Below are 116,698 nucleotides of genomic sequence, written 5' to 3'. Positions count from 1 at the left end.
CACCGGTATGGGACGGTGACATACTGGTGATGGTTTAGCTCCAAACACCTAAACCTAACCTAACGGATTTAAGGAATGGATTTATAAATATTGAATCCTAATTTTGGTTAAGACATATCAACTGTAACTAAGTTAAGTGGCTTCATGGATTAATGGATGGAGGTTAAGTCACATCAACTGAATAAGTTGAGTGACTAACCAGTTGGTTTGTTGTGTGTCAGTTTATTAAATATTTGAACTACATACCCTGGATTTGGATGGATTATATATATATGTTTATGGTACCACGAGCTGAGCTTGAGTCTCAGACTCATTGGTTAGGGTGCGTATATGCGGTGGATGCGTAGCTGGTTATAATAGGTTGAGGTGTACCCTGTTAGGTCTAGGTACTCATGCCCACCTTTGGGTGCGTATTCGCATGTGGCCTTCTATTCAGGTTGAGACCCCTATTATAGACTAGTGAATGTCCCTTAGTGTGGATATATTTATACGTATGGACTAGATAGATATTGTGAGGTGTCTACGGTGTATCTGCGTATCGGGTCATTATATGGATTGCAGTTAGATTAGAACTTGCTCGTGGGTCTGACCCACTTCTTTATTATTATTTTCAGGTACAAGACGGTTCCAACCTTAGAGCTTGATCGTGCTTGTAAAGGACAGTCTCACATTCATCTGATTACGTAGGATTTTCTCGATGTTTCTAGCATTTTCTATTTTAAATTTTGAGTTTCAGTTGAACTTTTGGTTAGGGGTCCACCGGTGGATTCCCAAGTTGTAACCTTGAAGTTTTGGGAGGATTGGAGTTTTATTATTTCAGTTATGCATGGAGGGTTTTCTAATTAATGTTTCTTTCAGTTTTATTCCATCTTTATTATTCCATTTAATCATCTGTGTTCGCTTTAAAATACTTTCATTGTTTGATATTCCCTCGGGTTTGGGCCTGGGCCTGATCAACCCGTGTCTCGGATCTGAGGGGTATCACAACTAGTATATTTGAGTGGAGACCAGAACTGCCTTGATGAATTGGAGTCTACCTGCATAAGATAAGGATCTAGCAGTCCGATGTGAGACCCTACTTGTGATTTTCTCAATAAAGATGCTGCAATGTTATGTCTTTAGATTTATGGAGATGAGAGGGACACCAAGGTATTTAACAGGAAGAGTGACAAGTCATATGCCAAACAATGATGTGATTTGTGATTGTGTGTGGGGATTGGTACCAAAGAATAAAACACTACTCTTAAAGAGGTTGATGTCAAGCCCAGACATGCAAGAGAAGTGATCTAGGGCAGATTTCAGAATTGAAACAGAGGTGATGGCACCATGGCAAAGTAAGAAGAGGTCATCTGTATAGGAGAGATGTGTAATCTTCAGAGGTTTATATCTCCAATGGTATTTAAATGTGTGAGCTCTATTGACATAGTCATTAATAATGGAGGATAAATCATCCATCACTATGACAAAGAGGAAAGGAGAGATAGGATCTCCTTGTCTCAGCCCTCTTTTGCCTTTGAAGAATCCTTGGAATTCCCCATTTAAGGCAACGGTGATGGAAAGTGTGGAAATACTGGCATGGATTAGTGAGATGAATTTTGGTAGGAAGTTTAAGAGTGAAAGATAGGTAAGTAAGAAATCCCATTTCATAGAGTCAAAAACTTTCCTTAGGTTTACTTTGATGGCACATCTAATTGGAGAAGCATCCTTATGGTACCCCCTTAATAACTCATGGGCAAGGAGAATGGGATCAGTGATTTTCCTACCGTGTATGAAGGTTGCTTGTGATTTGTCAATGAAGTATGGGAGTATAAGTTGAAGTATGGTTGCAAGCAATTTGGCAATACACTTGTACACTGTATTATAACAGGAAATGGGCCTGTAGTCATGTGTAGAGGTTGGATTTTGGCACTTGGGAACCAGAGCTATATATGTATTATTGGCCTCAAAGAGCATCTTCCCATTTCTGAAGAATTCTAAAATTGCATTGATTACAGACCTCCCCACAATTTCCTAAGTCTTGTGGAAGAATGAAGCGCTATATCCATCTAGACCAGGAGCCTTATCTTTGCTGAGTTTAAACATACAAGTTTGAATGTCCAAGCTTAATGGGATCTCAATCAATAAGGAGTGAAGGTGGTCAAGGATTTTCTTAGTTAAGAGGTTTTGCAGGTTAGAGATGTTGTGTGTTGAAGTGAGAGCAACCAAGTAGTTTTTGGAAATGAGTTACCATTTTAAGCTTAATTGCTTCCCTATCAGTGATCACTATGCCAGCATCTGTGGTGAGGGAGACAATTTTCTTCTTGTTGTTCCTTGAGGAGAGGGACTTGTGGAAATAAGAGGTGTTGCGGTCCCCCAATTTAAGCCATGTCATCCTTGATTTCTGTCTCAGCATGTCCTCTTGATTGTTGGCAAAACTTAGGTATTCCTTGGTCAATGATTTCTCCAAGTCTATGAGAAGGCTGCAGCTAGGATTGTTGTCAAGGTCCATTTGGAGTGAGTCAAGTTCCAGTTTTAATGAGTGTGCAACTTTGAATCAATTCCAGTGAATTCTTTTTTACATATTTCCTTGAGGACTTTCTTCAGGATCTTGAGTTTCTGAACTACTTGGTATATGGATGTGCCCTTAATGAAAGTAGACCGTGCTTCATGTACAGAGGGTAAGAATTATGGATGTGTGCTCCATGCATTAAAGTATTTGAAAGGGGTACACCTATTTGGAAGGTGGAATTTGTAATACCCCTCGGATCTGAGACACGGGTTAATCAGGCCGAGACCCAAACCCGAGAGAAATATCAATCAATTAATATATAACCAAACACAGAATACAAGATGAAATAAATAATAATAATAAGCTGGAAGAATACTAATTGAAATCCTCAAAATATCATTAATGAAATCTATTAAATCCAAACTGCAAAACTTCATAAGTTACAACTCGGGAATTCATCTAGTGGACCATTTACTATTAAAAATCCCAATTGAAACTAAAATATCTGAAATAGAAACTTAAGGTCAACAAAGAAAAGATTCCTACGTAGTCGGAGGAATGAATGTCTGTATCTGCTCCGCACGTCCAAGCTCTAACCCTGGAACTGACGAACACCTGAAAAATAAGAGAGTGGGTCAGGCCCACATGCAAGTCCTATTCTACTACGATCCAAACAGTAATCCGATACGTAGATACATCCTAGGAAGACTCAACAATATCTAAAGTAGTCCATATGTATATATATAGTACACACTATAGGACGCTCGCTAGTCCAGTAGGTTTGTCTTAGCCTGAGTAGAGATATCATGCAAATCGCACATAAAGTGGTCATGTGTACCTAGACCTACCAGGGAACAACACCTATGTCCAGTTATCCATCCTAGGCGATATACGCGCCCTAACCATGGTCTTGAGACTCAAGCTCATACCATGGTACCATATAATAAATATATAAAGTCCGTACTCCTCCTAATACAATATACTATCCATCTGTGTAGTGGTCTAGTATATGTATAATCATCCGTCCTGAAACCATATTAAGTCATCCAACTATTTTGTTGACATGACACAAGTAGGTAATGGACTTAACCTATATGGTTAATCCATACCTTAATCCAAATTAGGTAGGACTTAGGGTTTGATCCAGTCCATACTTAGTATGTCACCGTCCCATACCGGTACATACAATCCTCCAGTTTACACGGTTGACCAAACAGTGATAAATGCATATCAATTATACTCCAGAATAAGCACACATACAAATCTAATAAGTGTAACACCAAATTATATATCTGGTAAATGATCTAGAAGTCACATTCTAGTCCTTTAAAATGTTAGAGGAAAAACACAGTATCTAACTCCTTTAAAACAGTACCATAACTTGATGCAACAAATAGTATAGTTAAATATCAATTAATTTCCATTTAAGCATACCTATATTTTTCCAGTATAAATAATATATGCTTATACAACAGTTGAACCATGAACAACGGTTTAAAATTATGTTAGAAACAAAAGTGCTTTATAGAAACGGTAAACAACGTCAAGGTATAATTCAACCTTCCACATACAGTGTATTAATTAACTGTAGATTATTTCATGCTTCAAAATTAATATTAACATGCTTCCCATTCCTTTTACATCTCTATAATAAATCTTATAAACCATCAACAGCCCTTGGAACCTCTCAGAAACCTTCCTACAGGCCAAACCGAACCCAAAACCACGTAGAAACCAAAAACAAAGATTGGAGCCGCCTCCTTCCACATTGGAGCTGCCTCCACTGCATGTGGAGCCGCCTCCAATGCATGTGGAGCCGGCTCAACCTCTTGTGGAGGCGGCTCCACCCTTGGGGTGAGCCGGCTTTACTCCGCTGTGAGCCGTTGCGCATAATCTGATCATCTTCTTCGCCTCCGGTAAAGTTCAGAGGCTCTGTACAATTTTTTTATAACTTATTCTAGAGTTCAATTGATGTTCCAGAGTTAATTATAAGCACGATCACATCCCACATACATGAAAGATTTTCAGGTTTAAACATTAACGCAAACAGATTTTCAAGTGAGAACGACCTCCAACCAACGACAGAATTATGCAACGATTTAAAAATTGATACAAACATAATTTCAAGATGAATTATGATATTTATTTAATCCATTTTAACGTTGGTTTAATCCCTGGAGTCATCCTAAACATGCACAGATTACGAATTAAAGGGAAGGAGAAGAATAGTGACTTGCCTTTGAGTTTCAGATTTGAAACTCTAAACTGCCGTATCCTGAATTTTCCGACGAGGTCTCCGACCGTTGTTCCACCTTCGTCACTCTAGGTTTAGTCTCAGTTGAAACCCACAACCCCAACTTCCTTCCTCTCTGTAACTCTCTCAAGTTCTCCTCTCTGCTTCTCCCAAAACCACAACTATTACTCTCTGAATGTTCTCTTTGTTTCACAGTGTGACTATGAGAACTAGGATTGTGTTTCTAACTCTAAGCCAACGTAGAATATGCATATATATAGACTTTTAAATTCTAAACCCTAATCCTTATACAACTCGGCCCATTGAACAACCTAGGTTTAAACAATGCCGGCTACATGAACCTATGTAAATTTATACCCACAAGAAATATAATAACAATGACTTAAATAAAGAAATAAAAACAACATTTAACAACCAATTAAATAATTAAAACAATTTAAATAATTAAAAATTAAACAAAATACCCGCAATTAAATAATTAACACAACAAATAAAGAAAACAATTAATCAAAAATAATAATTAAATCAAAAATAAAATACCAGAAATATCATTTTAAAAATTAGGGGTATTTCAGAATTCCATGGTAACCAATATAGGACTGTGGTCTGAGATACCTGGGGTTAGGAAGCTACACTCAGACAATGGAAATGAGTTTGTCCACATTTGATTTGCTAAGGGTCGATCCAACTTTTTAGTTATGCAGGCTCCTCCTGAGCTTCTATTGTACCATGAGAACAAAATTCCATTAAATGTAAGGTCCTCTAGCTCAGCTTGTTGTAAACATTCTTTGAATTCTAACATTGCTGGATTCCACCTCATTGAAGTCTCCCATCAATAACTATGGAGATTGAGAAAAGTTGGTTGCACAAAGAATGATGTTTTCCCACAACAATTGTCTTTTATTTGAGAAGTTAGCAGCATAAATGAATGAAGTGAAAAAGTTGATGTTGTGGCCCATGATTGAGACACTGCAATGTATGACTTGTCTATTGGAGTCTACCACTGTTAGATCAATCACATTAGGGTTCCATAAAACCCAACTTCTGCCCAATTGAGAAAATTCATAATTGTGGGCAATGGACCAAGTAGGAGCCAAGAATTTATGTATAGATTCAATGTTCAAGGGAGAGACTTTGGTTTCAATAATGGAGACTAAATCTAGTTTCTTGTCAGAGATTAGCCTCTTGATATCTGACTGTTTAGAGGGTTGGTTCAACTCTCTAATATTCTATGTGAGAAATGATATCATTAGAGAGGAAAAGGGGTAGGACTTTCTGGATGTTCCTGGCCTGATGGAGGACCATTTAACATTAATTCATAACTGTTGCTGGACTTCCTTCTTGCAACCTTTTTCATGGTTCTGACAATTAACTTCCCTTCCATATGGTTTGCAGGTTGTTTACTGTTATCTGGTTCATTAGTAGATGAGTTTGAGGTGTCTGTTGCTAAGCTTAAAATTGGCCTTGTTCTTCCTGTTTTTTGTACTGTGGGAATGTGGTTAGGGATATAGGGTTGACAATGGTATTGGGGCATGAAAAGGGGGGAGGGGAGGGGCTGGTGTGTGAGAAGTTCAGTTTTTTGGAGCACAGTGGGGAGTGATTTGGTGAATGTGATGTATAAATGTGGGCTGGTCTTGTAAAGGTATTTTGTACCATTGTATTTGATAAGGAGTGGCTGTTTTGATGTAAATTGGTGGAAGGGGAACTAGAGATAGGGTTATTGAGATGACTAAGATTGTGTGGTCTGCATGCCAAGGGGGAGAATTGGTTAGCTGAGGTGGTGTTGAGGATTTGTAAGGGGGGTTCAGGTGGTGTTGCAGTTAGATTCCTATTTTTCTTTCTAATTGTAACCCATTCAGTTGATAGGGGACATAATGTTGGGTTGTTGTCCTTTAGAGGGTTAGTGGTGTCAATTAGGGCCTGGTTCTTGACATGTGGAGGGTTGGTGTAATTTAATGGGCATTGAACTTCAGTGTGATTAATGTGGTTACATTTGGTGCATAATTTTGGAAGCCATTGGTATTCAATACTGATCTGCTCAGAGCTGCCATCCTCCATCCTTACTTGTATCTCAAACTTCAGTGGCTTTGATAAGTCTAAACTTACACAGATTCTTACAAACTTAAGTTCGATCTCTTCTCTGTAACTATATCAGCATAGAGGGGAACACCCACAGAGCTGGCAATGTGACTAAGTCCTTTAGCTGTCCAACAATTGAAAGGAACATTTATGTGTATATATATATATAATTAAAAACAATTGGAAAAAAAAAAAAAAAATGAATGAAGGTTACATACTGTACACGCCGAAGAGAAAAAAAAAGAAAGAATTTAGAAAGTTAATTTGGTCCTAAGAGCATCTCCAGCAGTTGTGTAAAATATACACTTACGTACAATGTGTAAATTTTGTTTATCTCCAGTTTGTTAATATATATTGCCACATCATCAATATGTAAAATTGTTGTGAATTTTATACAACCTTTTTACATAACTATATCAACATATTTTCTTTATTTTATCTTTTTCTCATTAATCAACCTGGTTTGTAAAAATTATGTGGGATTATTGAGAATATATTTTTATAAAAAGGTATAAAACAACAGTTGGAGATAAAAATAAATAATCTAAAATTTTTATAATTCTATTATGACGCATCAAATTTACATAAAATATATATATATATATACACACACACAACCGCTCCGGCATTATGTTAAGAAACATTGCTACACCACCAATATGTAAAATTGTTATGTATCTCCTTCCTACTTCTCATTCCATTAACAAATCAACCATGTATTAAGTAGTTTTCTCATTCCATTAACAAATCAACTCTTTATTAAGTAGGTTATATTAGGTAGGTTTGTAAAAATGTAAGTAGCTTTCTCATTCCATTAACAAATCAACTCTATATTAAGTAGGTTATATTAAGTAGGTTTGTAAAAATGATATATTAAGTAGTTTTTTCATTCCATTAACAAATCAACCCTATATTAAGTAGATTTCATTCTATTAACAAATCAATCATATATTAAGTAAGTTTGTAAAAATTAAGTATTAAGTAGTTTTTTCATTCTATTAACAAATCAATTATATATTAAGTAGATTTGTAAAAATTATATAGGGTCCAGCATAACAGTGGTGGATTGTTATTAGGGATATATTTTTATAAGTTAAAAATAAATAATCCAATTTTGTTTTTTGTATAAATCTATTATAATACATCAAATTTACAAATATATATATATATATATATATATATATATATACATATACATCAAATCCAATTTATTATTATATATATATTAATTATAATTTTTGGTGGCACGAGCAACAACATCGTTGTCATACCTACTCACATCTCACATGACGAAAGAACATCTGACGCTAGGAATATCAAAAATTAAACTGTGAGAGTGTAGCATAGATTTGCAAACTACGGTTGAGTCCGTTTCAAACCAAAACTCAAGGAATTGCAAGGAATGAGCCCAAACAATGGCTTTCTGAAGGCAGTTGGTTGGATGAGCTAGAAGTTCCTGTAACATTTTCTTTTTCATTAAAAAAGAATTATCTCTTTCCCACACACTGAGAGCCACTACTAAGATATAATTTACTATTTTCCTCCTTAATTATAAAGAGATGAGAGGTTTTTCAGTTGTTCATCGAGAATTATCACCATTTTTTTTTTTTCATTTCCTTTGTTGACTCCGATTTGTTTCGACGTAAAATATTCTTTTTAGAAAATTTTTTATTTTTTATTTTTTATTTTTTTACTTTGTCGGTATTTGGTAAAGGATTGAGGTCGAGTCCATCTTGCCGAAAATTTACGGATAAATTATTTTTATTAAATTTTAATATTTTTTTTCTTCGTAAATATTTTACGACAACCAAACACCAAAAAATAAAAAAATATTTTCTGAAAAATATTTTACATCCAAACAAATGGAGCCTAATGTAACATGTTTTTAACACATTTTAAGGCTAGTTTGGTGCGGTGGATTGAAATACAAAGAAAGTGGAATGAAATGATTTTTATTCCATTCTTATGTTTGGTGTCCAATTTTAAACTTGAAATCGTCATTCTCCCATAATCATTCCATCAAAATCATTCCACCTTTTTCACAAAAGGAATGACCATTTCATTCCTACTCTAAAAAAATACAAACTAAAAAAATATTAAAAAATAAAACCTAACAAATTACAAATCCACGCCGACATCATCATCTCCTATATCAAACCCCCATCAAACCCACCGCCGGCGTCATCATCTCCTCCATCAAACCCACCGCCGGCATCATCATCTCCTCTATCAAACCCAACCCAACCCAACATAATATTGATCTTGAACTTCAAAGTGATGGACCAAGACACAATAAAAAATCAAAAGTAAATCTGAGTGAAGCAAACAGTGAATAGGACCCAAAAGCAAGCTTTTTCGTGATTCTCTCATTAATTTTGTGAAAGAATTGCTGAAATCATTCTTTCCAAATCGGATCCATCCTCACCCTTGTTCGATAGCACTGAAGTTTGTAAATCAGATCACCATTCTTTCCAAATCGGATCACTATTCTTTCCAAATCGAATCTTTCCAAAAGCACTGAAGTTTGTAACGGAGCTTGGATCATCGCTGTTCGTCACCGCCGATCAAATCGGATCCGTCAGTTTCTTTCTTCTCTCTATCTATTGCCCCCAATTTCATTCTTACATACCTCTTTCTAACCACTGGATTGGAAAAAATTTGATGTTAAATTTTTAGTTAATTTTTTTTTTTTTTATTATTAATGATAAAGTAATTTGGAGAAAACATGACAAAGGTAAAACAATATAAATTCATTCCATTTTAATTTTTAGTCCAACCAAACAAGTGAATGGAAATTATCATTTTATTTTTTTACATTCCATTACATGTTTGCAACCAAACAAGAGAATGAGAATCATTATTTCCACTTCATTCCATTCTCACCTCCATTCCCATTCCCATTCCCATTCCATTCCAATACATTTATTGAAATTTATAATAAATGCATTGAACTTCGAAACTCAAATTTAGTGTTTTGAAATGTTTTTTCAATGTCATTATTTTTAGTTTCAACATTATTTTTTTGTGTTTCAACAATATATATTTTTTTTTTTTGTGTTAAAAAGTAAAATAAAATATGTCGGCAATATATATAAGTACATCAAAAATTAAAAAAAAATTACAGCACCAATACAATTTTGGAGATCCATACTTAAGTCAAATAAAGTGTGAGCAAATTTGAGAGAGGGAACGTGAGAGCGACATAATTAAGTCATGAGTATTAAAATTTTGAACGAGAAAGCACGCATGATGTAAAAATGACACATATTGAGACGAATTGTGCGACAAAAATCCATAATCTCCTTTATAACCATATCCAAGAATAAAACCTTGTTGGGTGTTTGTATAGTCAAACACGGAGAGTAAGAGCTTTTGAACTACTACCCAACCGACCGTTTGGATGTGCAGTGTACTTTATCCCCTGGGCGTGGTGTTCTAATTTATTTTCTTTTGGTTTCTGTTTGGCCAACAGATTTGAAAGGCTTTTTTGTTTTCTCTTACATCCTTGAAACCTTGGTGTTATCTCAATTTTTAGTTTGGCAAAACTTATACATTCAATATTTATTAATCATGCATTGCATAAAGAAAGTTGCATTTAGTTATTCCTTCTTAGATGTTCTTATCCAACCAATACAGTGTATGGACCATAGAATGAAACGTAAGGCCACTTGAGGATATAGGAGTTAACGTGAGAATTTGGGAAGGCATCATTGACCACAAGTCCGAATTCCGATACACTTTTCAATTCGTTACATTTATTTTTCTTCAACACACTGTTAAAAATATATATATAAATAAATGTGTTTGACAATAGATGTAATAATCATTTCAGCACCAACATTGACAGTATAAGATTCGAATGCCATTGATTATGCCCTTGTTTCTTGGCAGTTGGCAGTGTTCTCTCTCTACATATATATACACACACACACACACATATCATGTTACTGTATACCTTGTTGACTTGGTTATCTACAATTTGTCCTAAGAAATTCATTATCTACCAGTCATCGTCAGATTTTTAATAATTCTTTTCACTTCCCTCAAACCACCATTAAAACATCACATGAATGCACACTCTTTTCCACAATAAGCATCTGCTGTATAATTGTGGTGCCAGAAAATTCAATTACTTTTCTTAACCCATGTCTGCAACTTGTAGGTACCTTCCAAAAGGCCAGAAAACAGAGCGAAAATAAATAATCAAAGAGCAGTATCACCCAAGCCAGGGACCAACTTGTTTTTTAAGGTCCCATCACAATGCATCCAACGGCCAAAAACAAGTCGATCCCTGCAGACACTGGGCCCACCTAATCGGATTAAATACTACGGAGTATCATTTTTTATAATCAAATTATTCTTAACAAGCAACAAACTTGAACCTTATTAAACAAAAGAGTCGTAGAGAATTGGACAGTCTAACAAATTTTATACTAGGGCAGATGTCATGTAACAAATATTAATAACATCATGACAACATGAGTATCTACGCGCCTTTAGATTTCAAATCATTATCCCTAAACAAATCACAGAAAGAACAACTAAAGAAGATTTGAGAAACAGTAATGCTTTTGTATAAAAATGACTTCAAATTCCTTAATGCAGGAGGCTTAGTCCAACTAAACTATTAGTATAATGTTGTGGGACATGATGGGCACAGTTTGGGACTCACCTAAAAGTAGGCCAAGTGACAGATACATATGCTATAATGCATATTGATTTGACCTCAAATCACAGTAAGAGTGATGCTATTGCTATCCACAGGCAAAATAATGTATGTTCTGGCATTGAAGGTGAAATAAAAACCATGTGTGGATGAAGGCCCACCTTTGCTGGTATGACCAAGACAAAATGGCCAGGGGGACACAATGGATTCCACATCAGCTGCTAGAACAAATTTAGCTGGCTCATGGGTCCATTTCACATAACCAACCAATTCTCGAGTTGGCAGTGATGCTAATGAAAGAATTCTTCAATCCTAATAGCTGTTACTGGCCCTACCTTGTAACCTACCTAGCATGCTTTTGCAATCGCAACGCTGCTAGTTGTGATGCTGACCGATACCCATACTATTACCTAGTGTTTATCCCGACCATGCAGCATGAAGTAGACGACAAAAAAAAGGGCAAACTCACTGCACAAGACTCTCGCCATTGCAGGCTCTGGGGAGGGTCAAATGTCCGCATGATTACACAAAGTGACTATAAAAGCTTAAAGTTTTTGTTCCCACTAATGCATGCTAACCAATTTATTCCTTAACAGATGTAGATGGAGACAGTGACACAGCTAGATTGAAGATTACGAAAGCCCAACCGAAAATCAAAGTAAAGGAGCACAACATAAAGCATGTTTTAGATAATGCTGATATTGGCACCATGACAAAATCAAATCAATATCAATCAATGATTTATAATTTCTATAAGAATGGTGAGTTGATTCTTTGAATTATACAAATGCATCCCAACTATGTAAACTAAGCATAAAAGAAATGCAAAATATCACAAATTAGGAATTGGCAGTGCAGCAAAACACCGGAAACTAATAAGAAGAAAACATATATATATATATATATATATATATATATAAGAGTAATTGAGCTTCAAAAATTAGGAGCAACTCGAACCATTATAGTCCACCCATGGTGTTATCTCCACCTAGTTTGCTGATTTTGGTTTCTACCATTTTCACCTTCACTGATGTCAGAAGTCCCTTCACCAAACTGTTTATCACCTAATTTTGTTAGGGCGTGACTCACTTCTTTATGATCACGATGGGGAAGGGAAGGTTCTCTACCAATTTTCCGTTCCTGAAAATTAAGAGAAACAATAGATAAATGGATTGAGATTTCAAGTAATAATGGAAAGATAATCCTACTTTACTATTTCTATTATGTTGAACGATCAACTTCATAATTTGAGAAAAAATAAAACAATAGGGAAAAACTCGAAAGAAATGGAGCATACATCACGAAATAGCAAGTCATCTGCCTCAAGCATGTGGATAACATGTCCCATTTTGGGCCTCTTTAGTGCATCAGGATCTACACATCTAAGAGCAACCAGAAGGACTCGTTTCAGCGCTTTTGAAGCAGGCATCTCCGGCAACTTAGGATCCACCACTTCCTCAGATTTTCGATTTCCTACCATTGTCTTCAACCAATCCACCAAATTCACCTGCAATTATTTAATTGTTTTTGTTATTATATGTCGGGAACTCAGTAAAAGTGGTGGGAAAATAACAGCTTCCAACAAATATTAAAAGGCTAACCTCTCCCTGTGGTCGGCTGTAATCAACAGGGTTTCTCCCAGAAATTATTTCCATTATAAGTATTCCAAAGCTATAAACATCACTCTTCTCGTTCAACATACCAGTGCAAGCATATTCTGGTGCAACATAGCTAGATAAACCACAGCTACATTAGTTATTATCCTACTTGAATGAACAAATCAATGATTCTGCAACTGTATTCATTCATTAACATGAAAAAACAAATCACTAGTTTATTACAAGGGAAAAGAACAAACAATTTTAAAAAGGAAACTAACCCAAATGTTCCCATTACACGAGTAGTCACATAACTCCTCTCAGAATATAAGAGCTTAGCAAGCCCGAAGTCAGACACCTTGGGATTCCACTGTTGATCCAGAAGTATGTTGCTAGATTTTACGTCACGATGAACAACCTTAGGTTCAAGGCCTTCATGAAGATAGGCCAATCTGGAACAGAAGTTCATAAACACAGATTGAGCTATATGTTTGCAAGCAATGTTTGGAAAACACAAACACAAAACTAAATTTAAATGATCACGATGGATACCCTTTTGCTGTTCCCAATATAACGTTCATTCGAATATCCCAAGTTAGAGGGCTGACTTCCCCAACATCTCCATGAAGCCATTGGTCCAAGTTTCCATTGTCCACATACTCGTACACAAGCATCCTAAACAACAAAGACATTAGACATTATACATAAAAAAGAAAGTTAAGCTTCTCAACTCTCAAAGAAAATCAGAGCTCAAATTCAAATTGGAAGATTATTATTAGTACCTGTAAGCCCCTTCCACACAGTATCCTAACAACCTGACAAGGTTTTTGTGTCTTACACGCCCAATTACTTCCACCTCTACTTTAAACTCCTTCTCAGCCTGACCCCTGATAGTTTACCAGTGTCGTGAGCTTATGAATATGAGAGAAATTGGAAAAATCGGAAGGAAAACAAAAATTCAAGGATTACAAAAATTCAAGGATTATGCAGAGCAGGAACAGAAGGCATAAAGCAATCTGAAGAACAGTTCAATACTACTCAAATGGATATAAAAGTCTTGACCTTCCAACATCTTTTCCTAATCTAATCTGATCTGAAATTTGACTAAATACTGCATTTGAATCTTAAAACAGCCAATTTATGTCTGATTCCAGACAGAAATGGAAGAAAAGAAAAAGAAAGCTCTTTTTTTCTTTTATTATTATTTTTTTGCCTTTTTTCAGAAATCAAATCACTTTAGACCACAAGTTATACATAAAAGGGCAAAATAATGAACAAAACCAAAGAATCAAGCAATCCCAGTAAATCATTATAATAAAACTTCTAATATCACAGCATCAAACATCATCTTTATCAGTTCATATTTTCAAACCAATAATTCACCAAATTTCTTTCTTTCTCAAAACCTATAGTTTATATATATAGTATACCTATAAATTTACATGTACAATAGATACAGATATATGAAGAGCAGTTCAGAATCGAACATGCAAGTGAATTGAGCAAATCAATACCTGTTATTCAGCAAATTCTTCACCGCCACTCGAGTATTATCCGCCAATATACCCTGATACACAATACCATAACCACCTTCACCGATCACATTTTCATCAGATAAACCGTTGGTAGCGGCCTCAAGCTCTCTCAACGTGTACCACCTTCCCCACCCTAGATGCGACACCTCCGGCATTCCACCTCCGCCGAACGACGCCGTATCCGTCGCACTAGTGGACCTGCTCTCCCCACTCGACGGCCGATCAGAGAACACCACTCTGTGCTCGGCCTTACCTATGTCGATCTGGATCTCCGGCACCGCCTGAGGAACCAGCGGGCGGTGATCCGGTGCGGCGTCGTGCACGATCTCCTGGATTTCCTTAGATACCACCGGAGTGAGTTCGCCGCCTCCGCCTTTGACCTTCATCGGTCGGTGGAGCTTGGGGGATTTGCGGCGGCGAGAGGTGATGCACAGAGAGAGGAGGAAGAGAATGAGAACGATGATTGCTCCAACGAATATCCCGATCACCACCCATAGTTTGAGCCCGAAGATTGATGTTGGCTTGGAGAGCTCGCTGTTCACGAACGCTGCGTCGTATACTGACATTTTAGACAGAGAAGCATATATATATATTTATATATATGCGTCAAATTGTATATATAGTTATCAAGAGATCAGCTGATTCGTTATCAAAACAATTTGAAAATTTCTGATTTCAATTGCATTGTTTTCGCCGGAAGATGAATTTTCCGGCGAGTTTGGTTGCTTCGGACAGACGGAGATGGGACAAAGGAGAGAGAGAGAGTGAAGTTTAGAGAGAGAAACTGAAAGAGAGACCTGTTCCTCTCTAAATAAGGACAGTGTGTCTAGAGAGAGGGTTCCGGTGTCTCTCTCTAGGAGTGGAAGGTGGCACCGTGGCAGTGTGACAAGAAAGTGTCTCTTAAGTCTAAGGTATTGCGAAATGACGTAAATATCCTGATGAAATTGCCTTGTGTTGTCTTTTGGTGGTGAAATTTCCGGGGCCACCTTTAACGGATATATGGCGGTTAACCGTGGATGTATCACACGTGTGATTTAAGAATTGATAATCGAAATGTTTTGGATCGGACGGACGTGGTAACTCTACCGGTGGTGCTGTGGATGTTAGAATGGGACCCACGAGGAAGATCTCGTGTTCACGTAATGTTAATGCTGACCGTCCGATTAGTGAGAGAAGTCAAAAGGAACAATTAAGATTCTGAACTCATGCATTATGGTTTGGATGTTGGAAGTGACATTATATAATCCTTTGACATAATAATTATTGAGATTTGATTAGTAAATAAGTTGATTAATATTGATGAGCAATAAAGAAAGAAATCCATCTATTTTGTTTTTCTTCTTAATGAACTACTAATTTTTGTGAAAATTACACTGGGTAGGAGTCTTAAATAAATAAATTATTTATTTTAAAAGTTTATTTTTCACTTTGATTAAATTATGTAAAATAATTATATATGCATTAAATGCTATTAGTCAGGTTCAAAATACCCTCCAAGATTTTATTCCAAAATACTACTAAATTATATCTTTAAAATCAATTAACTTCTTAAAATAATTTATTTACTTAAAAAAAATTAGAAAAACAAAATCTTTCTCTTAACTTTGAACAATATTGTTACAACTTTCATATATATATATATATATATATATATATATATATATATGAAAACTTATACAGACAATAAAAAAAATTTAATATAGTAAAAAATTAGGCAATCAAAGATTAGTCCTCAAAAAAGAAAAATATAATTAAACTCTTTTATGCGAAGAATATATAAATCTTCTTTGTTCGTAGTCCATGCCTTGAGATGATCGTCATTTGACTCAATTAATTATATATTTTTTTATAAATAAAACATAGTTGTTGGTGTACCATTTATTGAAGCAACCATTTAATTTTTTCACGATCTCCCTCTCTCTCTGTGTACTGTATGTATGTATATATATATATTTTCTTTGCACAAGAAAATTTTCACATTTGCAAATTTATATTGGTATAAATTAGGAGTTAAACTTATGTGCACATATTATATATATATATATAAAACAATTTCACTTACCGAAAAAAATTCCCTATTTATATAATGAATTTCTATTAAATTATTTGTATATTTCTAAATTGAAATTTGCAGGTTTGAACCAATATAGATTAGGAGATTTGTTGAAATATATATAAATATTTCTATGTAATTGTGGAGCAAAATCCTCCACCAATCATGGTGATCCGGTCAATTTCCTTTCAATTATAAATATTTCTGTGTCCATGGATGTAGGCCTTAGTGCCGAACCATGTATATGATGTGTTCTCCATCTTTCACTCTTCCCTTTTCCTATTTACATTTCTTATTTCTGCATCCAAAATTTAACATGATATCAGAGTAGGCAATGTTCTTTGTTTATTTCACTTTTTTCATCAAACCCATTCTTGGTTCTCTTCTCGGATCTCTAAATCCATTTTTATTGAAGTGGTCTACTTACACCTCTTCATCAATCAAGGTTACTGTTACTCGTTTCGGATTTCGGATTCATTTTTTAACATGGTTGTCTTCTTACACCTCTTCATCAATCGAGGTTACTGTTATTCGTCTCGTTTTTGGATCCATTTTTATTGAGGTCATCTTGTTACGCCTCTTCATCATTTGCACTTGCTGCTATTTGAAATTTCAATGGCAAGTTGGACATTCATGCCATTCATGCTCCAACTTGAGGAGGAGTGTTGAAGATTTACTGGAGGAATCAATGGAGAAAAATCTTCTAGTATTGATGCTCTTTCCTATTGTTGAAGATTTACTATTATATTTCTTATTGAAGAAATCAGTGGAGGAAAATCTTCCATTATTGATGTTTCCTTTTATTGAAGACGCTGGAGGAATTTGTGGAGAAATTTTTTTCAGTCTTCATGTCTTCATATTCTCTATGTCTCTACATTATTTTCCCTTCCGGTCCATTTTTCAGATGATTAAGCACATCGGCATTCCCCGATATTGTTCCGGCCCATTTCTCGGCATTGTCCCGGCTTAGTTCCGGCTTTTCCCGGCTTAGTTTCGGCCTTTTCTCGGCGTTGTTCCGGTCTTTTCTAGGCATTGTTCCGGTCTCGCCGGGAAAAGACTAGAATGACAAGGCTAGGGTTGATCTAACCCAACATTGAAACTTCCTATTGATTTATAGAGAGGCGGAGGCGGATTGATTTGCAAAGTAACTCGATATGGATATGTGTTTCGTGTGTTCATAACCGATCAACGTGTTAATTCGTAAAGCAACTCGATATGGACAGGTATGTTTCATGTGTTCATAACCGATCAATGTGCACTGATATGTGCATTATGAGGCTATATTTTCCTCCAGGTTCGGACCCTCAATACTTTATGCACGTACATAATGTGTACGACGAGGCACATTTAAAGAGGATGGTGATTTCGACCCCAATGAAGAGGACAGGGTTATGTTCGTTTATGCTTTAATTCTTAAGGCTACAATTATTTTTAAAATACCAATTTGCGGGAGCATAGCCCATATACATAGAGTGCTTGAACAAAATGTTATTCATATGCATGAAATAGGTTCATTTTTGGAAGCACAAATTGATATTCTTGAGCTACAAAATGCAAATCTCCTAGTAGAAAGAGCACAACTACTAGGCCAAAGAGCACAACTACAGGACCAAAGAGCGCAACTCCAGCAAGAGAATGATGCTCGTTAACAGAATGAGGGACTTCTCCTAGCAAACATTGAGGTCCTCAAGCAAATTCTGAGGGACAATAACATTCCAATTCCACCCGGAATATGAAAAGTGTAGGTAACCTAGGTAAAACTTGAAACATCCAATTCCATGTCTTCACATTCTTTTCCCTTTCGGTCCATTTTTTGGATGGTTCAGCTCTCGGCATTCCCCGATGTTGTTCCGGCCCATTTTCCGATGTTGTTCCGGCTATTTCCCTACTTAGTTCCAGCCTTTCTCGGCGTAGTTCCGGCTTTTCCCGGCTTAGTTTCGGCCATTTCTCGGCGTAGTTCTGGCCATTTTCTTGGCTTAGTTTCGGTATTTTCCTGGCGTTGTTCCGGTTTTTCCCCAGCATTGTTCAGAGAAAAAACCGGAATGGCGAGGCTAGGGTTAATCTAGCCCAACGTTGAACCTTCCTATTGATTTACAGAGAGAGGCGGAGGTGGATTGATTTGCAGAGCAGCTCGATATGGACAGGTGTGTTTCGTGTTTTCATAATCAATCAACCTACTCTGATATGTGCATTTTGAGGCCATATTTTCCTCCAAGTTCGGACACTCAATACTTTATGCACGTACATAATGTGTACGACGAGGCACATTTCAAACGGATGGTGACTTCGATCCCCAATGAAGAGGATAGGGTTATATTCGCTTATGCTTTAATTCTTTAGGCTATAATGATAATGAAAATACCAATTTGGGGGAGTATAGTTCTTACACGTAGAGTGCTTGAACAGAATGTTATTATTATGCTTGAAATAGGTCTATTTTTGGAAGCACAAATTGATATTCTTGAGCTAAAAAATGCAAATCTCCTAACATAAAGAACGCAACTACTGGGCCAAAGAGCGCACCTACTAGGCCAAAGAGCGCACCTATTAGGCCAAAGAGCGCAACTACAGGACCAAAGAGTGCAACTACAACAAGAGAATGACTCTCATCAACAGAATGAGGGACTTCTCCTGGTAAACATTAAGGTCCTCAAGTAAATTCTGAGGGACGACAACATTCTAATTCTACCCAGAATATGAAAACTGTAGGTAACCTAGGTAAAACTTTAAACACCTTATTGTCTATTTTTGAAGGAAAAACAGTATTATGTGTTTAAATTGGTAGATACAAAATAGTTTGAATCTCCTCGGGATGAATCCCTTTTTGAAGGGAGATATGCCACTCAGTGGGAAGCCTTTTAGAGAACCAGATGGAGATCTTTTAGCTTCCTGTTATTTTTAGGTTAAGTGTTGGGGGTAGTGCGGATATGATATTATTAAAATGCCTGAAAATCCTTTATTATTAATGTTTCCTTTTATTGAAGATATTGTAGGAATTTTTGGAGAATATTTCCCTATGTCTTCACATTCTCCATGTCTTCACATTCATATCCTTTTTTTTTTTTTTTTCCCTAGTTGATACTCACACATGCATGTCTCCATTGAGGCTCGAATTTCTGACCTCTCTTTGAGAAGTAGGGGTTTGGTACCGCTAGGTCACTGGCCGGTCCATTTTTCAGATGGTTTAGCACCTTGACATTCCCCGATGTTGTTCCGGCCCATTTTTCGGCGTTGTTCTGGCCATTTCCCAGCATTGTTCCAGCCTTTTCCCGACTTAGTTCCGGGAAATGGCAGTAACAATGCCGGGAAAAGACCGGAACAACGCTGGGAAAAGACAGGAACTAAACTAGAAAAATATCGGAACTAAGTCGGGAAATGGCCGGAACTAAGCCGGGAAAAGCCGGAACTAAGCCGGAAAAAGTCGGAACTACGCCGAGAAAGGCCGGAACTAAGATGGGAAATGGTCGGAACAACATCGAGAAATGGGCCGGAACAACACTGGGGAATGCTGAGGTGCTAAACCATCCGAAAAATGAACTGAAATGGAAAGGAATGTGAAGACATGGAGAATGAAAAAAAATTCTTTACAAATTCCTCCAGTATCTTCAATAAAAGGACATATCAATAATGAAGGATATTCCTCATCAATACTTAAAGATTTTCCTACATTGATTCTTCCAGTAAATCTTCAACAAGATACGGTTAAAGTTAAGTGCACAGTTTTTATTTTTCTATATATATATATATATATATTATTTATTTTTGGTAATATATACACCACATGCAAAAATACCCTTCAAGTTTAAAGGCAACTGAAAAATCTTATTTTTCTAAATTTATTGAAGGAAAGAATTATTTGACTTAGGAAGGAGATTTTGATTTTTTATTCATTCAATAACAAATATAATAAAAAAATCTTCAACAATAGGAAATAGCATCAATACTTAAAGATTTTCCTACATTGATTCTTCCAGTAAATCTTCAACGTTAAAGTTAAGTGCACAATTTTTATTTATATATATATATATAGATGTTATTTATTTTTGGTAATATATACACCACATGCAAAAATACCCTTCAAGTTTAAAGGCAACTGAAAAATCTTATTTTTCTAAATTTATTGAAGGAAAGAATTATTTGACTTAGGAAGGAGATTTTGATTTTTTGAAATAAGAGTTGGGAGGGTATTTTGGACATAAATAATAGTTTTCAATACATGTGTAATTATTTTGCTTAAGAAAAATCAACATTTAAAATAAACTTATTTGTTATTTAGGGCTCCTAATTTTTACTTAAGTGAAAATTTTCCTTAAAATTTAAGTAAAAATATTTTTGCACCTAATAGTAAAGTGGGAGTGCAAAAATGGAATCACAAACAACCACCTGATGGATTAGTATGGGGACCTATCTTAGTTCTACTTTCTTGCAGCATCAGGTGGTTATTGATGCTCATACAACACCTTTTTTGTTTTGTTTTTTTGTGAATTTTTTTATTTTTAAAAAGAAAAAATGAGCTATGATTCTAAAATATAAGAAACAAATAAAATTGAAAGATTGAAGGAATACGATACAGTCATGAGGTTTAAGAGTTAACAGAACTAAAAGTAATTATGAAATGTAAATTTAGCTTAAGAGTCTGCCAGTCTGGTGATACAATTGTCACATTTCAAAACCCAAAAATTTTTTCCGTGTAACTATTTTTTTATTTTTAATGTCAGCAGTATGATGGGATATATTTATATACATTAGATGGTGCAGAGTTTTGTGGATTGAAAAATAAAATGCAAAAATAATGAATTATTTAAGGAAAATGAAGATACAAAGAAGAGTTTAGTTGTACCACTAAGAATATAAAATTTAATTTGCATATAAAATAGGGTGGAATAAAATTATTATTAAAAAATTAATAACATAAGAAAATTTATGTACCTTATTCTATTCATACCCATAATGGAATCTCCATTATTTGAGATTTTTTTATAGAGAGAACTTAGAATAAAGGGTAAAAACGGGGAATTACTTTTCAGTGACATCCAATCAACTAAAACCTTTTTTTTTTTTGGTGCTTTATATCTTTGTCGATATGATTTGGATTAATTAAGGAATTGGGAGGTTGAGCATTCAATACAACACTCGTTCACAAAGCAATGAAATGGATGTGTAGACTGTAGACTCACTCACTTTTGGGGTAAAAAGATGGATCATATCATATCATGTGTCAGTGCAGGCCAATTTATACAACTTTCTTTTTGGCTGTCTCTATAATGCGACTTGAGTACATTTTTGTATTAAATATAATATAATTGTACTTAAATTCACGATATTGAAGTTCTTGTTTTTGTCGAAAAGATGTAATTTGATGCAACCCTCCACTTTCCTTGCTTTTCTTTGAAATTCACCATCATTTAACTGCTTTCAGTTTGAAATTCACCATCATTCCAATGAATTTATTTTGTTAGGAAAAGAAATAATATCACTTTCATGTGTATCGTAGAAATTAACTCAATTGTGTCCATAAGTGGTAAGAAAGGATATGATAGTTAGTAAGAAAGTTGAAAAAAATGTTTGGTAGTTGTTGTACTGTCACTAATTTTCAAAGCATATCATTTTCTCACTTCATATCTAGTCCCTTTTATTTAAACTATATCATAAATGGTTGCGTTAATTTGCAAGGTTCCATTTTATATTAAACATATAGTACTACTTTAACACAATATGTCTTGAAATCGGAATCCACATAGAAAGATATTTACTATACAATAAATCAATTATACAGGATCCTTAAAAATAATAATAATAATAATATAAAATTAAATAAAATAAAATTCACTGTTTTTGCTATGTTTGGTTGGAGGGAAGGATTGAGAGGAGGAATGGATAAACATTTTTGTGTTTAGTTGGAGGGAAGGGAAGAGAGGAAGGAAACAAGAGAGATGCTTCATCCTTCCTTCCTTTATGTATTGATTAAAAAAATATAAAAACTCTCATTCTCTCCCTTCCAACCAAACAAGAAAAATAATCTCACTCCATTCATCCTTTCTCATATCCATAAAGACACATTCCATTCATTACATCATCCATCCTTCATCCATTTTTCATCCCTCCAACTAAACAAAGCATTTATGATCCAATTAATTTTACTGTTTGGTTGCTATCTTACTTTCCTCTGGCTTCACATCTTAAATTTTTTTTAAAAAAATTACCCTTTTATGATCCAATTGATTTTACTGTTTGGGTGAGTCTTTAACTAATGCTTTTTACTGACTTTCCTCTGACTTCACATCTACACAGTCAAGGTCATCCAGTTTTTCTGCTGCTGTTACTCAGTTCTATCTCTAAAATTAACAATCAGCAATTTAAGAAGATTTATAAACGATGACAACATCCTGAAGTCTGGATAAACTAAAAAAGGTAACTCAAGTCTTTGTGTTCCTCCCCTTTCAAGTCTTCACAACCAAACTGAATAAATGTTTACTCTATTACAACTCCAAAATAGCACCATAAAGTGGGTTTAGCATATTGAAAGAGTAGAGCATTAAAACACGCAAAAATATCGGTCACTACTTTCGCACATGGCCAAGTAAATTTAAAACGCTGGCCGCCCTTTAGGTGAAGCTTCCACTAGCCGCTGGCCCAGCACCAAAGCCACCACCTCCACGACCAAAGCCAGACCTTCCTCCAGGACCCTGCATGTGCGTATCAGCAAACGCCAAATCATTACAAGCTAAGAAACATTAACAAATCATTATTTCTCCCGAGTCATCACAGCTTGCAATTTCGGGGGCATTTTTTAGATGCAGCCTCCTCGGTGATCCCAAGTTAATACATGGGTTGCAAGAGGTTACATGAAAAAATAATCTATTCTTCTCTAAACCTAGAATATTCACAGATATTTCCTTCTGTCACATGTAAATTTCAAAGTGAGTGAATGTACCAATAGTAAATGTAATCTGTTGCATACAAACATAATGTAATATCTTTTGCAGCCAAAAAAAAAAAATTCTGACACAACAATTCAGGCAAGTTCAATGTCCCTGTATCCTGATATTTAGTTTTAACCCAACAATGGGACACATCCGTGCATATCAATGTCGAATAGAATACTTAGGAAGATCAGAATGGTTCATTGAAACAGTAAACTTGATAAAAAAGAAGAATTTGGGTTCCTCATTTCCCAAAGGATATTCAGCTAATTATATCCACTGCCCACCCTCCCAGACTGGAACTTAAAATCAAGAACGATTGATATAGTCCAAAAGCACCAAATCAGAAAAAGCTAGGCACATAAAATTACTCTAAATAGTGTAAATTCTCACTTGTAACATGGTGGATCACATTAACGCTTGAAACTATTACATTAGAACTACTACTTCCAAATAACTTATAATAAAAACGCAATACGTATGAAAAATGAACAGCAAAACGGTTTAGTAAATTACCAAAGTATTAGGCATGACCTGAAGTTTCATGAACTTTAAAAATTTTCAAAACAATTTTATTTCAAGAGTCAAAACTATTTCAGAACCTTTTATGACTTAAATTTCACCAAAAATTTTAACTTCTACACTGAAAGAGATTATCAACTTCATTTTGTTTTTAATTGGGAAACATAGACGAGCTATGTTCATAGTGATTAGATCAACAACAACAGGTAAAATTTTCAGCTCTGATAAATCAAGATCGAGTCTCAAGATGGCTGGATTTATGACGTGGCAGAAGTTAACAAGATATTCAAAAGCATTGACAAGAAGAACAGTGCAAACAAATAATATATTCTTCACATGAAATATTCCTATTTTACTTGCCCAATATATATATATATATATATATTCTTATTCAATCTTCAACCAAAAGTGTAACGGGTGGGCGCTTGCCCATATACCCAAAAGCTCGAACTGTTGGGTAGTGCTGCATACCCACCCATTTATACCCAATCACTTTCCCATCCGATTCCGATGTGGGACAAATGACCCTTGTTACAAAAAGCTACCTTAAGAATCCAAAAATACACAAACACGCAAGCAATTACAGTAATAGCAAAACCAAACAAGAAAAATTACCCTGAATGAAGGTTGGTAGTCGGCTGGAGCTCCTCCCTTGTCACCAAACTCACCTGGGGGTCCCCTAGGACCTCCACGGTATCCATCACGATCACCAAACCTTGGCCTATCTCCTTCAAATCTAGGTGGACCACTGCCAATTTCACACATCAAAAATGGATAATTCCCAATCAGTAAGATGAAAAGAAAAAAATTAAATGAGCAGCAGGACTATAACCACTAAAAGGAAAGAAAAATAAATGACAAACTGCTAAGATGAAATAAATAAATAACATATCAAGAAAACCAAATTGAATTAACCATACTAGTAAACTCAACAAACAAATGTCTACAAAAAATATAACTGGTAGAATATAAATTACCAATAAATCATATATATTATGAAGCCTAAAAAATTGCAATCATTTCCAGACAAACTAGTTACAGTAAGGATAGTTAAAATGGAGGATTATGCTAACAGTTAGCATCACCCGTATCAAACTGATAATGATAATAACAGTCAAGGAAATCAAATCATCACCTTTATCCTCCTCTCTTTTCTAGGGCAACCTATGAGCAAACGCACGTCACCAGACACTAAAATCACATTCTATTCCATCAACCCTGTGGTCTTGCATCATTCATCTCTAGTCTATAGCACCAAGCCTCATCATCTGATACCAACATCATCACCATATCAATTGTTCAACCACCACTACGACAAGCCATAATTATCACCTGCAGCCATAAACACTACATGACCCCCATTTTTTCCAACAAAAATCACACCAACTTTAGGCCATTGTTTTCTTGCCATTGTTAACCTACCACACAGGCAATTCAGGTTTCCACCTTAAAAATTCTTGCTTAAAACTCACCGCCTATCTCAAGATTGCGCTCACTTGTTTTTCTTTTTCTGCTTCCCATGTTTTATCTTTTTAACCAAAATTTGCACTCTCTCCCAAAAGTTGGACAAAATGTTTAATATTTTAGGTTATGAAAACTATGTTCTTTATTTTTGTGCAAATTTTGATTTCAATTATATGACTGTTATAATGTCATCATTGGTATTCGGTGAACGCTTTAATTGAGGAAATCATAGAAGTGATTGGTCAAATGCAGGCAATGGTGTCAATACGGTGATGACAGTGAGTAGGAGAGACTATAGAATGGTTGCCAGGCAAGATATGAATTTTAGTTAAGGTTAAAGATAAAAACACAATTATGGAAGAGATAGAAATAGATTGAAGAAAGGATGATTATATTCAAACTCCTGAATTTGTGTGTGGCTTCCTGCATGTTAGTGTTTAAAAGAAGAAAACGGAGGGGAGTGTTGGGAGAGAAAGTGGAGATGTATATATATATATTGAGGGGGAGAGGAGGAGAGAGAGATGCTTCAGAAATTTAGAGCATGCTTGAATCAGTTTTCTGAAAATAGTTTTCTAATTTCAGAGAACAAAAATCAAAACAGTTAAAAGGTTTTTGATTGATCATTTTCTAAAAAACTATTCTCTAAGAACTTATCAAAAAAAAAAAAAAAAAAAAAAAAAAGGACCACCCATTTTGATAGAACATCCTTTACAAACATTTTATATTTTCTTGTGACAAGCTTCCCTAAGGGGCATGATTTTTGCAGGATTCACTAAATATTTTTTTTTTTTAAAAAAAACAAATGATTACTATTGAGTAAGTATAAAATCAACAGTTACATTTAAATTCAAATAATTAATATTCAATCAGAAAAGGAGTCACAGTATCATTTTATTTTTCTTTCTAATTAGTGATAAAAGAGATTGGTTTATTTAAGGTTCTGGTGGAGAGAAACAATATAGAGAAAGAGATGATGAAGGTGAAAGTAAAAATCATATGATGTCAGCGATGGTTGTGTATGTTACACTAATTACTTGGTGAAAGTGGTGAAATTGCTACCCAAAAATTTAAAATAAGGACAATGTAACATCTCAATCTAAGGAACACACATTTTAGCAAGAGCCTAGGGAAGGCTGGCGTATTCTATTCAAACATATAAATAAACAATCATAGGCACTAAAATATATATATTTTTTGGTAAATATCATAGTCAAGTCTATGTAAAGTCACTAAAATAGAACTGGAACGACTAGAGAAGTCTATGTAATACACATTTTCACAAGAGCCTCGGAGAGGCTGGTGTGTTCTATTCAAACATATAGGTAAACAATCAGTCACTATAATAGACTGGAACATCTAAAGAAGTCTATGTAGTAAATCAAATTACAATAACCATTAATCTAAATTAATAACCAGCAACAAAACCCATTTTCACAGCCACAGCCACAGCCACAGCCACTATCAAGTTCACATAACAAATCATAACTAATTATCCATAAACAATAAATTATGCCCAATATACCAAACAAACAAAAGAGAACATAACAGATCAGATCATAGAACTGAAAATCAAACAATTACAACTAAAGCCACCCAGACACATAAACACTAAACCAATAATGGACACTTAATTAACAAAACAATAAATCAATTGTTAGAATTATATTCATCAACAAAATTAACATATGAACATAGCCAAATTAGCATAATAATAAGTTAACCACACACTAAATTATGACCAAAAAAACCCAACAAATTGAACCAATAAGGGCCACTTAATTAACAAGACAACAAATCAACCGTTAGAACTATACTCATCAACAAAATTAACATATGAACATAACCAAATTAGCATAATAATAAGTTAACTACACACTAAATTATGACCAAAAAAACCCCCAACAAATGGGTCCGAAATTACCGTGGGCGATCGCCTGGTGGACCACCTAGAGGTCTACCAACAGGCTTGGCCGATCTCTTCAGAGTGTTGGGTACGATCTCAGAGGGCAAATTGAGGTAAGTTCTTAGAAATTCAATGCCATCGTTGGTCAAATACCAGTAGTAGTGCATCCAAGCGAAGGTCTCGCGCACATACTCCTTGGATTTGAAGCTCTGCATGAGCTTAATCACTTGTAGGTTTGGGACATCGATTTCTGGGTGCTTTGGGAGGTTGTAGTCTTTCTTCGCATAACATACACCCTCTGCATATACATATCATATATGAGAAAAAATCAATGAGAAAGAGTATAGTGAGACAGAAGTTAAACTATAAGGCGGAAAATGAAGACCTTGAAAGAGATATTTGGAGATCTCTCTGCGATTCTTCTCAGGGATAATCTGAAACAAACGACAGAGAGTAAGACATCGTGTTTGTTTACTAGGAAAATCAAAGCGGAATAGTGATTAGAGAGAATGTGTGTTACCATTGTTGACGCGGTGAGAAGTATGCGACGGCGACAAGCAAAACCAAGCCCTCTTTGTCTGTGTCTCTCTCTCAATCCTTCTAAGCTTCAAACCCTAAGAAACTAAAAACCCTAGCAAATTTATAGCAGCAGAAATGACTACCAAGCCGAAATTACTACCAAGTCCGGCTTTTCTTGTTGAATGACGAATATGTCCTTTTTTAATTGCTTTTTGGGCTAAAATGACAAAACCCCGTATTTACCCAAAACTCCATATAACCCCCTCAATTAACAAATTACCCCGCAACTAATAAAAACAATCAAGTTACCCCCATTCCGTGACAGAATTGTTAACTTCACGTGAATTGACAAAAATAACCTTTGATAACATAATATTATTTTATAAAATTGAATGTGTAATTTTAAAATGCCAAATATGCCCTTCAAGTGAATTGGGGAAATATATATATACAATACTAACTTAAAACGACGTCTTTCTGCCCTATACTAAAATACACACTGAATGTATCCTAATCTCTTACCCCTACGACCACCCACCTCTCTTCTCCCCTCTTGATACCATCCTTGTCCGATCCTCCATGCTTCCCGTCGACAAAGCCCATCAGGGCGAAGCCTGGTCCATACATCTTCAAGGATTGATGCCGATGTTCCCATCTCCGTTGTCGGCTTTCAAGTCATCGAATCCCTCATCTCCCCTTCCCCCCAAACCCTTAAAATCTATTTTTTGTACACGAAAGCGATTGGTAACTGCAATGAATCTTAACCTTAAGTCGCTGCTGAAATTGGCCATCACAAATACAAATTCTCAATTAGCCTCGGCTCTGATCAACACTGGAGCAGATCTGAATAGTAGGGACTTCGACGGACAGTCGGTGATGTCCCCCACCATTAAAAATTTATTGAATCCAATTGCACAATTCAAAACTAATTGAATCCAAACATAACTAACTTGGTTGCCATCAGGAATATAAATTTTCAGTTCACAATTGAACATATAAGGATTTGGTGGATGTTGTGCTGCAACATTTTCTTGCAAACTAAAGGTGTTTTACAAGGGTAGTTTAGTCATTATGTAATTAAAAGGGCAGTATGGTAAGAATAGTATGCACATGACTGTCACATACTTTTCTCCTGTTAGTTTTAGACGGTCACTTAACATAATGGGGTGATGTAATAGTTTTTAGAAAAGATTAAGAGTTAATGTGATAGTTTCTTTAGTTGAGGGGTTAGTTGATAGTTTTTGTAAATAATAGGGGAATTTTATGATTTTAGCCCTTATTTTTTTATATGATCGATAAATCTTAGTATTTTTGAAAAAGTTTCATTTTAATTCCTACATCACTAAATATTTCATTTATACTCTTATTAAATAGGAGTAAATTTTTCTAGTTATAACTTTAGTGAGACCTAAAATCTATTATTTTATATTTTTCTTTAGTTTTTTTTTTTTCATAATATTGTTTTTGAATTTAAATTCAATTCAAAAACTCGTGTGCTACGTGATTTTAGTACCTAAAAAAATTAATTATTTTATAATCAATAAAAAGGTATTTTTTTCCCCAAATTTTATGTCTAATTTGCAAGGTTATATAAGAACGTTTGATTTTATATTTAATTGGGCAAGAGTATTTTGTTTAAAATAGAAGATTAAGTGCTTAAATGAAAATTTGTAAGATTTATCTATACCTATACTAATAATTCTATACAAAGTCCCAATTAATTTTTGTAATTATCATTTTTTATTTCCTATAGTAATTTTATTTTTTCAATAAATATATGGAGACGTAATCTTTTAACTCTTTTTAAACACGACCTACTCTTTTCTAATTCTACTTTTTCTTTATTTCACACTTCATCCGAACACAAACTGTGTCCCATTTCTAAATTGGAAGCGCAACTATTGAAATTTTTTCTCAGTTATAATAGAATTATTTATTGACTTTGTTGAAGTAATCTTTTAAGTGTATGAAAATCAAAGTTATATGAAATAATGTTTTTTTTAATCATCTCCAACCATTGGTTGAGAACTTGTTAAAATTATGATTCTTAATTGAATGAAATTTTGTACATGTTTGATCAGATATTTGCTTTATATATATATATATATATATATATATATATATATATATATAATTGCATCATACATTTATGCTAAAGTATGATCTGACAAAAAATAACACTAAGTCAGAATGATTAGAGAAAAATAAATTTATAAATGAGAACTAATAGAATAATTACCCAATCATATTTTAAACAATTTATTGAATTCCGCGTTCGCCTACTGCTGAAATCACAAGTGATTCTAGCCCCAATCTAGGAGTGTTTGTAAAATCCAATATGGCAATTACTCCGTATCTCTTAATTGGTTTTCTGATCAGGAATAATTCAACATTCTTCATCAAATGTGTTGTTTGTCTTTGGGAATAAAACAACCCTCTTTCTGTATGTACATGTTTATATAAGAGAATGTTTACCTATATATATAGGCATCATTTGTCTTATTGAATGGCTATGATACATTACAATCCAATCAACTATTTTTTTTAAGCTCTCTTACTTTTTTCAGAATCCAATCTATCAATTTGTACGAACTCTTTAATATTGTAGAATCATTCATCTCTCTACAACACTCCATACTTTCTTATTATTTCAATATTTTTAGTATTTATGTATAAGAAAAGAAAAACATTATAGGAAAAAAATAATAATAATAATGGCTATTTTTTTTTCAGTAAAGTAGGTAAATTATAATACACGCATTCGTATTTGTCTTAATGACAGTGATAGTCTTCCCCTTAAGTTTGATGCTTATGAATAATGACCCCTCTTCCATCAACTAATCGTTAAGAAATATTTATATAATGACTGAAGTATAAAAAGATATTACTAATCCTTAGAGGATCAAAAGATACAAAATTATGTAAATGTATTAAAAATAAATTAATGACGTTGAAAATTACTACAGCGTCAATATTTACTACAGACTGGGGAATGTAAATTCATCCCCGGCATGAGTGATGAAAGGGGCAGAGTTTAGTGGAATCTCTCCTCTGATGGAGTGGTCTGACGAGTGAGACTGTGTCATGTCATAACTTACTATCATGGCATCAAATTGTGATGACAGACCAAACATAATTTCTACTCTTATTCTTAGACTTAAAGTACTTAACCAAACCAAATGCTCAGACAGAATAAAAAAAAAAAAAAAAAGTTTTTGAAACCCCTCTTACCTTTCTCACCCATGTTTGTGGCCACCATCACCCACTACCTGCCATCAACCACGGCTATTAACCCAAAACTGCACTCCACCCTTAATGTCGATAACCACCATAGATCATTAGAGTCCGGATACTCGAGTTGTACTACAGCCACACGTATGAGTGATCTGGACCGTCTGGCTTCTCTGGCTTCTCACTACTGGTTGCTTTTCATGAGGTGAAAAGAAATAAGGTCATCAATCTGCAAAGCACTTCCAGACTACAGGCTTTTGAATGATTTACGGAAAATTGATGACATGTACTTTAAGGAGGAGCAATGCAAAATGTAAATCTTGTTCGGGAGAAAATTGCGGCCACACAGTTCTCATTTGATACATAGAAAATACTGTATTCACCAGTGGCAATATAAAAGTAGTCACACAGTTTAATCTGGATGATACAAACAATATATATATATATTTCCAGCTAGCAGGTGATGCAATTATACACAAACATTGCTTCCTTACACGTTATTGCTGCTTATGCTTATAAATGATGTTATCATCAGTGCAGTTTAGATCAAAGGAAAAGCAGGCTAACAAGATCATTTACAAGTGGAAGAGCAAGATGTGGGTGAGTGAGAATATCACAAAGCTTTATATTTGTTGCGAGAAAACTACATTACAATACAGAAATCACCCTCAATCAGAAGTTGGGAGCAATCAACTCATTGTTATGTGCCTTCAACCTACAATTTGAGTTCTGTTCATCACCTTCAATGAGACCAGAATTTAGCCGTACGGTTCACCCCATCCCCATACTCTTCAACCACCTGTTCTCTTACGCCACCACCCCTTGCTAGGCCTTATAATTTGCTTCAGTAAGGCCATTTTAGGAACATTCCAGTGCTCCACATGCCTGAAAGATCCCAAAAGCGGCTAGATGGGTTACAAAGTTAATGTAAAAGATAGAAAGGAGTGTGCCTATTTGTAGCGCGCTACCTGGTTACTTTTCCAGTTTGTGCATCAAAATAATACTCTGTGTATCCAGTTGCTGCAACCAAATTCAGCATCGTCAAAATGCATGAAACAAGGACAACGTTCAAACATGTGTTATTCATGCATTATTGTCCGGAAACACATGTTTATTGAAATTAATGTGTTTCCAATGATGCGTTTCATCTAAGAGAACGCACAACTTTTGGATATATATCCACCCTTAATCCTAATGGAAAGGGACTTTATTTTCAAATTGTGAAACAGATTTTGGATGGAGTGTTTGAGCCCTGCAAAGGGCCAATATTGTGGGTGTGTGTGCATTTGCTTGAACTTTCGGAGGGGGGAATTATGACTTGAGCATAAAAAAAGTTAACATACCTGAAAGAATGGGCTTCCATGGAAAAAACAAGATACAACTAAAACGCCAATGTCCTATTCCCTTATCCTGTGTTGAATATAATTTGATGTTAAAGTTCATGTAAAAAACAACAAATAATTGAAGACAGGATCTAATCATCAAGCTTCTTCAGTCAACTCGTTGTTGGTCCAAGAGATAACATGATCCAACATACGTGGGAATGATTAACAATCATAACATCTCCACATCCAATAAGCTCACCTCAAAGTCTTCCCACTTTGTAAGTTTCATATTTGACTTCTCAAGAAGAGATCCAAAATTTGTACAGTTTCTTTTAAAACGACGAAGTCCTTTAAAGGAACCTGCTGGATCAGCAAATTCGCAGTCCTCTTCATATGCATTAAGTGTCAGATTTCCTGAACAGTGCAATAAGAAGATTACTCACTCAGCCCATCGGGAATCAAACATAGATTAAGCATGAAAATCTATGAAACTGCAAGTCTAGAGTAAATGTGAATAACAGATTACTATCTAGTATCTAGAATTTGTTTGGAATTCATTTATTCTGCAACAGGGCTCTCCTATGTGTGTGTGTGTGTTTTTTTCTTCAAGTCAGAAAACATTTGCACATCTATAATTATGGTTACATTGTATTGATATTTTCTGAATGCTATTGCTATCTAGTTCAGAGCCTCTTTTTTTTAAACAGTTATTTCAAACTTAATAGTAACTCTATTGAAAAAGAGCAACCGGATAGCAGATCAACTTCTATCATCATCATCTTTGCCTTAATCCCATATGAATGAGGCCGGCCACATGAATTCTGTCTCCAATCTTTTATATTGCATGCCATCTCACTTGCCATATTTAACCTTTTAAAGTAATTTTTAATAATCACATCCCACGTTATTTTTGCTCACCCTCTCCGTTTCTTATGTACGTGTCTGAACCATCCAAGTCTACTCTCTCTAATTTTCTCATTAATGATCAACTTCTTGAATTATATCTCTAGATGCTCAATGGAAGCCTAAACTGAACATGCAACCATACAACAAAGTACTCTTGCCTTCTTGCAAGATTCTAGTTTTTCTGCAGTATCTAGTAATGGTCACCCGATTTGATTAGGCTCCTTGCTAAAGTAACCTTCTAATTGAAGTGTTCTTACTGAAGTCATATCAATATGAATTGCTTTGATAGGTCTAATCTATGAAGAAGAATAAAAAACTTTAAAAAATCCAAGGTATTTAGTGGAAGAAAAAGGAAAAACTTAGTTTATTTCTTTGTTGCATCGGATATCAAACATCACTGAGGTAGTAGTGATAATGGTAATTTATTTGCATAATTTGGCACGTATAGAGAAACTTCACTATAATAAATATAAGACATCATAAAAAATAAAAATAAAAAAGGCTTTTCCAGATTCATTTTTCTTTCCAGTGACTAAAATGAAAAGCCAAGAGTTTAATGGGTATATCAGGTTAATTGCGATACAGGAAGTAAATTGCATGGGTTAAACATAAACCCTTTTGTGAGAAACGAAAGAGTACAAAAAGGCAGCAAATTTGCAGAATAGCATAGTATCTAACAAAGTACAATTCACTCATTAAAGGAAACAAAAGGTTTCAGAAATCACCGTTTGGTTGCAGAGAAACTACAGCAAGAAAAAATTTAAGAAATTGAATAACTTTTCCTTTTCTCTATTTGGGTTCCCGAAATTGAACAGCTGTTTGATTAAAATTAAAACAGAGTTCATCTTTTCCTCACTTTTCCAGGCACCAAACAGAAATCAATAGGGTTTGTGAAATAACCTGTGACGAAATACGATCTTTGAAAGTCCTCTTTGATGGTTTCCACAACCATGCCACGATCAACTACACCCAACCCATCTCCGACGAGCTCGGAACCTCTATCGGGAGCTTCTACTTTCGACGGCGAACGCAGAAAAGAAGCGGCGATTCCGAGGAGCTCGGAACTATACCAAGCCATCTTGAGCAGTACATTTTCAGGTTCAGTGTCTCCACGGGTGGTTGAATTTGAATTGCTTGTTGAGTTTTCTCCTTTGCATCGGAATTTGAAGATATTGCGACCGTGACTCGGCCGGAAAATGACACAGCGGTTGTGAGATCGGAGTTGGGGAGTGGTGTAAGCAAATGGAAGAATGGTTGCCATTTATAGAGAGAGGTTTTGATAGTTGGAAGTTAGACAGTAGTCCCAGTGTTTCTATTGTGTCTTTGGGCGCATTGTAGCCATGAAAAATAGATTGGAATTATTGTTTGAAAGTTAAATTTCAATTAGGAAAAAATGTTTAAATTTTAATTTGATTTTTAATTATTTCTTATGCACATTTTTTAAAGAATAGAACTATATGAATAATGATTTAAATTCTCTAATCGGACAAATTTCACTCTCAGATTCCTTAACATTGCAGTGTTTTATGAATAATGATTTAAATTCTCAAATCGGACAAATCTCAAATAATTTCACCAATTTATAACGGAATTTATCTAACCCTCAAATTCTCTGTCATTACTCACTCCTATTTTATTACTCTTGTTGAAAATAAAACTGAATTTCAATTCTTTAAATTAGTTCTATTCAATGCAAATACGTATATATAGTTCTCTGTTCCTCTGGGTGAAAAAGAAAAAAATTGTAAATTTAAGCAAGTGCATTACCACATACATTAAACTTCACCAACTTGGGGTTTACATCTCTTTCTTTATCATACACGCATATTAATAAAAAAAAAATGGAATGTGGATTATAAACCTTAGAAAATTCATCTTTTTCAACATGGGCTTCCATCAAGTTGTCTTCTCTTGTAGCCTTGTAGGTGTTTTTCATTTTCTTTCTGGTTGGATTATAATCTACTATTTCACACACTATTTGTGCTAAAATCTGTAATTTTTTTTTTTTTTTTTCCTTTCTTGTGAAAAGTTCAAGCAAGCACACACTTGCAATATTACTCCTCTCAACTTCCTCCAAAGGAGAGAGCTCATACCATCTATACTAATGCCCATTGTGGATCCATGCACTTTTGAAACAAGACGAACTATCCCACTTTCAATTTCCAAGGAGGAAGAACACTATAACATTTGAATTCAAATTTCTAAAAAAAAAACAAAGAATTGATCTCTCATGATTCCATCTCTCTCTATCTCAGATAGTAATGGATCTACAGCAATCAGCATACCAAGTACTCAAGAAAAATGCCCAGAAACTTGTGATCTAGATTCGTTGCTTACAAGCAAAATTGTGCACTCTGGCATGTAATACGAAGATGTTCTTTGATACTCATGTTAGCGGATCATCTCAATAGCAGTAGGTAAAATACAAAACTTCCTTGGAAGAAACCCCAGATATTCCCCATCAGACTGAACATAAATGCCGCCCCCGCCAGCAATCTCCTCTACCTCAAGAGAATGTACACTGCAACGTAAACAAGGATGTATGAAAATCATGTTAAGAAACTGAACATGTCTAGTGTAATATCTGACAAGAAAGAAATTCTGGCACCTATCTACCGTCTTTTCCTGTGCAATAAATTTTATATGATGGTCTAGGGTTTATTGCCAGGAACCCAAGGCCAGATGTGAAATGGAGGTGGGTTAGTGTCAGTTAGACAACCAACTGTAAAACTTATGTCATATCTTTGATGAATTCTCACTCAAAATTATGGGATTAAGGCAAGGATGATAATGATGGTGGTGGTGGTGGTGGTTTAGGGTCTATTAATTGATGTTATGGCCTTAAATAGAGCAAAATGGAAACATATGATTTATGTAGCTGACCCCAATTAGTCAGGGAAAAGGCTTGATTGATTGTTGTTGTTGTTGTTTAGGGTTTATCAAAGACTGGAGTAGTAGCGCACACATTTCACAAACCAAGCAAACATAAGATGTCATCCATAAATCAGGTTCCCACCAGAATTGCTAATGTGGATTTGTGTTATTGTTCTTATTGTGATAGTGTACATCAATATTATCTCATAGGATATCATCACTAACAAACAATAAGATATAAGATAGTCAATGAAAGAAAATAGCTCACAACTGATGCAATAAGGTGAGGTACAGCAAACACAAAGCAAAGTGGTTGTGACAAGCTTATATCAAGTGGGATCAAATTTCATTACACGACAAGGGCATGATAAATTTTTGAGGATAATAGTTCATCTCAATGTCCTTAAGATGTGTCAGGTTTATCCATGTTTCAGCCATGTGCTGCTATATACAATTACTTAATCCCCGCGGATCAGGAAAGAGAAGCAATATACCTCTTGGAAGATACATTTCTCACCGACAAATGTGTCCCGTTGTACAGCTTATGTAGTTTAAGAATAAAGTCATACCATTTGAAGTCCTGTAGAATTACCACCTGCACAGACAGTAAGTTGCAGAGTTAAATTTACAGCACAGTACCTCATGTTTGTAAAATAAAAGATCAATCTCAATGATAAACAGGAAACTGCTAGACCTCGAAATTTCCACTAGAAGGGTTGGCATTTGGAGTAATCTTCATGCCACCACCAAAGAATTTTGCATTTCCAATGCAAAGAGCTGTGACCTGAGAGTATATTTCCCACTCACCCTCATTGACCTAAAATAACCACATTGTATCGAGTTAAAAACACCATTAACCCATAAATAACAAAATAAACATGATAAATACTACAGAATCACGTATCATGTGAAAAAAAGGAAGGATCAAATCTTTATGCTGGAATATTAGAATATAATGACCTTGATCTTAAGGTCCTGGTTATGGTGCCCAAGAAACGCTTGCAAAGCCCCAATGACGTAACACAAATTTCCAAATCTCTTGTACCTAGATGCATGGTAACCAGCTTTTGCACTCCTGCAAAATGCCGCAAAATATAGCAATGAGATTCATAAATCAGTGCCATGTTTTCTTTTCTTTTTTTGACAGAGTAAATCAGCATGTGATTTTCAATCAAGCTCCATTCTAACACTCAAGTAGGTAGCCTTACAAATGAATATCAGCGACATTTATAAAATAATGAGACTCTCCAGTTTCTCCACTAATAACACCAACATCAATCGGAGATCTTACACCTGCAAAACACCTTTATTAAAAGAAAAGGCAAGAAAATGAAGGCGCCTATGGTAGCAGACGGTTTTTTTTTTACAGGAGCAAAATTAAATATGTAGATTGCTCTACAAATTGAAGCTGCAGCAGTAATGAAACAGTCAATATGAAACAAGGGAGAGAATCGCTTAAGACGATTTACCAGTAGCTATGCGTTCAATGGCTTCATGGGGATCGTTTTTCCTTAAAAACAAACAACAGTGAATACCAATTCAACAATCTGGAGCAAATACCAATACTACAAATCCTTATCAAATAAAACTAGTAGGGGTAGGGAGCAACTTACCAGCCAAATGTTCTGGCAAAATCAGATCCAGTACCCAAAGGTATAAGCTGTAGAGAAGACATAACAAATCATATCTTCATCTCAAGAGACCATACCGTGCAGTTCACAATGCACACTAATTTATGTCTCAAGTCAGGAGAAGTCCACAAGAGAAACTTCAAGAGTGCAGTGATAATTACTTACACCGAGTGCAGTTGTGTGGGTAGCTTTTCGATCATGACTGGAAACAGGTTTTCCACCCCAGAAGAAGCCATTAACAACCTGGTAATTGTGAGCCTTAGAGAAAGTATCATTCTATGCATTAGGTACTAAAAGTATTGGTAATTAGAAAACCAACAATATTTTGTGCGATCAGTGTTATCCCACTAAGATTGAAAGGAAAATTCTTTAAAACAACTATTAGACAAGTTCTTCTTCATGAGACAGACTGTTGGGTAGCTAAGAAACAACATATGCACAACTTGAGTAAGGTGGAAATATGAATATTGAAATGCATGTGCTGAGACAAAGAAGAATAGAGTCAGAAATGAAAGAGTGGCGTGTAAAATGAGAGAAAATCAATTTAAATGGTTTGGACATGTTCAAAGAACACCACTAAGAGCATCAATTAGAAAGAGTAACATGATCCACGTTAAGGTAATGCAAGACCAAAGTTAATGTGAGTAGAGTTAGTAAGGAAGGATATAATAACTTGTGGTTTGACTAAGGCTATGACCTTAGAAAGAGAGGAATGGAAAAATAGGATACATAAAAGACTTTGTAAAGTTGAGATGAGTTGAGAAAATCAGAGGTAAAATTACCTACTATCAGATACTTAAATCTTGCAGAAACCAATAAGAAGTTCAACCTTATAACAGATCCATATTTGGTCCACATTTTGGTGATTGAGACTTCCAGCATAGAAAACAAATTCTGTTCATAAAGCATATTATTGAAACGATCATAATAAGTACACAACAACATCCTTGCTCAGAACATGCGTGAATATTGATATTTTACCACTATGTTAGGACAAAATGAACAATAGATGACATGTTTAGAAATGAAGAGAAACATACCAGATGAAGTCATGAATATTAAATTTCAATTTTGATGAGCAAATTTGTTTGCTTCTTCAGTTATTTATTTATTTATTATCTATTCAATTTGAGTGACAAGTTGTTTCACTGTTATAACAGTTAGAAATCCTTCTGGTTTGAAGATATTATAGCATTCTTTTTGGATTTATGGTACAAAAATATAATACACTTGTCTTAATGTAACACTACAACTTTACAAACAGTTTAGTGATGTGTGGTTACACAGTTCACCCACATCCAAAGCATTTTTTTTGTAAAAAGGGGGGGAGATAAAATGTGTTGAGTTTGTTAGATGCAAATTGGAAGTAATTAGTTTTTATTCTTAAAGGTAAGCATGCTGAACCTCATGAAGAGTTCCATCACCCCCAACAGCAATCACGGCATCAGCACCCTCACGTATTGCCTGCAAGAACAACTCGGGTTACATTCCCATGTAACCTACCTGAATTAAGTATAAGCTCAAACCAGAAGGCACAAGATGCCTACCTCCCTTGTAATGTCAATGGCATGAGAAGGACCTGAAGTCAAAGATTCGCATATCTGGTCACAATATACAGAAATACTTCACATGATGAATCAATCAAAATGCAAATAAGCATGTCTACAAAATGAAAAAACAAATAATAAAAGCTACGACCGAAAAGCTGGATGTAAATCATGTGGATAAATTTATTACCCCAAATCAGGTTAATGGCAAATGGAAAAATATTAAGTTATTAACACAACGTGGTTCTGTTCCTAATAAACTAGGGGCACAACTTCATTTAAAAAGGTGAATTACCTTAATAATTAACTTGCCTCTTTGCTAGTTACTAACTAATCACCTCGAGAGCACATTTCCTGAAACCAACGGAATTACATTTTTACCAAACTCATATACATATGCATGTGTTTGACATACATATTAAAGGAAATAAATAACAAATCACAATATTGGTCCACTACAATTGTGCTTTTGTAAAATTAATCTCATCCCATGTGGCTTGTAGACTTGTAGTGTCCACAAAATCTGTAAGGAAAACTTTATACATCAAGACATGTTAATTTTTTAAGAGTGATTTAGTTTGTAACACAGAACCAAGAACTGAGAAAAGACATGCTAGGTGATGATTTATTGAAGGTATGCTCCTGTATATAGTTTAATGGAGCCATTACCAAGTAATAAGTATTTAGACTTCTTTTGTTGTGTTGGATATATCAAAACTATTTCAAGTGAGTGCCCTACTCCTATGGTCACCTCACCAGCACCTAATTTCGAGTCACCTTCCACCATCTCACTTCTAACCACAAGCTGTTCCACCAGCAGATCATGGGGTCATAAATCACACCAAATTGTTGTGTACTGTATAGTTTAGATTATGACACAATAATTCAATAGATCCAAATTCTAGCACTCATCTTTTAGAACTATGACTAAATTACATAAAAAAAAACTCCTCCTCCCATGACTATAATATTCTAACATGATGGCGTTGTGCAGAACTATGACTATTTATTATGATAATGCCCATTCTACCACCTTGACGTCTTCTACCAACTAGAAAACTTCATCAATCTTTACGTGCTACATAATATCCTCTCATTTTTCTTGTAATCAGTGCCTCACATCTGGAAATGTCATTTTTGGAATCCCTAACAGGATTGCACTATGGAAGGAAGTTAAGCCTTGTTGCAAAAAAGGAACATGGTAGTTAGTTCCTTCTACTGCCCATATGAAAGCAGTTACTAATGAATGGGTTTCTAAAATGATGTGTTGATGGGCCATTGGAAGGTGTAAAGCTTGTTTGATAGCTAAAGGATTCTCTCAAGCTGGCTCTTGCTTCTAGGTGAAGAAGCAAATCCATTACAAGGCAATCGATTTCTGCAGCTAATGTCTTCCTTTTCTTCCTTTTTATTTCTTTTGCGCGCTTGGTCTGGTCTCCATAGTGCCTTCTCAAACCATGTTTATCTTAAAAATATTTAAGTAATAACACACTTAAATCTCGTGAGCTTAACATAAACTTCTAGCTATGTACCAATGACATTGCAGACATAGCATGTTGCTCCTCTTTTTTGAGTTCTACTCAGAGTCCACTAGCTTATATGTTCCTTTTTAGGTTGAAAATATCGTCTCACATGCAACAAAAGTTGAGTGGTTCATCATCCATTCTATTAAGGTTTGAAAAACACAGTGAGATAATCATGCAGTTTTCACTATGTTCCTCTTGTGCCAAAGCAAATATATCTTTGACTGCCTTAATATAATCAGCCTACCTTTTTCATTTTTTAATATCTTGAAGTATCAAAGTTAGTACTCTGTAAATTATGTAGATTTATCATGTCAAACAACCACTTCCGAATCAATCAACACCTACGAAAGGTTAGTAACTATTAACTAACATTTCATTTTGAGACAACCAAACTACTATACCAGATACTCCATTACACCTGTGTATATTTCTCATGTCAATTCAAATAGTTCCGAAGCAAGCAACGAGACATGAAAGATTGTGACTTGTGAAAATGCATATAATTAATTGCATTTGAAAACAATTAAACTATTATACCAGATAATCCATTTATCTAATGCGTAGACTTACTCATTGTATATCCCTATAAAGAACATTAATCAATTTGCCAATATTTATATTACATAAAATCGACATAGACGAAGGCGGAGTAAACAATGATAACCGAAGAAAAAACTCACATTACAATCTGTACTTAGGCGAGACCTGAGATAGGGCAGTAATTTCTTCCATTCTTTACCCGTCCGACCATTAGCACCTAATTATATCACAATTCCGAGAAGAAAAAATTCCCAAAACTTCAGAAGCGAACGCAAAAACAGAGTTACACAAACGAAAATCCACACACAAACACATAGAGAGCCACCTCGGGGATTGACGACGAAGACAAGGTCGCGTCGGGGAGTGGAAGCTCCGCCTCGGAAATTTGTACGGTCGGCGGAGAGATCCGGAGCCGGGGGTTGTTTCGCTCTGAAAAACGAGGGTTTTGCCATTGCCACCGCGCCGTAATAATAAACCATTATATGTATGTCTATATATATATATATATGCGTGTGTATTGAGTAATGACTTTTAACAAAATTGATAGACTGAGAAGAGTGAAGATTAAGCTTGATGTGGAGGCGATTAATGGAGGGAAAAATACAGGTCAGTGGAGGTAGATTTCTCGTTTGACAATTCTTGTTATCTCCGGCATTGTTGTCTTACATTATTTAATTGTAATTAAATAAATCCAAGTTTACACTTTCATTTTTGAATTTTAATTAAATAAATCCAAGTTTAAACTCAAAATGAAATTCGATAGTAAAAGAATTTATGAGAGGAATTTACAGGGCTGTCACAAAATTATTAAAAAGTACTTACATTTGTAATTTATTCATTTTTGTTTTGAATATATATATATATTTTTATCAATATTAATGTGACATTACAATATATTTGATTAGTTCCATTTTGTTAAAAACAAAGATCGACTTGCATGGCCTGGCACCATCTCATCCTTTTGTTACGAACTGTGCAATAAAGTTCCATGGATGGCTTTATTGGTGTTGGTGTTGGTGTTGGTGCTGGTGCAACTGGTTGGCAGTGGCTGTGTTAATGCAAAGGTCCATGGATGATAGAGTTGGTTTGTTCGATTCTTGCGTGGTTGTATTCCTATTACTTGTGTTTAGACATAGTCTTGTCATATTGGATTTGTAATTATGTTAATTGGGAGTAATGTTATAAAAATTTTAGGTTATGTGCGACGATGTGAAATTGAAATTTTAAAATTAAAATTATAATTAGTTGGAATTAGAGAAAAATAACTACGTAAATTTTATTAAATTTTACAAAGTTTCAATTTCAAGGTTCTAATTTCATGCCACCTAATACAACCTTATTGTATTGGATTTGTAATTATTGTATTTCTATTGAGAGTAATGCTATAAAAATCAATAGATTTTTTTTAATTACTCCAATAAATAGAATCAAACAATGACTCTTGCCCACTTTTAAAAATAACAAAACTCTTTTCTAGGTGTTATCAGAATCACTAATTCTTAAATCAGGAGAATCGACAACAAAACTTTATTAGGTATTTATCGGATTGTGGTTTTGAGTGCTCAAAATGAACAATTAATTTTTCCTTTAGCTAAAATCATATTAAAGGAAAGAAAGAAAAAACATAGCGAGTTCAATATGGTAAACTTCTCACTCAAATCAGGAGAATCGATAACAAAACTCTTTACTAGGTACTTATCTGATTATGATTTTGAGTGCTCAAAATGAACAGTTAAATTTTCATTTAGCTAAAATCATATTCACGAAAAGAAATAAAAAATATAGCTAGTTCAATAAAGTAAACTACTCACATTGTGGTACACAAGTTTACAAACCAAAGTTCAACACGCGGAACTTTAAAAATTGAAAAACCAGGTAGAAAATAAACAAGTTTACCATTGAACCAATTTATCTTTAGTATCATGTTGCTGTTGTCTCAATACACTCACTTTCGTAGTTTTCTCCTCCGATTGTCTTTAGATTACATTGAATTTCACAAATTTTCCCCCTCTAGTTGCATTTACATTGTTGATACTATGTTCTCCAATTCCTTTACTCTTTCATTATCCAATATTGAATTTATATGAACATATAGCCTTCCTCCTAACATTTGATGTAAGATCCAAAACGAATTTTTTTTAGTAATTAGAATCTTCATCATCCGCTCACATATGAAAATCATACTAGTGTTAGGGCGAAGAGGAAGTGAAATAAGCGAGCATAGGGCTGCAACTTGGGCGGGCCCAACCCAAATTAATCCGAATTTTTTAGGGCTTGGACAATGTTTTTCTACCCTCAGTATGGGTCTGGGCTAGATATTTTGAGCCAAAATTAAATTCGATTTGAGTTTGGGTTGATATTATATGAAGCCCATCCCGAGTCCAGAAATGATATATTTATTTATAACTAAGTTATATCACAAGTGTATGGTAACCTAGTTGATAGTGTGTTTGAAATTTTTATTGGAGGTATGCTGTTTGCTTGGGCAGAAGATTTTTGTATACAGACTGAACCCAAGTTAAGTCTCCAACCCATGCCAAGTTGCACACCATTTACATGGTTCACTTAACTCTAAATTTATGTTCATGAATAAGAAAATTATGCACTCCACAGTTTGTATAGAATTAACTACAAAACCTGACTCTCTCTCCCCACCCATTAACCGACAGCTTACAAGACTGTCCCTTACGAACTTACAAGTTTTTCCACTCATACCTTTCAACAAAACCTTAACTATCCATTTATAAAAAGTTATTACAATTTCTTAGAGCCCAACTTGCCTCTCCAAGAAATTACTATAACAAAACAATTCAAAATATAAAAACCTAATTCCAATAGAAATATGAGCCAAGATTCTCAACAACTAGTTTGTCATGTATTTTGCACACTATACAATCTTCTGCCATGGTATAAGAGGTCTAAAAGTGTAATTAGTCTACGAAACTTTTTGTTTTTTTTTTTTTAACATTGGAATGGGGGCTACAATTTGCTGAGCTTGAAGAAATGTGATTTTGCTTTACATGCCTAACATTATATAACAAGAGAAAGAGAGTTGATCGAAAGGGAGAGACGGAGAAACAGAGTTGAGAAGGTATTGGATATGCTTAGGGCACCGTGAACCAAGTTTTTCTTAGTTATACATATTCCAATGAGCCAATTCACTTTTTCGGACACCAAATATTTATTCCTATCCCACATACTTAGGAGTAGGACACAGAGAGGAGAGAGTAAATATGTATATTACGCGTTTATAGACAACATATTGGATATGATGGGGGCATAGAAATGAGGAAAATGATATTTTAGAATTCTTGGGAGTCAAATAAAAATGTGCTAATGCCAATTTTTAAAGGCTAGTTTGCAACACTTGAAAATACTTCGGCTTACACGAAAAAATGAATGCACAATGTGGATACAGGGAGGGTCTTTTTTGTACTTTGCTATTTACAAATATTTATCACTATTTTTCTTCATTTATTTATTTAGTTATTTTTCAATAAAATAGTGTCAAACACGAACGAAAAAAGCGCGTGAAACGAACTCCATCTCCCATCGTTGTTTTCTCTCGGTGTGTAATGGTAGACAACGTCATATCTCCGCTTTGTTTCTGCTACTGGAAGAGAGACCTCTCCGCCCTTAACAGTCTCTCTCTACATCTCTCTGCAAACATCTAACGATCTCTCGCTCAAAACTCGATCCACCGTATAGAGAGCAAAAATGGCAAAGATCAAAACCCTAATCTGACATACAACGAACACGTTCGGCTGGTTCTCCCTGCTTATCTGATCCAGGTAGTTCCTCTGCTTCGCAAACCCTAGTTATAGATTTGATTAGATCAGAAAGAAGCGAACCTATTATTACTCTCATTCAAAGCTTATAAGAAGCGTTATTTATATAATAGAATCTAAGAAATTCTATTGATAATTTAGCTATTAACGTAGTGGATGTTTCGGAAATGGAGTTCAGGTTAGGGCAAACGTAAAATGATAAATTGATGTTTATATGTGTGATCCGAGCATGGATTTTGACGAAAAGGGTCAATAGCCGTCAATGATATTTGCGCAATTTAATCAATGAGAGCTGGCATGCTATTCAATGTTTGCATGGTTTGGATTTTATAAAGATTGAGCTGGATCAGAGCATGAACAGCCGAAATTTTTAGCTTGTAAATTGAGTGGTTTAGTCTGTGCGATACATATTAGCCGAGATTTAGCGTCGAGTTAACATGAATTAATGGGTGATTGACAGATACTGGGTGGACATGTTTGCTATTTTGGATTGCCTTAATCGAACGATACTACTGGTTTACTACACTGGTTTACGACGCTAAATAGCTTTTCGAGGGATTTGTAATTAGAATATCTGTAGACGAGCATAATTTGTGACACAAGTGCTAAAACATATTCTGGGTATTGCTTTGTGGAGGTGGCTTTGTGTGGTTGAAGTCAGATTCATTCTCTGCTTTTCTTGGCTAAGTGAAGAAGTTATCTTTTACCAAGTGCTGCAGTATGAGCTTCGAAAATGAAGATCAAAGCTCACCAGATAAGCCCTCTGAAACAATTTGCGAGTCTCAAAAGTAATTAATTTGCTTTTTATTCTATTTTGTACATTTGAATTGGTATTCCTATTTATTTTTTATAGTTTTGATTTTCTTATTCAATGATGACGTTGTTTTGATGAATCAGGCATTCGAAAATTTCATATACAAGAAATTTTCTTTTATCATTAAGTGAATTGGAAATTTGCAAAAGCTTACCTAGTGGGTTTGACCAATCAATACTAAGGTAAGATGCATGATCCCTTTCCTTTTGAGTGATATGTGTCTCCGTAATCCACACATCTTCCCCTCAAGGAATTATTTGCGCCCAAGAGGATTCGAACCTTAGACCTGATGCTTCATGAGGCACCAGGGCCAAGTTCATATCCACTTGAGCCAAACCCTTGGGGTTTATAGTGTGAAACCTTTTATACAGGAGTATGCCTTCCAATTTGTAGCATTGCCTTGCGTGGTCATGGTTAATGCTGCATCTTCCCTTTCTTGCATTATGGCATGTTTTAATCTTGATTTTTTTCTTCATATAAATTAGTGAATTTGAGGATTCCTTCCGAGGCATACAAGATCGGCAAAGAATTCCTGGCAGTTTGCCACTGCAAGGTTTCAGGCGTAACGAATATGGATCATCCCCACCTACTAGAGGGGATTCAATTAGTTTTTCTCGGGGTGTTTATGGAAGGTGGGATAGTCGTTCTTCTGTACAGAATGATAGAGATGGTGATTCACATTCTGATCGGGATTCGGGTTAGTTTGAAAATAATTTTTCACTTCAAATTATATCTTTTGTATGGATAGATGGCCCTTCATGTGAATTATTTTGTCTGAGATATTGTTTTTGTTTAGCTTCTGATATATACTTATACGATACATGTATACATTTGAATTTATCCATCTGCTTATATTTATGCTTTTCTACTACGACTTCGGGGCTGTGAGCAATAATTAATTCTTGGCAATAGCTTATAGCTTGTTTATTTCATAAGAGCTCCAACCGAGTGATGCTAGTGGCCATTTGAACTTTCAACTGTCGAATGTACAAGTAATTTAAACGCTGATGTATACATTGTGGTATAGGGTAGCTAGGACCACATTTTGGCGATCTTAATTGTTATGGCCACCATGGTGAAGGGAAAAATTTGCATCATTTTGCAACAATGTATTTTGCAAAATCGTATGAGACATGGTGGAATTACACAATGTCAATGTCAGGCTTTCCATTTAAAACCTGAATTAGTTAGTAATCTGCTATAAATGTCTACTTAGAATCAGGGGCGGAGACAACATGTGCCCGGGGGGGCAGCTCCCCCCCCTGCCCATACTGCCTCACTAGATATAGATATATATATATATTTAATACATAAATTTGTAAAAATTGATAAAATGCCCCCCCCCCCCCCCCCAAAAAAAATAAATAAAATGGCCCCTCTACCCCTAAATCTACTAAATTTTATTTTATTTTATTCTATGCGTATAATTTGTAAATATTTATAAAACGCCCCGTAAAATTTATAAATTATCTCCCATAAAATTATCTATTTCTAAAAACGTCCTTAATTCTTTATTCATTTTCCTTCTCATTCTTCAAATTTCTTTTTGTCATCTTCAAAAACTTTTGCATTCTCTTTCTACAATTAAAACCAATTTTTTCCTTCAAAATTTTCTCATATTTTTTTCTTTTTATATTATTTTCTTCTTAAAAAATTCATTTTTCTTCTTAAAAAATTATTTTTTCTTGCATTCATGCAAAATATATGTGCAATAACCTTCTTTTTCTTTTTTCTCTTCTTATTCATTTTTTATTCACTTATTCTAATGCTCTGTTGTTACACTATTATATTTTCGGCCAGTTTGAAAAAATTTTATTTTGTCAGTGTTAATATACCCCCCCTGAACCAAATTCCTGGATCCGCCCCTGCTTAGAATTATACTTATTTCGTAATTATGTGAAATAAATCTAGTGTATGGAAAGTGGATAATAGGCAGGATGTAATTTGTGTGAAAGAGTTCGGGGATTCAAGTTATAAATGGGATAAGGCACCAACGGGCCAATGGCCTAGCGGTATCAGGTGGCAGGCCCTTACTTCCCAAAGGGAGGTCAGGGGTTCAAGCCTTAGTGAAGCATGTTTGTGTGAGTACCAACTAAGAAAAGAAAAAAATGGGATAAGGCAAGGAATACAGGCGGTGTTGGTGAGATGAGCATCAGATGTTACATGGGCTGTAGAGATGCAGTATCCAAAGCAACAATGGTCCATTGTAAGTATGCGATGTTTTTAAGGGAGAAATGGGTGAAAGCCCTAAAAGGGAACTAGATAATCGAGGGTGGCCAACTGCCATTCTGAATGGAATTAGACATACAAAGCAGCTCAGGTGATTGAGAGCAGAGCATTAACCACCTAATCATTGGGAGCCCATGCTAGAATGATGGGCTAAGACAACATGGAATTATGAAGCCAATTTGCAAGAAGGAACATAATTGTTGCCTTGTAGATATCATATGCCTTAAATTCAGAAGTTCTCATTTTGCCCATTGTGTTACTTTTACAAAAATTCACCTACAACTTATGAATGAGACTTTAATCCCCACCATCAGAGGACACAACAGTGACTGATCTATATTCTAAATGTTGTTATGCTGACGTCTTGTCACTAATTATTATTTTATATCTGTATACAAAAGAGCATTTATGTATGCATTTGAAATTATAATGTTCGTATGATGAAACAAGAAAGACATAACTCATATACTCATAAATTATGATAGCAACCAATTTGTGTGGATAATGCCAAAGATTAGGTCTGTTACCAGTCCACCCCTCCTAGCACCCTCGATTAATGGACCACACATGATAATTACACTATTTAGCCATAGATGCTTATAGACGTGCTTCAATTGTTGTTTTTTTAGAATTATCAGTCTCTTGCTTTTGCTCCCACTCTGCACTTTTGGTTTCTAGTTCTGTATGTCACGAATCGAGTATTGGCTTTTATTGACCATGCAGATTCTGGAAGGCGTTACGGCAACCAACCTCGACGGTCTTGGCAAAGTTCTGAGCACGATGGGCTTCTTGGGAGTGGTTCTTTTCCAAGACCATCTGGATATGCTGCTCCAGGGGTTTCGACTTCAAAGGTTCGAGCAGGAGATAATTACCAGCTCAATAGAAGTAATGAGCCATATCATCCTCCTCGCCCCTATAAGGTCAGTTTTGGACTTGTTTATTTTTCTGGTGACTTCATGAAAAATCATCAGTTCATTATGCCAATACTCTAGTAAAGCTTTGATGCTCAAGCAAGTCAAATGCCAGTGTCATATTTGAACCTTGTTCTAGGAGATTCAAACTCAATGGATATGCTATTGAACTGATCCTACTCATGATTCCCCCCCCCCACCAAAAAAATTTCTTCAGGCTGGACCTCACTCACGTAGAGACACTGACTCATTTAATGATGAAACATTTGGTTCTACTGACTGTACAAGTCAGGACAGAGAAGAAGAAGAAAGAAGGAGGAGAGGTAATGTTTCTTTCACCAGCACTGTATAGTTTACTTTTGTACTGTTTATGCTAGTACTTGATTTTTTGGTCAATTGAATTTCAGTAGAACTTTTTTCTCAGCTTCATTTGAGTTGATGAGGAAGGAACAACAAAAAGCACTTCAAGAGAAGCAGAAATTGAAGCCAGACAATCAAAAAAATGACCCCGTCTCAGAATTTTCTGCATTGCTGGAGGATACCAAAGATGAAAAGGGACTTTTGAATAAAAATGTTGAATCAGATGAACCTGAGATGCTACAGGTTTTAAATAATGATTCTGGCAAATCTTCTTTTCCCTCGCGAACTCCTGCATCCAGACCCCTTGTACCCCCAGGTTTCACAAGCACGATTTTGGATGGGAATTCTGGAATGAAATCTTTAATCCACACCGGTCCAGCAGAGGTAAACTTCTATCACTTCCCTATGATATGTTTCTTATTTAGAAATTGGTTGCTCATAGGCACATCCCTTTTTCTCCCAACCATGGTTTTAAGTAATGGTAATGGCTGCAATGTTATACCTACCATTATTGTTCCGTAACAGCCGCTTAATTTAAAACATTTTTGTAAACTAATTTGTTGACAAGGGGCCGCAGGCTCATGAATTCATGAAATATTGGATAAGGTCTACTTTGGTTTTCTTTTTTTCCAATTCTTATCCAATTGTTTTGATTTTCCTTTGGAGTTTTACATTCACGATACCGATTCCTGAATTTGCTAGAGTGAATTAAAAAGGATGAGTTAGGGATAAACTCAATTCTTTTTAGGCCTCTTTTGTTGTTGGCTATTAATATGATATTTGGTTTAACACGGTGCTCTCATTTTTCTCTCATCCTTTTAATCAGAAACATCTTTCATTGTGTATTTCTCATCCTCTGCCTCAGTATTGCATGTAATGTTGTTGCTGAATTATAGATTCTTGGAACTTTTATTGAACTTTAAAAGTTTTTAAGAATAATTTCCTACTTGTCCAAATTCATGAAGTATTGAATAAGGTATACTTTGGTTTTCTTTTTTTCCAATTCTTATCCAATTGTTTTGATTTTCCTTTGGAGTTTTACATTCACGATACCCATTCCTGATTTTGCTAGAGTGAATTAAAAAGGATGAGTTAGGGATAAACTCAATTCTTTTTAGGCCTCTTTTGTTGTGGGCTATTAATATGATATTTGGTTTAACACACTGTTCTCATTTTTCTCTCAGCCTTTTAATCAGAAACATCTTTCATTGTGTATTTCTCATCCTCTGCCTCAGTATTGCATGTAATGTTGTTGCTGAATTATAGATTCTTGGAACTTTTATTGAACTTTAAAAGTTTTTAAGAATAATTTCCTACTTGTCCACCTTCGCTGCACCAAGTTTCTTCTGTTCTAGAGGTTCTTATAGAAGTGCTGGACTTGAGTCCTTTTTAGCAGCTTCATCCACTCAGCTTTCTAATTCAATAGCGGAAGAGGGAAATGTGCCATTGGCCGTTGATACTTGGAAGATAACTGTTCAATTATGCAAACAAGTACAGTAAGAACTCCAATTTGTGTATGTACAACTAGTAAACACAATGTAGTGAGTGATACATGAATAGCACGAGGATCTAATATTTCGTGCATGGATGACTGCCTCCACTTGGTTCACTATCCAGATTGTCCAATCCACCTATGTTGGTATGAGTTGGGTGTCACCCGCTTCTATGGTTGACATGTTGGAGGCTTGGAGAGGGTGTAGAGTGGAGAGCCGAGCTAGGGATGCATGAATGGCCACCACCCCCCTTTGTTTATGGTGGCGTTTGTGGCTAGAGAGGAATAGGAGGTCTTCTGAAGGAGAGGAATCTCCTATTTGGTCTCTCAAATACAACATACTGTCTTCTATATTTTTTTGGGTTAATTGGTCTAATTGTATATCATTGGGGGATCTTTTGGAATTTGTGGATAGCTTGAAATTATAGTGGCGCCTAGGGCATCTTTTGATGTATTTGGGAGCGCTCCCCTTTTGAGTGTCTTTTATGAAATTTTACTTATCAAAAAAAGAAAAAAGAAGAAGGTTGCATTGGTAATTGAGGAAGCCCACCAGACCTTGCTTAGCTAGGTTACTTGAACTTTATTGTGTTGACTTCAACCCAATCTATTGGAGGGAGTTGCCTCTATTAAGATTTCTATGTATAATGGAGTGTAAACAAGTTTATCTGTGGATTGGTAATTGATTTCTTCTCTCAACTCTGGTGAAGGTTTAGGCATTTGAATAGTTTAATCAAGCATTACTGTGAAGTGGTTGTGGAGGTATGTAGAGGAGAGGAATAGTAGGAGAAGGGACTGTTCTATGTTTGTGAGGCTTTGGTGGAAAACTATCATTAAGGTTTGGAAGTTTTTGAAGAAAATCATGTTTATTGTGGATAATGGTGAGAGTCTACCTTTTGCTATGACTGTGGGGAGTGTTCTTATGTACAAGATTCCTGAACCTCTCTAAAGTAGCAGCTAAGAAGGAGAGGCTTAGGTGGCAATTATGGGAGACTATTTGCTATCCCAGATTTTGCAGGACACTTCAGGATTGGGAGTTAGAGGAGGTTATCTTTTGGCTTATTCTATGTCTATAGTATTGAGTTGATAGGATTCCTTAAGTTGGGAAGTGATAAAAGGGCGGAAATTTGAGGTTTGGACCTTTTATAAGGTTCTTCTAGGAAAGGGTTTGGAGAAAGTTTTGGACTTTTTGGAATGTGATTTGATATATAAGTACTTCTGAGGGTGACCTACTTTAAATGGATGTTTACACTTGGGAAAATTAAAAAATTGATAATACAATGAAAATGAACTGTTTATCTTTGGCAGGTGCTGCATGTTCAATGTTACATGGACTCTCGTCTTCACGCAATGGCACCCGTATTGCCAACACTCTACATGGGAATGGGTATGAACCTAAATCAGTCATTTTAATCACAAATAATTATGGAAAGAGAGATAAAGTTTGAATCTGATAGTAGAGAAGGGCTTCATGCTTCTCATGTTGACAGATGTATAGAAACCCCTTCCCTTCCATAACATCCCACTAAATTTAAACTAATCAAGTACATCCTTGATACTTGGTTTATTAAGAAGGATGGAAAAATGAGTGGGAATGAAGGTAGGAAGGATGGATGAGACATCCCTAGGGAAGGGAAGGTGCCCTTCTGTCTTTTTGTTTGGCTGAGTGGGAGGGAGTAGAAGGAGGTGACACCTTCCACTGTTTTGTAAGAGGGAAGGGAAGGAGGTATTTTATATATATCTTTTTTACTACTGTTACCCTCATTGTATAATTTTTCAAAAATTGATGGGGGATAATAGTGTCAGTTTACATAATATACCATACTTATCTTCTCTTTGGGGGCGCAGGGGGATGCCTCATCCATGCTTCCCTTCCCACCAACTTTCCTTTGTACCAAACAATGGAAACTTACTCCATCCCTCCTCTCCTCCCTCGTACCACCTTCCTTCAATTCTACCAGATGCACATAAATAACAATAATATTATATGATATAATATTATAGAACATATAATGTATTTGAATGTGCAGAATGTGTTTATGTGATTGTATCCAATTTTTAGATACATTTTGAACTTTTGAGTCAAGTTTTCATATTATGAGATCTGGAGTTTCGAGGATACAACACTCTTTGCACCCATGCCAGTATCCAAGCCCATGAAGGACAGTACACGTACAAGAAGTTAGAAGATGCTAAATCGAGCCTAGGTGGTTAGGTAGTGGTGGATACATATGCTCTTGTTCTTTCACCGCTTCCCATAGTTCTTGCTGCTGATGTTGTCTAGAGTTTGAAAGTGTGTGGAAGTCCTCTTTTTGCCTTTGGTGGTGTTTTTTGTGTGAAAGGTACGCGAGCCAGGAAAAGGTATACTTTTAGAGGTTAACAAGTTGAAGCATATCTTCTTGTGCTTTCTAATATTTGTGGGGGCTGTCTTGTCTTCTATTAGATTATTTTGTAAACTAATTGGGTGACATATTAGATTATTAGATTATTTTGTGACATATAATTTTTGTAAAAGTTCATACATATTTGAGGAGGTGTGATTAGTTTTAGTTATTCAGAGATAGCCCTAGTGAGTGACTCAAACCCATTTGTCAGGTTTTAAGGTTGAGGCATTGTTTTGTTGACCAAGGGACCATCATCAATGAAGAATATAGAGATTTGATACATATTGCAGTCTCAGAGAACCGCGTCTATGGAGATGCACCTTAATTATTAAGAGAATGGAGAGTTGTCCTCTGGAGAATACGGCCTGGCAGATTGGTGATGTGTCACATGGGTTGTCATAGTGGTGTCACATAGTGGGATGGCAAGTGTCATGTGCATTACTATTTAGAAGACACGTGGTAGATTGGGCTCAGGTGCCAACACAAGACAGTGGCGTGGAGGGAACAATTTCTGACACGAGTTTCTCTAGTTTCAAGTTCTTTTGGTAGGTATGGTATTGGCATTTTTATTCTTCAAGGGAAAAAAAGTCAGTTGCAGTTCTTAATACAGACGTTCTTCTTCTTTGAATTATATGCAATTGGGAAAAGATACCCAAGCACTTTAAAGAGAGAGTCGAACGGGGAGGGGAATATTTTCCAACATATATGTTACTTGTTTACAAGGCAAACATGGAATTTTCTTTTGGCCAATAGGGAGGGTGGTAACGAAGCAAGGGACATGTTGGACACCTACCTTTCCAACTAAGTCCAACGCGAGGACCCTTTAATTGATAATACATTCCGTCGTCAGCAAGCGGTGGCCGAGAAGGCCCTTGTCCCTAAATATCTTGGGAAGCGAAGAGGACAGGTTTGATACTCGTTCAGTAAGAGTCTCCCAAAGGTAGGCATTTACCCAAGGCACTGATATTCCGATTTTCTCAATTATACGTGTTTTAGGGTGTTGAACGTCTTATTCTTATGAGTGTGGTTCATGGCACGGGTAAGGCGAGTGCTGATCGAAATTTGATCACCAAACTAGATATCTGAATTCCACATTTGTAACACTGGCTTAGTAGGCAATGTCGTGTTTGTTTTGCCGCTGAGGTGTTATTTGACTTGTCTTTTCTTTGTAAAAAAAGAAAGGAAAAAAGGTTGAGCACATTTATGATCTAAGATAATAACTAGTTCATAATTGAACATTAGTTGTGACTTGTGAGGAAAGCATTTGCAGAATAATTAAAATGATTTTGATTTCTTCTGTAGTATCATATAATTTTCTTATAATTCTTATGTGAAAGACTGAAAGAAGAAGAGACTGAACTGAACACACAAACAGAAAGATGGGTGGAGGGTTTTATTTAAAAATTGCTGAAGGGAAAAGGCAAACATGTTTTGGGGGGTGGACAGAGCATGTTAGAGGAGTGGGGTTGACGGTACACAGAGGAGAGAAGTAGAAGACCCGGACATCTGGATGGGGGAGAAGTAAAGGGTGGCAATACCTGTAACAAAATAATTAGGGGGTAGTGGGTAGAAGGCTTGACACTGCACAATTTACATATTGTTATTAGAATGTTTAATTGCTATGAAGTTCGCCTGTTGTTGAATTAATATGCTGGAAGATGGTTTAGTAGTGGCTGACCCAAGTAGATCAAATTAAGTAAATGTTGTATGCATTCTTCTGTTTCGTTTATTAAGCACAATTGTGTTTATGTTTATACAGGTTGGGGGACCTGAAATTGAGGAAAATCTTTCACATTCAAAAACCAATCCTGTGCAAAATGGGACTCTTGATAATCACGAGGAGATAAATTCAGCCAAGGGACTGGATTTGAGTGAGAAGGCTCAAGAAAATAGGAGTCTTCTTTCACCATTTGTAAACAAGGATGAAAGGGATGTGAATTATTCATCAGCTTTGCAAGTTTCTAACAAGAAACTTGGCATAGATGATAAACTTTACCAAACTTCTAGTGTTTCAGAAGCCCATGAAAGCCTGAATATTGGTGAAGTAATTGAAGTTGATGCTGAGAAGGTGACAGGGCATAAATTTCTTGGTGATTCCAATCAGGATCATTCAACATCAATCCTAGAAAAGCTTTTTGGCGGTGCTTTAACAGTGAATATTGGTGGCTCCTCGGGTGTCATTGAGGTAATTATTGTTCTTTGGGAGCATTTTCTTTATAGCTGCCCTTTAATCTCCACTCTGTTCAAACACTACAAATTTTTAAAAGTAAATTGTAAATAGTGCAACTTAAGATCTTGAACAGGACCAGACGTTGTGAAACACGATGTCATTCATGTTGTTGTTGTCATATGTATATGAACATAAGACTGATCACTAGTATTCTGACTTTTTCTAGTTCTCCTATTGATAACTTGCAATTAACTTATAAAAAATATATATATATATTCTTCAGAATCATTAACATCTCTGTGTTCTTAAATTCCAGAATGCTGACAATTTATTTTCATTTTTCTTTGTTAGCAATATATTTGAGGTTATTACTTAGTGGTGGAACTAAAGTTGGAAAGAAAACTTCACTGTTATATAACTGTGTAGCTGCCTTCCCAATAATGTTTCCAAGCTAATTTACTGGATTTTTGTGCGTTGGTGTGTGTCTATGTCTGAAATAGAGCTGCTATTGTTTCACCATTAGGAATTCCCGCTATGATAATGGTTCCACATTCCTCAAGCCCCAAATTGATCACATCCAGCTCTCTACCTCTACCTTTGAACTTGTATTGCTACTCATGACATCAATTTTTCCTTAATGTTGTTTCACTCTTTACATAATCTAGTGCGTGTCTGCATAAAGAGTTGCATATTAAGTTTCATTTGTTCGCACTTTGCAAAAACATTAATTTTTGGTGGCTGCTGTGTCGGTTTTATTCGATGAACTGAAATATAATTGCTACTCTTTTTCACTGTTAGGAACTTCTGTCTATGATATTGGTTCCTCGTTCCTCCTTGCACCACCTCCTTTTTTTCTTTTTGGTTTTTTTGTTTTTTGTTTTTTTGTAGTTGGCAAAATCAATCCATCCGCTAACTATTTGGCTTTTCGGATGGTTTGAATACTCCGAATGCACGCAATCGCCCACAAACCACGTGCATCATTTAAACCCAGCCTTCACCTTATGTGAGACGAACCAGCAACCTAAGGGGAGTACCCCCAATGGCCTTACCAGCTGAGCTGCCCATGCAAGCTTCCTTGCACCATCATTTGATGTTACTTGGTTGAATAAATATTGTGAAACATACGATTTTTTTCCAATACGTGTATTGCATGTCTCTTTCAGGTTGGGATCTGTTAAATCTGACACATGGAGCCTGAAATATATTTATATTTGGATCACTTATATGAACATACAATAGCCTTGTATATACTGTAGCTCACTGTCTTATGTGTCTCTTTAAAGGGGCCTCTTACATCAAACATTATCAACTCCAACTTTCCAGTTATTGGGTTTGGTTTCTGTCCTGTATGTCCCAACTCAATGTTTTGCAGAGAATAATATATATGTGATATGTGATATGTGAACGCCAGAAAAGCATTAAAACCATTAAAATCAAGCCATATTAGCATCAAAATATTTATTCCACACTGTTGAAATTTGAAATCATGCCTTACCAACTTTGGCAAATATGCGAACTGCCAACTAACGGACCCTAGTCAAAATCATGTGAATGTGAGCAGCAAAATGAGATTCGGAATGTTATATGGATTATGGATAAATTTGGCATGCAGAATGGGAAAGTAAGAGAACATGGTATGCGTCTGCAGACAGGCGTGCACTCATATAAAACCCCTTGATAACTTCTTGTTGGTGACATGTTTTGTCAAGCCACCATTACATTAGGTACTTATATTGTGTTTGTCTGCACACACTTTAATAACTTGGTAGGATATGGCTAGGTGTCAAATCCGTGAACTCGCATTTTTCTTCATAAACTATTAGAATATAGCTTGAGTTTAGAGTGAAATGCCAATGGGACAATTAAATACACGTAAATAAAGATGCACCCTACAGAGAGCTATTGTGGGGTGTAAGAATATTTTTTATTGAACAATGTGTAATTTGATCTTGCCTTATAGTATGTTTATGTATATTTTTTTTTCATAAATGAGGTATGTGTATATATGTTTGTGATAAATATAGGGTAAAGTGCAAAAAAAATAACCCCGTCATATAAAAAATGTGCAAAAAAAAAAAAAAAAACCTAATAAATCCCTAACATTTGAAAATATGTGCAAATTGCACCCTAATATCTGTTGACTGTCAAAATTTTATTATAAAACCCCAAAATACCCCTAAGGTACCCTTAAAAACTGAAATCAATGTTTTTTTTTTTTAAATTTATTTTATTGTAAGGGCATTTTAGGTATTTCAGTCTTCAATTGACAAAAATGTCCTTATTTGCTCAATACAGGGTTTTTTTTTTTTTTAACACCAGGGGGGTATTTTCACATTCGGTATATTATGGGATTTTTTTTTTTGCACTTTACCTATATGTATATGTATATATTACTTTTTAAGCATTTTGTATGTCATTTGAAGAAGTTACTAAAACGTGCAGCATATTTGCATTGAGCTCTTGATATGCGATGGAATGCTAAGAAATGTAGTATTAAAACTCTAGTCATCAATAAGCCTTATTAGAAGAAAAAAAGGATATTTAGCGGAATTATTAAGAAAATAATAAATTGCTGTATTTGGTGTTTCATTATGGAAGAGTTTGTTGAACATGGTCTGGAATGTAGATTGTTTGGATGTTGTTTTCTAGTAACTTTAATTCAGATCCACCATCTGATGGCTCCTGACTATTGGTGATTTAAAACAAGCAATTTGATTGTTCATAAGGTTCTTCATTTTACTTTGACATGTGGTATTTATTGACATCTCTCGGTGAATGTAATCGGATTCCACCTGGTGTGGCCTGATGGATTTGGGTACTCAACCCACAGTACATTCTTATTCATCGAGTTCCATTGACTAAATAGAGTGTTCCATCTTAAAATGAATAAAGCACAGGAGCTAATGCAATCATATCATATGTGAATAAATCTGTGGCAATATAATCCAATATCTAATGAAATCACACCATGTTGAACCAATGTAAATCAAGTATGCCATACAGTGATCTGTCCTAGTGGCTGATGGTCCTAAGCTCAAGTTATGCCACATCAAATAGACTGGGACAATCCTTTAATGATTTCCACTGATCAAAGCTATTGAAAATGAGGCTTGAGTGATTGAACTTTAATTATCCGACTCTCTCTCTCTCTGTCTGCTGAAAATGCATTCAGATTGTCTGCTGCTAGTTTATTCATACTAGATTCGCATGAAGAAGATGGTGAGGATATTTTTTTTGGCTTATGTTTCTAAGAAAAGAGTGTAAATTTAGAACAATGTTTGTATCTGATGTGTCGCTGCAAAGTTCTTTACATTATAATTTGACACCTTTTATCATTTTTTTTTGGCTCAGCGTCATGATAGTAAACCAGATGAAACATGGAGCCCGAGTACTGTCCAGTCTTCCAAGTTTGCTCATTGGTTTCTTGAAGATGGTAGATATGCATATATATTATTTATTAGAATTTTATGGTGGTATTAAGCTTCAAGTTTCTTTGCTTATTTTTTTAACTATCTAATTTGAGTTGTTTCTAACTTAATTCTTCTTTGTCTCATTGCAGAAAATAAGCCAGCAGATGAACTTTCATCTGGTAGGTCTAGTGATCTGCTTTCTTTAATTGGTGGTGGTGGGAAGGGTGGATCCCAAGTAACTGATGTGATAGCTACCCAGCAAATTCCACCAGATTTTCCTTTCCAGAGCTCTGAATTTAGCAACAGGAATATGGTATCTAATATAACATCCGCCACAACTGAGATATCTGAGCAGTTGAACATTTGTAGTAAACAAGAGGCGATTCCTTCAGTTCTTACATGCGAAGACCTTGAACAGACAATTCTGTCCGAGTTCACTGAAAATAGTACAACTTCGCAGCAGCCTGTACAAGGCTGGACTGTTACTGGTTCAAAGATTGAGCAGCCAAAAGCAGATATTGACAATCAGGCATCACAACACCTCCTTTCCTTGTTACAGAAGGGAACTGGCCTGAAAGATGTGACACCACCTCCCACTCTTGACACTGAATCCTCAGACAGACTGCATCTCTTTGATGTAGAAAATATTGGCAGTGAGAATGACATCCCAATAGGGGCAAATTCTGAAAATATTCACAATTCAGGGAAGACCCTGACTCTTGAAACACTTTTTGGAACTGCTTTCATGAAGGAGCTGCAGTCAGCTGAAGCACCAGTCTCTGTGCAAAGGGGCTCAGCTGGTTCTGCAAGAATTGATGTGTTAAATGATGGTCTCTTTCCTTCTTCAGTTGGTGATATTGGACACAACAGGGCGGGCTATGAAAGCAATGTTTTGGCATCAGATCATAGACAGAAAACCAAGCCGGATAAAATTGAAAATTGGTTAGGCTTTAATGATCCTCAAATTGAAGTGGACCAATCAAATATCCGAACTGAAGTACCATCTAAACATGGTGGCTTTGACAAGGCAATTGAAATTCAGTTACCTGAAGAGGAGAGCTTGATTACAGTTGGCGATCCTGTTAAATCTTCACATGCTATAATTATGCCCACTGTAAATTCAACTATAGGTGAGTTGTTATCCTCTAACACACCAGCTATCGTAGCTGAGAAACTTGCCGCTCTTAATACGATTCTCAAAGATGAACGATCTATGGTAGGTCTGGAAGGTCAACCTTTTGTTCATGTTCCTTACGATATGATGGAGCCTGAGAATCCATACCGCAGTCTTCATGCCCCAGAATCTTCTCCACAATTTCGTCCTCAGATGAATCATGGGAGGCCATCATTCCATCCATTAGATTCTCACCCTGCTCATGTTAATTCCCAGATGAAGTTCATGGCTCCGGAGAGCATCATCCGTCATGATGCTGCACCCAATCATCCATTTCCTGCAAATATGCTTCGCCCTCCTTTCCATCACTCGACCACAGGGTTAATGGGGTTTGATCCTCTTAGTCAGCATCCTATGTTACAGCAGATGCAAATGTCAGGCAGTTTCCCCCCACCTCACCTACTACGGGAATTTCCGAGGGGTGCTCCACTCCCTCCTCAATCCAGCAAGCAGGCAGTTGGTTTGATGCAGGAACCAAACACAATACAAGGGTTTCCTTTTGGTCACCAGCAACCAAATTTTGGTGGCCTTGGAATGCAACTGCCAGGTAAAAATCTCAGTGCTTTTCTATATTCTGTATGCCTTTTCTACAATGCTCTTTGCTGGATGAATTCCATATCCTAGTGATTAGTGATCTAAATTCATATCAGTAAGAAAATTCATCACTTTGCAGCACATGGAAGTTCTATCAATAATTTTTTGTGTCGTGCCCAGTCTCTGCTGATGTGATCACTATTGGTTCAAACCTATGTTAACTTTCATACAGTTAGACCTATTTGTTCCACTCCTTGATTGTTGAAGTTTAAGCTAAGGATGCCGAAGTTTTCTTGCATTATGTGATGCTCTACTTTAGGATTCCGTAGTCATTTAGTTCCATCAATTTCTTATCTAGTGACTAAAGTTTTAGCTTATTTAAAACATGAGTTCTAAGTTCACTTGGTTCGGTAAACTCTTAAGCATGGAAGCACCTGAGTGCGGTTTTATCTTTTCTGCTTCAGTCGGCTGTCAGGACAGACTGGTTGATGAACTAATCTGGGCTGCTGAAATTAGCAATCTATGTTGATGTCTCTACATAGTGTGTAAAATACGGGATGAGCAAAAGGGTACTTAATACGTGTGGGTTTAATACAACTTTTCTTGAAAAATAGGATTAAAAATCCGGCATAAAAAAGGGTAAATGGCAAACATAGACACGTATATACATAGACAAGTATGATACGGATGCTTATAAAAAAATTGGGATAAAAAAACACAGTAGCACTCATATATATTAGTTGTTGTATACATAATACGATATTATTTTCTATTTTTCTATTTTTATTTTTTAATCTCTCAATATTCAACTAAATTAAAAGAGTGATAAATTAGTTCACAGTTATAAGAAACTATTGTAAAAAGATATAAGAGTCGCATATTTACTTGTTCAGATATCCTATTTTATACTAACCGAAAAAACAAATCTTATATCTCAAATATTGTTATAAGTTTTTGAAAATATGTATAATTATATAGTTAAATTGATTCATTACATTTTTTTTTTTTAAAATTTAAAAAATCCTGTATATAGTGTTGCCCAAACAATGACTGAAGAGGGGATAGCTTTTCTATTTAGCTCAAAAGCTTGGTTTGTAAACAGAATATAGTAGTTGTAATGCATAGTAGAGAATGCAAAGCTCAAAAGATGAAGAGATAGAGTTACAGAGATGCAAACTCAAGAACACCAAGGATTTACGTGGTTTGGCTACCCTGCCTACATCCACGCCTCAAGAGCACATCTTGTGGATTCCCAAATCTAGTATCTGGCTCTCCTTCACGGGTGGAAGACGGCCCTTACAGTGCTCCGCGAGATGTACTTGCTAAACGAGCATGTCTCACCTAGACTTCAAGAAGGTTACACCAACCTTCTGTACATTCTCTCTCAAAGATATATATGAAGTTATAGCACAACAATGGTGTCCCTTTTCTGAATTGATTTTACAATGAGAAGCTCACCACAATGATCTCTCAAAAGATTGATATATAATGAAAGTTCTCTTTCTCTATAGTAATAGATGAAGCAAGTGCTGAAACCCCAATTTCTAGAGAATATCTCTTTGATTTTCAATGGAGTGTAGGAGACTTGAGATTGCAAAAGGCAAAATATTTTTTTTTTGCCTTTTGAAAAGTTTTAAATCTATGTCTCAAAAAGCTCTTTGAAAAGTTTTTGCCCAAAAGCTCAAAATTTTCATAAGTTACCCCAAACGGTGGAGGGGACCTCCTATTTATGGTCTCAGCTGAAAATATATCCGTTAAAGAGTAATTGTGAGATTGTTTGGAAATAGGTTCGTAAAAAGTGTGATACAAGTAGATAGTTTCCTTGAAGACTGTCTTCTCTTTACTGGTAGACGCCTTGTCCTCAAGGCACTGAAAAGTCGGCACTTGCAGGACATTAAGGTGTAAGCATCGTATCCTTACATGTAGAACATAGAACTCTTGTTGGCATTTCATGAGATTTGCCAACTCACATGGGGTGGACGTCTTGTGGAAACACGTAGACGTTGAGCTGCCAACACTAGATATTTTGGCACTTGCAGTGCCTTGGTCATGTCACAAGATGTAGACAAGTAAACTACCAGATTCCCACATTAATAGGTTATCATCAAAATTACCAAGATGCCCTTGGCTTGAAACCTTGGAGTTAACATATAGTATTATATACTAATTGGCTTATGAGATATTAAACATTAACTTTCGTGATGACTAGGATAATGAAATTAATAGTTAAGAAAGATATTGGTTTTATTTTGTACACTATTTAAATCCTTTATTTGTTATAATAAGATGATTAAAGGCAATCAAAATCTTTTAAAAGAACACGGGTATTATACGATTCAACTAAAAAGTTAATATTGGTTAGGTTTGAATATGTACAACAAACGGAAGTATTTGTTATTTATACGCACCTACGGGTATTATATGCATATCCTACACATTTTTACCATGTGTTTCTCATTTGCTCCTGTTAATTTGCCAGAAATATTTAATATATTGTAATTATAGGAGTAATGTTGGTCTTATGCTTTGCTTCATTTCATATCATTTTAAGTAGGAGTCCAGCTTATGTGGTTACATTGTGTTGGAGTGGTGGTGAAGCCCCTTTAGAGATGAGCTAATTTACTTGTGTGGCATATGACAATATGTAGTGTTTAGAGCAGGTGGTAGTACTTGCCTTACTAGTATTTAGAGATGGCTATAATCTATTTGATCAGTAAGTGTGTCCCCTGTTGTTTTGAGTAAAGCGTGTCTCCTATTGTTGTCTTTTCTGATGTCCATTATATGTTTATTTATGAAACTATGTAATGTATCTCATTTTCTTTTCAGCTCCTGATGCTAGTGTCGGAAGCAATCATCCAGAAGCATTCCAAAGGCTTATGGAGATGGAACTAAGGGCAAATTCCAAACAGATACATCCTTTAGCAGCCCCCGGCCGTAGCCAGGGGATGTATGGCCACGAGCTTGACATGGGTTTTCGGTATAGATAGTCGTCTATTTCCATCTCTGCGTCTGGATTGGAGGTCAGGTGTAGTTTGCTTATTGTAGGAAGGACAGAGTGGAACTGGTGTAAATTATTGTTTTGGTTACACAATTTCGTATTTTGCTTTTGTTTGTCGTTTTCAGAAGAAACTGGAAAAAAAAAAAAAAAAAAAAAATTGAAGAAAAGAAGAAAAAGAGAGTTCTATCAGAACATTTTGCTCGTGCCATGCATGATATGGTTGGAGCTTTCTTTGGCTCAACAGTAAGCACTATAGTGTATGGTAGCATTGAACTGCGTTGCAAGAGCATTTTTATTCCACTCAGTTGGCCATGCAGGGCTTCAAGCATCTTCATGTTCGGATGATTGCAGATATCTATCTGACAGGAATGTAGCGTATTGTTTTTATCTCTTCCGTGCAATAATGTTTTGTTCAGTGTTTACTGGTGTCTGTAAGTGCTATTCCTATTGCGCTTTATATTCTGCCCATTTGGCGAAGATGACATAAAAGTAGCCCTTTTTGAGTTCCTTATCCTTATTTTTGTGTAGTTAGTACTGAAATGCTTAAATGCCTTTTCACGTTCCAACATTTTATTTTTTTTAAAATTCACTATTAGTGGCCATTTGTAGGAAAAAATAATAATAATAATAATAATAATAATAATAATAGTAATAAAAGAATTCATGTGGTCGATTCCATTCACAAGGGGATATAATCAAGGAGGATGAAAATAGATGAATCACATAACAGGCAGAATCAATCGGCACAAACAGATGTTCATTTTGGAATTCTGTCCATGCTGATTTTAAATAGGGTGCTTTGGGCTGCACAGAATTGGAATTCTAAGGCTATGTTTGCAGGAATGAAATTAGAATTCAGCTATGTTTGCAGGCATGGAATTGGATAAATTGAATTAAAGTTTTCTCATGCCGCCAAACACAGTCTATTCCAATTCTAAATCCATTATTTGGACGAATTTGGAATTCATATAGAATTGAGCTACAATTCCAATTCTTTTGTTTGGATTAACTATTATCTGGTGTGCATACCCAACACTATTTATCTATTTTTTTTTTTTGAGAGGGCCACACTTTTTGTGTTAGGGAGGGCCGTCCGATGAAAATGCATTTTGTGTGTGTGTGTGTGTGAGAGAGAGAGCGCCATTTAATGATAAATAATAATAATAATAATAATAAAGCGTGATTCCAAACTGCTAGAAGCAGAGGGAGGGAGAGAGAGAGAGAGAGAGAGAGAGAGAGACCAAGGGAATCACCGAAAAGAGAAGCAGCAATTTTTTATTAGCATGGATGAATAGGTTTTTGTTTATTGTAGACAAAAGTTATAGAGTAGGCAGAGGTACGTACATTGACAATTGGTGTGTGAAAGGTTGCTTTCTAATGCCATGTCTTGACTGTTCTGGTGTTCATCCAGTTGGCTACAAAAATAATTACAGGAATAATTTTTGACATTTTTTTTTTTTGAATTCCATCGAAGTCGTTCTTGACCGTTCAATTCATTCCAGATAAAAGACGAAAGAATCCTGTAGATTACACTGAAATATTGCCACAAATACATTTCACAAAGCAAAGCCTCAAAAACAATCCTGGTTCAATATAACAGTGACATACACTCAAGATCGAAACACACATCTGAAACTCTTTGACAGAAAAGTCTCTCAGGGTGCAATATAAAGTCAAAACTTGAAAGACTTGCATCCAAAGCTCACAACTTACGTATATACACAACTTAAAAGCCCACAATGGTATTATCAATAATCCTAGCAGTGGACTGAGAGTTCCTTAATTGATAGTAATTGTTACGCCATATATACACACATACAAGCATCTCAATGCTATCAGTTGTGGTCGACAACCAGAGCTGTTTTCCCGCGTTTGCATTTATTCACCTATATTCAGCAAATATTTGGATTGAAATTGTAAGAGGCATGAATTATTATGCTAACAAAACACAGCAAATTCTCTGAACACTGTAAAGAGGTTCTCTTTCTTACCTTTCACTTCCTACACAGATAATATAGCTCTGTCTAGTTTATCAGAATGGAGATTGTTGAAAGGGCTACTGAATTTAGCCTTCTTAGAGGCAATATCATATGACAAGATCAACCTTCTCTGGATCAATCCCCCCAAAAAGTAAAAAAGATTAGCAATGGGGAAAAATCTATGTTTTTTACGATTCAAAGAACTTGGTAATAAGGCCAATAGAAATCGCAACCTCTTGGATTGATTATGATAATTCTTGAAATTCGTTATAAGATAACCTCTCAGCTTGATAATGTACATATTTAAGCTTGATTACTCACCACTAAATGCGGAATGAAATGGAAAGATATATCACAATGACATGCAAGCACTGAGACGCCATGATGGAAAAAAGAAAATAAGTCACCAGCATGATGTGTTTAAGAATGCACGTAAAATATATCAAAGAAAATAGCTTACAGTTACTTTGCCACCTGAAGCAATAGCAAACGATGGCATAGGAGGCAAATAGGACAGTTAGCTAATAAATTTGGAAGGCATGAAACAAAGTCTCATGCTCCCTGTTGTTTCTAATTAAAAGATCTAACACTAAATGAGAATTTCAGTTCATGTAAGAGAGATGCAACAACTAAAATGGTACAATTTTATACCATAAATAATTCAAAGAAATCAAAATCTATGTCCTAATCAAGAGCCTCAAATCCCTTCGACATTAGATCAAGGAAATAAGAAGTCCAAAAAGGCACATGAATGGTTCCGATAACAGGAAATTGAGTATAGAAAGCACAGTGCTTGACAGGTGCTTTCTGGAACCAATTATTTTAGAGCTGTCAGAGCATATGATGGAACAACTATTGTGAAGAGAATAATATTGGGAATGTGAAAAGAAGAACTCACATACCAACGGGCTAGTGGCCTAGCGGTATCAGGCCCTTACTTCCCAAAGGGAGGTCAGGGGTTCAAGCCTCAGTGGAAGCATGTGTGTGTGAGTACCAACTAAGAAAAAAAAGAAAGAAGAAGAACTCACATGATCCTCAAATTCAGGGCTTGCCAAATTGACAGAGAGGTTCTTCATCAACAACAGTACCTGGATGAAAGCAAATGGAATCCGTCAAGTTGGTAAGAAACGTGTCAGACAATTCAAGCAAACTATTTAAGTAAAACAAACCAGATTTATCTCCAGAACTGTGGATGAAGTTCATGCACACACAAAAACAACGAATGCAGAAACACATGCAATTTTTTCAAGGTAAGAAGGGTAGGTTGGAATAGGTAACTTCAGAATGCTGTTACTTTGACAGGCTAGCACCCAGTAATAGTATGGTATAAGGTTGAACCAGAGTGAAGTAAAATAAAAAGTTCAACAGATCATTTTCAGATTCACTTTTTAATGTATCATGTAGACATTTACAACATTTATGATATAATTCGCCATAATATGACTCCTACATTTTAAGATTGAAGAATAAGTCAATACTAAAGAAACAATCTGATGTACATGATCAAAGGGCTGCTATTATAAATAAATGCTCCCCAATTTATCTAGTTACACCAAAGGCATATGAAATACTTCAGACTATACTGAAGAAATACTTTAGTCAGGTTGTGGTACTCATCATCACCACACCACCACCATGTCATCATCCTTGTCTTAATCCCATAAGAATGGGGTCGGCATTCCGGCCTGCCGGATTCAGTTAATCCAACTTCAGTCCACTCAGGTTGTGGTACTGAAAGAGTTAAAAGAATAAAAATAAAAAAGCAAAACAAAAAGGAGCTCTTCATCTCAGTCAAAGCACACAAGCGAATCCCCCATTTATAGACCGTTAATTATTAGCACGTGATTAGTAAGACTAAAAATAATTTGTAGAGGCTTTTGATATCAACTATAAAAGCTCAGGCACTGAATGGAATTTTTTTTTTTTTATCAAATCTAGTTAGAAAGTTCCTTTTTGTTTTCACTATTGTACCACAAATCAATTAAGACTGAAAAGCATATTTTTATGCAATTAACTTAACTAAATCAGATCCAAAGAGAAGAATTACTAAAAGCAATGACACAAAACTTTAGTATGTCCAACATAGAGAGAGAGAGAGCCCTCTTGGTACATTGCCAATGCAAACCCCCCTACCCCTCCCTCCCACCCAGAAGATATCCATGTTCTGAAACCATCCTTAAGCAGTTAATTTTCCACCATAATTCAATCTCTTTTACATCATAACCTTCCCAAGCAACAAAATAAGACATCACTATCCTTTCTTAGACTTTGCCAGCTACAATTCATTATGAAAACAGCTAATTTACTTCTCAAACAAATAATTAAATTAATAGAGATATAACAACTGAATTACCGTCTCAACATTTATTGGGTCCATCTTCTTTAATTTCTGCAAGTGACCACTTGCATTGGGGTCGAACACACTGCCAATAAAGCTGTATACTTGAGCAAAGTCTGGCATAACTGCATATATAAAAGAAAGTCAACTTAATAATATTGCATCATTGATAAGTTGGACAAGAATTAAGGAAAAAGACAGATAAGAAACAATGGTAGGCAAGACTAATTATGTATAGGGGAAAAAAGAAGAAGAAAAGAAATGAAAAGAAAAAAAATAATCAGGGGTAGAGCCGCCAAACCAGCCAGTAAACAGTTATGTAAATAAGTTATTTAGTATCATTAAACATTAAAATTTTGGTTCAAAATGAGAAAACAACATGGAATTCTTATATGAATTAGATTTTATGCCTTTACTAAGTGCACGCAATAAATCAGAATTATCTTAAAACAACACTACATATAACTGTTGTTCTGAAGGAGAACCACACTAATTCTATTCATTAATGTCGATACACATGATATTAATACTATGAATTTGGTTTACTAGATGAATGAGAATGACGCACAAATAGTCACAAGGGTTTTTTGCTTAAACCAGCTGCCTCTAGAGGCAGGGAAGCATTTGGAAGACAGCGCACAATCCTGAGTACATATATTCAACAATATCATAAAGACTAAATGATATCAGTCCAATGTAGTTTTAGTAGTAAGAAATTTATTTCGAAATTGCAGCTGCCTATAATCCCTTTATGTGGGCTTCCAAATTTTTAAAAACATCAATGAGGCAAAAGAATTTAATAATAAATAAATGTTCTGATGACAAACCCAACACACATTTACGAGACACTTGGATGTACAACTGGCAAATTATAACCTGAACAAGTTAATTGGCTTCAGCTAACCAAGCTCTTGAGTATATTTGGCTAAACAATTAAGACATCACACACAAAAGAAGGTATCAACCTCTCATTGGCTTCCTGTATTTCCCTTTTTCATGAACATTTGTACCATCAGTTGGCCAAATCTCCCGATTGCTCTCGTTGCTACAACAGTAAGAGCAATTATGTGCCATACTTGGCATACGTAAACCCGTATCATCTGCAACCAAACACAGTATAGATGTTATTTTGGCAGCATGGAACCAACAACTTCTTGAAACAAAAATTCTGGTTCACCAAGTAAACGACAGAGCATAAACAAACAGGAACCTTTGGCCTCATGTGGCACACTCACTGGCGGCACAGTATTGTAGGTCCAGGAAGTCAAAGCTGCACTGCTAACTGTGTTTCTAGGGACGGGCAATGAATCTGGCCTGAGAACGCATCCAGGTTCAAGCAGAGCAGGTGAAGATGGAATTGCTCCTGTACCTTGGGAGACCACAGGAGATGCCAGGAATGTGAGCAAGAGCAATATTACAATCAGGTTTTATACTAAGCATTATAAAAAATAAAAAAAATGCAACCATTTTTAAAGGCTTTTTGTGGGTATGGATGAGCAGCTTTTCTCTTCGGCCGAGGTGGAGGTACATGCTCACTTGTCCCATTCTTCTGCACCTTCAAAAAGTACTTCTGTGCATGACTACGTATCTGCATAGATTACCTTACAAACTTTGTTATATAGTGAAGAGATTATGAAACAAAAAAATCGGCGTAGAATACCTTTTAATATCTGCTATATAGATTACCCTTTAACATCTGTTACAAGCATAATGATAAGATGTTTAGTGGTCCACTTGCCCCATAACAATTGCCAAGAAGATATGAGCCAGAATATAAATTCAGGACCTACCAAGCTATGATTATGCGATTCTCCAATCATAATTTTATAGCATAGATTCACAAGCCAAGCACGACTAATTTTCATGAAAAACTCAGCAGTGAATTAGATACATAATAGATTTACAACATACTTCTTTTGGCCATACAGGACCTTTGACATTGTATTCTTAAAAAATAAATCAAAGTTATTAGGGTTAACCACATGATAAATACACATTGACTGATGTAATAAAATGGCATCATTTCATCATCTAAATTTTGTTCTCCTAAAATTCTGTCAATGATTTGATATTGCCAGCAAGATACAGCTGATGCTCCAAGGTATCAGATTTATTGTTTCAATCAAACGATCAGACTAAGGAGTTTCAACAGCATCCTTCAGAATTTCTATAATCTATATAGCAATAGATTCAGTCCTAAAGTCTTCATGTATTACAATGTGTTCCCTGTTATTTAAATTTTTTTACCGACCACCTCAATCAGAAACTTCCATCACATGACGTTAAATTCGTCATTCATTCTACAACTATTTTGGCCTTAATTTAATTTAATATTTTTACTAAAAAAACTAAAAGAATTGGTACTGCAAGGCAGAATTCATATTCTAAAATTCTAAATTGCCGACATTAGCAAAAAATGTTGTTGACAGGCGTTGACTGTTAACAAAGGAGGAAATCTGTTAAAAAATTATATCAAGAGTGAGGTCGTGTAATTATAACAAACCTCAGAGGAGGTCACTCTAATTTACCCAAAACGAAAATCACCATAAAAATTTCATATTCTGTGATGTTAAAACTTAATAGTTATAGTGATTTTCCTTGAAAAGAACCTAATAGAAAAGCTTAGTTTGCAGTGGAACCATATCAATTTCATTATAGAGTTCTTATCTAATATCAAGTGAAAAATTATGTCAAAGGGGAGTGACTGATTTGAGAAAAATATTACAGCACAAGGGACCCAATCTTTCTATTCTATTTTTGGCATTGACAGGTCACAAGACTAACTAACGAAATTCATATAGTTATAGCTTGATATTTAGTTACAGTTAATCTATGATCAAAGTAAGCATTTATTTAAAATTACCTGGATCACTGTCTTCGACCCGATAAAAGCTTCAATCTTTTTCCAGTCACGATCAAAGCTGAAAATTCTCAAGTAAAAAGAAAAAAAAGGAAAACAAAAAAAGAAGAGGGATCAGAATTTGTCTTCCTCCTCAATATGGTAATGGGAAAATATAAATCATGCTCTTGTATACATTATGACTTAGTAACTTTTGAATCGGATTACAATAACTTGCTTCTCGGATTTATAGGGCAGATGCCAAGAAACCAAAATTTAAAGCACTTTAGAACTCCAAACAATTTTTAGAATGTAGTAAAACAAGAATTATATTTCATAAGTTTCTCTTGCGCTGTGTTCGGCTGCGTGGAATTAGAGCCTTGGAATTGGAATTTGTGGAATTGGAGAAAATTTTGGTTCAATTTTTCTTGTTGCTTTTCTCCAAATCCACGAATTCCAATTCCAAAGCTCTAATTCCATGTAAACGAACACAGCCTTAAAGATTTTCTTTTTCAATATTCTAGCAAGGAATTGACACTGACAATTATTAATAAATTGGAATATAAGGGCCCAAACTTTTTCTCTCACATGAAAATCCATGTCGTGTCAATGACTCCCACCATCCAATTTCATTTAGTTACTTCAGGTTAAACTAAATGGGAATCACATTCATTATATTCATAAAAGCATTTTAAGATTGAAATAACACCAAATTAGTTCACTTAAGATCACATAAGTGGCTAAAATTACTCACAATTGCCGTTTGGTTCAACAGAAAATGTAGGAAAATCACAAAAACCATTTGAACCCTATTCCAAACCGCGAGAAAATTAAACCACTCTCAACCAAAGCCTACCACATAATATTTTAATTAAAGAGAATTTACCAAAAAAAAAAAAAAAAAAAATAGAATTCATATATTTTCTTTTAATTTCTTTGCATCCGCTTCTTGTCAACCAAACACACAACTAATCAGATAAAGAGATAGAGAGAAGCTTACAGTTGCAGGGCTTCGAGAAACTTGTCGTGTTCTTGCTCAGTCCAGCTCTCTCTGGACTTGGTAATGGTGTAGGGCTTTCGGACCTTCTTATTCGGATCCTCCGATGTTAAAGCAGTGGTATTTGCAGTTATAGCCGTACTTGTTGTTGTATTGGTTGGTGGTGTTAATGGAGAATTGAAACCAGGAAGACCCATTTTCAGAGGATCTTTGTAGAATTCTTGAGGTTGTAGGTTTGGATTTAGAGACACCATAGGAATTATAAGAAGCTTTGTGAACTGTTTTATGAAAACAAAAACAATAATATTTGTTTTTGATGATTTTGAATTGTTGGTTGGTTCTTTGGTTAGACAAGGAAGAAATGTGGTGCATAAGCAGTGATAACTGACTTGTGATACAGACAGAGAGAGAGAGAGAGAGTGGAGGGGCCCGGGGAAGAATGGTGTGTGACAACATAATTGATCTAACGGTACACGTGGCGAAATTTTGTTGATTGGATTGAGACCTACTTTCTGTCAGTGTCAAACTGTTTTTTTCAAAAATTTCAATTTTTAGTAAAATTTGGTTTATGAATAGTTACTTTTAGTTTTGTTTAGGTTTTTTTGGGCAAGTTAAATGGATGCTTTTCTTTGTCACACAGTTTCTTACTTCCATAGGTCAAACAGAAATTAGAGTCATTCTTGAGTTACCACTCGAAAAAATGTTTGGGATGGAGGGAGTTGGAATGGAAAGTAAGAAGGGAAAAATATGTTATTTTGTGTTTTAGTTTCAATTGAGGATGAAAAGGAACAACTAAATAAAAATAGAAATAATAATAATAATAATAATATTGAGTCAATAAAACAATGAGATAATTACACTTACTTCCTTTAAGGTTTTATCAACATACATTGACCTCTCCTCTTGTTTATCAAATTACACTGACCTCTCTCGATATTTGTATACTGATAAGATGAACCTCCCCTCCATTACTGAAAATGATGACGTCATCAATTTTTTAATTCTCAAATTCCCATTTTAGATGTGTAAATAAATTATTATCTTAACTAAATCATATGAAATTACTTAAATATCACATCTTCTTTCTTCAAGGCAAAACCAATCAAACCGGTTCGTTGTTGCTTGGGGGTCGCCGGACAGTGTAAGCTTCTGTACACTTCACTGAGTTTGGGTCTGCCCAAACCATCACCATCAGTCATTGCAACTCACCCAGGCCGTGAGTGGGCTTGCATAAGATAATGCAACAAAGCTTAGTTAAACCAGAAGCAGAGGATAACAGAAAAAGTAGAAAGTAGAGCTCAAGCGTCTCTCTAATGGCAGACTCTAAGCTCACCCTCTTCATCATCTCACTGTCTTTAATAACATCCACATTCTTACCAGGTAAAAAACCACAAACCCACTTCAGAAAAATCAATCTTTAATAGATTGGTATACTAAAAAGTCTCACAAACATATATGTATATGTATAGATTTGTATACTAAATTAGCATTGTTTCCACAAACCCATTTCTAAAAAATCAGTCTTTACATACCCATTTATGTATATATGTAGAATTGTATACTAAATTGTATTGTTTGAATTTGAATTTATATGTAAAATCAGTCTTTTTTTTTTTTTTCCTCCACTTTTACCATTGTTCTCTCTCTTTTTTTTTTTTTTTTAATCCTTATCTTTGTATCTTTATGAAAATTAGAGAGGGGATTTTAAGTATCTTTGTATCTCTTTTATTTCAAATTAATGTTACCATTTACCATTGTGCAATAAAACATTAAAAGTTTGAGTTGTCAAACATGTAAATATAAGCTAAAATGGGAGATTTTTTTCCCTCTACAATGGGATTATGGGAGATAGTTACTTTGTAGGAATCAGGTACAAAATTAATTTCATTTCAAATTGACAGTCCCAACTGCCAGTCTTTTTTTTTTTTTTTGAATTTTAATTTTGTAACAATGATCTTTCTCTTAAATGCATTGGTTTATAAAACTATTATTTAGTGAAGGTTTGGTAATACATCATGCTCTCTTTGACTTTTTATAACACACACACATATATTATAGCATTGCCTTAGAAAATTCAAGTAGGTAACCCTTGAATTTTAAGCTTTAGGTTGTTATCCTGTTGGCATGACATAGCTTAGTGTTAGTTTTATCTGGATTGTTTTATAAATTGTTGTGATGTTTTGTGACTTGTGTTTGCTTTGTAAGTGCCGCTTGACTGTTTCTTGTCAGGGTTAAAAAAAAATAATAATAATAAAAAATAAATAATAAAAATAAAATAAAATTGGAGAGCGAGCATTGTAGCTTTCCCACATGATTCTATCACTTTACATTTGTAAAGTCCACATAAAACCTAATGCTAATCTGAAGATTATTTTATACATGAGGAGGACGCCAGCTCAAATATTAATTTAATATGGCCAATTGAAGCACTACACACACAAACCTATATGTTTAAAAAAGCCTCAACTAATTAAAGCCATTCTCTGAAAAAAGTTGAAACTGAGCCAGCCTATAGGCTAGTCTCATTAGACCATGTTGATTTTAACCCTTGTTTTTGAACAGTGTCAATTCCTGAGCTTTTCCAATACTCGTAGTTTGAGAAGAGGATCATTGCAGTAAAAATTAAAAACCATCAAGCTTTTGAGTATAACAGATGTTCTAGATCAGGTGTCCGGATCCTCTATTGTAACGAATGCATGCACTGGCATAAATTTTTTTAACATACTTCAATTCATTTTTAACATATTTGATAAAAATTTCAACGCATGATGTTAAAAAGAGATTTCAACACACTTAAAATCAAATGGATTATACTTTATCCAAGAAAAATCAAGTTCACTCGAGTTTATTCAAAGAGTAAAGAGACCGTTCCTGAAAGATCAAGTTCACTCGAGTTTATTCAAGCATCAGGTATCACTGTACCAGTATATATACATATACAGAGAGAGATCCTGCAAGTTCATTAGTTTGTTCAGTTGCTAGAGCACGAGGGAGGGAGAGAGAGATCCTGCAAGTTCATTAGTTTGTTAAGTTGCTAGAGCATGAAATGGATGTACATCAGCAACAACTAGCTTTGCCACCTCCAAAGAGACCTCGACAGTAAAAATAAAACGAGGAACTGTCAAATGTTTTACAAACACTAGAAACCGATCACAAATAACAAAATACAAGAACTTTATCAGGAGGCGGATTAACACACAGCAACAACCTCGTACAATGCTGATTGCCGGTAAAAATGGAAAGTTTTACAAGTTACAAGCTCTTTTTAAGTTTTACAAACATTAATGTGAAGCTTAGCACTTCCAATATTGACAACCTAATCAAGCCAGCGAGTAACCCCATCATCTTCTCCTACTGCTGCAAGAATTTCAATGCGTACATCCAATACAGCCTGTAGTTTGAACCAAAGAGAGATTAAATAAACTTCAGAGGGACTAACAATCTTCTGATAGGAACTTAGTAATTTGCATATCTATGTATTGGCTGTATTGGCCAGGGACATGAAAATGCATCCAAAAAATAAAACTCATCTTAAACATCCACCATATTGGAGTTGAGTTCCCTAATCATTCTAATAAATACGATCAATACAAAAATGATGGACACAACTGCAAGTGAAAGCATTGACCATAACAAAGTCCACTGGATGGCCCAGTGCACTTTAGTTTGAGGATCTGGGGGTGAAGAGGACCCTGAAGGGGAAGAATGCAGGGGGGCCTGCTTCTCTGGTTGGATCACCCTGATGATGGCAATAAATGATGATGGGGGCAGTGAGCTAAAAATGAGACCCTTGCTTTCAATTCATCCAAGCGAAGAGCCGCTTCGTTCAAAGGAAAGGCCAGAAGCTGGTCCATTTTCCTCCAAGCTCCACGGGCGTCTCCCCCTCAATTAACTAGCTTGACTCTGAGTGTGCGGGAATATATTGGAGCAGAACCAAGGCGAGCAGAGCTCAACCAGCCTGCAACAATGGCTATCGGGCTGAAATAACAACCTTGATGCCCAACGGACTCTATGATTGCCACTTTGCATCTCCCTTATATAATCATATGAAATAAGATTGCTCTCATCATTATGGAGACGCTTGCTTCTTTTATAGATGGGATGGCCTATCATTTCTTGGTCCACCACTCTTCTTTTCTCGGACTTGCCATTCCCAGGAGAGAAAAACAGAGAGAGGGTTCCGGCGTAAAGGTAAGCGTTCGCTTTAGCTACAGTTGCAGCATAGCGCGGCAGAGATGTCCCGGAAGGTATCCAAGTTAAGCCAAGACCAAGGGGAGTTTAACAAAGGAAGAAATTCAGGATGGAACACACTACATCAAGGATGCAACGCATATGCAACATTGATGTGCACACTCTTGCAATACATTTTACTTTGAGGATGCAAAACCCATGCAACTTTTACATCAAGTTGCAACATTGTTGCGTCCTAGATTTAATGGTGTTACATCAATTTAAATTTTTTAAAGGTATTGCATGGTGTTCCATCCTTGATTTATTTATATCGTAGACATTTAACAAATGTTTACTGAGAGGATCTGGGTTCTAACAACAAAACCTCCCTACACCAGGTTATAATTTTGCCAAATTCTTAATCTGATGATGAGGGATTATCCTCAATCCTTGTTCTTATGTAATTGTGAGGATTCAAAGCATTCTAATTACATTCCCACCCATTATTTGACTGTCTTTCTTACTAATTTTCTTTTGGCCCACATAGTTACTTACTATTGCAATTTGGTTGCTACCAAGATTCCTCTCAGCTGTGTTAATAAGGTTTTGCAATGCCAACTCCGGTCTGAATTATACAATTATATGGAGTGAAGGAAGATGGTGAAAGAAGGAACTTACTAAGGGGTTTCTACAATTGACCAGCCTGCATTCCTCCAATGAACCTTCAACTGTCCAGCTCTCCCAGACATCAAAGCTGTGACTAGCAAATACAAATTCCATTCTTCTATTTATCTGCAATATTGAAATAGAATTCAAATCCTTAGGCAATAGAATCAATGATTCAATTCCACTAGTCAGTCACTGCATTAATGATATCAAACTTAAAGAAGCCACTACTTGTAAACTTGAGCAACTTCCACTTCACAGTTCAATCACCCCAGAAAAGCAGAAACTTTAAGATATAATATAAAGAGCATTTTGATTAGGAAGCACATAATGTCATGACAAAAAAAGTTTCTAAAACCTTCTTATGGGGCACATATACAAGGTCAATGATATGCTTCTTTAAATTTATTTCAATATATTCTTGACATTGTTTATGACTATGTTTATCCCCTAAATTCAATATGCACACAGCTTGCTCTTCCGAGTGTTTGTTATACATACAAGCAAATTGAACTTCAGGTCTTGCTTAGGCTGACAACTTCCCATATAATTAAATATAACCACCTAGAAATTAACAATTACAACTAGGTGTTCTATCTAGTGAAAATATGGAATCAGACAAAAGTCCCAAAGTGAACAATTAGATGTCTCCATCTCAATGATTCAAGCAACTGAAAGGAACCTGCTAGCAATGTGGCCATGTAATTCATGGTATTAGGCACTCTGATTAGGGGGCCACGTGGAATAACTAATCAGAATTGCAAAATTCAAAACAAGACTGTTATCACCTGTGTATGATTCAGATGCAAGACTAAAAAATTCTTTGAAAAATGAAAAATTTAGAAAAAGTAAAAAGTAAAATGGATTCATCTAATTAACAAAACACACCATCTATCCCATGTAACATGGTCTAATCAATACAAGATTTACCGAACTCGTCTACTACCATACCATACCATATTACATCAAAGTTGAATAAAAAAAAATCCTTGGAATTGATTACCAATTTTCCCTGGTTACTACTCTACAAGGATTTGATAAAAGATTATTTCTTTTCTTTACTTTTTTAGATAGAATTAAAGAAAAGAAAGAATACTCAAAGATCTAAGCCAGAGCATCTAGTTTTACAACATATTTGCTGCCAAGCGTGATGCCTGCAACTGTCAAATTTCTCTTCCCATTTTTCTTAATAAATTTTAGCCATCAACAACAAACCAGAAAATAAACATTTTGCTATTAATAAACAGAAATACAGCAAGAGTAATTGTACAACTACAGACCCTGTCATTGTGCAGATCATGTGATAGAAAACAAAAGTTTGTTCCTTAAACTCCCAGATTTTATTTTTTTAAAAAAAGGAGTCCTTAAAGATTGTGTTGCAAAAGTAAACACTTCTCTCCAGATACCAACCAAAAGCTTGCTACTTGCATCCCCAAAATCAAAGTGAAGATAGTGCTTAAAAGATGCTTCCCAACAAGATAAAAATATTATACTGCTGAATTCGTTAGAATAAATAATACCTGCAATAACTTTCCACCAGCAGTGAAAGACCGCAAGCCAATTGTGTCCTGCAGAAAATACATGCATATAACCAATCAGTCAACCGGCACAACAATTCACATAACCAAGTGCCACTCATCACAAAAATTGAAATAGACTCTAACAGAAGGCCCAACAAAAAACAAAAAAAGTAGAGTCCACAAACCTTGTTTCTGAAAACAACAAGAAACTGTGCTGCTGGATCTCTTTTTGTTACATTTAACATAGTGTCTAGGAACCAACCACCACCTTGAACTCTTTGCCGGGAGACATGAAGCGCAGGATGATCTCTTGCATGCAAAGCTATTACATAACCATCCTTCAGCAGTTCATCAAACCTTTTACTTTGCCTCATACTTGATTCTAAAAGCTGCCCAGAAGATGATTCCTGTATTAATTCAACTGGTGTTTTCCTACGTCTTAAATCTTCAGGAGAAGCAAAACGTGAACTAGAACTCAACACTTGATCCGTTCCACTCATTGCAGTATCATCTTCTCGATGTGAGGTACTCTCTTTTACTAATGGAGTAGGATCATCTGACTTGTGAAGCGATTTTTGGCGGGCATGTCTCTTTTTAGCTTTCTTACCTGATCTGCTGCGCTTTCCTTCAGATCGAGTGGAAGTATTTTGAGATAAAACTGAACCCTGATGCTGGCTAGGAGATTCCTTTGATTGAAAGGTACCCTTTTTCTGGGAGCTTTCTGGAGTTACATGTACATCATCTGTTAAAGGCTGAACAACAGAACCCTGCAAGGCACTTTCATTGTCCAGTTCTTCACATTGTTCATTTTCATAGCCTATTTCACTTTCCTCGCCATCTTCATCGGAAACAACATTCTTTGGAATGACACCATCCAAGAAGAATGTCTGCAATATAGAAATAGCTTTCTCCCTTATCTCCATCCACACTTCTTCACTATAATCTGCACTGTGGGGAAGTATCAATACATTGGGCATCTCCCTTACCTAAAGTCATGATAAGATAAATTAAAGTCAAGTCGGAAAACATTATAAATCCTATACTTGATTGTGATATCATGCACTGCTTTGTTGAAAAATTATAGGACAAAAATAATAACTCCTAAAACTTTTAGTCTTTACTACTCACATTCCATGTTTCACTTCACAGTTACAGTGTCAAAATTCAATATTTAAAAAAATCATGCAACTTCACTTCTATGCTTTTTCTCACTCGAAAACTGTAACATGAGAGCAAGCTGAAAGAATCTATAACAAGTCTACTGCTTCTCTCATGACATTTATTAGCCTCCAAGAACCCCACCTCTCCACAGAGGATCCAGTTAGTAGCAGTAAAACCATAGCCATCCATTACCATAGTGGGAGAGTGAACAAGGTACAAACCAAACATTTAGCATTATTTTGCGTGAAGTGCAAAGCCAAACTTATATCATTGCATCAAGCAACGAACCCTTCATGTTTGCCACTATCTTCAAAACACAAGGCAGAAAAAGGCTCCCTTCATGGTTAATCCAATTTTCCGACAAGAACTGACAGAAGTCCATTTAATTATGCAATTTGGCAGAAGGATGAAGGGAGGTTCCACCAACAGAATGGCAATATCTCAAAATGCAAGTACGAAGTACTCCTCTTAAGATCATCAAAGTTGAAGCCCACTTGAGATTTGAGAACCGAGTGTTCTTCTCTTATATTGACAGCATATTTTCTACCGCCAAAATACCATATTGTTTCACACAAAACAAGCAATCAACTAGAAGTCAGGCTATTCCAAGAATAAAGAAATACTTTGATCTCTGCACTATAATCATATATAAAAACTAAACATGCGTATGTAAAGTGATTTTTTTTTTCTTTCCCAATTCCATACCGCTAAAACTATTTGTGCAACTAATGTAAACTGGGAGTGAAATTCAAATAATGACTGTTACACACAAATCCGCGTGTGCACTAGCATGTGAGACAAAGGGTTGAAAGGGATTCAACTCCCATTCCTTGAAATATTACATGAAAATTGAAATAAACCTAAAATACAATAGAAAGGGATCTGGATGGAAAAAAAAAGGGAAAATGAAAACAGGACATAGGGACCCTTTGAGAAATAAGAATGCAGTTTTAACATAATTTGCCAAACAAATCATGCACAATCATATAATTCATGACAAAGAATTCACCCAGGAAAACAACAAAAGCTCAACATGCACATTATATATTCATACCCTAAGACTAATTATCATACCCAGGCTTCCATCCACTGTGGCCCTTCAGCACCATCCAGAGCACAACCAGCAAGGGTGCCGTCAATCAAAAGTTGCTTTACAGCACAATCATCCAACAGCTGGCTGCTACCAGTATTTACAAGAAATGCTCCTGCATGGAGAAAGACATTCCCCAATAAGTGCACATGAGAGGAAGTGAGGAACCCCAACACTTCTTTTACAGAAGAAATATCTCAAAAGTAATATGAAAAATAAAAGTACCTGGCTTTATGTGCTGCAAAGAATCTGCATTGATAATCTGAACTGTTTCATCTGTCAGAGCACAGTGGAGAGATATAAGGTCACTTGCAGCAAGCAAATCATTGAGGGTATCCATTCTCCGTGCAGCAGATGGAAATGTTGTGTAGGATCTACTTAACTTTCCTTTCCCCTATGTAGATGTTATTTAATAAAAAATTATCAGAAAAAGTCAGATATTGAAGAACAAATACCAAATACATAACATAAACAAGAAACATGACACGGTCAACTTTCAGCTTAATATATTATGCATGCAGGAAGTTATACAGATAGGGTACTTGCGTGTATGCTTAATTGTGTGTAGTACTAATCTTCCTTTTCTTATAAACAATAATAATAATAAAGAAGAAAAAAACTATTACAGAAAACTGATATAAGGGGTGCAAACCATGTACATGTGAAATTCAGAAGCACAAAAACTTAAAAATCCCTCTATAGAACTCAAATCACCTACAAAATTTAGAAAAGAGTAATGAATCTGGAAATTTTAAAAAATCCAAAAATGTAAAAAGTTCAACATAATATGTTACGCAACAATTATGCTTACTATAATGAACTAGAGCCACCAATCGTCAAAGGTGCACCTATTGTTCTCTGTCTAAGGACACCACATGAGGAAAAAGGATGCCAAGCCGCATAAAGTCTCTTCCTAGCACAAGGCCCACGTGACTAAGCACCTTATTTACAGACTGGCATCAGCCAATGGACCCAAAGGAGAGAAAACGACATAGTGCTAGATTAATGATAAGATAGCTGAAATTGTGTCAGGTGTGAAGTCAGGGTCCAATGTTCTGTTTCTCAGATGAAACAATACATTATGCTGAAATACAAGTGGTGAAAGGGAACCTTTTTTTTTTTTTCTTTCTTGATAAATGTAAAAAAGGGAAGGAAGTTGGCACTTAGTTTGAAGCAAGAAATTAAACTTAGGATTGAGGACATCAAGGTTCCTTAAATTATTGTTTGTACAATTTCTCCAATAAAGTTAAATATGTGACTGAATTGATTGGAGTTGTTTGTTGAGCACATGGATTTCCAATTTTTCTTGAGGACTTCTAAGTTAAGTTCTTTGAACAATACAACAAAGGAAGTAGAATTTTGTCTTTCTATAGACTGATGCATTAATGTAGAAATAACCAGTGAGCTTCATGAAAGTTCTCCAAGTTTATAGTCTTTGTGGTGGAGATGGCATCTAGTGATATTATGGCAGGATATTTGGGGTTTTAACACCTTTTTCCATGTTGTATCAGATTCTATGAGGCAGGTGTAATTGGGCCCCTACATTTTCAGAGCTTTTAAGAATTGGGAGCTGGAGTTGATTAATCTTTCTTTGAGTTCTTATATAGTTCTTCTATTTGTGGAGAGAGGACTTGAGATAAATTTGTGCAAGGAATGACCAGTTTGGAGTAAGATCTTCAATTGAGTACTTTGCAGTTGGAAGTTGGAATAGGCCCGGATTCCCCTGGCAACCTGCAAAATGTCCGGCCAAGGGAAGCCAGAGGCCTATTCCAACTGCCAAATACTCAATTGAAGATCATACTCCAAACTGGTCATTCTTTGCACGATTTTACCTCAACTCTTCTCTCCACATTTTTTTTTTGATAAGTAACTCCTCCCTCCACAAATAGAAGCACTATATAAGAACTCAAAGAAAGATCGATCAACTCCAGCTCCCAATTCTTAAAAGCTCTGAAAATGTAGGGCCCCCACTACACCTTACCCTGAGAATCTGATAAAGTATGGAAAAAGGTGTTGAGGAGGATGTCTCCACCCCAAATATCATGCCATAATATTACTAAATGCACATCTCCACAACAAAGCCTATGAACTTGGAGAACTTTCATGAAGCTCACTGGTTATTTCAATATTAAAACATCAGTTTATAAAAGGACAAAATTCTAATTCATTTGTTGCATTGTTCAAAGAAATTATCTTTTTAGAAGTCCTCCCCAAAAATTGGAAATCCAAGTTCCTTTATGTGCCCATAACTTAAGCTTGCACTATGCAGCGACCCCAATACAATCTGAAATCCTTTAATTGTCACTATTTACACAAAGTTAAGGAATATAAACATATGAAAGACCATAACTTTAGCAACAGAAGCACTAACAGGGATTAAAAACAACTCAATTAGATGAAACAGAACTCACAATAACACAAAAATATTTGGTGATTTTTGCATTGCAGATCACAACACTATATGCTCAAGTGTGTGAGGATCACAGTCTAGTTTACTGAAGCACAATTAGGAAAATAGATAAACATACATTTTTATATGAGAATTGACTATATGAAATACTAGATCAATCAATCGAATAGGACTCATACCTCGTGAACATCAAAATAGAGCACACTCATCTTGAAAGCCAAACTGCGAGTGGCTAAAGACCTCGCAGATGCAGATCTACCGACGATCCCCAACACAAGACCCCGGCATCGGCGCATGCCACGGCAGAGTGGCTGGACGGAGCCGAGCCAGCCCGAGGCGGAGAGGGTGTGGCGGGAGAGGAGGTGAGTGCGGCGGAGGAGGCCAAGGAAGAGCGCCATGACGGTGTCGGCGATCTCCTCGGCGCGAGAGACATCGATGTGGACGAGGTGGTTGAGGCCGAGGTCGGCAGCGAGGGCGGAGTCGACGGAGCGGTCGGAGGAGCCGAGGCAGAGGACGAGCTGCCAGGGTCGGAGGCGGCGCTGGGCGGCGCGGGGGAGGAAGGCGAGGGAGTGAAGGAGGACGGCCGAGGCGGACTCGATCTTGGCGTCGGCAAGGCGGCTGAGGGGGACGTGCTCGACGGCGGCGACGCCGGAGAGGCAGTCTTGCTCGAGGGAAGGGTCGTCGACGCAGTTGAGAGTGACCACTAAGGGGAGGGGTGGTGGTGCAGCGTTGCTACGGTGAGACATTGTCGCAGGTGATCTGGAGGTAGTGGTGTTCATATCGGTGTCTCTATCTCTCATATCATCACACACTCTTGAGTTTAAACACCTTCGTGCTATCTATGTTGGTGGTGATGATTCATTGATTATGGAAGAAGCATTTCTCTGATTTTGCTGAAGCGTCGTTTTTCTTCTGCTCTTCTACTGATCCCGTGGAGAGACCCTAACTAGTCCCCTCCCCTTCTTCTCTCTCCCTAAAATGTCCATGAAATTCTGTTAATTCCTGTCATGCCCCATTGTTTTTCTTTTCTTTGTTTTACTTTCCAAGGTTTTTTTTTTTCAATTATTTTCCTATTTGTTCAAGTGTTGATTTTTATTTTTTATATATTTTATTATTATTAATTAATGCTACATTTTTTTCCCTGATATTCAATTTTTATATTTATTTGATCTTGAAAAAGAACTTTCACAACGTTAGGAAAATAGATATACAACACACTCTGCTTGATTGCTTTTTTATTTTATTTTGGATACGCGTTCAAATATCTGCAAATATCATCAACATGCCTAGCTTTATAAGTTTGGTTTTTTTTTTTATTATTAAAAATAATAATAATAAAATCACACACACAACTATACTAGAACGCCCAATCCTTCCTTTGAAGAGAAGGGCTTTGTGAGTTTGGTTCAAGCAAAAAATAGTGAATTCTGATCTAAAACTCAACTTGTTTCAGTCATGTCACAAATGTAAAGTTTATATTATACCTGGTTTATATATATATATATATAGAGAATCATGGTCCTACAAAAGTAGTGAGAGGTTGGGAGTGCGGTGATGGCCCAATGGTAAGACAGGTACATTTTGGGACCTTTGGCCCAAGTTCAAATCCCAACCCATCTTTCTCCCTCCCCTACTAACACACTTAACATTACCATAATAAATTTTTTATAAAAAAATTAAAAAAGAAAAAAAAAAGTAAAAAATAGTGAGAAGTTAACGAGGACAAGCAACAGAAGTTAGGAAAGGGTGATGGGGCTTTGATCACATAATTGACTTCATTGAATACTCAGAAGTATACAAGTGAGAAATTCTTTTCAGCTCCTATTTGGGAGAATTGAATTGACAATTTATTTTGAATTTTGAGTTTTCGCGCTCGAATTTGAAATTAGAAAAAATTTAATTCGCGTTTAGAATTAAAAAAAATTTAGTTCTTTCCGCAAATTCAGTGCTTTCCGCAAATTCAGTGCTCTCAGACATACCATGAGAGTGTTCTCGTGAATTAAGATAATCAAACTGCTTATTGAATGTTAAACCCAAAAAGGCGCACACTGAAAACAAGTGGCCTTCATGTCTTTCCCTCCAGTGCACTGAATGTTCTAATTTACTATAACTGCTTATGAGAAGCCCTAGAAAATGTTAAAAACCACGGTACAGTAAACAACATTAGACTTCATGCCCAAACTCCACACACATCATGGATGCAGAAAAGGTGTGCTCATTCTGACCAGCAACTACAAAAGATCTCCAAGACAGACTACAGTGCTGACACTGCTACAACTTGCTAATCACGATTAGGGAATGCCAGAAACATTCAGGCCACCATACGCCCAGATTAGTCGCATTACAAGATTGATTCGTACATGCAATAAGAAATTGACAAGTTTCTCTTTTTAAGTTTCAATACCACGCAGGCATGGCACAAAAGAGTCCAAGAACACCGTGAACATGGAATTATTAAATTAAATATTCTCTACAATATCTGACAAATGATTTTTGCTTATTCCACAAGCACAACCGATTACAAAAGATGAAATGAATGGGAAAATGAAAATCTTCAAAAAGTTGACACAAAGGAAACAACAAAAAGTTCTATACGTCCAAAGATTAGCAGAAAATAAACCTCACAGAACTTCAAAATGCAAACTATCTACAGAACAAGAGAGTAGATACACCTTGACTCCAGCAGGACATCCGTACAAAAGGATCATGGTATCCTTGGGTCACCAAGGAAATTGCTGGTCCAAGGATTGAAGCACCCCAATTTCCACTTTATAATTTCATTTGAAGCAGATTTTTTTCAGTATACTAGAAAGTAAAGGCATGAGATTAAAGAATGCAGTGGCTTCCATTAGAACATCTTAAGTGAACCAAAATATCATCCAGCCTCTGCCCCAAGTATTAAAGCTCACTTTTAAAATGCTGCATAAGGTGATTCTTACTACCTCAGCAACAATCTTGCAATCTCAATCTCAATCCAATTCCCAAAGTTTTTCACTTCATTTCTTTGTCTCTTAACAGAATCAGGGTCTCCAACTGAAGAGATCAAGCTCAGAAAAATCTCCTCCTGAAGTTCCGGGTGGTTGCTTGATATGAACGCATGAGCAATCCAACACCAATTCCGACACCAAGGCACATCCCCAGGCCAATCCCCACCCCAACTCTTACACCAGCATTGAACCATGAAAGTTGTCCATCCTCACCAGCATACATGTCTTCTGAGTAGTAGCCGTGTCCAAGTTTTCCATCTGCTTCATAGTCATCTTCTTCTGCCTCTGTGATCTGCAGATGTCCAAATGAAATCGTGAATCAGTTAAAACAACAGAAACAAATGAACATACAATTCCAGACACATATCAAGACACTCCTGATAATTATGAGAGGGAGATCAAAGAACTTTTTAGAGTACTTCGGAAAAAATATATATATATATTACACTTTCATATTATTGTACTGCAACGAAATAAACTCTCAGCTGGCTTGGACATATATGGCTACATATATGATATAAGCAATGTAATAGTCAATTAAATTCGCTCTTGGGAATAAGATAAAACCAACAAATTACCAGACATACCATAATATTTAGATTTAACTTTTTTTCCAAAAGATGAAAACATAAAGGTTAGATTTGGATGGCCCGAATTCAGCAAGAAGGTCACCCCATATATGAGAAAAGTGAGCAACAATTGAGGTTAGCTCAGGCTTGAGCTCAAAATGTGTACTGTGCAAAGCTTTAGCCATTGTAAGCTTAGCTCAGCGCAACCCAATTAACAGGCCTACTTCTGAATTCCATTAAGCTACAGCATAGCGGATTTTTTCATGGCAGACCATGTTGTTGGAAGACTTTCTGTTGTCCTTGCAGTGCCTTCAACTTAAACCAATGTACCATCTCTCCTTGATGTATTCCTCACTAGTTCAATAATTGGTCTTTGATGCCCAAACGACCAAACAAAATTATCCGGTTCAAAGTCCACAAAGGTCATAATCAATTACTTCTTGTATAGATATAAATTCTTATTATGTTCCTCTCTTCTTGCCACTCATCCATTGCAGCGTCCACACAATAATCCAAGTTCATCTACTGTATACATTGTACCATAACTGAATGAGCTATTGCCTCTTTATATAACACTCGAATTTATATAACACTCGAATTTATCACGCATTCATTGGAAAGCCAGTATTCCAATAACTTCATCTTGCTATATGTCTTGGCATCTTCTTTGATCATCTACCTAAACGAGTGATACAATATATGAAGATAGTGACGTTTGATTCTCCTAGACAACAAATTTTGAATATATTCTCATTTATACTCCAAGTTCAACCAGAATCACATTTTATAAGTATTTTAATCCCATATGAATCATCTTTTTTCCATTCTTTTCTATTCCAAGCCACCTATCCTTTAACATTTAAATTTTAAAATAATTTTTAATAGTTTAATATATATATATTAATTATTCGTTGTTCTTTTATCGCATAATACCACTAGTTTGTCTCTATTTTGTCCATACCCTTATTCAATTGACTATATCACCATATATATCCACCATCCCCCTGTATTATTAATCGTAAACGTTTGCTTTAGATAGTCCTTTCGTTTTGAAGTGATCACTATCTTGTCAGTATACTCTTTTTACTATATTCACTTTCCAATATTCAGTTTTAATCCTACTAAATTTTTAAGTCTCTTGATTCTAATGCATTTCTCCCATTTTTTATTTTATGGCCAATTAGTACTATGTAATCCGTAAACATGTACCATGGAATATCTCCAGTAAAAATATTGTGAATAGACATGGACTTGCACCGACCCTTGTTTATAGAAAATATTGTTCAATCCCATAGTTAATAGAAAAATCATTACTCTCACCATATGTAGTGTGGACTCTAATTTCTATATTCACACACACATCCTGAATAATAATTAAAATATTTATCCTTTCTATATGAATTTGTTTTCTCTGTAAGACCTGCCAAATTATCTCCCAGCTCCCCGTCATATGCTTTTTATAAATCTATAAAAACCATATGTAAATTTTTTGATTAACCATACACTCGTCAACTCATTGTATGACTCATTACTTTAATTCCTCAATAATTGTTATAATTTTGTATGCCCTTTTGTTGTACAAGTTTTTCCTTGTAAAAGTTTTTCCTTCAGCCTGATAGCGTATTTTAGAGCTTCGGACCCTCAGTGTATATCGTTATTTTTTTCTGTTGCTAATATTTATCTTATCTTCATTTTTTCAACTAACAAGAGTTATCTTCCTTATCAAAAATAGAAGAACATAACTGAAGCAGAATATTTTGACACCATAAGATTACCTGCAATTTACGCTGTCGAAGCAAACCATTACCACTCCTCTGCTCCTTTCCAATCTCTTCATCTTCTGGAATGGCATCAAGCATCCCATTCCTCATCGGTCTCCGCCTTGGACTGATCAGAATGGTCTTTGTCAGAGTCACAGGCACACCCGAACAACACCCAGCAATGTACACCTCAATCGACGGCGACGAAATCCCAAGTTTTGGCTGAAAAAACGCCGACGACCCACACGCAATCGACGCTGCCGTATAACAATCCATACTCCACCCCGTCTTCGAATCATTCTCCAATCCAGAACTCCCATTACTCCACCCAACTTCCAGTCTCTCCAAAGACCCACACAGTATCATCTCCTCCTCTTCAAACACCTCGAATTCCAACGCACCTGTAACCCTAACACTGTCTGTACTCACATACGTCACCTCAGACGACCCCTTGTCGAGCCGATCCCGACGGAGCGTCAACGACGCCGTCTCGGAAGCCGGCATGCGAGCGCCATTGATCTCGAGAGAGACTCCGATTTCGCGACGGAGATGGCGGAGCGTGAGGTGGTCCGGAACACTGTCGACTGCGCACGGCGCAATTCGAACGTAGAACAGCCGAATCTCGAACCAACCCGATGGTTGCAATGAAGGGCCGTTCATGAGACGATACATATTCAAATTCGGTTTCTTATAGATCGCCAACGACAATTCCTCTTCCTGATCATCCATAATTGATGATGATAATCAGAGATCGAGGTTATGAAATCATGGACAAGAACCCTAGAATTCCAAACAAAAGTAAATTAGGGTTTTTGAATTGCAAGAAAGTGCAGGAAATTAGGGTTTTTGGGGTGTGAATTTGAAGGAATCGTTGGAGATTTTTTAAATGGTGGATTCTAGAAAGGTGCAAGTGTGGTTGAAGACGGAGTCAACAGAGAAGGAAGGCGGAAGCTACGTTGGAGATTTTAAAGGTGGGGAGTTAACGGTGACGGGAACGCGTTGACGGCGTTAGAAATAACGGAGTTGGAGTTGGTTTTTTGTTGCTGGCTTGATGCATGTACAGAACGTGTGTTGTGTTGTTGGGAGGGAGATGGAAAACTAGTCATGCAACTGTTGGTTGGCACAAAGCCCGGTTCAGATGAAGTTTGGGCTGAGCCCATTGATTGAGAGAGAGACTTGACCTAGTTTATAAAGTGGTTAGTGTATGAATAATCCATGTGATCAAGGGAAGTGTCCTGTCCAACACTAGTAACCCATATTGGAGCAAGGTGGTGGGGGTGGATACTCTGACTCCATTAAGAGGTAAAAAAAATTGATTTGACAGCTGAGTTAAATTTATTTTTATCAAGTTTTTAATATATATATATATATATATATATATATATATATGATTTTCTGTATATAACATATCAGTATTATTTAATGAATTGACTTTCACTTCATATTTTTAGTTGGTTGAAATTTGAACATTCCCAAAAAAAAAAAAAAAAAAGAATGAAAATCTTAAGCCACCTTTTTTTTTCAATCTTTCTCTTTAGAATTTAAGGTTAGGAGGGTAAGATTTAGTTTATGGTGCAAGAATTAAAGTTACTCGACCAAATCATACACAACTACAATTTAAAAATTTTGATTTGGAGAAGTTTTGAAAATCGAGTGATTTGGATATATTTTTGAGGTAAGGGTATACTAACATAATAATCCATAATTTGGATCTATTTTTGAAGCAGGAGTATATTGACCTAATAACCCATAAATTTGTTTGAGTAGCATGTTCTGTATGCATTTTTCGTTTTAATTTCAATATATAAATATTTCAATATATAAATAGAGTGATATTTGTATATATGGGAAAATAAAAGTAAATTTATTGGTGATGACAAGACTATGTTGAGGAGGTAGTATTACTCACCGTTAGATGATTACTGGACGTCCTCCGATGAGAGAGTAATTAGAGAGGATTTTTTTTTTCAATTGGGGTAGGTTTTCTTTACATACATTCATTATCTGGTCTCTTCTAATTACTCATATAGTTTAACATGCATAACATCCTTCTTATTTAGATGGTATGATCATATTTAATGTAATTTGATAATATACTGATTAAAAGAATAAGAGATTAAAAACGATTTTAAATTTTTTTTTTTTTCCGAAAGAAAACATGATGTATAATAAGAAAGTGAGTGAAAAATAAATAAATAAATAAGAATTCATGTGGATCCATTTATATAGATAAAAATAAAGATGACGATGGTGATGAGGAGGAGAGAGAGGGGAGAATCTTAAGAAGGAAGAAAAGAGAGCCAACTGCTAGAGAAAATGAAGGGACTTGAGTAAAATAAATGGATGGAGTGAAAAGCACATGCAACCCACTTTTGTTTTCCTAGGGAAAGGGAAAGGGAAAGGGCAAAAAAAAGAGATTAATGATTTTGTTCCCTTTTGTTTCAACAAGTCGTTCATTGTTTAATTTGTTTTATGATTCAGTATATATTTGTTTTTTTCTTGTTTTTGCTTCTTGATTTATACACAAACACACTGTTTTATTGTCTAATTAAAAATTTGAATCTTAAATTTTTTATTTATTTTTATTTTTTATTTTTATAAAAGAAAAAAGTTATATCACTTCAATTAATCCTTTTAATTATATTAATTGTGAACTAGTTTGGTTAAGTGATCCAAATGGAATACATATTTCTATAATAGAATTATACCTATGCAATTTATGCAAATTTCTATCCGCCCATGTTCCCAAATGAACATTAGTTTAGTTAAGAAATCTAAATAGAACAAAAATTTATGTAGTAGGATTATATATCCAAATAAAATTTTTAATCAATGATTTAAAAGATGAATTAAATAATTTATCTAAATTTTCACTAATATTCAAAAAGGTCTTAATTTAATGATTAAATATGAAAAATTCTTCGCATGGCATGGTAGATTTTTTCCTGGTAGCCTAATTTTGTTCTTTACCACGTAAATAAATAATATATTCTGGGATTATCCTTGGATATATTTTAGGGCCCGCCGCCCATAGTTAAAGTAAAACCATCGAATTTATGATGGAAAATGTGATTTGATTGGAGTATTGGAACTTTATAAGCGACATTGCATGCATTTAATAAATTTATCAAGGTGAAACTTATCTAGCTCTATGTTACTTTTTTAATATTTTAAATTTATAAAGAATTCAATAATTCTTAAATAAATAAATAATTAATTATTACATTTCATGTGCAATAATTTAGTAAAGAATCATAATTCAATAATTCCAAAGTTTCATGTGCAATAATTTAGTAAAGAATCATAATTCTAAAGGTAATAAGTATTAAAAATATATTACATTTTATGTGTACATAACATCCCTTTATTATAAGATTAGTAGCATATACATTTTATTGGACTTTTTTCAAAGAGTAAAAAAATAAAACAGGTATTACTTGTATAGCATTAATTTATATCAGATTTCTGATTGAAGGATATATGGGATAAAAATACTAAGTATGGTATACATTTAGGGTGTGATTTGATTGAAGTATTGGACCAAAATGAATTGATGAAACATGGTACGAAAAAAAAGCAAAATTATAAAGGCCGAGAATGGATTTGAAAAAGAATATTTAATCAAGTCCATAGGCCGGTTACTTTTTGTCCTTAGGTCGACAAAAAAGAACCCCCCAACCATGAACATCCATGTCAAAACAAAGTAGAGGATAAGGGTGTTCTTGATACGATGGAAATCATAAAATCATAATTCGTAAACCATTTAGAATTGTCAAAGCAATTTCTGTTGCAATCTGATGATTAATGAGGTTATTTTACGTGCATGCCCTCCTATTTTTGCACATCTAAACAACGATTTTGTATGTTTGTAATATTTTAAATCTAATTTTGAAATAGAATTATGATACATGTTTTGATAATTCGAATAAAAGTTGCATGAGAGCAAGTGGGGTGGGCTCCACATAATTTCAATTTGACAATCATTTTTGCATAAAGCAAGAGCACTTTCAATGATGACATACTTGCCAAATTTCAGTTACTCAAATATGATCCTCTATCATACCCTCTATCATAGTAACAAAATATTAGACGAGGAATACATCAGGAGTAAAATTTTGTGCCCTGTGCCTATAAATTTTTAAAATTTTTATTTTTCAATTCAAACTTTAAAAATTTGGAAAAAAATTTAACTAAAGAAAATAATTTCTTTTTAATTATGTTTGACGGTATAGAATTAAAGTCTTATAATTTGAATTTATAAAATTAGAGAATATTTCAATTTAATTTTCTGTAACTTTGAACTAATTTTTTTTCCAATTCCATCAATTTTAACTCTAAAAACCCTAATTCTATGCAACCAGATATTTTAAATATTTCTATTTTTTTGGAATGTCTGAATTTTTTCCTTGTCATGTTTTATCTAAGACCATATATGTTCTTCAACATTTAATTTTTATTTATTTATTTATAAAATTTGAATGTTGTAATAATAGACAAATACTTTAAAATCATACCACACATAAAATACAAAAAAGTCAAATTGTGGGTAGTCAAGCGTCTTGTAAAAAAATAGTAGGAATAGAATACTTTGAAGCTTTGACATATCTTGATTTGAAAAAAGAAAAAGAAAAAAGGTGATTCTCAAATAGAGTCCGCATAAGTTGATTGGTGAGGGAATTGACTTAAAATTGTTTGATTTAAAGTACGAATGGTGGATTATTATTAATCAATTGATGGAACCAGATATATGGTGGCTTGCCAATTACCATGCAGGGTTGGGAAATTCGTCAAATTTGGGCTACTATGGCATGGCATTATAGTCCACGACTCCAAATTAGCTACGTCTTGCAGTAGTAGGACTCACTGTTACTGTAATACTCTATTATTATCGCCATTCTAGAAAATTCACAGCAGGTGGGTTGGATGTTTTCGCCGCCTGGATTGTAAGGAAAAACTCGCAGATGTTCGTTGTTGACGCTGACGCATCGACTCCTATATTGACAACTGACCCACACCCACATCTCAAATTTTTTATGCTTACTTTCACGCGCCTTTATATGCGTGAAAAAGACACTCTTTCAATTCAACAAATTTTATTAGAAGGAAAAAAATAAAAAAATTTATGAAAAGACTATAAGTGTCTTTCTATAATGAATAAAAAAATAAAAGTTATATGTTCTAAAATTTTTTTATCTTTTAATTTTTTGGAACAAATAAGGACAGAAAAGACTAAGGGTCTATCTATAATGAATAAAAAAAAAAAGGTAAAATACTAATCAAATGTGAAAGGACGAAATTGTCCCCCCCCCCCCCCCTCCCTTCTTTTGTTTCTTCTTCATGACACCGCCGTCGCGCGAGCTTCAGTTCAATTTCAACCATCTAATTGGAAAAGCTCCATCACCGTGTAAGCTCAGAAACTTCAGAAGATCAACCAACAATTCCAGTTTGAAGACCTAACCGCGGACCATTTTCGGCAAACCCAATTCAGTTCGGTTAAAGCCATGGTGATGAACCAAGATTTGAAGGTGAAGACCAAACCAAAAGTCCCATATGCAGCAACATGAACTGCGTGAAACTTTGAGCAAACAACAACCTAAGTGCAGCAAACATAAGGGCGAAGAAACCTAGTTCAATCCGGTGAGCACCATTTCCAATGAACCCAGTTCAATACGGCGAGCTCCACATTCATTTAGTTCAGTGTGCTCCACCTTAGCTTCATCTACATTAATAGTAGAGAGAACAATATTAATAACACCATTAAGCTCACGATATGCTTGCCTTCTTTGGTGACAGAACAATGAGCTCTACGTCCATGTAAGCTTCTCCGGTGACCGAACCGGAAAGCTCCGTTCATCCATGTTCTGATGACCTTCGACTGACTCAACAATGAGCTGCGTTTATTCCTAGATAGCCATGTTTGGTCTTTAATGAATAACCATAGATATCTTCAATGATGCTCCATTGTTTTCTCAGTTTGGTATTATAGCTTTTTCGGGTCTGTCACCGGCGTCAGTTCAGTGTATATATATATATATATGAGGGCATTATAGGAAGAGATGAGGGTGTTTTTAGAATTTCATATCTTAAAATTGTCATGTATTACACATAACTAATTTTTTAACGAAACAATGAGCTCAAGTCATTCTTTGCTCATTTTTTCAAACGTAACAGACTTATATACCCAACGTAAAGGGTATGGTTGTTATTTGCCTAAAATGTAAAAATTGTGTGATGTTTTGTAATTTTCAAAAAATTTTAATTATTTTTCATATTTAATTTTCTCGATGCTCTGTTTTGCGTGCCAAAGTGACCCATTTTACATCCATTGATATCCCCACATTCCATATACATACAAGGGATACAATATAAAAAAAAGTTGTCCAAAGATATACATGTCAATTGAACACAAGTCCCTCCAAAAGTAATATAATTACATCATCAACAACTAGATTGTCAAAGATTACATTAGGGTCAAGTACTACTAGCCACATGGAACACCTAGCAAAAAGCATGGGAACGGACTAGGCATGACAAAATACAATCCAAAAGCTGTAATAGGAGTCTCTAAGCTTGTGGTTGTGGGTTCACATCCACTTCCTTTCGTTACCTAAAAAATATTAATAATAAGGCGAGCACAACGGCTCAGTAGGTGATGCCTAAGACGCTTTCCTTATAATTCCGTGAGTCACACCCAAAGATGAGTAGAAGGGAGTGGGATCATGCAAGATTGGGAAAGATAACGAGAGTAAACGTAAACTTCATTTTCATAACTACAATTGGTGTAATGCAAGACAATGCAGTGCTATGCAAATGTCCAACCCAATGCTCCCACACTCTCAACTTAACACACACCAAGCCCGTTAATATAACCTGGCACGAGGCGACTCCCTGCCACCATGAGGGAATGATTGGTTAACTATCCCTGACTTAGAGTGACTCCCTAACGTTATTTGGGGCCTAAGTAACTCAACCATTCATAGAGCAATCTCCCTATGTTTCTTCTAGGTTGCATTAACATCACGGATACAAAATGACTCATCGTCATCCAGTTTTCGCAAACATTCTTTAAAACCTTTAAAAAACAAGTTCCCAATTTCCTCTCAATCCATGTGCTCACTTAATGCCAATGGTGTAAATGCCATATGCCAATTCATCATCTTAATATATAAGTAGGATCATAATACATTCCATGGGCATGCTCACAATTCAATTGTTCAATTTTTATGTTCACATAAGCAATATATCAAACACCTTGCATACATTTCTACAATGAAATACATGATTGATATATTCAAGACTTTAACACCAATTTTGAATGGTGACATACACATATAAAAGTATCACAATCATGACATTCCAAAGGTTTAAATCATACCATGTCATCACATAAGCACATAATAACATATTTGTTCATGTAGGCATACAAATTCACACATTCTTAGCCAACTAGAGCATGGACATCATTCTTCTAACATTCCCACTGAACCTCTGTGCTCACACATTTCTTTAACATTTTTCAGGTCACGACAAGGACGTGGTTGATGACGGATCCTCATAAGTGTAGCTAGGGTCAATGGATGTACTTTTTTGCATTCTTTTGTAACCAATGCTTGATAGACTTTAATTCTTTTGTAAAGCATTGTAAATATGTAACCTATATTCTTTTGGACTATTTTAATATAATTTAGGACATGTAACAGATAACTATATATGTCATATACTAGCAATGTATCAAGTTTTTGAATGATATAGATACATAATGATTTGTATAAATGCTTGGATTGATGAAATGCATTGACGTTTAATCATTCATTCATGCTTGTGAGTTGGGATAGGGGTATTATGGTCAAAAAGATTAAAATATAGCTCGGGGACGGGAACGGAGTCGAAAAAGGGCAAAAATATCCATTTTCTGGGACCCTCGAGTGCTCGCAACCCCTGCTTCGAGTGCTCGGGCCACTGGGCTAGGTATTCTAGTAGTGAAATTCCGTAGTCGAGCACTCAGCGCCGAACGCCTAGGGGTGTCCACCGAGCGCTCGGCTAAGGGCTCTTAGGTACTGTTTTTCCTGACTTTTTTCGATGTCCGGAATTTTCAACGTGTGCATCTGATTTAACCTCCAAAGTATTTAAAATTATAGAACCGCGTCTAATTATGAACTTTGTGGCCTAAAATGACCTTTTTACCCTTAGAAACCCTAAGTGGGCCGATTTGAAAACGGAGTCGATTCCTTCATCTATACTTGAACCGAAGTGATTAGAAACGATCATTATGACTTCATTTTGACTCCTAATGCCTTGTAAGGTCTATAATGACCATTTTGCCCTTGGTGTCCTGGGGTCAGGTTCAGACTTGATTAGCAATTCGGATCCCCCGGATTCGGGTCGTTATATGTATTTAAAATATTATTTCCCAATCATATAAAGTGAAAATTAGAGCATCAATTCTATATTCCTGAATCAGCGGCTACCTCTATATCAATTGCTTGAGCTTTATAATACTGATGCTTTGATGAAACTAAAAGAAATTTCAAACTAACAAATATAGTTTGGGTGATAATTTATACAAAGAATGACTTATTTAAATTTTATTGGTTAATTGCGCAACAACTATGAGAGCTTACTAGTGAAATCTAAGGGGAGGGGGGGGGGGGGGGGGGGAACTTATTAGTATTGTTGTAGTTCATAAAAGGTTCCAAGACTCATAAATATTGTTTTAGTTTAATCTCCAACTTGTAGGAGGATTTACAATTATTCTGGAAATTAGTATTATTCTATATATTGTAGATTCTCACTAATGAGGACCTAAATATTGTCCATATATTAATATTCTAAAAATTAAGGGTGAGCAAATAATCTGTCAATCCGGTCCGAATCAATCCGATCTGTGTAATTTGGTTCGATTTTCAGATCTCATGGTTCGGTGATGGTTTAGAAAAATAGCAATCCGTTATTTGCGATTCGGTTAACGGATTGGATACTAAAAAAACCGATCTGATTCGTTAAACGAACCGATCCAATCCGTTACCTTAATTATATATATATATATATATATATATATATATATATATATATATATATATATATATATATATGCTAATGAGCTGTTTTGTTCGATTTGAATAATTTATATTTGGTACTGCAATATATTTTTCACTTTTGGATGATTTTTAACTCTATTTTGTTATTAGGTAATTTAAGTTTGTAGTGATATATGTTGAAAAGTTAGTTACAGGTTTTTAATTACTAATTTGAGATTTTAATGGGTCATAAAGTATAATCATATTGGGTTGTTGAAAACCCAATCCGTAGAAACCCGACCGATCCGTTATTTTATGGATCGGTTTGGTTTGGATTGAAGGTTCTCACGGATCGGTTCAGTTTCAAATTTCACCAATCTGTTGGGACCGAATTGGATTGAACTTTACCCCAAATCAAATCGATCCGATTCGTGATCAACCCTACTAAAAACAACTCGAATTGAATTAATATTTTGTATTTAAAGAAATGAACAAATGTTGCCTTAATTAGTTTTAGGTTGCTGCCAACTCTGATGTTTCGAGGCACATGATTTGTCGTGTGATTCCCTCCACAGGAGGGAAAGTCGGTGCCTTATTATAATTTAGCTGGCCCTGATTCCTTGAATGATATCACTCTTATTACCCAAAATAAATATACATAAAAAAAGGAGAATTTAGTATAAACATTACTTTCATTGGGTGAACACTTTTGTAATCCAGTGAGTTGCTTCTCGTCATCTCAGGGAGCCCAATTTCCAGCCTTCTCACCCACTAATTTCTAATCTAACATTCTTGCCATGGAAAAAGAAAAAAGAAAAAAACTACTTCCCACTCCGTTACCTTGAAAAAAAATTATACCGAGTGTTTAACATGAGGTGGAAGTGTCGGTCACGCTCCTTTTGATTCGCGTGGTTATAGGCTTTACCTGCCAAGAAAGCGATACTTCTTTCACTGTTTCGTCTTCTTAACTGCGGGATTAAATAGCTTCACTGGTCGCAATTCTTCGGATACGTGCACTGATTCCTCTCTCTCCACTTTCTCTCTCCTACTCTGCATTTCTTGTTTTGATTTGGAAAACTCTCACTGTTCGCCCAAAATTCTCCATCTCTTTCAATAAAAGAAATATTCGCTTTCGTATTATCTCACTCTTTTCAACATTTCCGTTTCTCCTTTTTATCTCTCTCTAATCTCTTCTTAGGATTCTTCTCTTGGTTCTCTCATCCCAACTGCATTTTACCCTCTCAGTCACACCCTAAGGAATTGCAAATGAAGGTTTGATACTTTGATTTTCTCTTTATTTGTGATTCAGTATATTCCTCTTTCCAATTCCTTTTCTTTTTCTTTGTAAAGGAATTAAAGCATGATTTTTAATGGGTTTTGCTTAAATTTCAGTATAGATATAAGATTCAATTGATTCCTATGGGTAATGCTTTTTTTTTTTTTTTTTTTTTTTTATGGGTTTTCTAATAGAAGGTCTTTAGATCCTGTTTTTGTCTTCTCATCTTTATTGATGGTCATACACAAGATGTTGAATTGGGTTTTATTTAGTTTATGTAATTGATTATCTGATTTACTTGTTTAAGCTTGTTTTGGTTCCAAATCAGATCTTTGGTGTTGTTATTTGTAGTCTTCTGATTTGATCAATAGCTTTTATTGTCCTCATTTTATAATTGATTGTTGAGAGGTTCTGATTGAGATCTTTTTTTGTTTACAGAAGTTCATCTTGAAATTGGATTTGCATGATGACAAGGACAAGAGAAAGGCCTTGAAAACAGTCTCTTCTCTTTTAGGTATCAAATTAGTGTTTCAAAATGTCCAAGTTATTCAATCTGGCTCTTTGGATGGAAGATTTTGAAAATTTTCCAAGGAGTTAATCTCTTCTGTATAGGGTTTTTGACAATTATGCTAGAAATGAAAGAAAAAAATGCTTAAAAGTGGCATCCTTTCTTGCTATGTTCAAAGAAAAATGTTTGTGATTGGTTCAATATTTTTATTTTGTCATATAAAATTATGAAACATAGTTCATGTTCTAGTGGAATAAATTGGAAAAAACTTCATGAACAGAGAGTTGAACAAAAACTCAGTTTAAAAAGAACTCTTTTTTTTAGCTCTCTCAATTGTTAGTCTTTAGAAATGATCGGAGAGGAGAGAGAAAATTTATGTAGACGACCCCATTCATATGAGACGATGAATTGTTGTAGTCTTTTGAGGGAAGAAGTAGATATATAGACAATTGACTGTTTTGGGACTTTGATTGTGTAGGAATTGATTCAATCTCCATAGATATGAAGGATAAGAAGCTGACAGTTACGGGAACAGCTGATCCGGTGAAAGTAGCAAGCAGATTGCGAAAATTCTGGCCAGCAGATATACTATCAGTAGGGCCAGCTCAAGAACCTAAGAAAGAGGAGCCAAAGAAGGAAGAACCAAAGAAAGAGGACGCAAAAAAAGAGGAACCCAAGAAGGAAGAAGCTAAAAAGGAAGAACCAAAGAAGGAAGAAGGTAAAAAGGAAGAAGCAAAGGAAGAAGCAAAGAAAGAAGAACCAAAGAAGGAAGAAGAGAAAAAGAAAGAAGCCGAGCCGGCACCGCCGCCAGCAGTGGTAGGGATTGTGCCATACAATTATTACAGGCCATACTATCCTCCTCCTCCTCCTCCACTGAACACATACTACCAACCAGTTCATCACAGCATGGAGGAGAATCCTACTGCATGTGTTATCTGTTGATTTTGGTAAGGAAGTGTTGATTTTTGTTCTTTTATTAGTTGGTGTTGAATTTAAATCTTCTCAGAACCCACCAAGAACAAGAAATCTCTTGTTGTATAGATAATGATGCTTTGTGTTGTTCAGGTTAACTCATGTGTAGAGAGTTGAATAAAATTTTGGTAATTATATTATTACATTATGAAATGCTCATTTTACAAATTTTGTTTCCGATATGAATGCTTCTCTCTCTCTCTCCTCGATAATGGTATAAGGTTGTTTGAAAGTGAAGCCAAGCTTACAAAATTTTGTGATGGAAGGGTCATTGTTTGTTGGAAAGATCTATTCCTTGGATTCAAAGGTATGTGAACAGTTGAAGGAGGCTAGGATTTATTTTTATTTTTATTTTCAATTTTTGTATAAATTGAAAATCTTGGTCAATAAATTGTTCGATGACATTTATATTCAGGACATTAAAAATTGTGTAATGAAGTAAAGTGGACAATATCTCCGAAGTAAGCAACGGTCGTGACATAAACCATGATGCAAAAACATAAAAAAAACCAATCGAAAATGATACGATCAAATATTGAACCAATGAGTTTACTTGATTGGAGTTTTTGATTACTCCTCATTATATTTCGCTGCTTTTATTATTATTTTTTAAACATTTTTTCTTTTGTATATAATATTAGAAAAACAAACTTCATTCTCTTAGGGGCATTAATAGGACAAGAGTGAATTACTAACCTTTCTTTTTTTGTTCCACATGAAACCTTTAGCTACTGAGTACACTTGTATATTAAATCCCAAGTGCATGTGAGTATGATAACCTTAACACGAACAAAAAATCTTTGCAAGATCTCATCTCAGTGGCATTGTTGTATGGATGCTCTGAATGAATATAGAATCACAAATAAAACAATTTATACAGCTACTATTTAGCTACTCGTGACAAATAAACAGTCACTATAGTATTTTGCTAATACATATTGTGTAAAATTATAGTTTTATGCTATTCAAATGGACTCTAGTTCGGATTGTAAAAACAGGACTTTCTTGTGTCAAGTGATGGTTGTCATCAATCATATATTGGGGAGTATTTTTAACATTTCAAAGTCCCATATAGACCTTCATTATGCTTCTTCTTTTTTTTCTTTTTTTTTTTTTTTTTTTTTTTTTTTTTTTTTTTTTTTCTATTTCTAGTTGGTACTTACACATACTTATTTCTTTTGAGATTTAAATTCCTGACCTCCTTTTAAAAAGTAAAAAATTGATATCGCTAAGTCACTGACCCGTTAGTTTGATTATGCATTAGACAATCTAGACTTTCTTATACCACGGGATTGGTGACGTCAACCATACAGTGGGGAGTATTTCAACATTTCAAAGTCCCATTTAGAGTTTGATTATGCATTAGAAAGATTGTATGGGCAAAATCCTTCAAAGAGGGTGGGTCAGAGAAGTGTAGGATTGAAGACTTCTATCCAAGCAAAGGAAGTGTCTAGATCCAAAGGAGCTGCCTCTCTTTTTGAAGTTACTTTCTACACCCTCAAATATTTATTACTTTAATTGCAAAGTTGAATCTCCATCATACATAATCTATCAACATCAGCGCCTAGTCAGCGCCACGATCAAGAATATATGATGTGTTTATGACCAATTAACATTCTACATTACGCAACTTGTGGTGTTCAATGGTTCGTGACATGAGCCATAGAATGATTTACATTATAATATACATAAATATTCTGGTGAAGTAAAGGGATAAGACTTGACAACTCCCGTACATACTCAGGGGGCATTTACCATGGGAGTCCAGATACTTTGCTGTGCAGCGGGTTTACACTACTCCAGTGTTTTTATAAAACACTTAACATTTATTTTCAACAAACACAAGAAAAGAAAAGAAATAATAATAATTAAATTACTCATGTAGTTTTTTATAATTATAAGTGGTTAATTGGGACTTGAATGAAATAACAAACCTGTATATTTATTTGTGGAGGTTAATTTTATTATTATCAAAATGCTACTAAACCACTCTTTCTCTCCCTGTTAGCTATCTCTCCTTATTCTCTTTTTTATCTCCATTTAACCCACCCAAACACACTTGAGTCTTATCATTTCTTTTATTTTCTCTCCCTATCCCTCCAAATCATCTTGACCATCCAAACACACCCTAAACAAAGAATTTGGAATCTTTACCACAAATGTGTTGAACATCATTTCTTTTAGAAGATTAATAAAATATGCTTAGGAACTTGGGATCCACATATATACCAGTAAAATTTATTTTTAGTGCATCCACCTAACCAGACAACCACAGGCCACATGTATTTTGGCCTACCAGCTTGATTAGCTATATAAGTTGTAACAATGACAAAAGCAGCATTAGTTACTGCTATTACTAATCTAAAATAGCATTAGCAATATAATATTATATCGTAAAAGAAGTATTAAATATGTTATTAGGGCTAATGCCAGTCATATAGCCCATTTTATAGATCAAGACAACCTAACTAATGCCATAAATTGAAGTTTCCTTACATTCTCGGATACAAGTTTTTATATTTGGGATTTGGCATTTTGTATCACTAGTCTATACATCACGAGTTTGATAATTTGATATTTACTGTTGAATTAGTAGTCATGGATACTTTAAGCAACTGAATTTTGAGTTATAAATTTGAAGTGAATACCTTGTCCATCATCACATTCAACGGCTGGGAACTTTGGAGGGTACGGTACTCTTGAAGTATTGTAAATTTTAACCTAAATTAGTTACATGACATTTAATTTAATCATGATTTCTCAGTAGTTGGATCATTCATCAGGTGAGTTCCACCACTACATTCAACGACTGAGAACTTCGGAGATATGCAAGGATGGAGTCGGGATTTACTTTCAGGGGGCACAAAGTAATACTTTACAAATTATATACCTAAATGTGTAAAAAACAAAATCATTCCCAAGAGCATGTTTGAAAATAAATAAATTTCAGGAGTACAAAATTAAAATTTACAAGTAATATAACTATATATAATAATTTTATGGGCCAGATTGGGTCCGAGGGGATTCCGTGCCCCTGGCCCAAACTATTTCCATCTCGAGATATGTTACCCGGGGTATTGTAGTATGTAGACTTTTACCTAAATGAATTACACGATATTTAATTCAAATGCATTCGTTCATGTTTTAATAATCACGACTACAAAGCTCATTTTTTCAGGCATTTTTCCCTTTGAATTTCTAATTAAACAAGGATTACAATCTCAACTCTCCCATCATTATTACATAAAAAGTATTCTCCAGATTAGTTTTACATACAAAGATAAAAATAGTAATAGCTATTAGCTCAAGAAAACTACATCCTTCGACCCAGGCAAGAAAGCCATTTTTGAGCTCTCTTTTATTTTGTATAGCATTTTAATTAATCAGAAACCAAATGGAGAAGAAATTTAAAAGGAAATTCTCGAAAATTTTACAACAAAGCAACTACGCTGAAGTGACGAGGGCAGTTAAATTGAAAATTTTGAAACAATAATCTCCAAAAACAAGTGTTGAACACTAATGACGAAAATTTAACAAATTTTCCAGATTGTAAACCATCAACCTTTTGCTGTAAAGAAAGAAACTAGATTGAGGCACTTAAATTTCCTTCTAGCTTTCTTCGCACCTTATTTCAGTCCAACTATACTTTTTTTTTTTTGGAGAGCTCAGTCCAACTATACTTATCAGCTCGGCGTAGCCCAGTTTCTTACTCTTCCTCAGCCATGTCACGAGCCCAATCGCATCCTCCCCGACTCCAATAACCACCATGTGATCCTTGCAATCCCCGTGCAAACCTACGAAATCCACTCCTGCAATTCATACATATGCGTAGTTTATATATATATATCATATAACAATACAAACCCCCAAAGCATACAGTACCTTAAAGCTATTTAGGACCTGGATGATTATTGATTAACTGTTTAAGATCATAGCAGATCAAGGATATCTTCCTTTCAATTTTTGAAAATTTTAAGTCAGAAAAGTTTGAAATTAAGAATTTGTTCATGACAATATTGCTAAATAAAGCTTTGTATGGGTTAAAGCAGTCGCCACGTACTTGGTTTAAGAGGTTCAGCACTGCTGTGAAAAGAGTAGGTTACATACAGAGTCAGGAGTCAAGCAGATCATACTCTCTTCATCAAGAAGCATCAGGGCTGCACCATTACCCTTATTGTATATGTTGATGATATTGTTATCACTGGAAATGATTTGGAAGTCTACTTTAAAAGGCGACATTGTAACGTTAGACTACGATAACGTAATGTTAGACTATAATCGCGTACATGTATTATATATCTATTCTAGAAGAAGAAAAGTGTAAGGTTGATTTTAGAAATAATAAGGTGGAATTGAATGAACAAATATGTTTTCCTACGGGATTACTAGTCAAATGAATGAATTGGGTTAGCTCCTTCTACCGTTCAGCCTCTAATCGCTCTTCCTTCGTCAACTATAGTATCTCCCATAGTCACTGCTGATGTTGGGCCCCAGCAGAATGACTCGGTTATTCATCTCGATTCCCCACCTCGTGAGGGTGAGATGGCTAATGGGAACGAGGAGGCGAGTTAGCACAAACAGGAAGCTGACGGGTTGTTTGAAATATGGAGTTATAAAATAAAAAATAAAAAAATTTACCTGATATACCAACTGCAATCTTCAAAGCTGTGGAGCGAGCCTTACCATCCGCAGATAATTTGATGACCATCTTCAGGCGAAATGGTGGTGTCGGAAGCTATGAACAATGAACAAGAAATTAACTTTGAATCCACACACTTTAAGCAAGAAATTCTGAATTATTATTAATGAATGAATGAATGAATGAATCTGCTCTTGTTGAATTTATGTAAAATAGGACTGAAAAATGCAAATTTAGGGCCCAAAAACAATGAATTTATCCGAAAAGCAACACGAGCAACCAGTTAAGGCTATTAAGGTTTTGATTATTCAGTCTTTTCCAATTGAAAATGAGTCTTCTCGAATCGCAACAAATTTGATCAAACGTTCTGAATTTAGCACAATGCTCTGACGTGAAGCCCATCAAGGCCCTTGTCCTATCCTCTCATCCTCTCCCCTTCCACTCAACCCTCTTATTTTTCCGAAACATTCTGATGAACTGTGAGCGTGAATCAGTCCTCAGCCATTCCCACATAATCCACCTACTACAAATATATATAATGCCATCACCAACACTACCATTAGAGATGCTTCTCACCGAATTTTCTCGAAGCAATATTTAACTCTAAGAACACAGAAATGTATGGTTAATTACTAATTAGAACAATGTGAGCTATTGTAAATAATCAGGAAAGATCTATTCTTAATAAAACATTCTTAATCAATAAAAGAAGTAAAGCAATTGAATATCTTATATATGAATAATGAACTTCAATGAAGTTGTAAACTAAACACAATTGTGAGAAAATAATCAATCCACCAAATGTATTGATTCCCTCTTCTATAAATAAGGTAAGCTCTTTGTATATATGAATTAGTTAACAAATTTTGGACGAAGTGTAAAAAAACAAACCTTCTTGTCTCCATTTTCGACTGAGATTAGCTCTGTATGCCAATATTTTCCCAATTTCCTCACTATTTCTACAGGATGGCACTTTCCAATAACTGTTATTTCATCATCACCGGGTTCAACAATGGCTTCAAAAAATTCTACGCAGCTCCCAAACAGAAAAAGTTACATAATACTCCTCCATTTGCACAAGTAGTTGCCCAAAAAGTTTGAAGATTTAATGGTAAGATTTTCTTGATACCTGGAACAGATAAGATTTTCTCGATGGCGTTGTGATAAAGAGTTATCATCGGGTTGATCAAAGTCTAAAGCACAATTTCTGTGACAACAAACAGAGGACACCAAAAGATCTGATCAAGATTGATCAAAGTCTAAAGCACAATTTCTGTGACAACAAACAGAGGACACCAAAAGATCTGATCAAGAGTTGGCCACTTACATATTTGACAGCAAACCAAATAAGACAACAAAAATGAAAGCAAATCTATATAGATCATGATCTATTGGGTCTTCCGTTAAAGGTGATGAAAAATCAAATTTTGAAAAATTAGGATGACTATCCCTAGTACTACCTCTTAAATGTCGAAGGGAACTTCAAGATTTTGATTTACAGCAAAAGGACGATTAAGTGATCTACGACCATGCATGCACTAGAATTAGTCAACACACCAACATTTCAATTTTTTAACCTTCACATACAATGTTCCCAAACTCCTCAATAATATCAATGCACTTAAAATAAATATTTGCCTTCACACCGGCCGATGCCTTCTACAAGAAGGTATGCTTGGACTTAAAAATAAAATAATTCAAATTAAGCCTCCACTTGGGCTGTCCAAAACATGCAAGACAGTAAACAATTAAGCACAAAAATTAAAGAGAAACTTACAAATGGTCCTTAAGCAACTTCAATTTTTTTTAATTGCTTCAAGGTCCAGCGTTTGCTCCACTTTGCTTCAAGTACCTAATTGACAAATCAAATGAGAAAATAAAAAAAAATTAAAATGACTTAAAAGTAAACAATCAACAAAGAACTAATGTTTAATTTAATTCTTTAAAACCGTTAGATCCCTAGCAACGGCGCTAAAACTATGGTGCGACCGAGCGTGTGCACGAAATAATGCACAACACTTTAGGTTTAGAAATAATGTCAAGTGGATACCATAATTTAAAATTTGTAAAACAACTAAACATTTATATTATGGAGTAGTGAGCAGGGATCGTCCCAAGAGATCTAAACAATTATAGGTTTTTCAGAATTGAATTCTACTTTAGTACTTATGTGATTGCCAAAAAGGTTTGGTTTTGTGATTAGACTAATTGTAAGCTAAATGATTGCACTAAAATAATGAAGTTTAAAAGTTTAGAAAGAGACTTAGGGTGTAGAATTCACCATTAAGCACATTCCCTAACTCACTAACTTTCAACTAATTGGGGAAATAAAATGTATAATCTAAATATGGCTAACAATTGCAATGAAAAGTATGAAACATTAATTTAAAGCTTGAATCATTTACTTAATGACAATTAACTAAGTGTAAATCAATTCACCTATCCAAAGAATGGTCCATCAATTCAAGTTACAATTCTAGCCTACATTAATCTAGAAGATAATGTATTTGTGACAATAAGTATGGAATTCAAACACAGGCATGGATGATTTACTTACTAGGAATTAAATTGCAATTTAACTAATTAACCTTAAATTAAACTAACTAAACATGAGATTAACTAATTAAACAAGAAATTAACCTACAGCTAAAATATCACCATGTATAGACATCACAAGAATCAATTTACAAAGAATTCAAGTGTAAAGCTTGTTTATTCATCAACCACACATAAAGCAACATATGATTAAGACAAATAAACATTTGGAAGAATTGATTCATATATTTCAAGCCTATACAATAATTACATATAAATCCCCAAAAAGTATAAAAAGAGAGGATAGGTTACATGCTTAGGGTTTATCCAACCCTAAGTAGAAGAATCAGCCACTCATGGTTGATTGAGTTGAAGACAGAACAATCTCCATCCTTGGATTCATCATCTCTGAGCTTTTTCTTCCTAACCGTAGCCTGTTCTTCCTTTTTCCTCTTCTACGTGTTTTTCCAGAGAGAATTTATTGATACCGACTCAAAAATAAAACTTCTTAATAAAAAAATAAAATAAAACTCTTTCAAAACTAATGAAAAACTAACCCTAAAAATAATGGGCTTGTTTCCCTTAAGTAACAAACATTATTAAAGCCCATAAGTTACAAACAAATAAGCCCAAAAGACAAAATTTCGTAATACTGTCAGGGCCTGGGGGATTGATCCCACAACCTTAGGGATCGATCCCCCAAGGGCGTTTTTAGTTCTGTGAATAGTGGGGGATCGATCCCCCAGAGTTGGAAATTTCTTTTAAACCTTATTTAGTTCCATTTTGGCCCCGAGCTAATTGGTTTGCTTCTTCATCTTTGGGAACATTATCAAAGGCCCGAGATTGACTACTTTTGAAGAATAAACACACTATACGAGCAATGGGCTGTAACCTATTTTTGCCACTTTCTGAACTTTTTCTGAATGTTTTTACTTGACTCCAAAAAGGCTTTAGTGAACCAAAATTAGTCTGTTTGAACCTTATTGACCTGAAATTGACAAAAACATAAATTAGAACTAAAATATGAAAATAAGATAGATGCAATGACTAAAATATCCTAGTTTAGGTGCTGAAATGTGCAACATTTAAGCACTTATCATCCAGGAAGTAAATTAAACTTTAAAACGGATGAGTATTGCATGATAAATTAAAACTGTAAGAAGTTTTTAGGCCTTTGTTTAAACTGCAACTGTAATGGTTTCTTATAAACTGTTTTTGATTCGGCTTTAAATTTTTGTTAAGCAATGCTTGTTGGAATATGAGAAGTTTTTAGGACTGTTGGGACTTAATTAAACCCTAGGAATTAAGAAAAAATAGGGACAGGGACTTAGACTTTGCCAGAAGCGAAGAAGAAGACCAAAGACGGAGGAGCAGGCTTTCAAGGAGAGAAAGACGGAGGAGCAGGCTCTCAGGGAGAGAGAGCCAGCTCCCTATGTGAGGGAGCTAGCTCTCTATGAGGGAGAGTTGGCTCTTGAAGCCTAAAAGCCAGCTCCCATGAAGGGGGAACCGGCTCCCTTGAAAACAAAAACCTGACGGGTTGTTTTGCAACATTTTTCTGATTACAGGGGCTTAAATGTAGTTTTTGAAAAGTGAAGGGGTTTTAAATGTTTAAAAATTAATCTATTAAAACCTTAAAATAGTTGGTTTATGCTAAGGTGCTAATCTTAAGGGGTATCATGAAACATAAGCATATAATAGGCATGCTGTCAAGGAAGGAGGAAGGTTCAATTTGCTAAGTTTGTTTTAACAACTTAAACGGACTGGTACTAAATTATTTATGGGATGTTATATGAATATATATACATATAACTTAATGAAGGCCAGGAAGGGTGGTTTTTACTCTGTTAATGGACTCCCTGAAAGTTTATGATAGTTGCATGTAGTCACGGAATATGGAAGTTTATTTCTAATGGTCATCGTAATAAATTAAACGGACTAATAGGAATGTATTTTAGGATTGGAGTGGAGGTGCTCAGTATATACTTTTGAGCATCAATATATCTTGCTTTAGATTCACAATTGAGAATTTAATGAACATCATGAAATTTATATAATAAGTTGCATGCTGTTAAGGATTGTGGAGGGTTTAAACTATTAGCCTTATTTAGTAAAATTAATGAACTAGTATGAAAGTATCTTTGGGATTTTGTTTTGATATGCTCAGTTGCTACCGCTGATTATCATTATAACATGCTATGGATTTTAAATTGATGAACGATTATAATTGTTGCTTTGTCAATTGGATGGACATGGTTGGTTTAAATTATGTATCTTTACTCTAGCAATTTAAATGGAGGTTTATGATTATAATCATATACTGGATGCATGATAGGATCTTATCAATATCTGATTTCTATTATGTTGGTTTCTGAATATATACTTGATGTTCATTTGGAGTGTGCATCATTTTTGGATCATATGCATTATATGCAACGGTATGGGATGGTGGCATATCGGAGATAGATTAGATCAAAAGTTTAAGTCCTACCTCTTCATACATACGGAATGGATTAACTAAAACAGTTAAATCCAACATGGATGCATGTCCTATCAACTAAAACTGTTGAACGACATAACAGATGTATGTTTTATTTTTCTGTATTAGGAAAGATTTATACATATCTTTATGGTATTGTGATATGAGCTTGAGTCTCCTGATCACGGTTAGGGTGCGTATAATGTCTTGGATGGATAGCTGGACCTAATGACGTTTCTTGGTAGGTCTAGGTGTGCATGACTACGCTACGTGTGTTTTGCGTGTTACCTTCTGGTCAGGTGTGATGACTATAGGTTAATGAGTGTCCTATAATGTGTATCTGTATCTATATGGACTATTTTATTACCGAGCTATCTAGGATGTATCTGCATATCGGGTTTATGTATGGATTGTAGTAGGATGGAACTTGCATGTGGGCCTGACCTACTCTTATTTTTCAGGTATTCGTCAGTACGAGACTTAGAACTTGATCGTGTTGATGCAGATACAGACACTCACTCTTTCGATTACATAGGATCTTCTTTCTTATTTTAGTTTTGGATTTTGGTTCTGTAAATTTATTTATTTATCATTTGGGATTATTAGGGGTCCGCTAGATTGATTCCCGAGTTATACGAATTGGAAGGTTTAAATTTTACTAAACTTTTATTGTGGAGGATTTTTACATTTAGAATTCTTTTCAGTTTATTATTTTATTTTATTTTAATTCTTTTGTATTCTACTTGTTTACATATTAATTGGTTGATATCTCCCGGATCTGTGCCCGGACTTGATCACCCGTGGCTCTAAAATCGAGGGGTATCACAGTTTTGTTGCTTCTAAACCCCAAACAGACGTAATGTTATATTTATATAGGCTTCTATTGAAACCTAATTCTAATACCAAACTAATTATAAGTCGGCTACTTCATATATACAAAACCCTAAATAAAAACATTTAATTCAACACTTTCATTAGACAAATAAAACAATTTAATCCCACAAAATAATTAATTGAATTTCCACATAAGCACACATTAATGACAACAAATAAAGTAATTAAATAATTAAATAAAATAATTACACAAATAAACACATAAATCAATTAAATAATTAAATAAATAAAACAAATACGCAAATAATTCAATCAATCAAACAAAAATGTAATAAAATCATTAATTAAAATACCGAGACTATCCTTTTAAAATTAGGGGTGTTATAGTTCGCCAATCGAAGCCCGGTGAGCAAGGCTTCATACTCGGCTTCATTGTTAGTGGCAGGAAAATTCAAACGGATTGACTGCTGTAGCTTGGTCCCTTCAGGTGTTGTAATAACGATTCCAGCCCCTGCACTGGTTAGATTCGAGAAACCATCTACCCGAAACTCCCATTATGGTTCAGGAAGCTCTGCCTTTTCGGGCTTATCTTCATATTCTAAGAGAAAATCGGCTAACGCATGTCCTTTGTGTGACAATTTTGGCTCATAAGCTATGTGGAAGGAACTGAGTTCGATTGCCCACTTAGTGATTCTTCCAGATAAATCTGGCTTGTAAATAATAGCTCGCATAGGGTAGTTGGTAAGGACCACGATGCTATGAGACTCGAAATAGTGCCTTAGCTTTCTCTTTGCATATACCAAGGCTAGTATGCTCTTATCTGTTTTGTTATATCTTATTTTAGCATCTGTCATCGTCTTACTTGTGTAAAAGATCGGGTACTGATTCTTCCCTTCTTCTCGGATTAGTACGGCACTAGTAGCTATACTAGAAATGGCTAAGTACATGATGAGTGCTTCACCAGGCTTTGGAGCAAACAAAATTGGTGGTTTAGCCATGTAATACTTTAACCGATTGAGTGCTTCCTGCTGCTGAGGTCCCCATAAATCCTTGTTCTTCGATCTTATGGTATCAAAAAATGGTTTACACTTATCAGACAATCGGGATATGAAGCGGCTAAGAGCTGCGATTTGGCCGGTTAGAACCTGTATTTCCCTGTGAGTTTTTGGTTCCTGATTCTATATGAGGGCCTGAGCTTGAGCTGGGCTGACTTTTATTCCTCTCTTGTTGACAACATGGCTGAGGATTGCCCTGAAGAGACCACAAAGGAACACTTGGAAGGATTCAACTTCATGTTATACTTTCTCAAAGTGTCAAAGACGTCCTGGAGGTGCTTCGGATAATCCTTCTTCTTCACACTTTTAACCACCATGTCATCGATGTAGGCGTCGACCATTTTTCTAAGCACCTCATTGAAGATCTTGTTAATGAGATGTTGGTAAGTGGCCCCAGCATTCTTAAGTCCGAAAGGCATGACTTTGTAACAGTAATAAGTTCCTTTCTCTGTAATGAAGGAGGTTTTCTCTTCATCTTCTGGATTCATAGGGATCTGATTATATTCAGAATTCGCATAAAGGAATATGAGTCTCTCATAACTAATGATAACATCAACCATCTGATATATCTTGGGTAGTGGAAAGCTATCCTTTGGGCAAGCCTTGTTGAGATTGGTGAAATTTATGCAAACCCTCCATTTTCTATTATTCTTTTGAACCACCACTACGTTCGAGAGCCATTGTAGGTAATGCACTTCTCGAATGAAACCTACTTAAAACAACTTGCTTACTTCTTCAGCAATGATTCGGTTGTGCTTAGGAGCGAACTTTCTGTGCCTTTGATTCACTGGCTTGAATGAAAGATCCACCTTCAGGCTATGGCATGAAATCGAAGGGTTAATTCCTAGCATGTCCGAATGATCCCAAGCAAACGCCTCAATATTCCGTCGGGTGACATCAATTAATACTCCCTTCTCTTCGACTGTGGCGGAAGAACCTATATGAGTGATTTTCTGGGGGTCGCCGAGGACAACTTCGACGGTTTCGAGAGATTCCTCGGTAGGTTTTGTAGCTTTCGTTTCCTCCTTTGCTTTCAAGTACTTGGGCAGAGGACTCTGTAATTGTTATTTTGGAATATCTTCAGGGGTCGCATCTGGCTTGGACTGCTTGACCCTCTTCTTTGCCTCATTCAATGTCAGCATGTAACACTCTTTTGCAGTGACTTGATCTCCCTAAATATTAATGACCTCTTTTTCATCTAGGGATAAGAATCGCATTACCTAATGAAGGGTAGATGGGTCCCATTCATTCGGTAGATCCAACCTCTTCCCATAATGAGATTGTAGGAAGGATGAATTTCTATCAGAACAAAGTTTTCCTTCAATGTCCTTTTCAAAGCAGTGACAGATAAATCGATTACTCCAATGGGGTCCACCTTCGTCCCATGGAACCCCATCAATAGACTAGAAGTGGGCCGAATTAAAGATGATGGGATCTCTAATTGTTCAAAGACTGTCTTTGTTATAAAATTGGCGCTGCTACCTGGGTCTACTAAAACTCTTTTGATCATGCAATTTGCTACCAGAAGACTGATGACAAGTGAATCTTCGTGGGGGAGTTGAACTCTGGATAGATTTCTATCTCCGAACCGAATATTAATACTTCCTGAAACAATAGTGTTAACTGAGGATAACCTCCTTAGTTTATGGGCTGCCCTTAACCTGGAACGTTACACCTCTTCTGACTCTTGGTCTTCCTCTGACCTCCTATGTATCACATGAATGACCTTTACTTGATTTCCTTTTACTTTTCGAGGATTGATTTCCTTCGACCTTGTCTGCTTTTTTGGTGTGAGGTAGTCTGCTAGATCTCCTATGGTTATCATATTTTCCACCTGTTGCTTGAGGGATCTGTAATCATTATTTGTATGCCCATAATCTCTATGGTAGACACAGTGTTTGCTTTTGTCCCTTTGTTCCAGGGGTTGCCTCATTGGTTGAGGGGAGGTGAATCTTGCTTTATTCTCTTGGAATAACCAAGCTAATGTAGTACGAGGAGGTGTGAACCTCTCCTCTGTCCTTTGTCTTTTCTCAGGTATCTGGGTTGCTGGTGCTGAGACATGCTGGCTTCTTTGAGTTTTTGAAGGAAAACTCTGTACAAGGTTTACAAAGAAAACCCTCTCAATAGGGAAAAACCTTGGTTCTTGGCCTTAGCCAATAAATCCTCCACTAGCTGCGAGTACCTTGTTACACACTCAGCTATCTCACTCTCTGCACACACCCTTGTACAAGAAAAAACACTAGTTTTCACAACCAATACTCACACACTAGCTCACCTAGTGCACACTGCACTCCCCCTATCCTAAGCACCCTTGCTTGGACCAATAAGCTCTCAATAGCTAAACAAACATTGGAATAATGTGTCAATACAATAGGAACAATATACTTAAGCTGTTACAACAAATGAGAGTTCAATACACATCCTTAAGTAGTAAACGAAGTGAAACCCTAGCTTCTTCTTTTCTGCAACAAGAAGGATACCACTGTCAAATCATAATGCAGCTTTAAAGTAAACTCAAACTAGGTTTCCACAGCTTTTTTTGCAACACCACTAACTTGCTTGAATAAAGCACACAACTGGAGAAGCAAGGTAGATCATCAATAGCTTCCAAAGGCAAAAACTCTAAAATCAAGGGGAATGACCTAACTTCACAATGTAGCCCCAAGAATGGCCTGCAATTGTCTTCCAAAGCTCTTTATTGCCAAAGTACACTTGCACACAAATCTTCCTCAATGATCTCAGCAAGGTAATACAATGTCAGCCCCAAAACAGTTTGTGTTCAGCAAATAAGCTTTAATAGGCAGCAACAAAGATACTCAGCAATGTAACCCCTTAGTTCAGTTCAAACCTTAGCAATCTCTACTCCTAAGCTTCACTTTACACTTGCTCAACATATGAGATTCAAGAACTAAGCAAGTTATACAGGTCCAATACAAATTCCAGTCATTGACAGCACACAACAGGCTATTTAAAACTGAAGACAGTAGCAACCTGATTTCAAGATCAATTCTGGAAATTTGACTTTTCAGAAGGTTTGTTCAGCTTCTCACACTCTTATAAGATCATTATACACTTGCTCAGAAAGTGTCCTTAATTAACACGGCAAGATTTAGACAATGTAGTATCAAACCAGCAACAAAACAGTTCATTGCAGGGTCAGTTTTGGTGCTACTGTTATGCCTTTACTCCAAGGGTGTAGGTGGTATTCTGCTATGTCTCAGGCATGGAAAATACTCTCACTAGCTTGGTTTATCTTCATACAAAAGATAAGAGGTTAATCACATCAACAAGTTCAACAATCACAGCCTTAAAACCTGCTACCTGTTTATTTCTGCAGAAACTCTGCACTAAAAGACTGAAATGTAATTTCACTGCTATACAGTCTTGTGCTCGAGACTCTCAGTTATATTTCATAATAATACACATGCTCAGATGATAATTTCATGAATGACAGCATAGTATCATATCTTCACAGTTCAAATCACAGAAAATAAGCCTTAAACCCTAACTCCTTAGGTTCACAAGGCCAAACAACAAGTTGGTTCTATTTTTGGCAATTACTGAACTTCAACAATCTTTGATCAACTATAGGAACTTGCTAGGATGATTAACTTCTGACTCATTGCAAGATATAATCATTTACTACACAAATCAAAAGACTAAACCAGAAAGTAGGCTGAACCTGAGATGAATGAACTCATAATTATTTTCTGTGCAAGTTTAGCCAAATACCTGAGTTTAGTAGATGTAAATAAGTATATCAAACTTGCTTTAACCTTCTCCTAGCACTTTGAACCTCTGGAACAATTTTGGACACCTTAATCCAGCCTTGACAGCATCATACAAGGCTTAGCAGCACTGTTTCTATGTTAGTCTTCAAGATGTCATGTCCACACAACAATTTCTGAGATAAAAGTGGGCTTACATAGTTGAATTAGTACTCATAAATTTTCATTTAGCTCCCCTTTTCGTGTCACTCAAGAACAGCCTCTAGAGAGTACTGAAAATGTATATTTTAGGCCCTTAAACCTAGCTGCTGCTATATCATTGCCTTTATATTGATGATACAACCCTAAAACCAATGGATTGGATTGAGCTGAGGTCTTCTAATCAGTGAGAAAAGCAAATATGACATTGTACAGGTAATAGTACCTTTATACCCCTTGACAACACACCTTTTTTAGTGCATATATCAACAAACAATATCAATATATATATGTGTATACCAGAAAAGCCTTTTTGATCTTGAGCTCCAAGAAATGTAAAGCTGGCCATAGTTTCTCACTCCAGGACCACTGTGCACGTGTCAGGACCTTGTAGCTTCACACAGAATTACATAAATACCCTTGCAGATTCCTTTTGACAGATCACTAAAAACACATTGCTGTCACATTGAATAGGACTGTCACACTGAATATTTGAGCTCACATACACAATGTAACTTCACAGACATATGTAATATGGATATTGAAATAAAGACCAAAATACCCTTGTTAAGCACTGTAGGCAGATTGCATGTAATGTCACAGTATTTTCAAGCACAAAGAGAGTTGCAGTGACTTCCATGATAATTTAGTGAGCTGTGAGCTTATATCAACTTGTAATTCATTGTGTAAACCTCTATTATATGTCAAACTGCACTTGATCAAACCCAATAAATTAATGCTTCATTATCAACTCTCTTTGAACCTTTTTACTTTCATTTTGACATTAAAAGAGCAAACCTCAAGATAGGCATCTTAGATCAACAATCTCTCCCTTTTGCCTTTTAATGACAAAACCCTAGCATTCTCCCCCTTTTTGACTTTGAAAGTCAAAAGGGTCAAGGAATAACAGCAATTGAAGTACAATATCAGAGTTGATTATCAATAATAGGCAGCTTGAATTAGGATTTTAAGTTAAGAACTTTGAACCAGCTTCCAAATGTGCTTACCCTTGATTTTCACAGACTAGTGTAGATAGAATACTCTTGCTTGAGAGATAAACTCAATTAAATAAGCAAGGTACAATAATATGATAACAAAACAGCCTTGTTTTCTTCAGAACCCCAAATTAGTC

The 116,698-nt window shown here is 35.4% G+C and overlaps 9 protein-coding genes across 17 annotated transcripts; 2 read left to right on the top strand and 7 right to left on the bottom strand.

Annotated features, from left to right (window-relative positions):
• Positions 1-12,202: 12,202 nt before the first annotated feature.
• LOC132298972 (probable serine/threonine-protein kinase At1g01540) lies at positions 12,203-15,499 on the bottom strand. The gene is made up of 7 exons (XM_059795370.1): positions 14,600-15,499; positions 13,868-13,972; positions 13,638-13,760; positions 13,367-13,537; positions 13,089-13,218; positions 12,785-12,994; positions 12,203-12,627 (listed from the first exon to the last, which is right to left on the bottom strand). The coding sequence occupies exons 1-7, from the start codon at positions 15,184-15,186 to the stop codon at positions 12,466-12,468; spliced, it is 1,488 nt and encodes a 495-aa protein (XP_059651353.1). The 5' UTR covers positions 15,187-15,499; the 3' UTR covers positions 12,203-12,465.
• Positions 15,500-23,073: 7,574 nt separating this feature from the next.
• On the bottom strand, positions 23,074-28,162 carry LOC132298971 (small ribosomal subunit protein eS10z-like). Its single transcript, XM_059795369.1, has 5 exons — positions 28,006-28,162; positions 27,871-27,919; positions 27,504-27,783; positions 24,734-24,866; positions 23,074-23,359 (listed from the first exon to the last, which is right to left on the bottom strand). The coding sequence occupies exons 1-5, from the start codon at positions 28,006-28,008 to the stop codon at positions 23,279-23,281; spliced, it is 546 nt and encodes a 181-aa protein (XP_059651352.1). The 5' UTR covers positions 28,009-28,162; the 3' UTR covers positions 23,074-23,278.
• A 3,495-nt stretch (positions 28,163-31,657) lies between these two features.
• Positions 31,658-34,793, bottom strand: LOC132298970 (uncharacterized). Of its 2 annotated transcripts, XM_059795367.1 has the most exons (5): positions 34,367-34,792; positions 32,820-32,974; positions 32,579-32,645; positions 32,204-32,255; positions 31,658-32,120 (listed from the first exon to the last, which is right to left on the bottom strand). In XM_059795367.1, the coding sequence occupies exons 1-5, from the start codon at positions 34,725-34,727 to the stop codon at positions 32,027-32,029; spliced, it is 729 nt and encodes a 242-aa protein (XP_059651350.1). In that variant the 5' UTR covers positions 34,728-34,792; the 3' UTR covers positions 31,658-32,026. The 2 variants fall into 2 exon arrangements, with proteins under 2 accessions (XP_059651350.1, XP_059651351.1); XM_059795368.1 differs by lacking the exon at positions 32,204-32,255 and having other exon boundaries at positions 34,367-34,793.
• An 800-nt stretch (positions 34,794-35,593) lies between these two features.
• Positions 35,594-42,232, bottom strand: LOC132298969 (sphingoid long-chain bases kinase 2, mitochondrial). The gene is made up of 12 exons (XM_059795366.1): positions 41,907-42,232; positions 41,722-41,798; positions 39,519-39,572; positions 39,376-39,435; positions 38,137-38,214; positions 37,954-38,000; positions 37,810-37,850; positions 37,549-37,633; positions 37,301-37,415; positions 37,035-37,157; positions 36,835-36,935; positions 35,594-35,987 (listed from the first exon to the last, which is right to left on the bottom strand). The coding sequence occupies exons 1-12, from the start codon at positions 42,058-42,060 to the stop codon at positions 35,858-35,860; spliced, it is 1,065 nt and encodes a 354-aa protein (XP_059651349.1). The 5' UTR covers positions 42,061-42,232; the 3' UTR covers positions 35,594-35,857.
• Positions 42,233-45,109: 2,877 nt separating this feature from the next.
• LOC132298967 (uncharacterized) lies at positions 45,110-64,359 on the top strand. 2 transcript variants are annotated; one of them, XM_059795359.1, is made up of 11 exons: positions 45,110-45,372; positions 46,007-46,157; positions 46,267-46,365; positions 46,669-46,880; positions 49,136-49,332; positions 49,541-49,646; positions 49,748-50,067; positions 55,316-55,741; positions 59,078-59,159; positions 59,286-60,857; positions 63,671-64,359. In XM_059795359.1, exons 2-11 carry the CDS (start codon positions 46,090-46,092, stop codon positions 63,829-63,831), a joined length of 3,243 nt encoding a protein of 1,080 aa, XP_059651342.1. In that variant the 5' UTR covers positions 45,110-45,372; positions 46,007-46,089; the 3' UTR covers positions 63,832-64,359. The 2 variants fall into 2 exon arrangements, with proteins under 2 accessions (XP_059651342.1, XP_059651341.1); XM_059795358.1 differs by having other exon boundaries at positions 45,830-46,157.
• A 988-nt stretch (positions 64,360-65,347) lies between these two features.
• On the bottom strand, positions 65,348-72,355 carry LOC132298968 (protein REVEILLE 3-like). 6 transcript variants are annotated; one of them, XR_009479997.1, is made up of 9 exons: positions 71,999-72,354; positions 71,023-71,080; positions 69,624-69,747; positions 69,370-69,528; positions 69,125-69,259; positions 68,175-68,284; positions 66,850-66,909; positions 65,834-65,946; positions 65,348-65,728 (listed from the first exon to the last, which is right to left on the bottom strand). XR_009479997.1 is itself a non-coding variant. In XM_059795361.1 (9 exons), exons 1-8 carry the CDS (start codon positions 72,247-72,249, stop codon positions 65,844-65,846), a joined length of 999 nt encoding a protein of 332 aa, XP_059651344.1. In that variant the 5' UTR covers positions 72,250-72,354; the 3' UTR covers positions 65,348-65,728; positions 65,834-65,843. The 6 variants fall into 6 exon arrangements, 5 of the variants coding, with proteins under 5 accessions (XP_059651344.1, XP_059651343.1, XP_059651345.1 ...); XM_059795361.1 differs by having other exon boundaries at positions 65,834-65,951; positions 69,370-69,522; XM_059795360.1 differs by having other exon boundaries at positions 65,834-65,951; positions 71,999-72,353.
• Positions 72,356-75,067: 2,712 nt separating this feature from the next.
• LOC132298966 (C-terminal binding protein AN-like) lies at positions 75,068-89,276 on the bottom strand. The gene is made up of 9 exons (XM_059795357.1): positions 88,344-89,276; positions 86,071-86,291; positions 83,192-83,783; positions 80,828-80,996; positions 80,587-80,717; positions 78,537-79,337; positions 78,352-78,399; positions 76,844-76,957; positions 75,068-75,386 (listed from the first exon to the last, which is right to left on the bottom strand). Exons 1-9 carry the CDS (start codon positions 89,055-89,057, stop codon positions 75,312-75,314), a joined length of 2,865 nt encoding a protein of 954 aa, XP_059651340.1. The 5' UTR covers positions 89,058-89,276; the 3' UTR covers positions 75,068-75,311.
• A 9,073-nt stretch (positions 89,277-98,349) lies between these two features.
• Positions 98,350-100,269, top strand: LOC132298965 (heavy metal-associated isoprenylated plant protein 39-like). Its single transcript, XM_059795356.1, has 3 exons — positions 98,350-98,617; positions 99,060-99,135; positions 99,608-100,269. Exons 1-3 carry the CDS (start codon positions 98,612-98,614, stop codon positions 100,069-100,071), a joined length of 546 nt encoding a protein of 181 aa, XP_059651339.1. The 5' UTR covers positions 98,350-98,611; the 3' UTR covers positions 100,072-100,269.
• Positions 100,270-103,546: 3,277 nt separating this feature from the next.
• LOC132298964 (uncharacterized) lies at positions 103,547-115,720 on the bottom strand. 2 transcript variants are annotated; one of them, XM_059795355.1, is made up of 7 exons: positions 115,373-115,720; positions 108,168-108,263; positions 106,518-106,592; positions 105,870-105,947; positions 105,632-105,768; positions 104,740-104,836; positions 103,547-103,910 (listed from the first exon to the last, which is right to left on the bottom strand). In XM_059795355.1, exons 4-7 carry the CDS (start codon positions 105,916-105,918, stop codon positions 103,711-103,713), a joined length of 483 nt encoding a protein of 160 aa, XP_059651338.1. In that variant the 5' UTR covers positions 105,919-105,947; positions 106,518-106,592; positions 108,168-108,263; positions 115,373-115,720; the 3' UTR covers positions 103,547-103,710. The 2 variants fall into 2 exon arrangements, with proteins under 2 accessions (XP_059651338.1, XP_059651336.1); XM_059795353.1 differs by lacking the exon at positions 108,168-108,263.
• Positions 115,721-116,698: the final 978 nt, after the last annotated feature.

Source organism: Cornus florida, unplaced genomic scaffold (genome assembly GCF_030987335.1).
Source record: "Cornus florida cultivar Cherokee Brave unplaced genomic scaffold, ASM3098733v1 CherokeeBrave_3.0.0_Hap2_Chr03, whole genome shotgun sequence".
NCBI lineage: Eukaryota > Viridiplantae > Streptophyta > Magnoliopsida > Cornales > Cornaceae > Cornus > Cornus florida.
This window is presented reverse-complemented; position numbering and strand designations above follow the sequence as displayed.

What these genes read in the sequence shown, in the direction of transcription:
- LOC132298965 (XM_059795356.1), top strand. An exon ending in AACAGTCTCTTCTCTTTTAG is followed by an intron (nt 99,136 to 99,607) that starts GTATCAAATTAG and finishes TTGATTGTGTAG; the next exon opens with GAATTGATTCAATCTCCATA.
- LOC132298970 (XM_059795367.1), bottom strand. Translation starts at nt 34,727, where the DNA reads ATGGCAACCATTCTTCCATTTGCTTACACCACTCCCCAACTCCGATCT. An exon ending in AAGATCGTATTTCGTCACAG is followed by an intron (nt 32,975 to 34,366) that starts GTTATTTCACAA and finishes TGCACTGTTCAG; the next exon opens with GAAATCTGACACTTAATGCA. An exon ending in ATGGAAGCCCATTCTTTCAG is followed by an intron (nt 32,256 to 32,578) that starts GTATGTTAACTT and finishes ATTTGGTTGCAG; the next exon opens with CAACTGGATACACAGAGTAT.
- LOC132298969 (XM_059795366.1), bottom strand. Translation starts at nt 42,060, where the DNA reads ATGGTTTATTATTACGGCGCGGTGGCAATGGCAAAACCCTCGTTTTTC. An exon ending in CCATTGACATTACAAGGGAG is followed by an intron (nt 39,436 to 39,518) that starts GTAGGCATCTTG and finishes TTGTTCTTGCAG; the next exon opens with GCAATACGTGAGGGTGCTGA. An exon ending in CTTCTAGTGGAAATTTCGAG is followed by an intron (nt 36,936 to 37,034) that starts GTCTAGCAGTTT and finishes CTGTCTGTGCAG; the next exon opens with GTGGTAATTCTACAGGACTT.
- LOC132298968 (XM_059795360.1), bottom strand. Translation starts at nt 72,249, where the DNA reads ATGGTGTCTCTAAATCCAAACCTACAACCTCAAGAATTCTACAAAGAT. An exon ending in GGTCGAAGACAGTGATCCAG is followed by an intron (nt 69,748 to 71,022) that starts GTAATTTTAAAT and finishes TAATCTATGCAG; the next exon opens with ATACGTAGTCATGCACAGAA. An exon ending in ATACAGGAAGCCAATGAGAG is followed by an intron (nt 68,285 to 69,124) that starts GTTGATACCTTC and finishes TTATATATGCAG; the next exon opens with TTATGCCAGACTTTGCTCAA.
- LOC132298966 (XM_059795357.1), bottom strand. Translation starts at nt 89,057, where the DNA reads ATGGATGATCAGGAAGAGGAATTGTCGTTGGCGATCTATAAGAAACCG. An exon ending in TTTGCAGCACATAAAGCCAG is followed by an intron (nt 80,718 to 80,827) that starts GTACTTTTATTT and finishes TTCTCCATGCAG; the next exon opens with GAGCATTTCTTGTAAATACT. An exon ending in TTGTTGTTTTCAGAAACAAG is followed by an intron (nt 78,400 to 78,536) that starts GTTTGTGGACTC and finishes TATTTTCTGCAG; the next exon opens with GACACAATTGGCTTGCGGTC.
- LOC132298971 (XM_059795369.1), bottom strand. An exon ending in CTCCAAATATCTCTTTCAAG is followed by an intron (nt 27,784 to 27,870) that starts GTCTTCATTTTC and finishes ATGTATATGCAG; the next exon opens with AGGGTGTATGTTATGCGAAG. An exon ending in CCACCAGGCGATCGCCCACG is followed by an intron (nt 24,867 to 27,503) that starts GTAATTTCGGAC and finishes TGAAATTGGCAG; the next exon opens with TGGTCCACCTAGATTTGAAG.
- LOC132298967 (XM_059795359.1), top strand. Translation starts at nt 46,090, where the DNA reads ATGAGCTTCGAAAATGAAGATCAAAGCTCACCAGATAAGCCCTCTGAA. An exon ending in TTTGACCAATCAATACTAAG is followed by an intron (nt 46,366 to 46,668) that starts GTAAGATGCATG and finishes CATATAAATTAG; the next exon opens with TGAATTTGAGGATTCCTTCC. An exon ending in ACATTCTGATCGGGATTCGG is followed by an intron (nt 46,881 to 49,135) that starts GTTAGTTTGAAA and finishes TTGACCATGCAG; the next exon opens with ATTCTGGAAGGCGTTACGGC.
- LOC132298972 (XM_059795370.1), bottom strand. Translation starts at nt 15,186, where the DNA reads ATGTCAGTATACGACGCAGCGTTCGTGAACAGCGAGCTCTCCAAGCCA. An exon ending in CGTGTAATGGGAACATTTGG is followed by an intron (nt 13,219 to 13,366) that starts GTTAGTTTCCTT and finishes TGGTTTATCTAG; the next exon opens with CTATGTTGCACCAGAATATG. An exon ending in ACAGCCGACCACAGGGAGAG is followed by an intron (nt 12,995 to 13,088) that starts GTTAGCCTTTTA and finishes AAATAATTGCAG; the next exon opens with GTGAATTTGGTGGATTGGTT.
- LOC132298964 (XM_059795355.1), bottom strand. Translation starts at nt 105,918, where the DNA reads ATGATAACTCTTTATCACAACGCCATCGAGAAAATCTTATCTGTTCCA. An exon ending in TCGAAAATGGAGACAAGAAG is followed by an intron (nt 104,837 to 105,631) that starts GTTTGTTTTTTT and finishes CATTGTTCATAG; the next exon opens with CTTCCGACACCACCATTTCG. An exon ending in GATTGCAGTTGGTATATCAG is followed by an intron (nt 103,911 to 104,739) that starts GTAAATTTTTTT and finishes TATGAATTGCAG; the next exon opens with GAGTGGATTTCGTAGGTTTG.